This window comes from Budorcas taxicolor, chromosome 3, assembly GCF_023091745.1.
Source record: "Budorcas taxicolor isolate Tak-1 chromosome 3, Takin1.1, whole genome shotgun sequence".
Lineage (NCBI taxonomy): Eukaryota > Metazoa > Chordata > Mammalia > Artiodactyla > Bovidae > Budorcas > Budorcas taxicolor.
Window position 1 is genome coordinate 49,305,197 of NC_068912.1, and position 144,179 is coordinate 49,449,375.

The window sequence follows — 144,179 nt, forward strand, 5'->3', positions numbered from 1 at the left end:
CTGCCATGGCCTCTTCTTTCTTATGGAAACTCTCCTCCTTTAGGGTTAGGGTCCCACCTGTCCTCTTGCATTCCTCTGGAAACTCTTCTATCTCCCCTTGCTCCCAGGTCATCAGCCTCCCCAGCAAAATAGCATCATCACCTCCCAGTCTCAGTCCTAAGCCTACTGGTAGCCATTGTTGCTGTCAGATCACTAACATTATCAGCCTGCTCCCTCTAGAAGCAGACCCACCCCTTGACCCCAGGAGTGGACACGCGGCCAGACTTGTACTCCTCTGGCAACAGTGCTTGGTCCAAGGAGGAGACATGTGCCTCAAGCAGGGACAAAGTCCTTCCCGGTCATACTGGCTGGACCCTGGTGTGATGAAGCTGAAAGGATGGCACCCTGGCAGCAACCAGGCCCTACGCATGGAGTCCCCCAGCAGAAACAAATGGAGACCAACTGACGAGTGGGAGGTGGGAGGCAGAGCAGACAAGAGCTAGAGAGAGACAGGCTCAGAGACTCTCGTTTCTGCTTCCGAGACTCTTAAGCCTGTGCATTCCCCTGTAACATGAGCTAGGCGGAGCAGGCTGCTGCTGCTGGCCAAGCGGTTTGCAGTCACCATAGACCCTCCTTCAAGACCTTGTCCACTTTTACAGCTTTGACCAAACTCCTAAGCAAAATGGTTCCCAACTTCTATCCCTAACCTCAATCTCTTCACAAGCCTGTACCCATCTCCAGCTCTCCCTGCATGGCACTTTTCCTGGATGTCACTGCCCACCTCCCAACCTCAACTTGTGTAAAGCTCTTCATTGCTGAGCCAACAACTTCCAGACTCTATCCTAACCTGTGGTGCCACATTTCTCTCCCCTAAGACCTTCCTCCTCTCTCTCCTTCATGCCCCCACCCACAATCAGGCACTGCAGTGTCTTCCTTCACACTGCCTACAGCTGCCCCTCCTTCTTAGTCCTCAGCCACCACTTGGGTTAGAGGCTTAGCTTCCTGACGTGGCCCCCTGACTCAATTCTGCTGGCACAGAGTGACCAGGGGAGTAAGCGTCCTGAGGTTCTGTCTGCTGAATCAGGTCCAGGCTTCTTAGCAGAACCCACAAAGCGCCCACAAGCCGTTGTCCTAGCCTCCAGCCACACTTTTCACCTACAGGATCTAGAACTGCGAGTTGCTAAAACATTGTAACTTAAAGGGTGATGGTTTAGGAAGGCAATCAGAACTAGCCAAACATTATAAACATGCTCCCAGTGTAGAAATAACTTGGCTAATTCAGGAATTACTTCCCAACTTGAAAGCTCTGTTTTGCCAGAGGAATTGATACAAGAGGATGGAGCATTATTCATTAAAGTCAGCAAGAGACTGGATGCTGCTGCTGCTGCTGCTAAGTCCCTTCAGTCATGGGATTCTCCAGCCAAGAATACTGGAGTGGGTTGCCATTTCCTTCTCCAATGCACCCATGCATGCTAAGTTGCTTCAGTCGTGTCCGACTTTGTGCAACCCCATGGACAGCAACCCACCAGGCTCCTCTGTCCACAGGATTCTCTAGGCAAGAATACTGGAGTGGGTTGCCATTTCCTTCTTCAAGAGATTGGATGAGGGATGGGCTAAAATTTTGGAGCATCTGTCACCTATACTATTTTCTAAAATGTCAGCAAATGAATTATTTTTTTAAAATGAATCTTCCTATGCAAATGTTTTTAAAATGGTTATTTCATTATTTAAAAAAAATATTTCATCTGAGGTGGTTATTTCAAATTTCTTTTTTGCATTTTTCATCTGAGGAAATCCACACCTAATTATTTTTTACTATTAGACTTACCTTTTTAATAGAATTGCCTTTCTGGACTGCAATTCATTTTCTTCCACATAAAAACTTTGAGAGTTCATCAATACACCCAACCTGACAAAATATATGTACTTCATTCAAGCCCACAGCTAATTTTGTGAGTTAAAGACCCCTGTTTGAGGGACTGACTATGATATACCTAGAGTTTTCTTTTAAATTTGTATGAAATGAAATTTGTTAATAAATAACATTATTAAGGTTTTTTATATCCAATCCATAATGCTGACAGAAAACCATACAAAACCATTATACAGGAGTGATTATATATATATATATATATATATATATATATATAACAGGAGAAAGGTTATTTTTGTTTTATACCCGAAGTCTAGCAGAGAACGCAGCATCAGGCAAGATACTCCAGCATTTATTGACTGAGGTTAGTGCATCTGTTACTGTAAGCCCAGGCACTCAAGACGGGAGGTCTCTTGCTCTTGGTACATCCTCTGCTTGATCAGCACCTGCTTGTGTGCATGCGAAGTCACTTCAGTCGTGCCCAACCTGCAACCCCATGGACTGTAGCCTGCCAGGCTTCTCTGTCCATGGAATTCTCCAGGCAAGAACACTGGAGTGGGTTGCCGTGCCCTCCTCCGGGGGATCTGCCCTCCTCCGGGGGATCTTCCTGACCCAGGGATCAATCCCGCCTCTCTTACCATCGTCTACATTGGCAGGTGGGTTCTTTACCACTAGCGCCACCTGAGAAGCCCCCAGCACCTGCTGACCACAGGACTATCCAGTCCTCCGAATTATAGGGCTTAATTAGTCCCTGGGAACCGATGAGACAACCTGATGTCAATTTCCCCTGTAAATAGTCGCCTCCTCCTCCCACAGGAAATGCCGCCATTTCCTGCTTGCTGTTTGCCGAACATGGTGGGGTGTCTCTCCAGGACCCTTAGTGTGAGATTCCCCCATCCATTAAACCATTAAGGTCTTTGTCACTGTCTCCCGGCTTTTTCATCAGTCTGCATCGCCAGGCTGGGCAACTGCAAGGCTTACAGTCCCGCAGGGTGCAGCCACTCTGTCAGGTATAAGGAGTTATAGAAGGGAGGAAATAAGGGATGTTTCCATAAAATGATACTATATAAAAACTTTTAAATCATCTGTGTTATATTAAGAAGAACATGTTAAAGGTTTAAATTTTAAATGATTTTTTCTTATAAAACAATATCTACTATTTACATTGATTTATTTTGTCAACATGGTATGCAGAGAATGTAGGATGAATATTTACTGTTTCTCAAAATGAAATATGGCAGGTAGTTTGATAAGCCTTAAGCTTATCAAGAGAGTTGTATGCTGAAAAAATGATCTACTTCAAGGTTTGAGCTGGAAGCTTTTTCTCTAAAATTCTACTTTTCAGAATACTGGTGCTATGGGATAATGTATTTAGCTAAGTTGCTTGTAAGGTATCCTAGACAGCTAATGGATGTATTTTTGAATAACCGGGATAATATATTCCATTGTATGGACTGTCAACTATTTAATTTCTGTCTAAATGTTAACTGTTGGACTAGTATATGTTTTCACGAAATGCAAAATCATGACTGTCAGGTTTTCCATGACTAACTAGTCCCTGCCAGATGTTTTTCAGGTTCTGCTAAGTCACATTTTTTTTCTCCCAGAACTCTGTGTTCCCACTCCTGTTCCCTTTGGTCTTTTTCCTATTTTGCCTGTTACCTGAATTTTGGGCAAAATGGTTTTATTGCTCTTTTTACTATTTCATATGAATATAACAGTTTCCCACAAATTACTCTCAATTTCACCTTTTGTCATAGAGTTTAACCCATCTTTTTCCAGGGGAGAGATACATTTTGTGCAATTTATTCAAAGGAGTTATTAAGCCTTTCTATGCAAGAAAAGCTATCAGATGACTGAAAATCTTCTGAATCACTCCAATATCAAATCTTTTAGGAAACTGAAAATGAAAACCAGTTCACAAATTTTGCATTCGCTTTCTGGTCTTCAGCTGCTTCTCCTGATTAGCTTTTCTGGCTGTAGCAAGGATTATTACTCGTTAGTTAGATCGTTGGAGCTCACTGTAAAGTGATGCTTTACAGCACATGGTTGATTTGTATTTTCTTACCAAGTTGAGTTCATATGGAATATTCACTTCAGGCCAGCAGACAGAAAAATTCCAATGACAAATTTCATCTCTAGAATGCCAGGGAAAATATCTGGCTGCATGCGTGGTTTCCAAAAGTGTTTATTGATTCAAAACATATTAAAAGCCTACCATGTGATTAAAATTGTATGAGAAATGTAAAGAAGAAACCTAGGCCTTATTCCCCCAAGGAACTGTAATGGGAAAGACAGACAACAAACACAAGTTGAAATCAAGTAAAATATTTGATGAAATTAGGTTTGTGAAATCAGTGGGAAGTGCCATAAAAGCACAGAGGAAACACTGGAACATTACCCCAGCCACTCTCACACTCCTCATTGCCCACATTTCATCACTGGTTATGCAAAGGCAATGCAACCTCTTCTACATGACCTCACACAAGTGTGTTTGAAGGAGAAACCATCAGAATATTCCTGTTGGAGAACAATGAGGTCTCTAAACTGCAAATATTTTATACGCCAACTGCAGAGCATTATTGGATGCCTGTGGATGAATAAAATAAAGTGAGCCTTAGTTTACGACCTAATCTCACTTCCACGCTTTGAGAGAAGAAAGTGTGGTTGTGGAAAGAAAGCTCCTGGGGTCAGAGAGCAGATCTGCATTGTGAGATGACACAAGCAGGTTCACGTAGGACAGCTGAGCACGGGATCTTCATCTGTGAATGCATGTCTGTGAGGTCCCCTGCCAGGTCTGACATTCTCAAATCTCAAATAAGTGGATTGGTCAGGCCAGCCTGATTATCATTATAGCTTAGGAACTTTTCTAACTTCTGAATTTCCTAGATGTATCATATAGGAGGAAACTTTGGTAATTGCTGAGCTCCACTTTATTGAAGGGGATAAATTGTTTTTAATAATTTGTCTCTGCGCAAAAATTATCAACAGTGAAATTTTTGGAATGTACTTTGTGTAGAGCAGCATTGGAAATCATTTGGCTACAGTCTGATCAACCAGGAAAAAAACTTTACTATGCAATGTTAATTTACCATAGCCAGTTTTCTTCCTCTTCTTGAAAATGGTAAAAATTTTTTTAGCATTTTCTGAATCTTAGAAAATGTCATTCTATATTCACTCAAAAGCCCATGCTAACACCCAACAAATTCCTCTTCCCTGCCTAATAACTTTACTGAATATGCAAAATATATATTCATCTAATTTACCAACCTTTATGGCAAATTTTGTATCACAATATAACATTGAACATAATTTTTCTTATTGAATTGCTGATCTTGACATTGTTTAAAGCCCTTCATGATTTCAGGAGAGTCAGTGGCTCCAAATACAATCCAAATACAACTCCAAATACAATTACAGTGCAGACAGAGCAACAATTCCTTGCATCTTGTATGGCAGTGGTCCCCAACCTTTTAGGCACCAGGGGATGATTTTGTGGAGGACAATTTTCCACTGATTGGGGTAGGGGGTGGTTTCAGGATGACTCAAGCACATTACATTTACTGTGCATTTTATTTCTATTATTATTACATCAGCTCCACCTCAGATCGCCACGCATTTGACCCAGAGGTTGGGGACCGCTGTTGTAAGGCATTAGGTTGAAGTGCAACATTTTCTCCCAGCTGTTTTCAACTCCAGAGTACAAAGAATCACAACCCAGGTGGCCAAAGATCTGTTAGGGAAAATGCCTCAGGCCAAAGACTGCAAAAAGGAGACGTGCACGGCTTGGTTTTGCAAATATAAGCTTTGTGGGTTTTAGAGTTGGAAGAGAGCTCAAAGAGGAAACCAGCAAGTGCAGCTTTCAGTTTCTAGGAAGGAAGGACTCTGCTAAACCTGGACTTGCTATTTCAGTTCAAGGGTGCAAGAAAATTAAATTTTGCAAAGTTGTATGTCTTTTAAAGTGAGTTTAATGCTATGCCTCAACAGGCTATATGAAAATGTGTATACAGTGTGCACTAAAATGAAGGGCTAATTTCCCTGGCGGGGAGGAAAATGGGAGAGGAGAGAAAACAGACTCTATTCTCCTAAAAACTCTCCAGTCTGTCTCGGAGGCAACTACAGAGTAACAGTAATGATAGATGGCAATACTTTGACAAGACCCCATACAGAGCCACTCAGCGGAATGAGAGTTAACCTTCTCCTGCCTTATAACTTTCCTTATAACTTCCTCAGAAGAGAAAGCCAGAAGAATCAGAAAGCTTGACTGATTACATTAAAATTTTTCATTTAATGGTTTCTTTAATTTGAGCGGAACTAACTCAATCCCACAAATGTCTTCTTCAACGTGAGAACAATCCTTTCGGGAACCACAAGGCGGCACATGTCACGCCGGAATTCTCCCAGAGGCAAACTGCCAGATTTAGGACAGTCCTTCCTCGGTCACTAACACGAATTGGTCTGCGTTGTGCCTGGACTGACTGACCTTCGGACCGGTCGCAACACTTGCATTGGCACCACCTCATAGAAGACACCTAGGCTAAGGGCCCCCGGAGGTGGGCAGGCCAGGTATCATTGCCTTGGGTGCGAACGACGAAATTGCAGATGCTGGCAGAAGGCTCTGCTCCTCGTCATGCTGTTACTTGGCTGCAGATTCTAAGCTCGCCCGACGTGGGCATAGCGCCCCAGAAATGCTCTCTGGGGCCAGAGAGGAGCCCGCGGCCAGTACTTTCTATTAACCTTGGTAGGTGCTGCGCTCCCGCTGGCCTGGACATTGCATCGCCAAATGGAAGGGCGGGAATCCCTCTCTTCCTCCCCAAACTCCTTCCATCCGCCCTCTATTCCTTCCGCACAGACCTGCCGCCCACTCAGGCGGGACATCTGGATAGGTGATCCCGGGGCCAGGAAGCTGGGGCGTCACGGGATCTGAGCGGCTGGGGACCCTGGTTGCCCTCAGCACCTGGACCGGCCAGCAGCCGAAGGACACTCGCGCTCGGCGGCGGGTTGAATCACGGGTGAATCAGTCCTTGCAGGGTCCCGGAGTTTCCTACTGGGAGGAGGCGGGGCGGGGTGTGGACTCGCCGGGGGCCGCCCACCGAGGCGAAGAAGGCGGGCCGGGGGCGGGGAGTCGGGAGGAGAGGCGGGGGCGGACTCCGCACGGGCGGAGGCGCAAATGTGCGCCCAGCTCTTTAAAGCGCGGCGGGGACGGGCTCCCACAAACTCTGGGCTCTCCGCGTCCCTCCCGGTTCATCCTGCAGCCCCAGGTGCCTCCAGCCCAGCCTCGGCAGCATCCTCACTTCTCCAGCCTCCGGGGCTCAGCAGAATCTTTGAGACCTCGCAGTCAGCGCGGGGACATGGCGACCCCCAACGGGCTCCGGGTGCCCTGCCCCCAGGCCGCCGTCGCTCGGGCTCTTCTATTCGGCTTAGTCCTCATCCAGGTGGCCGGAGTCGCCGGTGAGTGGCACCCGCCTCGAAGAGCCCTGGGGTGAGCCACCGGGAGGAGGGAGGACGGGTCTGGCTGACCGCGGGCTCTCCCTGCCGCCCCGAGGTGCGGCTCGCCCGGGACCCGCCGCCCCTTCTGCTCGAGATGCTTGCCCTGGGCATCCATTGTTGCCTAAGTGCCTTTGGGGCTCTCGCTTTAGTTTCCCAGTGAGCCGACACCTTGAAAATGATGGGATAAGGCTCCGCACCTGCAGGGGTCGACAGGCAATGTTTGAATGTTATCCTTCATTGTATGTGGACTTTCCTTAATAAGAAACGGCTCGGTCTTCTCTTGATCGTCAGTGTTTTAGACTGGGTTAGTCAGTCCTTCCAAAATGTCGCTTGGATTGGAGCAGGCCCTGTAAGCCTGTTCTGTGTGAGACGCAGGCAGAGACTAACCTTCTGAGAACTGGCAAAGAAGACCTTAACAATAAGGCATCCTAACCGAATACAGCCGACAGTGTACAGGCTTATTGTCTGCCGGGGTGTCTGTGGAAGTTTCTGAAATAGTGACTGAAATTATTCATGGGGTTAGATAAAAGTGAAAAAAGTCAAGATTTGTTTTTTATTGGATGCAGTCCTAACTCTTCCGACATATGTGGGCTTTGCCCTTTAACATAGTTTGCAGAAACGCATCCTAGCCGGCTTTCCTTGCTAAATTAAACCTGGAATCCTGCCCTTCCCCCTTCTCCAGTTGGTCGGTGGATACCGTGGGCCCCTGAAGGCTCCTGAGCTGTGCTTCCAGGTCGTTATCACAGGGCTTTCCCCGCGAATAATCTCAAACAAGGACTTCAAGACCATTGTGTGTTTCCTTAGATCACCAGGTCGTCTTGCCATGAGAAAACTCTGGGTTTAGGAAAATATTGCCGATTTTTTTCTTATGATAATTCAGTTAAAGCTTTTGTGGTTAGGAAAATATTAATGTGAGGTTTATGATGATGGTACAGAGTGGGAATGTTTTATACCATCAACATAAAATTGTGTGCTGAGAAGTTCATGTAAACATTAAACTGTTTCTCTGTTGTTTAAAGGCACTACCGATGTAGTGGTAGCATATAATATAACTTGGAAGTCAACTAATTTCAAGACCATTTTGGAGTGGGAACCCAAACCCATCAATTATGTCTACACTGTTCAGATAAGGTAAGCTAGGTACCAAAAAAAGAAAAATAAGATTTTTGTTGTTTCCACTTTCCTGTGCTGAATACGGATGTCTTTAAAGCTGATTGACGGATGAAATTATTTAACAGATAACAGAGAATAAGAGGGCATTCATGGTAATGTGCTGGCCGGAGTCTGTAACACTGACCTTAAACTGATAGAATGTTTGGTTTCCGGAGATGATTGGGGAAATTTGTGAGTATAAGCTGTGGAGATGTGAACTTTCTTGAGCAAGCCGTGGTGGCACTGATAGATGTGGTCGTGGATCACTGATAACTCATTTCTCTGAGTACACACAGCCTTTTCTGTGCTGTCTAGACTGCCAGCTGGATCTAACATGTTAGAGAAGAGGTAGGGAGGAGTTTGGACGTATACGTTGCCCTTAAGCAGTGTTGGATTCTTTACTCTTTGGATTCATGATTCAAAATTCCGTTGCATACATGATCTTGGAGGAGGTCAAATCCGTGATTCACTGAGCAGGGAAGGAATACACCATCAAGTTTTTGGTTTTAGCAAGTTTTTGGTTTCTGAAAGGTTCTAGGATGCTTGGTAGAGATCTTATTAAGTAGAGGACAGCAGCTATGGAAACTAAGACTCCTTATAGAAGGCACAGACATGTCGCTGACTAAAATTAAAGGTTTTTTTGCTGTTTTGTTTAACTTGTACCAAGTCTTTTATAGCATTTGAAATGCAGCTCTTAAGTATGGAGTGGGTCTTTTAGGCAGATGTTCTTTTTTTTTTTTTCCAACATCAACTTCATGACAACTATTGCCAAGCCAACAGGGAAGAAAATTTGTGTGTGCATGCATACATGCTTGTATATATACAAAGAAAGATTTAGAGGAATTTAAAAGTAGCGGTAATAATTCCAATTATGGCCAAACTGGTCAAATCAGATTCCACTTGATGAAAGTTACTAATTCCACAAATGCAGGCAGGGCTGAAGTTTACCTTAGTAGACACTTTGTTTCTGAGTAGTGAAAAGATTTTAGGAAGGATGCTTACCTCCTAAATATATTGAATCTTAAGTTTGGTGAACGTGAGAAAACATATTTCTGATTTACCAGATTTTTAAACATTTAGACTGTCAATTCTGAGTTGTCAGACTGCAAGGCTACTGTTACGTAAGCGTGTCAAGTCTTAAGTTCTCAACTGCAAGGCTGCTATTATTTAAGCGGACATGGCCCCCGTGTGCAAACAACCTAGCGCAGAGCTGCAGCTTGGGGGCGCCCGCGGGCCCTGGGTTGGGTCCGGCCCAGCGGGCCATCTATCCTCGTGTGCTGAAGGAACTGTGAGAGGTCCCAAGCCCCTGCCGGAGACCTGCACTCTTCCGTTACCAGCCCACGGGTAAATGGGATTCCTAGGTAAAGGGACCATAGTAGTCATTTTATAGACGAGGAAACCCGCCCTGGAAAGGTAAGGGATTTACCTTGGTGTGCTCACAGCAGGGTCAGGAAGCAAGGCCTACGGAGCAGCGCGCACCCCGACCTTCTCAGTGGGTCTGCGTGAGTCTTATGTGAGACTCCAGAGCCGGGAGGAGGAAAGAGAGCCGTTCCCCCTGGTCCTCTCAGTGCACCTTTCTCCCGCCCGGTCCTCTTCCCTAGAGAAAGCATCTTGACCCGCCGCTCCTCCAGAGCCAGCCGCCCCACCACCAGCCTGTGCCCAGACACAGGGAGCCATAGCTGTGCCTGGAGCGCCAACTGCATTTTTCCTTTTTGGAAGCAGTTTTCAGTCGCAAAGTGTTACTGGCTCAAGCCTTGCCACCCAACCATCCCCTGAAATACTGGTTCCATAAATTCTAAATTGGAACTTCCAGAGCTTGTAGAAAATAACCTGCTCCTTAATTGGCGGGTCTGAATTCTGCTGGGATTTTTTTAGAAGTTCAGGCGGGACTTTTATTATTTCCAAATCAGGAGATTTTGCAATACCCAGAGGAACCTCGGAGGCGTTTATAGTGTTAATGCTGATAATAGCAGTCAAGAGGAACTGACTGCAGAATTGCCCCTTCCCAACCAGTTCGCAGTACTTAAAAGCTCTATAACTTTTGGTGATTATTACCTGTGCTAGGTTTTTTCAGAGGTCTGTGGTTCCTCCTGTGAGCTGAAGGAACCGCAAATGCTATCTCTCAGATGGAATGTAGCCACAGCACCCAGAAGTGTTTCTCCTGTTATCTGAACAGCTTGTTTGCCATAGCAGTGGAGAAGAATCATCAGGTTCTTGTTCACTTTTAAAAATAGAAATGATGCCGTTTTTAAAAATGCATTCTGGTCATTCTGGAATTAAGGCTGCATCTCTACTTTTATCACAGAAAATTAGAGAAATTCAAGAGTATGTAAACATATTTCTGTCTTAATCTTCGTTTGTGAATTTACGGACCAAGAGTATGTTTGTCCACACCCTCTTAGCCTGGTTATTTAGTTCAGACTTTTAAAAGATTCTTATTTATGATTCTTATGACTGGATTTAGACAGTTAAATCCATATGGCAACTTGTTTCCTCCCCAGTTGAGCCTCTAAATGTAAACCATCTAATGCTCCACAAATCCTGGCCATGTGCAAGCCCTAAAACCCCACTGTTGGAGGAGCACAGGGCTGGAAGTACCAGGCTCACTTAAGTGCTTTAATGAGATATCCGTGCTGGGGCCAGGGAAGGGAGAGATCAGTTCTGAGCAAGGAGATCTGGAGTTTCTTGTAGAAGGTGGGACTGGAGTGTGGCCTGGAATGACGGACAGGACACTCTGGGGGTTGACGATGGGGAACAACAGAGCAGCTCTCAGCTCGCGTGGCACATTTGTCAGTGCCTCGAGTGGCACTGACATTTTTCTAGGAATTGTTTCAGGTCTGCAGAATAGTTTCACGTTTTTCATAGAAGTTCTTTATATCATTTCAGGATAATTTCATTTTTAGTGCTTCTTTAAATCATTTTCTCTTCGATGATATCTTACAAAAGAAAATTCTGTCTTAAGAGAGACTCAGATCTGTCTTAGTCTCAGACTTTGACAGACACTACCTGTATTGTTACTCTATAGTTTTTGATGGCTCATCCTGTGAAAGTGGGGGAGGCAAGTACTGATCGTATAATGAGAAGAACAGACCCAGCTCTCATCTCATTAGCTGTAAGACCTTATACAAGTTACGTAGCAGCTCTGAGCTTCAGTATCCTCATATGTGAGAAAGAGCCAGTACTTTCTTGAAAGGATTAATACCAAACGCAGTAACATGTTTAAGGGTCCAGTAGAGCACCTGGCTTATGGTAGTTTTAATAACTGTTAAGTAACCACACCAATAATGGTCACAATAGAATGTAACAGAATAGAATGTATTATTATAGACTGTATGACTGCATTGACTATATTCTACATAGAATACAGAATGTGATAAACAGAATATAATCATATAATAAGTAGACTAATAAATAATTGAGTCTTGATGGAAAATTGTCCCTTCTCCCACAGAGTCATGACAAATCATCCACATTTTAAGAAAGGTATTTAACGAAATGATTCAGAGCACAGACCCAGTAGTCAAACTCCTGTCTGGCTCAGAAACCCAGCTGTGTGACTTTGCGCTGGTCACCCAACTTCCCTTTGCCTCAGTGAGTGGCCTTATCTGTAAGAACAAAGGCAATTTCAGAGCGCCCCCTCGCCCCCACCAAAGGTTGCTGAGAGGACCTGAAGTGCTCAGCGTAGCAAAGGCCTCCTCAGGATTGCTGTGGAAGTCAGTGTAGGAACACAGCAGCCCAGCCAGAAAACAGTTACCTTGTTGGATGCAAATCATAATGCTCCATTTCTCTTCCTTCCTTTCCTCAGCCCTAGATTAGGAAACTGGAAAAACAAATGCTTTCACACAACAAACACGGAGTGCGACGTCACTGATGAGATTGTGAAAAATGTGAACGAGACGTATCTGGCGAGGGTCCTTTCCTACCCGGAGGACACCAGCATTTCCACTGTGGAGCCTCCGTTTGCCAACTCCCCGGAGTTCACACCCTACCTAGAGAGTAAGTAGCTCAATTTGTAGTGACCTTTCTTATTTCCATAAATCTCTAACTATTCTGTGAGCTTGTGACCCTTAGGAATGATTACCTTAAAGAAGTGTTTATCCATGAACACATCTGCTCAGAAAGTAGTAAGCCACAGCCCTCTTCGCTCATTCTGGATGCGGTAGGAGGCTCATGGGATGTGAACTTTGGAGTTGATAAAAATGTCATCAAGTAGCTTTCTCCACCAGTCTGTCTCCAGACCCTACCAGTAACTGGCTGGATAGGGGGCAGAGAGTAGGAAATTCACAAGAGGCTGGCAGTTCCAATATTTCCCCATATAGATTGGTGAGCAAAAAGTTCCATAAGATCTTATGGAAAAGCCCAAATGAAATTTTTGACTGACCCAATATTTAGGAGCTTTTATATATCTTCTGAATTTTGTGTCCCATCATCAGACCAGAAGTCCCAGTTAGGGTTTTTCACAGAAGGTTACAAATCCACTGGGAAAGTTCGGTTTCCCCTCCCATCCCGTCGTTGGGCTTGCTGACCTTTTTCCTCACTTGACCAGGATTTGAGTCCTGTGATGTGCTGGCGCTTGCCGGGCCAGCTCCCGTCCTGCTTCCTTCATGCTGCTCTTGAAAACACAGAATGCTTTTCTCCCCAGCCTTTGCTAAGGGAGTACAAAGGATTCCTGCCAAGTAGGAGATGCAGATTTTTGATCATGGCTATGTGTTTTAAATAAACACACATGTAGCACACCGAGAAGAGTGAAATCAGCGGCTCTGGTAGAAGATTTAGAATGAAAGTGTTGTGTTATTGGTGTTTTTATGTTTACCCCGCTGATACCCCATGACGAGTTTCTTCAGGCAGGGGTGGAGGGAATGGGGCAGAGGAACAGGCAGCCCCTTTCCCCTTAGTGTCTACTCTGAGGGTGGAAACAGGGGGCAGCCTCACCCCAGGTGAATCGGACGACCTGCCCTGAGCCTCTGTCTGCCAGAGCCTGTCTTCAAACTCCTTGGTGCTTTTAGCTGTGTGCCTCTCCCGGTTCTAAGCTTAGACCCCACCCATGACCACCGACAGTAACTACAGGTTCATTGATATTTAGTCTCCCTCCTTGGGCAGCATCCTCACGATTTCTTTCATAGTGCTTGAGGATCTTTTAAAATAATTTCCATTTATTTTTACTTTTGGCTGTGCTGGGCCCTCCTTGCTGCACGGGCTCCTCTCTAGCTGTGGTGCACAGGCTTCTCGTTTCGATGGCTTCTCTTGTGGAGACCGGCTCTAGGGTGCATGGCCTCAGTGACTGTGGTTTCTGGGCTCTGGAGCGTAGGCTCAGTAGTTGCGGCACAAGGGCGTAGTTGCTCTGAGGCATGCGGGATCTAACCAGATCAGGGATCGAGTCCCTGTCCCCTGCATTGGCCGGCAGATTCTTTAACACTGAGCCAACAGGCAAGCCCCGTTCTTGAGCTTTTTGTAAGCTACTTCAAATCCTTTTTTGGTGCAAGAGAGAAAATAGTTTATATTTCTGTGTGCTCATACACACACATCCTTGCCTATAATTCCTATTGAATTATGAGGATTTGTTTCACTATTATTCAACCAAACCACATGAGATAATTGAGCCATCAAAGAGACCTGGTGGTTAAAAGTGATTTTTTGAGATACCAAGGACATTTCATGGGCTTTCCCACAACCTCTATTGTATCTAAAATATGGAATCTTTTGCAGCTGTTTGGTTAACCACATGTGGCTGTTGAACACTTGAAATGTCAGCTAATGCCGTATGTGTAAAATATACACTGGATTTTGAGAAAGATCTCAAAGTTTTCATATTGATTTGAATGTTAAAGTTATAATATTTTAGCCATATTGGATTAAATGAAATAGATTAACTTTACTCACCTTTTTACTTTTTCTAATGAGACCACAAGGAGATAGATTTAAAGTGACATCTGTGGCTCCCAGTACATTTCCGCTAGACAGCACTGCTATAGAATGTCTCTTGGTTCAGCTCCAGTGCCAGGGAGCTGGTTCTTTGAGGTATTTCATGAGGGATGACTAGGTGGTTATTAACCATGATAACTCAATGGGGTTCTACTTTGTATAGAACTCTTTAGTCCCAACGAAGCTCTTTTTCTGTGTTTTAGCAAACCTTGGACAGCCAACAATTCGGAGTTTTGAACAAGTTGGGACAAAACTGAATGTGACCATACAAGATGCACGTACATTAGTCAGAGCGGACGGCAAATTTCTAAGCCTCCGGGATGTTTTTGGCAAGGACTTGAATTATACACTTTATTACTGGAAAGCTTCCAGTACAGGAAAGGTGAGCATTCTTTTGTTTTTATGACTTTTTAAAAATTGCAAATCCTTGATTTCACTTCTTCTCCAAGTCAAACATCAAAGCAAGTCGTTGACAGGGCAGTGTTGTGGAGTGGGAAGCAGACTGCTGTCTTGGTTCTGCCTGTGACTTCAGCTGCTTTGGACTGGCCCGCCTCGGGTACCCAGATTCCCAGCCAAGGGGCAGGACCAGTCATCTCTAAGGTTCCCACTAGCTCCCACATTTCTTCTTCTATTGAGGATCCCAGAGACAGAATTTGTTTTTCATTCAACAATTAGTACTTCTTTCCTTTTTTCCTTTCTTGCAGATATCTTCTAATGGGGCTAAATATTGGGTTGACTGTATCCAAAGTGGATGTCTTCATCCTTGGGGGAAAAAATCCTTAGCAGTTATCAGGGGGAGCTTGATGAGCCAACTGACTTCCAATCTTTATGTCAGATGTGTCCACGTAGGCTGGGCTTCCCTGGTGGCTCAGGCCATAAAGAATCTGCCTGCAATGCAGGAGACCCAGGTTCTATCCCTGAGCTGGGAAGATCGCCTGGGAAAGGGAATGGCTACCCACTCCAGTATTCTTGACTGGAGAATTCCATGGACTGAGGAGCCTGGCGGGCTACAGTCCATGGGGTTGCAGAGTCAGACACAACTGAGCGACTAACACTTTCATTTTACTACCACACGGACTTAGTAAAGGCAACAGAATTCACTCTGAGCCTGGATGAATAAAGAACTCTTATCTTTTAACAGAAAAAGGCCACAACAAACACTAATGGGTTTTTGATTGATGTGGATAAAGGCGAAAACTATTGTTTCCATGTTCAAGCAGTGATTCTATCACGAAGAGCTAACCAGAAGAGTCCAGAAAGTCCCATCGTGTGCACTAGCCACGAGAAAGGTCTGGCCACAGGTGAGGCTCTGCCCGCGGTCTGGGAGGCAGGGCTGCCTTCCGCGGGACCAGCTACACCCTCAGGACTAGACATACTATCTTCAGGGTTTCTTGCGGTTGGGGCAGGGGGAGGGTACTCATGATTTTAGACGTTTAGTTTCTGTGTCATTCCCTTGTATTAACAGGTGTTTTTTAGTTTTTTTTTTTTTTCTAGCACCTAGCATGCACTAAGCTCTCTGCTGAGCGAGCCCTGGGCCCATGGTAGATGTTTAGGATTTAGTATCAAATCACAGATTTCTCTGGGCATTTTTTCATACTTCTGGTTTGTGGTGAGCTTCACCAGCTCACCTGGGGAACTGGGTATAGCAACACCCATAGACGTTTGTGAGCACCTATCATGGGCTGTTAGCCCAGCGTCATAACCCATGAAGCAAAGGGATTGGGGCTAGCAGATACATGTGTACATGTGTGTGCCTCAGTGGCACACGTGTGCACACATGTGCCACACCACAGCACAGACACCAGGTGAGGAGTGGATCTTATCTGGAGGTGCCATGGAGGCTCAGACATGTGCACGAGGCTGAGAGCCCAGGAATCTGCCTCCAGGCTTGATTGGGATTGTGCTCTGAGTAAGGGAACAGAAGAGTGAGAGGATAGTAATAATGACCTAGTGCCTTGCTGAGAGGTAGTTTAAATATTTTAAAGTCACTTTAAAAATTCTCTCCTGTTAACTGACAATGACAAAAGGAAAGGGCTCTCCTTCTCCCAGGTCCTGCACCGTTTGGGCCATCACACCTGCAGCCCTCACATCCATCTTCCTAAAGCCAGCTTGAGTTCCCCTGCCTCGCTGTCTTCGCGCACACCTAGATCGCTGCTTCCCCTGCCTCTTCTTTCTCTGCTGAAATGTGTCCTCTGAGAATCGTTTCATGTGCCGCCTCTACCAGGAAGCCTTCTTATTGCCCCAACCAGTTATGTCTTCTTTATGTGAATCTGGGTAGCACTCTGTATCTCTCTTTGCACTGATAGTTCATCTTCTACTATAATCATTGCTACCCAACTCGGCATCATCTTTAGCCACTTGTTTCTAACAGCTATTCTTGCTTCCATCTACATGTATCTTTCTAGACTGTGAGCATTAACTAGTTTGTTAAATGCTTTTTCATTGTTGTCAATTGCCTGCAAACATCTAGGGTTTGAGAGATTCTTTCCCTAACAGAAATGTGTGGTGGAGAAAAGAGATTTCAAGTTACACAAAAGCTGGATGGTATAATTTGGGGTTATGCCCTGGGTTCTGCCCACTGAAAAATGAGATTCAGGCTCTCTCTCTGAGTTGACTTGGTACCTTTTATTTTTCAGAACTTTTCTTCATCATTGGAGCAGTGATGCTTGTGATCATCATCTTCATCGTCGTCCTGTCTGTGACCCTGCACAAGTGCAGGAAGGTGAGAGCAGGGCAAAGTGGGAAGGAGAACATGCCCCTCAACGCTGCATAAAAGATCCTGCTCTTGGATCTTTCTGCCAACTGCAGAGCTCGTGCTGCCCTATGACCAAGAGCTCTTAAGGCAGCAGAGCACATGGAAACACAAGTGACTGGAGCATACAGGCCCTGGGGCTCAAAGAAAGTTCTTATCTGACCTCTTCTTGCGATTAGCATCTTGGTTTCAACATCAGCATTAAGACACTTTGGAATGTAATGAGCGGTACAACCAACTCCAAGTTTTTAAAATTGCTGTTTTAACACTAAGGCACCTTTTGCACATATCATGCTTTCATACTGTACATTTTCTACATTCAAGTTGAAGCCAGATTATCTAAGGAAAAACAAATGAACAAATGCCTTAAAAATTCCTGCGTGGACTTTTGGAGAACTTTTGAGAGGCTGACATCAAACCATGTGGGCAAGTAAGGTGGAAACTGGGTGGACTTTATAACGTCTGTCTGTCTTTTTGTAATATGGTGTTTAAGGTCTTTTTCTTCTTTTTTTTTTTTGAGTGCTTTCGGAGGTTTGAACAATTAGCAAACATTTATATGAATGTGTTAAGAGCAGAAGACTTGTATTTGGGGCACATTCTTAATATGCATTACAGTTTAGCACTTTAACTGACAAATGCTGTTGATGAAACACTTGACAGCTAACTATGTTTTTATAAGACTACTCTACCAACAAATTATATAGAGTTTAAGATTTAAGGTACTTCAAACTTTATGGTCCACATTGTATGTATTTATATAATTTGAAAAAAGGTTTTATATATGGGGATTTTCTATTTATAGAGGTAATATTTTTGTTTGTATATTTTGAGATAATTTATTTAATATACTTTTATATAAATAAAGGTGACTGGGAAATGTGACTATTACATGTTCCAGTTATTATTTATGGTTTGGCCTTTGTATTGGTTGATTCTACTGCAGTAGCAAGTGACCCTGAAATTTTTAATGGCTTATGACAATGGTGTCTTTATGTTACCCTTATGGTTTGGAGGCCGTGGGCTGACTGCAGCTCTTCTTAATATCTTCTCATTCATTCTAGGACCCAAATCAAAGGTGAAACCCCTCTTAGGATCAGGACAGTGAAATGAATGTGGCTTAGTCGTGTCCGACTCTTTGCGACCCCGTGGACTATGCAGTCCATGGAATTCTCCAGGCCACAATACTAGAGTGGGTGGCCGTTTCCTTCTCATAGAGGGCAAAGGAAAAACAGGTAGAACAGGCAGCCATGTCTTCAGGCTTTAAGCTGCCTCCTAGGGCTTCCCAGGTGGTGCTAGTGGTAAAGAGCCCACCTGCCAATGCAGGAGACTTAAGCTGCCTCGTAAAACTTCTGCTCCAGAGTGGCAATATGTCACTTCTGCTTATGTACCATTGGCCCAGGCAGGACATATGACAAAGCCTGACATTACCCTGTGGGAGGCACCGCAGGTCACACGGCAATGGGCAGGGATGCATAGTTTCCAGGGAAGGGAGGAAATTGCCTGCCATCTACCACCGACTTAGCGGGAGAGAGTTCTTCCCATGGGCATTAGTTTGAGTTGCACATGAAGGTTGGAGAGGAGAACAGAAGAAAAATTTCTTGGATTGTTCAAAGAAAATTGGATAAAAGGACAACGTAAGATAGGAAGAGAGGGAAGTGGAGTGGAGTTTCTAGAATTAATTAAAAGCAAACTAGATTGAGGGGCATCCCAGGTGGCGCAGTTGGTAAAGAACTCCCCTGCCAGTGCAGGAGACACGGGAGACATGGTTTCGATCCTGAGTTGGGAAGATCCCCTGAAGTAGAAAATGGCAACCCACTCCATTATTCTTGCCTGGAAGATTCCATGGACAGAGGAGCCTGGGGGGCTACAGTCCATGGGGTCACAAAGAGTCAGACATGACTGAGCACGCGCGCGCACACACACAGTTGAGAGCCCTTTGTGACGTCAAGGACTGCTCCTTGACAGTGGCCTTGCCAATGGGCCACTGACTTCACTACCTCTGTCTGGAATGTAGAAAGTGAGTCCTCCATTAAATGCAAATAAAATCTAACTGATTGAAAGAGGATTCTAAGTAGAGATGAAAATGAGACTCCTGGCACACCATTGAGCCATAGTCTTGTTTGCTTCCTGCACAGTGTGGGGGATGGGGAGGAGCCGGGGGTGGGGGTGGGGGAGGGTAGGGAGGGGTGGGGGAGGGGGGGAGGGGGGGGGTGGGGGAGGCTGGGGGGGAGCGGGGGTGTGGTGGGAGCGGGGGTGTGGTAGGGGCGGGTGGGGGTAGTGCTGCCTAGGTAAGGTCTCAGAGGGCACCCCCACCTGCAAGTGGTCCCACAGAGGAGACCCTCGGCAAACACCCAGCTCCCTGCCCACCTGTTCACGAATTTTAAGTGCATTTTGTTCCTTTGCTCTAAAGAACTCTAAGCATTGTCAGTAAAATTCTAAACATGAAATGCTAGATACAACACCATATTCTAAGGAAGCACAGGCTAAACCTTTCATGTCTTCATAAAGATGGCAGCCTGAAAGAAAGGGGGAAAAAGTAGATATTTTGGAGAAAGTAAGGGAAGCGGACCAGTGGTTGGTTTATTGGGCCGGTTGGGTTGGGTTGTTTGCCATAGTCAGTCTGTGTCAGTGCCCGAGTGGCATTCACACCAGAGGAGGAGGGTGTGCATTTGCAGCAGAGAGGGGTTGGCATGGAGGCATGTCCTGAAAGAAGTGTGCGCTGGCTGTTATCTTGAATTCCTGCTCCCATGGGGCTAACTGGGGCAAAGAGCTTAGTGCACGAGGGTAGAACAAGCTCCCAGAGACGGCATCTGGCTGCTCTCTCCCTGCCAGGAATTAGTACCGCGTTATGCAATCCCGTGGCCTCATAATCTAAGGAATGTGAATGGTCCCACTAAAGAAAGCACTGGTAGACTGAAAGCTGGTCTGGGTAGGAATGAGGTGTCTGGCTGTTCACAGGGAAGGAATTCATTATAGATCCAAACAGGGCTACAGTGCAATGATTGGGACGCTTCAACACTGCAAATTAAGAAAGCACTGGTAGACTGAAAGCTGGTCTGGGTAGGAATGAGGTGTCTGGCTGTTCACAGGGAAGGAATTCATTATAGATCCAAACAAGGCTACAGTGCAATGATTGGGACGCTTCAACACTGCAAATTCTAACCACGACTCAGGTTTTCACACCCGTCCTTATTGCTAAGACTAAAGAGCTACTCCGAACATCATCATCGTAGTTAGTGCTGGGGCAGAAGAATAAACTTTTGACTGTTCTCCAGGATTTGCTGCCCTCTAGTGGGCCATATCATACTTCGTTATTTATTCTGGCCCCTTAAAGTGTCCCGAAAAGCTAACTGCTAGTAAACTAAACGTTCGTGCTTTGAAGACAGGTTTTTACGATCTTAAATCATTAACCAAGTTTGACTTACATATAAGAGACTAATATTTGTGAAATCCAAAGATATTTTACCTTAGTTACAGCTGACAGCCAGTAACCTAAGGACTTGTCTCAAATAAACAAAGGAAACAATTCAACCACATAGTAAATAAACTTATTTCCAAATGTAGTTTTCACCTGTTCTAAGACGTGTGTATTTAGCATGTGTGATTTTCCTCCAGTAGTTACCTGAGAAGCATTGTGACTTTCATTCATACCACACGCATTCAATGGACTCTAGTTCTTTCTCACACCCCTGCTTTTCAGCTGCAGACAGAGGTGATTCTGGCTTTGCCATTCAGCCCATTCCTTCCTCGTGTCTGCAGAAATTGGCACATGTGCTAACCTGTTCTAGGAAGGGTGACTCTCGGGGCTCTTTCTGGGAATGTCAGGATGCTCTCTCTCTTGCTGAACATAATAAAGAAATGTGTTAGCCACAATGTTAGCTTAATCCAATGGTCCTCAAAGTGTGGTCCCTATCGCACGTGATGGAATAAGAATGAGCATCATTTGAGAACTTATTAGAGAAGTAAATTCATAACCCTGACCTCAGACTTACTTAGAAATCTATATTTTAACAAGAAGTCTTTCAAGTGATCTAATGCTCAGTAAAGTTTCAGAACCATTGGCTTAATCTCTAATTTACTGCCATGAGAGACTAGGAATAGTTCTATTCTCAAACGGGACATTTCTGAGCCAAGAGAGGTCCGAACTCAGTCTGCTGTGAAGCCTAAATCAAAGGAAGAATACACAGAGCCTAGATAAGATCCTCAGTCTGCAGCTGCTGCACTGGAAGGTCTATCACACATGGTCTGTTGGGACTTTTCCTGTTGCAAGGTGCCAAAACTCAGGAGAACTTAAGCAAAATTGGGAAGCCTATTCTCTCTTTTTGTCAAGTGAGCTAATTGCTCAAAAGTTCTTCAATACTTTTTAGCTTAAATTCCATGATTATGTGTTATTAGATACAACACAAATAATTACCAACTGAAAGATAACAGTACCTCTGGCAGAAATGGAAATACTTTATAACAATCCAGGAGTTTTGTAACAGAAATTGCAATCCACCTTGAACACACAAAATCCAACAAACATTTAGAACGGGGTTCTAAAAAAGCTTTAAGAAAGGTTTTTGACATAATGCAGCCTGAATTTCAAAAATCACTGGAAATCTATGCTCCATCTGCGAAGCAACATGTCTTCTCTAAGTTTATAAGGTCAGAGAACAAGAAACTTTCAGAGGGGCAGGAAGATGCTTTTCCTTTGCATAACAGCATCTGGGTGGGAAGTACCCTTTAAGACCAAGATTGTGGCGCCATCTTCGGTTGCTGAGAAAGATTGCAACTTGACTAGAATTCATGAACTGGGCTTCCCTGGTGACTAAGCTGGTAAAGTGTCTGCCTGCAATGTGGGAGACATGGGTTCAATCCCTAGGATGGGAAGATCCCCTGGAGAAGGGAACAGCTACCCACTCCAGTATTCTGGCCCGGAGAATTCCATGGACTGTATAGTCCATGGGGTCGCAAAGAATCAGATACGACTGAGCGACTTTCACACATACACAGTAAATAAAACCCAGAACACCCATAAATGATTAAGAATGAAGGAACATGGGGGTTGGAATGGTCAGAATCACTGGACCAGAGAACCTTCTCCAAGGTGCTACAAGTCTACCTGTGATGGTTTCTTTAGTCCAAAGCTGGAGAGCTCCACTCCAGAATCTGCTTGCAATACAAAGTGTGGCCTTGGGACATCATTTGAGAGGTAGTTTAAGATAGAAATTTTCGGATCCTACCCCTGTCCTACCAGGATCTGCATTTTCCAGGCACTTTGTATGCACACTGAAGTCTGGGAAGCTCTGCGATTTCCCCAGTCATTTAGCCCACTCTTCTGATTTCACAAAGGCAGGGTAGGGGAAGTAAGGCAGAGAAAGGAGAGAGACACTTCAGCAATGGATAGAAGTGCACAGCCCTGACAAGAAGATGCCATTTAGTTACCTTAAATATCAGCAAGTTATTAATCCACGCCAAAACTAAAAGCAGAGACATGATCATACTCAAATACTACACATTTCACTAGGATAGTATTTTGAGGACCTCTGCTTTAATTCACAGGTTTCTGAACACCAAAAGCTTTCCTGCCTCGATTTCTCAGATTCATGTGCCCTGCTTCTACCTACCCGGCCTCCAAGACTGTGGATAATAATTCCTGATCTCTCAGGTGCCTTCCTCTCCCAGATGCCCAGGGTACTCTTCCTACCTCCTTCCTGCACTCTCACAGGTCTTTCTTCCTACCCATAATGTTGTACAGAATAGATATTTACTTGCCATGGCCCCTTTCTAGATGGTAATTTTTTCCGGCAAGAACCATGCTTATGCAATTGAATCCATTCATTTATTCTAATATTGTGTGTACGCAGTCGTGTCTGACTCTTTTGCAGCCCCATGGACTGTAGCCCACCAGGCTCCTCCGTCCATGGGATTTTCCAGGCAAGAATACTGGAGTGGGTTGTCATTTACTTTTCCAGGGTATCTTCCTGACCCAGGATCAAACCCACATCTCTTGCGTCTCCTGCATTCTAATATTAAGCACCTACTATTTGATAAAATATAAACGGTACAATCTCAGCTCTTGTGGAGCTGATGTGTTTGTGGGGTAAAATGACAAACAGGTAATGGCAACAGAACATAAACATTATGATAAGGGAAGTCTAGGGTGCTTTGGGGAACTCAGGTGGGGCCCTCTAACCTGGACTTGGAAGGGTATCTAAAAATATCAGCTGAAGGACAGAGTTAACCAATTGGATGGAGGAAAGGGAGAGGAGGAAGCATGAGAAGGGTTCCAGAAGAGGGAAGGCTTGATCACAAACAGTAACTTGAACATAGGAAAATGCCAAAAATAAATGCGTGTTTGACAAAATCTGGAGTTTTATATTGCCTTCAGCATCCCAAAGTCAAAGCCATTTGGCTAAATATCTTTGGCTAACTTGAGAGTTGGGCCAATTAATTTATGTTTAAAATTTATCTTTCTAGGGGATATATGTATATGTGTAACTGATTCACTTTGCTGTATAGCAAAAACTAACACAATATTGTAAAGCAACTATACTCCAATAAAAATTAAAAAAGAATACACAGCCTCTGTCCTCTAGGACTTCATGTCTGACATGGGAGACAGATATGATGGTAAATAATTGTCATGCAGTACACAGAAGCGATGTCTTCAACCGAGCAGGTGCAGAAGTAGCACTGATTAGGAGTTTCCTCCCCTTTAGAAGAGCATCATTACGGGTGTGGTCAATTCTTAGTCACTTAGCTGCAACAGAGCTTCCGCATTTCCCCACACAGTCTCCAATTAGAAGACTACTATCCAGGTTGAAAACAACAAAGAGACCTTTATCAACTAAAAACTACAAATGTATCTTTCTTTAAAAAAATTTTTAGAAAGTACTAGCTCTATGTGAAGTCAAGTGGGCCTTAGAAAGCATCACTAGGAACAAAGCTAGTGGAGGGGATGGAATTCCAGTAGAGCTATTTCAAATCCTGAAAGATGACGCTGTGAAAGTGCTGCACACAATATGCCAACAAATTTGGAAAACTCAGCAGTGGCCACAGGACTGGAAAAGGTCCGTTTTCATTCCAATCCCAAAGAAAGGCAATGCCAAAGAATGCTCAAACTACCGCACAATTGCACTCATCTCACACGCTAGTAAAGTAATGCTCAAAATTCTCCAAGCCAGACTTCAGCAATATGTGAACTGTGAACTTCCTGATGTTCAAGCTGGTTTTAGAAAAGGCAGAGAAACCAGAGATCAAATTGCCAACATCCCCACTGGATCATGGAAAAAGCAAGAGAGTTCCAGGAAAACATCTATTTCTGCTTTATTGACTATGCCAAAGCCTTTGACTGTGTGGATCACAATAAACTGTGGAAAATTCTGAAAGAGATGGGGAATACCAGACCACCTGACCTGCCTCTTGAGAAATCTGTATGCAGGCCAGGAAGCAACAGTTAGAACTGGATATGGAACAACAGACTGGTTCCAAATAGGAAAAGGAGTACGTCAAGGCTGTATATTGTCACCCTGCTTATTTAACTTATATGCAAAGTACATCATGAGAAACGCTGGACTGGAAGAAACACAAGCTGCAATCAAGATTGCCGGGAGAAATATCAATAACCTCAGATATGCAGATGACACCACCCTTATGGCAGAAAGTGAAGAGGAACTAAAAAGCCTCTTGATGAAAGTAAAAGAGGAGAGTGAAAATGTTGGCTTAAAGCTCAACATTCAGAAAACAAAGATCATGGCATCTGGTCCCATCACTTCATGGGAAATAGATGGGGAAACAGTGCAAACAGTGTCAGACTTTATTTTGGGGGGCTCCAAAATCACTGCAGATGGTGACTGCACCCATGAAATTAAAAGACGCTCACTCATTGGAAGAAAAGTTATGAGCAACCTAGATAGTATATTCAAAAGCAGAGATATTACTTTGCCGACTAAGGTCCGTCTAGTCAAGGCTACGGTTTTTCCAGTAGTCATGTATGGATGTGAGAGTTGGACTGTGAAGAAGGCTGAGAGCCAAAGAATTGATGCTTTTGAACTGTGGTGTTGGAGAAGACTCTTGAAAGTCCCTTGGACTGCAAGGAGATCCAACCAGTCCATTCTGAAGGAGATCAACCCTGGCATTTCTTTGGAAGGAATGATGCTAAAGCTGAAACTCCAGTACTTTGGCCACCTCATGCGAAGAGTTGACTCATTGGATTAGACTTTGATGCTGGGAGGGATTGGGGACAGGAGGAGAAGGGGACAACAGAGGATGAGATGGCTGGATGGCATCACTGACTCGATGGACGCGAGTCTGAGTGAACTCTGGGAGTTGGTGATGGACAGGGAGGCCTGGTGTGCTGCGATTCATGAAGTCACAAAGAGTCGGACACGACTGAGCGACTGAACTGAACTGAACTGAGCTCTATTTTTTTTAATTTAGGATGATCATTAATACTTTAAGAAGCATTTTCAGAGAACCAGAACGACCAGGTCACAGAGCTTGCTCTTTCATTCTAAGAACTAGCAAAAAGAGCTTTATTTGAGTCAGCGGAACATTCTAAAAAGATTATACATCATGGGTCTGCTCTACATAATCACTGGAAATATGATACTCTAAAGAACACCTCAGAATCATGGCCTGATTTTTCATTTTGAGTTTTCTTAAATGTAGTATCCTCTTTATTGCTAAAATAAGCAAACTTTTGTGAAAAAAAAATGAATATAATGACTTTTAAAAATCTTTATGGACTTCCAAAGATGAAACATGCTTCTCTTCTCCTTCCTAAGACCCCACTACCATGATACTAAGTAATCTTAAAAGGTTATAATCTATAGAGACAAAGAAAAAAAGAGAGAGGAAATTAATGGACTCAGTTAATAATGCACTGAGACATAGAAAAAGCTTATACACAGAAAGGGGAGTCATACCCTATTGTGTGCAGAGGAGGAAAAGAGGAGAGGAAAATTAATTTGCCTTCACAGAGTTCTCAAGAGGCTCAGACACTCCGACTTGCCAGATATGGCAGAGGATATTCTTGAGACTATATTCAGTGACTATAAATGGAAGGACAGTGGCTATAAAAAATATTTAGGGGAAAATGATCTTAAGCTTAAGTTCAGTTATTATAGCTGAACTTCCCACCAAGTGTAACAGAACAAGGATATTTTCACACATAAGGGACTTCACAGAATTTTCCTTCCATGCTTTCTTTCCCAGGATGCTGCTGTAGGACACGTTCCACTGAACAAGTGAGTAAATCCCAAACAGAGGAAGATGTGGGATGCAATGCAAGAGAGCTCAGTGTCAGGCTGATAGCTCGGTGGGCCTACAGAACCACAGTGAAGAGGGACAGAGGACCCCAGGGAAACTATCTCTGGCAAGTAATAGAACATTGACATGGTGGCACAGCTGGGAATAATTGAAGATTGTTATATGACAATTACACCAGATGGGGCAAATTGTTTTTTTTTTGAAGGAAGGCAATCAGAAACTAGAGGGGAAAGACAGTAAGAAAGGGACATAGTTTTCTGTTTGGTTCTGCAGTAAACAGAATTACAGATTCACTAGAGAAAAACACTGGGAAAAAAACAAACACTGATCATTAATTTTAAATAATTTAACTGGAACTTCTGCTGTATTCTATCAATTGCAGAAGTATTCTATAAATGAGCCAGAGACAGCTCTTCCGTAATCACCTATAATGGCTCCTGTGTTGCTTATTTCTTCACAGAAGTTAGGATGATTAGCTAAAAGCCCACCTGTGACAGTCAAACTCTCACACATCAACTGCTTTAAATATAGTCCCAAACCATAGTTTTAGCCGATCAGAGCCTAACTACTTTACATATCCCAGGAAATTGTATTGAACATCTGCTGACCATAGCTAAGATAATCCTGTAAGACCCCAAGCCACTGTTGTCACAGAGCAGTTGCTGCTGAGGGACATCACCTAGACATGTGAGCCCTTCTCTGATTTCCAGGATCCCCCTGGGAGTCCCCTGTCCTACTGCCTTATAGGTGGTGGTCACAGGCCACCATCTCTGGAACTGTTTCTTAGTTCTGTCAGTTTTCACATGTGGAAGGGCTTCCTCTCTCATGCAACCCCGTCCAAGCGCTGCCCAAATAAAGTTTGTGTTACTGCCTCCCACGATCCTGTCTCCTTGATCAACTCCCAAGCCCCCGAGCTTACCACCAGAAGTTACAAAGGTTTACAGGCCCAAGGGGAGGGAACAGAGACCTCACTTCCCGATGCAGTATGTTGATCCCATACTGCACAGAACATGTGGGGTGGGACCATCCTTGGAAGACACTATCTGTCACAAAGGCACGTTTATAAAAAGTAATGACTAGGAAATAAGACGGATACAAGAATCAGAAAATAAAATAGAATCAACAAGCATCAAATGCCTAGCAATAAAGCTAATGAAAATATGTAATACCTCTACACTGAAAAAAACAAAACATTCAGTTCAGTTGCTCAGTCGTGTCCGACTCTTTGAGACCCCATGGACTGCAGCCTGCCAGGGTTCTCTGTCCGTTACCAACTCCCGGAGCTTGCCCAAACTCATGTCCATTGAGTCGGTGATGCCATCCAACCATCTCATCCTCTGTCGTCCCCTTCTCCTGCCCTCAATCTTTCCCAGCATCAGGGTCTTTTCACATCAGGCGGCCTAAGTATTGGAGCTCCAGCTTCAGCATCAGTCCTTCCAATGAATATTCAGGACTGATTTCCTTTAGGATTGACTGATCTCCTTGCAGTTCAAGGGACTCTCAAGAGTCTTCTCCAACACTACAGTTCAAAAGCATCAATTCTTTGGTGCTCAGCTTTCTTTATAGTCCAACTCTCACATCCATACACAACACAGAAAAAACTATCTTTGACTAAACGAAACTTTGTTGGAAAGTAACATCTCTGCTTTTTAATATGCTGTCTAGGTTGATCATAGCTTTCCTTCCAAGGAGCATCTTTTTAATTTCATGGCTTCAGTCACCATCTGCAGTGATTTTGGAGCCCAAGAAAATAAGTCTGTCATTGTTTTCATTGTTTCCCCATCTATTTGCCATGAAGTGATGGGACCGGATACCATGATCTTCATTTTCTGAATGTTCAGTTTTAAGCCAGCTTTTTCACTCTTCTTTTACTTTCATCAAGAGGCTCTTCATTTCCTCTTCACTTTCTTTCATAAGGGTGGTGTCATCTGCATATCTGAGGTTACTGATATTTCTCCCAGCAATCTTGATCCCAGCTTGTGCTTCATCCAGCTCGGCATTTTGCATGATGTACTCTGCATAAAGTAAAAGAAGCAGGGTGACAATATACAGCCTTGACGTACTCCTTTCCCAATTTGGAGCCAGTTTGTTGTTATATGCCCAGTTCTAACTGTTGCTTCTTGACCTGCATACAAATTTCTCAGGAGGCAGGTCAGGTAGTCTGGTATTCCCATCTGTTTAAGAATTTTCCACAGTTTGTTGTGATCCACAAAGTAAAAGGTTTTGGAGTACTCAATAAAGCAGTAGATATTTTTCTGGAATTCTCTTGTTTTCTATGATCCAACGGATGTTGGCGATTTGATTTCTGGTTCCTCTGCCTTTTCTAAATCCAGCTTGAACATCTGGAAATCCTCAGTTCACATACTGTTGAAGCCTAGCTTGGAGAACTTTGAACCTTCCTTTGATAGCATGTGAGATGAGGGTAATTGTGCAGTAGTGTGAACATTCTTTGGCATTGCTTTTCTTTGGGATGGGAATGAAAACTGACCTTTTCCAATCCTGCAGCTGCTGCTGAGTTTTCCAAATTTGTTGGCATATTGAGTGCAGCACTTGCACAGCATCATCTTTTACAACTAGAAATAGCTCAACTGGAATTCCATCACCTCCACTAGCTTTGTTTGTAGTGATGCTTCCTAAGGCCCACTTGACCTCACACTCCAGGGTATCTGGCTTTAGGTGAGTGATCACACCATCATGGTTATCTGGGTCACTAAGATCTTTTTTGTACAGTTCTTCTGTGTATTCTTGCCACCTCTTCTTAATATCTTCTACTTCTGTTAGGTCCACCTGTTTTTGTCTTTTATTGTATCCAATTGTACCCATCTTTGCATGAAATGTTCCCTTGGTATCTCTAATTTTCTTGAAGAGATCGCTAGTCTTTCCCATTCTATTGTTTTCCTCTGTTTATTTGTATTGATCACTGAGGAGGGCTTTCTTCTCTCTCCTTGCTGTTCTTTGGAACTCTGCATTCAGATGGATAAATCTTTCCTCTTCTCCTTTGCGTTTTGCTTCTCTTCTTTTCTCAGCTATTTGTAAGGCCTTCTCAGACAACCAAATTTTTGCCTTTTTGCATTTCTTTCTCTTCAGGATGGTTTTGATCACAGCCTTCTGTACAATGTTATAAACCTCCGTCCATAGTTTTTCAGTCCCTTTAATCTATTTGTCACTTCCACTGTATAATCATAAGAACTTGATTTAGGTCATATCTGAATGGTCTAGTGGTTTTCCCTACTTTCTTCAATTTGTCTGAATTTGGCAATAAGAAGTTCACAGGAATTGAAAAAGTCTTAAACAGAGGAATCTATCATGTTCAGGAATTTTGCAGCTGCTAATTTTAACTAGGTCAAGGTGGTTAGCTGTGTTCAATATATATGTGGGGTTTTGTTTTGTTATTGGTTGATGAAGCCTTTATCATTATGAAATATCCTTTTTAATGTTTAGAAATGCTCATTGTCTTAAAAGTATACTTTGGGTTCTGAGACAAAATGATGGAGTAGAAGGATTCGAGCTCACCTCCTCTCACAAAAACACCAAAATCACAACTATCTGCTGAAGAAAGAGACAAACGCACACATTGACAAAAAAGACTGGAACCTACGCAAAAAAGATACTTTTCATCCAGAGACAAAGCAGCAGCCACAGTGAGACAGCAGGAGAGATCTGGGACCTAATCAAATCCCATACCTCCCAGGTGGGCGACCCACAAGCTGGAAAATACTTTTATCACAGAGCTTCTCTCACAGAAGTTAGAGTTCTGAGCCCCCATCAGGCTTCCCAGGCTGGGGGTCTGGCATCAGGTAGAGGAGCCCTCAGAGCATCTGGTTTGGAAGGCCAAAGGGGCTTGATGAAAGGAACTTTACAGGACAAGGGGAAACAGAAAATCCACTCTTGGAGGGTACACACAAATCTCATGTGCACGGGACCCAGGGGGAAAGCAGCGACTTCCTAGGAGCCTGGGCCAGGAGCACCTCGTGGTCTTGGAAGGACTCTGGGAGATGTAGGGGCAGGATGCAGCTATGGCTCATTGTGGGGACAAGGACACCAGTGGCGGAGGCACCCCCAACAGCCCACAGGTGCCAGTGCTGGGACGCCTCAGGCAGACAACAAATAGGGTGAGACAGGGGACAGGCTGCCTAAAATCTTCCTGAGTCCACAGCCACCTGCAAACACACCTGTTGACACAGCACTGCCCACTGGAGAGACAGACAAGACTCAGCTCCACCCACCAGTGGGCAGGCACTAGTCCTTCCCACTAAGAAGCCTACACAAGTTTCTAGATCAGCCTCACCCACCAAGAGGCAGACACCAGAAGCAAAAGGACCTACAACCCTGCATTCCCAGGACGGGAGGTCACACACACAGAAAGTCAGACAAAATGAGACAGCAGAGGAATATGTTCCAGATGAAGGAACAAGACAAAACCCCAGAAGAGTGACGAAGTGAGGCAGAGATCAGTGATTACTTGAAAAAGAACTCAGAGTAATGAGTGTAAAGATGATCCAAGATTTTGGAGAAATAATGGGGGCACAGACTGAGAAGACAGAAGCAATGCTTAACAAAGAGCTAGAAGATATAAAGAACAGTTGAACAATACAATAATTGAAACGAAAAATACACAAAAAGGAATCGATAGCAGAATAAATGAGGCAGAACCATGGATAAGTAAGCTGGAAGACAGAATGATGGAAATTACTGCTGTGGAACAGAATAAAGAAAACAGAATGAAAACCAATGAGGACAGTTTAAGAGACCTCTGGGACACACTTAAATGCACCAACATTCACATAATAGAGGTCCCAAAGGAAAAGAGAAAAAGAGCCTGAAAAAAATACCCAAAGACATAGTAGCTGAAAACTTCCCTAGCGTGGGAAAGGAAACAGCCACCCAAGTTCAAGAAGCACAGAAAGCCCCATACACGATAAATCCAAAAAAAGAACATGCCGAGACACATAATAATCAACTTGACAAAAATCAAAGACAACATTAAAGAAATTAAACAACAAAAGTTAAAGAAAAAACATTAAAAACAACAGGCAAAAGCAACAAATAATATATAAGGGAATCCCCGTAAGGTTATCAGCTGATTTTGCAGCAGAAACTGCAGCCTACCAGGAAGTGGCACAATATTTTTTACACTGACAAAAGGAGAAGACCTACAACCAAGAATACTCTACCCAGCAAGGTTCTCATTCAGATTCAACAGAGAAATTGAAAGCTTTACAAACAGGAAAAATCTAAGCGAATTCAGCACCACCAAATCAGCTTCCCAACAAATGCTAAAAGAACTTTTCTAAGTAGAAAAGACAAGACCACAGCTACAAACAAGAAAATTATGAATGGGAAAGCTCACTAGTAAAGGCAAACATACAGTAAAAGCAGGAATCATCCACACACAAGTATGATATCAAAACTGTGTTCAGTTCAGTTCAGTGGCTCAGTTGTGTCCGACTCTTTGCGACGCCATGAACCACAGCACACCAGGCCTCCCTGTCCATCACCAACTCCCGGAGTTCACTCAGACTGATGTCCATCGAGTCGGTGATGCCATCCAGCCATCTCATCCTGTGTCGTCCCCTTCTCCTCCTGCCCCCGATCCCTCTCAGCATCAGGGTCTTTCCCAATGAGTCAACTCTTCACATGAGGTGGCTAAAGTATTGGAGTTTCAGCTTTAGCATCAGTCCTTCCAAAGAACACCCAGGACTGATCTCCTTTAGAATGGACTGGTTGGATCTCCTTGCAGTCCAAGGGACTCTCGAATCTTCTCCAATACCAAAGTTTAAAAGCATCAATTCTTTGGCACTGTGAGGAGAGTACAAATGGAAATGCCTTTGAAATTAAGACACTAGCAAAACAATCATAAACCTAAGCACCTATGCTCAATTAATCTAAAACAAAGGAGGCAGGAATGTACAGTGGAGAAAAGATATTCTCTTCAATAAGTGGTACTGGAAAAACTGGACAACTATATGTAAAAGAATGAAATTAGAACATTCTCTAACACCATAAAAATAAACTCAGAATAGATTAAAGACCAAAATGTAAGACTGGATACTATAAAATACTTAGAGGAAACATAGGCAGGACACTCTGACATAAATTGCAGAAATATCTTTTTGGATTCACTTCTAAGAATAACGAAAATAAAGACAAACATAAACTAATGGGTCCTAATTCAACTTAAAAGTTTTTACAAAGCAAAGGAAACCACACACAAAATGAAAAGATAAACTAAAGAATGGGAGAAAATAGGTGCAAGCCATGTGACCAACAAGGGATTAATCTCCAAAATATACAAACAGTTCATGCAGCTCAGTATCAAAACAAACAACTTAATCCAAAAAGTGGGCAGAAGATCCAAACAGACATTTTTCCAAAGAACATATACCATAATTTGAAAATATACATGCATCTCAATGTTCACTGCAGCATTATTTACAATAGCCAAGACAGGGAAGCTACCTAAACGCCCATGGACAGAGGAAAGGATAAATAAAATGTGGTACATATATACCACAGAATATTACGCAGACATAAAGAATGAAATAACACCATTTGTTACAACACAGAGATCATCAAACTAAGTGACGTCAGTCAGAGAAAGACAAATATATATGATTAATATGTGAAATCTAAAAAAATGATACAAATGAAATTATTTACAAAACCTAGACAGACTCACAAACATATAAAACAAACTTATGGTTACCCAAAAGGGCAGGCTGCAGGGAGAGGGATAAATCAGGAATTTGGGATTAACATATACACACTACTATGTATAAAATAGAAAATTAAGAAGGACCAGCTTGTTTTGTAATCAGACAATTCAGAACTCAAATTGTTGGTCTGCCATTTACTTTTTATATAAGCCGAATAATTTACTTAGTGCTATGAGTCTTAACTTACCTTTCTGGGGATCATTATAACCATCTTATAGTATAGTTGTCAAATAAACAATAAACATGTAGATCTGGCTTTGAGAGTCTACTTTGATATTTAAACACTCATCTAATAAAGGACTCATGTTCAGAATATACATAAATCTCTAACATCAATAGGACAGTTCATAAAAGGAGGCCCAAAGATTTAAATGGCCCCTTCAAAAAGGAGGCTATCCAAATGGAAACATGAAATGAGTTCAATCTTGTTACTGGTCAGGGAAATGCAAAATGAAACCATGATGATTTACTGTTGATGGCTCAAAGTACATAAATAAAAAAGCATTCATAATACCAAGGACTGGGAAAACAGATTCTCATACACTTACAGTGGCAGCGTCAAAATGGCACTTCAGTGAACAGTTTGGTGGTGGTGTACGTACCCAAGTTGAATACATTACATTCCAAAAATGAATACGTATGTGCACCAAAACACACGCATAAGGTTTATAGGAACTATTTGTAATAGCTCCAAAGAGAAAGCACAATGCCCACTGACGGTAAGATTCATGAAGTGTCATCTATTCATATAATATTATACAGCAAATAAAAGTGAAGGCACTACTGCCACATCTAAAATGTACCAGTCATTTTCACAAGGTTGACAGAAAGAAAACACACACAAAGGGTATTTAATTACAATATGAAGCTCGAAAATAGGTACCAAGTTTATAAGTCTAAATAAAATGGTTTTTACAGTCATGATTGAACGAAGACATGAAGGTGGCCTTGAAGTGTGACAATGTCCTATTTCTTGATCTGGGTGGGGATGGTAATGAGCATGAACACATTCTAAAAATTCAATGAGCCTAAGATTTATGGGCTTTTCTGTTTACATATTATATTGCAATAAAGTGTTTACAAATTTTTTTAAATGATTTAACTATATGTGGTGGGTGTGACAGGAATACAGGCAGTAGGGAATGCCTAAAACTGATAAATTAAAGAACAGTTATGTAAAAAAAAAAAAAGAAGCAGTTATGTAACACACTATCTAAAAAATAAAAACCACCACAAAACAATTAGAAGTTAAAAATGGTTGCCCTCAGGGGATGGGGAGGGGGCTGTTATTCACTAATTCCTGGTACTAGAATTTATTAAGTGACATGATTGTTTACAGGTTAGAGCATTTCAATTCTTCACAAAGGAAAAATAACTGACATAGGGAAAAATGTAAACCATTTCCTACAGTTAACAATGCTGAAGTCCATCCACTAGAAGAAAATTTATTCTGTTTTTTAGGCAAATTATGGTTTTAAACAGCAAATTTAAAAGTTAAGAAATTATATAAGGAAATGACAGATGTTATAACATCACCACAGTTTTAAGTCAAATGCTAATCGTTAAGTAGGGTAGAGGTGAAGGGTGGCAGGATTTGTCATCCCAAAATACCCACTTTGCAATAAGGACTAGTTTGAGTTAAAGGCACTTAAAACAGCTGGTGCAGGAAGGTTACTCTGACTCTTCCCCCTTTCTTCCTAAAAACAGGAAGTAAAACCCCCATAGACAAGATGTCCTTCCTACACCAGAAGGAAAATAACTCTCTTTCCAAGGACAGGATGTTGAGGCTGACAGAATTCTATACAAACCTGATTAAAATAATGCTTACTTTCCTCTAGGCTCTCCACAGTTACTTTTCCACAGTCACCTCTCTTTGCAGCATCATCGGCTTTAATTTTGCCACTACTTTGGGGCTTCCTTTCAAGGGCTCCCATAAAACTTGAATTTTACCTCTAAGAGGGTAGAAATAAAATTTTACCTCCCCTATAGAGGCAAACCCCAGGTACCTGCTATTCTGTTAGTGCACAGCATACAATGCTAGTTGTTTACATCCCTGTTTTCTCATATAAAAGTAGAAGCTTGCTACGAGAACCAAGTGATAAACTTGATATGCAGTGTTGCTCATGGATGAATGCTCTTATCTTTAGCTTCAGTTAGTTCAGTCGCTCAGTCGTGTCCAACTCTTTGCGACTACGGACTGCAGCACGCGAGGCCTCCCTGTCCATCACCAACTCCCGGAGTTTACCAAACTCATGTCGAGTCGGTGATGCCATCCAACCATCTCATCCTCTTGTCGTCCCCTTCTCTTGCCTTCAGTCTTTCCCAGCATCAGGGGCTTTTCAAATGAGTCAACTCTTCGCATGAGGTGGCCAAAGTATTGGAGTTTCAGCTTCAGCATCAGTCCTTCCAATGAACACCCAGGACTGATCTCCTTTAGGATGGACTGGTTGGATCTCCTTGCAGTCCAAGGGACTCTCTAGAGTCTTCTCCAACACCACAGTTCAAAAGCATCAATTCTTTGGTGCTCAGCTTTCTTTATAGTCCAACTCTCACATCCATACATGACTACTGGAAAAACCATAGCTCTGACTAGACGGACCTTTGTTGGCAAAGTAATGTCTCTGCTCTTTAATATGCTGTCTAGGTTGGTCATAACTTTTCTTCCAAGGAGTAAGCATCTTTTAATTTCATGGCTGCAGTCACCATCTTCAGTGATTTTGGAGCCTCAAAAAATAAAGTATTTCACTGTTTCCACTGTTTCCCCATCTATTTGCAGATTAAACTGCCATTTATTTCCCACTGCAGTCTATGGATGATGCTAACAGGAATTATGTGGAAAAAGATGTCCCATGGTCAATCACATCCTGGAAACACTGGGTTCCTTTATTGTAAGTCTTCCTAGAACTATCATGGAGAAGGTGATGGCACCCCACTCCAGTACTCTTGCCTGGAAAATCCTATGGATGGAGGAGCCTGGTAGGCTGCAGTCCATGGGGTTGCTAAGAGTCAGACATGACCGAGCGACTTCCCTTTCACTTTTCACTTACATGCACTGGAGAAGGAAATGGCAACCCACTCCAGTGTTCTTGCCTGGAGAGTCCCAGGGACGGGGGAGCCTGGTGGGCTGCCATCTATGGGGTCGCACAGAGTCGGACACGACTGAGGTGACTTAGCAGTAGCAGCTAGAACTATCAAGTTAATGTATATGGTGATTCTCCAGGGAAGGGATCTTCTTTCACACCTCAAATGGTGAGGCAATTTTTAATTTATAGGGAAGAAAAAATCAAGGAGAAAGTTTTTTTTGATCACGAGAGGAATAACAGGGCAGTTAGGAAAATATTTCTATTAGTAGGTTTAGGGTAACTTAGAAATCCGATAATCTGAAACTTCCCCCATGTCATAAAATCTTCCCTAGGGCTCCCCTGACTATTTGGTAGCATTTGTGAAGTACACCTAAGGTTTATTCATGACTTTTCTGAAAAGGAATTCATTTCAATAAAACGACATTTGATAAAACTTTTTAAAAATGAGACACTGGGTGCCAAAAAGGCCCTCTGAATTTTTATTTTTGTATTTTTCAAGTCAAGACTGTATGAACTCTGTATGAACTATCTAGGAGTTATATAGCAGAATAAAAAGAATGAGCAAAGATTGTATAGGATATCTGATTCTTTTTTAATCTGAACAGAAAATAAGTATACAAGTTTGCTAAACAGAAGTTGTAAAAACTGAATGTCATGTATTATGGAATCAGTACAAGTTTTACTTCGGTAGTTGGTGATTCTTAGAGTTAATTCTGCAAAAAAACCAAAACCAGTTATGCAAAAACAAGAATATAAAAAGCCCCTTTCTGAATCCCAGTTTGATAAACCTGACTTCATATCTAGCTTATTGATAATACTCAAGTGCAGTGCTCCCTGTGCAGATAATACACATAGTCATTAATGGTGGTTTGCTGAGATAAAATTGATTTCTCTTAGGGTACAGTTCAATATAATAACCCAAATATAAAAAAGTTATTAAAGATTCACAGAGATAAACCAGTGCCTCAGGAAACATAATTCACCCACGTGCATAATTTTATAACATACTTCTTAAACACACAGTCACGGTCAAAGACAGTGATAACGTCGCATACTCAGTGCTTTACTTCATGTAGTGCATTCTTAAGGCTCATCTGCAGTTTAACACCATGTAACCACCATGCATCTAATGAATGGGCTTCTAACATACACAAATCCACTTAATTCATTAAAAATTCTAAAAATCTGAGAAGACTTTGAGCTTGGCATGTAAGGATTTTATGTTTTAATATCCCAATCACTGAGAAGACCAGGTGGAAACACGGTAACCCTGCCCTGTAAGCAAGAATGCACATGTACTTCCGTTGCATCATCACAAAGAACCCCCAAGACAACTCAATACTGAAGACTGTGAGGGGCATATTTATTACTTAGGCAAAGAAAATTCAAATGGCTTTCCTGGAGTCCAGGGTACCCCAAGACATATGCAAGGAATGAGGATAACTGTGGCAGCCCAAGAACTCTGCCACGGTGTCATAAACGCCATTATGCCAAGATGCACATTTTGAACACTGTGATTTGTTTCCCGCTATCATGGGACACGAGAAAATGAAACTCAAGACTCTGGTTAGAACAGGACAAGTGATGACCCCAGTTTTAAATAGGGTTCTTCATTGAAGGAAAACATAGAGCCATAAAAGTCAAAGTAGCTGACTTCAAATGGTTTACATCCCAGGATGAATCAGGTTACACTGATTTAAGCCCAATTTAATTTAGGCAGGTTTTTAACCACAAGAATAAGGACATTCTTAGTACATATTAATAATTAAACCAACATATACACAATTAGCAATATCCTATATAATATTAAATGTTTCAATAACTTGTTCTTGATTATTTGGTACCTAATTTGTTGCTTTGTTTTAAAAAACAAGCTCAACTTTATTTTACAGTGTACTTTGTATTTCTAATTGTATTGTGTAATTATTTCATTGAAGCTGGTACAATACAGTTCTCTGGGTTCTAGGAGCCAAATTCAACTGTATCTTCTGTTATCTGTTTGAATTCATAATTGCCTCTGCCATCCATATGCAGGTAGTACTACAGGAAAGAAGGGAGAAAGAAATCAATAAATGAGAATCTTCTTTCAGTCAGGAATTTATGTAGAGGTTATCATACAAGAAAATGACTGGTAACAAGCATTTTAAGCCACTAAAATTTTCGGAAGTTTGTACTCAGAAATGGATACCATTTTCCAAGGAAAGACTAAATGACAAAGTCTGCTCTTTTTAAAAATAGTCACAAAATACCTCTGCTTGTAGTGGATATAGCACTTTCCATTATGAGAACTAAAATACCAGACTTCCTTATTCATTTTAAAGGAACCAAATCTGTAAGCATCCCACAAATTAGAATGCTTCTGTCACTCCACAACCAAGGACCTGGTCAACAGAGGTGCAACTGCACTACGTGCAAGCCCATCAGATAGGACAGCCTCTAAAACATTTACTTTAGCTGGTTTCCCAGATCAGTTCAGATCCTCTATCTTAAGGCTTTTTGTTCATTTGTTGACTTGGCAAAGGAGGAAAAGAGCCCATATAATTCCATCCTACAAAGATGCCTAGGATAGCAGCTACAAAGCCTTCTGTTTGATTTAGTGTTTTTTTTGTTTACTGAAAAGATCTTCTTTTTTCCAGTTTTCTATATTGTTAGTTTAAGCTATTTTGGACTCAACACTGCAGCTCTTTGTGTCACCCCCTCCATCACATGGTCACTGATCTGATGGTTACTCTGCTACTTGTCTACACCTCCAGGAGAAGAGGAAAGGGGAAAGCCAAGTCCTTTCAGCATCCTATGGTTGTAATGTTTATGAACTTCTGTGAAAACACAAAGGCTTGGATATATTTTAAACTGCCTTGATATCCAGTTAGTCTTCCATTCAATTAACAAAGATGGGAAAATTATAATGTGCCATTATAAAACTATCTTTAAAAGTCAACAGCTTTACACAATTTCATTAAAGTTTATTAAGAGCTTTCATACAGACTACATCTGATCCTCATGGTAACCTATGAGACAGCTGGGCAAGGATCAGTAACTCTATTATACAGAGGAAACAGTGTCAGAAACAGTGTTGCCTAAACCCAGGTATTCTGACTTCAAATTCCATGGTCTTCATTTAACCATCTGTACACTATCATTTGGACCATAATATTCCTGAGACCAAAGACAGTACTCTACATCCCTCATAACACTTACCCCAGTATTTGGCTTTTTTAAAAAAAGGAGCTCATTCAGGTGTATTTTATGGGACAAGATAGCCTTACCTCACACCCTTTCTTTCACCTGAAATTCTGTATCATTTAGGAAGGAAAGGAGGAAGGAAAGAGAGAGAGAAAAAAACAGAAGGAGGGAGGAAGAAAGAAAAAGAGTGAGAGAAAGTAAGCAGGGAGAAAGAAAGAAAAAAAGGAAAGGAAGAAAAAATGAACTAAGCTGGGTTTATTCTTCAGGGTTGATCATTTTACATTAGGAGAGAGAATGGCACTATGACACTGCTGGAGAACCTGAACTGCTGTAAAACTCACTGTAGTATCTTTGTAAATTAGAGTGACCACTTAATGAATTCTATTTTATTATAGTGTGTGATGATAAACAGTTAACATTATAGTTTCCTCCTTGTAGTCCTGATTTCTACTAAAGCTGTCCCTAAACTTTTTGCCATCTGATCCTTCTTAAGACTCTCTTTCCTTTTGGTCAATAGAGAATAGTAAGAAAAGGCTGTGATCAGATTATGTACATTTTAGTCAGTTCACTATGTAACAGTGATTTATAAAACTGGAGAATCATTAACTGGTTCTCTAATACCTTTCCTATACAACTAGAGACTGTCCATGTTAATATATATTATAGCCCTCAAAATTGACAACTACAATAATATTTATAAAAATGCTATTTTACAACAATGAATTAGAATCACCTTTTCCCCTTAAATTATATATCTATAATGGAACACACACCAAGAAATCTAAAGTCATAATCACCTAAATTCATATTTGAAAATAAAACAAACTCTCACTATACCATTCAGTATAAGAAATACAAACCTCATGGTGTTTCCAAAGTGACTTTCTATGTGACACAGTGAAGAGGGTAATGCCAACCTAATACAAGGAAAATGATTTAGGTTTACATCAATAACACAGAGTTACAAATTAAATTAGTTTATATAATTTAAGCTGTTAAGATGACTGGCTTCAGTAGCTATAGTTAAAAATCAACTGATACCAAATGTTTAAAGTAACACAAAGTATAGGCCTTCAACTACATAATAAAAACTAACAAGTATCAATAGAGTCTAAGAAAGAAAAAAAACTAAATTAACAGTTACTAGCTTAATTAAGTGTATTATTTTGTTTCGGGCACAAAATATATATCCTACCATATTTTCTATTTTATTGTGAAAAATATATGAAAAGAGCATAAGGATGGTAAAAATAGCAAAAGGTCAAAATCAGGAAAATTAAATCAATATAGTATTGCCTACAATAAATCTGTTTTTCAAATACAGTATAATCTTTACTAGAGACTCCTTATTTTGGAACATGTCGTAGAATTCAGATTTTGGAAAAGCAGCATTTACCACTCCCAGAGGGTTCTGCGGTAGAATTCTGAAATTAACATATCAATGTTTCTGCAGCAACACATATGGACATGGACATTCGGTAAGATAAATATCAATAAAAGGGCTTAAAAATCTTCTGTTAGTTCAGGCCAGCTCTGGCTACCCAGTAAGCTTGCCACAAAACAATGAAAAATCTTTTTCAGTTTTAAAAGCTTACTGGATTTTAGACTGTGAATTAGGGTTTATGGACCATTCTTCAGATTTTCAAAACAACATCAAGAGATGTAGCTAGTTGCTCTGGATCAGTGACTCTCAACTGGGGAGAAGAGGCAGGATATTTCGCCCCGTAGAGGACACATTTCAAGGTCTTCTGACTGTCAAAACTAACAGTGCTAGAGACATCTAATGAGTTGAGATAAAAAATGTTGCCAAACATCCCACAAAGCAGAGGACAGCCTCCCACAACTAATAATCATCCACCCAAAACGTCAATAGTGCTGAGACCGAGCAACGCTGCTCTAGGATCACGGTTTCTCAACATGGGTCTCTCGAGGCTGAGAAACAGGCTAGGGTAACCAGGACATCTCCACCATGAGTTCCAAATCTTATTTTCATTTTGAGAATTAAAAAGAATTTGGGTAAGTATATTCTTCTTATCACTTCTATCATGAAATTTAAGTACCTAGGTTCCTGTATACACTTCTGCTGGTACCATGTGATGACTTAAACTGATATCGTTTAAAACTTTTAATGTGTAACAAGTTCGGGTGCCAAAGGAAAGGTTATCAGGTCAGAAACTGCATGACAAGTATACTGGCAGTTATTAATAAAACATATATTTCAATGGTGCAACACAGATGTGATTTTTGAAAGCTTACTTCAGATATCATTTCTCTTATAATTCTAAAATAATTAGATCAGATCTCAACTGAATGAAGGCATTCTTTATTACAGAATTATTTAAGTCAAAATACATAAGCAAAATTCAAAACAAGATCTGGAACTCTTCATATTATATTTGGACCTCACATTAAATCCAAACCAGTAGTTTAGTTTCAGCAAAATAGTATCAAATGTCTTTCTAATGCTGCATTTTGAAACTGTTTTAAAATTTCTTCTGTACTTAATTTGTAAGTTTGTACTGGTTTTGTAGCTGTAAAGGAGTTTTAAGTTCATACCTCATTTCATGTTTATCCATTTTCAAGTGCCATTTAAGTAATACAATTTATCAACTGGGGGCCTCACAGGAATTTTTTCTTTTAAATGGAATCTATACACAGGAGAATTACATATTTTATGCGGACTTGCAGCCTACAGCTAGATATAAGAGGAAATTGCATGGAGCTTCTAAGTCACTAATCAAATAGAGACTACATTGTTTTATGTATAAGAGAACTCCACAAACACCTCTTAATACCTTCCAATCTGAAAATCGTATAGACAAATGGATTAAAAAAAAGAAAGAAAAGACTACTATACTAAAAGAAGCCTTAGTAAAATATTGACCAGGCCAGACAAAAAAAATAGATACATTAAAAGTTGCCAAATAATTAGCCAATTTTTTTATTTAAAAAAATTTTTTAAATTTTCTTTATTAAAAAAAACAAACGATATTTAGGTAAAGCTAATGGAACAAATTAAGAAAATATCAGTTTATTAACACTGAGGACAGGGAATGAGATAAAGGGGAAAATTTTAATATTTATTTTATATCTAACACATGGCTAGAAAGAATTATATACAGAACTCACTGACAATTTTCTCTTTTAGTCGTACCTATTTATCAGTTTAAAATCTTTATGAAGGCAAGATACCTTCCTTTGATAGCAATTTTGTCACTTGATAACTTGGAATCTTCTCTTTGGATAGATGTTTGGCTGGACACAGAGTAAACTGGGAGCAGGGAATGAGAATTTATCACGCTCACCTTTCGACAATGACTGTAAATGTAGTCTTCCACATCCACACTAACGGCACTTGTACATTCATCCAAAATAGCAAACTGGGGCTTATGATAAAATAATCTTGCCATCTGAAGCATGAAAGGAAATACTCTGTATAATCAAATATCACACTACTGAATAAAATTAGTAAGCTAAAACAGATTTACTTTAAATATACATTTATATTCTTGTAAACAAAGAAGGAAATATATTCAACTCAAAAAATTTACTTCTCAGAAACAAAAACAACATAAAGAAACTTGATTGCTTTCATTGTCTTCCCAAGCAAAGGGAAAAATGTAACACATGGGAAATACTGTTAAAGAGTAAAGAAAAAGCTCTTGACTGATATGAGATGAAGTCGAGTTTTAAATTAATATTAAAAAATTCTCTAAACAAGATTAGAGGATATACATTTTAATGAACTCTTAGAATTCAGACTATAGATAACTCAATGCAAAAACTGACTATTTTTAAATAGTCTGTTGCTTAAGTAATGCCAACTAATATTAAGTTGCGAATGTATATTCCTACCAATAATGTCTGAGTGCACATGTTGTATATACCCCTGTGGTCAATATTGGGCATGTTCATTTTTAAAAGTCTATGTAAATTTTATAAGTCAAAATTAACATCAAGACTGTTACAGCTTAACATTTCTTTGATTAGCAGGAATGCTGAACATGTTGCTGTTTATTTTCCATATGTATTTTATTTTCCAGGAATTATTTATCCTGACCCTTTGTCTAACAGATATTCCAAATTGTCATCTGCCTCCTAACACCAATCTCGATGATATAAAGTGGGCACTTTCTATCCTTGCCCAATTTGTCTTCTCTGCAACACTGAACTCAGGTACCCATTCCCTCCTTGAGAAAGTGAGAGTGAGACCATGGCGTTTCAAGTATCTTAAGCTGTTTTCTCAAGTTTCTTTTCCAGTGTTTTCTCTTTTGCTGGACCATTCAATGTTGGGGTCCCTGAGGGTTCATTTCTAGGCCCTCTTCTGGTTTTCCTATTTTGTTTCTCTGAGTGATCTTTTCACGTCTCATGATTTCAAATATTATTTACATTTGTAAACTCCCCCAAATATCTCTCCCACCCATACTTCTGTTCTAATTCCCAGGTTGATACATAAAAATTCCTATTTAACCTCTCTATTTGGAATCTTACAGGACTCACAGACTTTAAACATCTAAAACTCAGCGAATTTCCTAGATTTCCCCCTTGAATCCATTCATCATTTCCTCCACCCCATACTGAACACTTCAGAGCAGCTGCTCAAGCTAGAAAGCTGTGAGTCCTGCCTGGTTTTCTCCTCCCCTACCCCGATCTTTAGTCCAAGTCAGCCCTGTGACGTCTACTCACTTTCCCCCAGCTTACAATCATGCCCTCAGCCCAGAGCACAATCTTCTGCCTGGATAACCACAAATAGCTTCCTGCTTCCTCCTTTGTGCCCCTTTAATTCTCCATGTAATCAGAGAGGATCTTCCAGAAATGTGAGAATTTCATTCTTCTACTTAAAACCCTTCAATGACGTCCCATTTCGCTTAGAATAAAATCCAAACTCCTTACCATGACCTACAAGATGCTGCACAACCTGATTCCTACTCACTCTCTGACCTCAACATTCCAGCACCATCACCTCCTCTCAACAACCAGGAGACAAGGTGTCACAGGCCTTAGAGGCTTAGTACATGTCACTTTCCTCATGTCTCAAACGCCTCACTCTGTTCCCTGCATCATTCAAATTTCTGCTTAACGTCACCTTCTCAGACAAACCTACCTGATCCCTCCCAACCCAAGGGGGTCCCTTTTGTAACATCTCTGTAGCTCTTCACACAGCATAAACTACATTGTCTGTTTCTTTGTCTATCCCTTAGGCTGTAATACAAAAACCAAGACACCGTTTTAATCACTCCTGCATACCTAACGCCTGTATAACATAGCAGACATTCAAATATTTGATCAATGAATAACCACAACAGCTTTCTTGGAGTTAACATTTTATTTATAAAGGGTGAGGAAGGGGAAACAGCAAGGACAGACTATCAAGAAGTTCAGCTGTGCAGAGAATGAAAGGTATAGACAACCTGGGAACTTTGGTTAAGGGAGAGTTTGGTTTTTAGATCACGGAGACCTGAAAATATCTTTCTGAAAGAGGACTGCTGCTGCTACTGCTAAGTCACTTCAGTCATGTCCAACTCTGTGCGACCCCATAGACGGCAGCCCACCAGGCTCCCCCGTCCCTGGGATTGTGTCCAGGCAAGAACACTGGAGTGGATTGCCATTTCCTTCTCCAGTGCATGAAAGTAAAAAGTGAAAGTGAAGTCGCTCAGTCGTGTCCGACTCGCAGCGACCCCAGGGACTGCAGCCTACCAGGCTCCTCCGTCCATAGGATTTTCCAGGCAAGAGTACTGGAGTGGGGTGCCACTGCCTTCTCTGGAAAGAGGACTAGAAGAAATTAAATATAGGTGTGTGTGTGTGTGTGTGTCAGGGTGTTGCAGAACTAAAGGAAAGGGATGTGATCAAGTTAGAGGAGGGAGGGTCCAAAAACACAGATGGAAACAGTTAGCCTAATTAGGCTTTCTCAAGAGGAAGGATGATATATCCTCCACAAACAGAGGAAACGAGTTCAGGACAGCCCAGTGCAAGGTTATTAAGAGGAGCGGTTATTTGAAAGCATTCAAATGCCCCTCCTCTGTGTTCCCAAGGAATGCTTTGCATTCCTTTGTCTCCACACTTACCACACTATATGGAAATTTTCTCATCATGTGTCCTTCTCTCTCCTACTATGTGGTTAGCCACTTGGTATTGCAATGCAAGGAGATTTTGAAGAATATGAACATTGCAGTCATACTGCTGCCTGAGCTTGACAAGCCACCCACGGCCTTCTACCAGCTTTAGCATTTACTAGATATCTTTGCCTGGCAAGCCACTTGACTGTTCTACAGTTCTGTTCCCTCTGTGGAATGGGATTCTCGTAGCTCTCACTCACAGGACTGCTGAGAGAATGAAGTGAGATAACCTGTGTAAAGTGCTTGGCGTGCTGCCTATCACCTATGGAGCACTCAATAAAAATTAGCTGTCATTTAACTGAAATAACAGCTTCTCTTTTTTCTTTAAGGAATAGGAGGTGCGTTATTCTGCTGAGAGTGGTGGGGTAATAATGGGGTAGAAGGCCTGAAACTGGTAGTTTTCATATGATTATCATGAAAAATGAGACAGAGGGACAAAAATCAGTAAAGTAACTGCCAAGACATGCTGCGAGTGCCTGAAAGACTGGAAACCATGGGAGTGCGGTGGCAGCAATCCATCTTTCTCTGACTTTTTTTCCAGCGGTGCTCAGAAGCCCATGTACAGAAACGCCAAGGCAAACAGCTGCTCTTGGGGTCAGTATTCAAGTAATATGAGAAAACAAAAAGTGAGAAAGGAAGTTAAGGGGAAGAGATCACTTGTTCATCTAAGAAATATCTCCTCTGTACCTCCTATGTGCCAGGGTCTGGATTAGTAAGTCTGTGCTGGATAGGAAAGAAGGCAGAGTCAAAAGGGACCTCATCAATTGGAGAAAAGGAATGGGTCAATATTAGAGAGATCTCAGTGACTTTGAGGAATGGGAACAACTGCCAATAAGGTAAAAGAAATAATTACAAAACGGACTTAAAAAAAACACTCAAAATCTTATGACAGTGGAATCTCTGGTAAGAGGCTTTGGGCCTTTCTTCATACTTTTGTAAATATTTCAACTTTTCCATCATATATACTTTTTCATTTAAAAATATATATATATATCACTAAAGAGGAAGAAGAAGGAATAGTGGAGCAGAGGGACTTCCCTGGTGTTCCAGTGGCTAAGACTTCACGTTCCCAAATGCAGGGGGCTCAGGTTCTATCCCTGAGCAGGGAACTAGACCCCCAGACAACACAACTAAGAGTTAGCATGCAGCAACTTAAAAAAAAGATCTTTCATGCTGTGACTAAAGGTTCTGTTTGCTGCAACTCAGACCTCATGTAGCCAAATAAATATTAAAGAAAGAATAGTGGAGCAGAAAAGATGACTATGAGTCAAAGAAATAAAGCAAGCCAATCTATAATATTATCTGGAGCAACCCTGGCTGATGGTGCTGGACCCAAATGAGTGTAATGAAGGAAAAAAACATGTTACCCAATCACTCAATATAATGCCCAATCACTTCAAATAATCACTCCTCCAGCCCAATATCCAGTTTGAGAATGGCTGATATATCTCTTCTGTTTATGACTTATTCATCACTCTAGATTAATTTCACCTTATAGCACTAGCCAAATGAATCACAATATTAGGTTGATATTAAGTTCATAAAGAATGGGTATGAATTGGGGGAAAACAGCATGCAAAACGTGTTCCTCACAGAGTGGGAGGCAACCCTGAGGCTGGGTATAACCTGAAGACAGAGAAGAAGCAATTCAGCAATACGCCAACTCTTTTGCTATGTTTCCTTGGCTACGGTTTTCTCTAATTTACACAAAGTCTACACTATCTCCCTCCAAAATTCCTCCGGATCTACTCAAGTTATGGTACTAGTTAGAAAATGACTCTTTAAACGTTATCCCTCTTGACAGAGTACTCCACGAATCACCCTTAATATGCTGTGTTTTATAGCCATGTTGGATTGGGGTAAGTTTAGTCAATTATAGAAAAACTAAAACAATTCCTTTCAAATGTTTCTTTATATTAGGAAATTTTTGAAATTCTAAGTAACTTTAAGCAGTAAATATTGAGCTCTGAAACAAGAAAACATATAATGATAGAGGGAAAGGGCAAGAACAGAACAAAGAATAAAAATAAAATTAATATCTCTAACACCTTCAGCTACTTTAGAGAGAACAGCCTGAGTAAGACGGAGAGATGTCTACAGGGGAAAAAGTACTAAAAGGGATCTCACAACCGAACCAGGACCAATGTGCTACAAAGTTCCCCTAACTTTTAGAAAAACAGATTAATGGTATATAACTGGATCTGCATCGTTTCCTTTCAAGGGAATATTTATGAATTTTTCAGAATTCTAAATTTACATGCAAATTATTCTTTTATTATCATAGAAACAACTATACTATAATATTGATAAATAAAAAGATTAATAAAACTGTATGCCTTGATTACCAAAATGCTGGATTCTAAGAGTGGACTTCATGCAACCAGCTGCATTGCTGTGCAGTATCTTCAGAGCACACTTACCGCCATTCTTTGCTTCTCTCCACCACTTAGCACATCCATCCAGTCCTGAACACTGTCCCAGCCACCTTCACGTTCAAGGATATGACTCAACTGGACATTATCTAAGTACTCCTTCAGCACCTTTTAGCAAAATGATTAAAGATGAAACTGTATTTAATATAAACCAACATTATCTGTCTTGCTTTATTTTTGAAACTACAATTGCTATAATTCTATTGCTAATGTCACTAAAAAAAGGTACATTTCACCAAAGAATGTGAAAGGTAAACCAAAAACTCTTTTATTGCCTATTTATAGTAATTTTGACAAAATAAATCTAGCAGCTTACAAAAAACATTATTGTGCACAATTAAGGGATGAGGACAATGAGGAAACAAATAATAGTCTAAAGATGACATTAAACATTCAACAGTCATATTTAAGTAAAATGGTTAACATCTTACCACAACCTGAAAAGTTATAATTAATGATAAGGCTTTAGAAGTTCTTTACAAAAGGTTAGGATTAACCTCCTGGCATCTAAAATACTTAATTGATTAAGATAAAGACTCTGAAATGGAGTGTTTTCAGTAAGTCTAGTATATAAACACTTCCTTACAAGGTCAGAAATCCCCTTCTTTTTCTGATCTTCCTTTCCATCTGGATATATCACTTGGTCTCGAAGTGTTCCAAGGGTCATATAAGGTCTCTGATAGTAAAAGAGCAAAAATCATTAGAAGCAAATTTATTAAAAAACAAAAGAGCTTTAAACCAAAGATTATAAAATAGCTCAAGCAAGGTCTTACCTGAGGAACATAAAATAACTTTCCTCTCTCAGGTTTAGTTAGACGTCCTCCAAAAAGAGGCCATAACTATAAAGGCACAGGAGGAAGAGGAACAGTTGTAAACTTCACACTGTGGTACAGATGACACGGCAAAGTAAGGCTGCAAAACCCTAAGGCCAGCTTTTACTTACTTCACCAAGAACACGGAAAAGTGAACTCTTTCCACAGCCGTTTGGACCACAGATTAGAACGTTGGCCCCAGATCGAACCTGAAAAAAAATCAGTCTATGAATTAATTACATAGAATATACACACAATGAACATTTCCTTAGAGTCAAATAAGCTAATGATAAGCTTTCCATTTTGTCTACAGATGTGATATTAGATAGAGGCAGTGGACGGTATGGATGAAGAGGCCTTTTACTTTTGTTTACTTTCCATTTTTACTCAGTCACTTCTTTTCCTCATTAAAAGCCACTATGGATTGATATCAACTTAAATCTCAATCAGAATACAAAGAGCTAAAGCTTGAATTCTTGAAAACACCAATTATGTATATACACAATCTATTTTTTTTTAATGCAGTTGTTCTATATATACCACTCTATAACTTGTTATTATTTAACAATATATCACAGATGTTCTTTTAGGTCAGTATATTCAGATTCTCCCCATTCTTTTCTTAATGCCTGCACTGTATTCCATAGTAAGGATGTATCAAAATTTATCTAAATACTCTCCTTTTGTGAATTATTTAGGTCATCTGCATTTTGTTTGCTTTTTAATAATACTGCAATGAAACTCCAAGTCAGGAAGCGAATTGACACACTAGTGAGAACTATTTCTATAGATCAGATTCTTAGAAATTATAAGTTGCATCAAAGTATATTATAAATATTTATAAGTTCACCAAACTGTTCTGCAAGAATGTAAAGATGGAAGTTAAATACAAAAATGTCAAGAGGGATTGAGTTCTAAGGTAATATAATGTGAGTTAATCAAACCTGTGATGAATCAAAAACCCTGGATCATAATTCTAGCCTTCACAGCAATGCAGCACAGCAGGAAACACATCAGAGAGAGATGAATTACCCTAGCTGTGGAACCTGTCTTTTTAAAAACTGTTGAGTCTTAGGTTCCTATTACTTAACTCAATGAATATGTATTGAATACTATGTGTCAGGCTCTGTTCTAAGGCAATACAGATATATTAGTGAGTAAAAGAGACCAAAAAAAAACCCCCAAACAACAACAACACACCAAAATCCTTACCCTTACCAGTATACATTCTAGTGGGAGACACAGGCAATGAGGAACATGCATAATAAATAAGTAAATTAAATAATACGTTAGAAAATAAGTACAATGGGGAAAAAACAGATCAAGGTTAAAAAAAAAAAAAAAACTAGGGGTTGGGGGCTGCTGCATTTTTAAGCTGGTCAGGCCAGGCCTCACTAAAAATGACAACTGGGCAAAACTTTTGAAAGAAGTAAACTAGAAGTTTATCTGGAGGAAGATCATTATAGTTTCCACCCACAAAGAGGAGCTACAAAAGCTGAGCAGGAATGCACCTGTCCTGTTCAAAAATCAGAGAGGTTTTTTAAAAGAAGTAAGAGCTAAAGAAGTAAGAGCCGGAGAGAACGGGAGAACTGAGCTCAGAGGGGAGACGGGGTGGCAGGGCAGTAGCAGGCAAATCCTACAGGGCACTGTAAGCCACTGAAGGAGCTTCTCCTGATGCAATAAACCCAGCCACGCGCATTAGTCACACCAGTCAAAAGGTGGAAGCAACAAAGCGTGGCATATACAGACAATGGAATATTACCATTCAGCCTTAAAAGGAATGAGATTCTGTATGTGCCACATGAATGAACCTGAAGACATGATGTTATGCAAAAAATGCCAGACACAGAAGGACAAATATGATGACTCCACTCACATGAGGTCCCCAGAATAGGCAAATTCATTGAGACACAAAGTAGAACAGGGGTTACGCAGGACTGAGGGGTGGGGAGAAAAAGGAGCTATTGTTTAATGGGTGGTTTCTGTTTGCTGCGAAGACAGTGGCGACGGCTGGACCATACACTAAATGTACTTACTGCCACTTAACTGTATACTTAAAAATAGTTAAAATGGTAAATTTTATGTTGTGTGCATTTTACCACAGTTGATCTCTAACAAAATGCCATAACTTATGCATATCAATATTATAGAAGGAGCTATTGTGAATTACTTTTCCAAATGAGGAGCAAGAAACTAGAGAAACTAGAGAGAAACTAGAGAGTCATTTTGATGGACTTCTAAATACATACCTCTTGCTTCTATACAACTGAAAATAGTGAATATTCCTAATAATACATTATATATAATAACTGTACTCTATTATAATAGGGGTGCCTTGAGGAGTGCCTGAAGTTCAGAGAACTATTAATTAAATGGATCCCTATCACCCTGATTTATCTAGATAATGTTAGCCATGAGTATTTTTTCCTGCACCTAACTACTTATTGTGGTTTTCACTGCCATCCTATAGCTCTCCACATTATTTGGCGCAACATGCCAGGAAACCTAGAAACCAAGTTTGTAATGATGTGTATAAATAATAGCTAGAGTTACTGAAATCCTTAGATACTCTTATGCATATATGTCTTAAGACTCAGCATGAACTTTTCTTTACTCCACGGTAATAATAATGTTGGACAAAACTTCCAATTATGCCATCAGCCATGGTAAGCCAGTGATAATTTTTCCAAATTAAAGAGTTATAGGACCGTATTTCCCCGCCCCCGCCCCGGATTGAATTACGACTAAAAGCCAAGGATAAACTTTCACTGAAAACCAAGTTCTTAAGAACACTCTATTACTGAGGATCCTGGATTGCTTTACTAGGGCAACGAATGCTTTGAACTACATATTTTTCTTTATTTTCCAGCAAGCCAGATGGGGAGAAAACAATCAGATGCTAAAAAAAAAAAAAGAGAGACGTTTGTTGAATTTTTAAAAAATTATGTTAAACAAACGTTGGAAAAGACAAAATAAATGAGAAAAAGGCAAATCTAACTTAAAATATCTTAAGTCAGAAACAGACAGAAGAAAAGCTTTTAACAGTGGACCAAAAGGACAGATGCCAAAGAAAGCTCCCAGTGGAGAAGAACACAACACAAGAATCATAGAACAGGTCAGAGTGGTATAGAATACGATCACAGAGTTAAAAAAACTTACACAAGCAGGACGGTAAAATAAGACTTTCCAAAATGAAACCAAAATAAAAGCAAAAAAGTAAGGGCCTCTCTGAGGCTAAAAAAGTGAAGTTACCAGGACTGGCCAGAAGTATACTAAAATTCAAATATAAAGGTTTTAAAGGGACGGGCTTTGGACTAGAATGAAAAGGACAGCAGTAGTGTGGTCGCCTTATGACAAAGTGAGCAGACCAAAACCATGATCTACTTTCTCCTGTATCTGTACACACAGACCCAAATCTCTCCTCACCAGGCACAAGACATGTCTGCATCTGTGCTGCTGGTGTACTCTCTGCTGCATAAAGACAGAAGTAAGACAAAGCAGGAGAAAGGGCCCAGAGCATTCTTCAAGGGAGAAAATCTCATGGCTCTTTCTATGCCTGGGTGATAACAATAAAGGGGCTACTGGAAATCTATCAAAGATGGGGTTTTGAGCTCTGTTTATTCCTGCTACCAAGCCCTGTCGGTGGCCACGTACTCTTGTCAACGGAGCCTACTTGACTGCAGCACCCAGGGCTAAATGAAAAACACACTTCTGTAATACTTGTGCCATTAAACATTTATCAACCATATTCACATTTTTGGTACTTCCCTTTGTGTTTCCTGGCTTTAAAACAAACATGACAATATATAATATTCAATACTGAGTAAGTCTCAAGTACTTTACAAAACTAACACATTACAGTTTTATAGTTTTTCTAAAAGAAAGTGGAGATGTACGTAATAAATATACACGCTAAAAGTAGAAAAACTAAAGACTTACCTAATAACACTTTGAAAATAAATCTAATAACTCTACTTCTATTTTACAAACTATCAGACAACATTCTTCAAGGCAAGCAATTGGAAATAATCTCTATATACAACACAAATTACAGAGGGCCATGAACACAGAGAATGTGGAGAAGAATTCTGGAGTTGTGCTTTCCAATACGATAGCCACTAGTCACATGCGGCTATTTAAGGGCAGATTTATTAAAATTAAGAAAAATTTAAAATTCAGTTCCGCAACTGTACTAGCCACATTTCAAGAGTGCAATAGCCACATGTGGCTACTATAGTGGAAAATGCAGATACAGACCATTTCCACATCTCAGAAAGTTCTACTGGATAGTGTTACTCCAGAGTAATGCTATCGGGGACTAGAGAGACAGCACATGCAACAGACACTGACTGCCGTCTTCAAGATTTTCAGATGTGAGCTATATTCATAAAGTCACAATAGATAAAACAGAGTAATAACCCCTGTGTCTGTGAGAATCCTATAAAATCATACAATAATTCTCATGTTTTGCTTTTGCTTTTTAATTTGGCCTGCTCTTTTGGTTAACAGACTTGTGAATCAGCATCACAGTTCACTTGGCTCGAGCTGCCTTGTGTCTCGGGTGAAGGGCAATCTGCAGTGCTACTGTGCTGGTCTCGCATGGTTTTCATCAGTAATATAGAAAACTATATTTTGTTTTTATAGGTATAGATCTTCCTGTACCATCAAAACAATAGCCACTCATAAATTATTTTAATTTAAAGAGACTAATGTTATATATGCAAGGTTAAATATTCATCTTACAGTGAAGATTCCAATTATCTATATCTTCTCTGGCTTTTTTGAAAGGGACTTTATTTGCAAAAAGGTTTTTTGAGAGCAGTATTTGAAACTTAAGTCCTGTCAACTAAAAATAGATTTCTGTTTCAAAGACTTTTTACTTTTTATTCCAATTATACTGAGATCTCACTGACGTGCAGTACTGTTTAAGGTATACAGCACAGTGATTTAATGCCCATTCACCATGAAATGATTATCATGGTAAGTTCAGTGAACATCTCATATGGATGTCAGATTAAAGAAACAGAAAAAAAAAAGTATGTGTGTGATGAGAACTCTTAGGTTTTCCGCTCTTAACAACTTTCACATACAACATCCAGTATTGTTTTTATATTTATCATGTTGTATATTACATCCCTAGTACTGATTTATCCTGTAACTGGAAATTTAAAATACCTTACTCCAACGCAGCCCTCCTTTACAAAGGCTTACTTTTCAAAGCAATTTTGTGGATTCAGAGACTAAGTGAAGCCTTAAAATTCTTTTAAACATTCAGACAACAGTTTCTCAGTTCACGTTTTGAAGATGATTTAGGCTTTTATACAACCATGTAAAAACTTACTTCAAAATTAAGGTCTCGAATCAAGATATCTCCATTTGGCGTTGCTAAAGGAACATGATCAAATCTATAGAGGAAATTAATAAAAAGAGAATAGTTTGACATTAAACACTAAGTAGATGTAGCTGAAAGAGAAAGGCTACTGTGTAGTTTAACAAATGTTTATGGTGCTAAAGAACCCTTTTCTGTACATACTTTATAATGTTATCTGTATTGATGATTTCTCCAATTCCAGGTATCAAGGGAATGTCTTGTGCTCCTTCAACACATTAAATGGAAAAATAAGTATTAAAGCATCAAGTCATGTCAGCAAAAACGTATGTGACTGAGTGCCTTCATATTTACCCTTTTCCTGTTGTGAGACCATAGTGCGTTCATATTTGCCCTGATTTAAATCCTTTAGTACTTGCATTAATTCTGTAATCCGAGCAGTAAAGCTGGAATTAAAAAAAGAAAAAGAAACGAAGAAAGCCATAAGCAAAACTCCAAAGGCTATCATATCTTTTATTGTTTATTATTTACTTGAATATAATTGACATGTAACATCAAGTTCTTTTATTTTATACAAACCTGACTTAAGTTTCTAAACTGATTATGTAGTTTCAACGAAATCACTTAAAAGAATTCTCACCAACATTAATGATATTATACAAGTATTAGTGATACTATACATTTTACTATTATGGTTTAGTAGGAGAGCAGGAAGATGGGGCTAAGAAAAGAGGTCTCATAGGATCCCACCGCAACAGATACTGACTTTATTAATAGGCAAGTCAAGAAGGTTGTCTGCCACTAGAACTTTAAGGAATTTTCCAGTAAATACTAAAAAAGGACACACACTAGTGGCATTTCTTAGGTCGATGAAGCACGAACCCTGGGTCCCTGCTGGGGTGAGCTACACAGCCTTGGATAAAGCTGGCCTTTCTCTCTGAGGACATCATTTATTCTAAGTATGCCATATGCACACTACTTTCCTGCAAACAGGGAAGAATTGGGGAGATCCTTCTCCTCCTTCCTCTGAAGAGGGGGAAAGATGAAGTGTTCTTAATATTAGAGAGAAATCACTGTGGTGATAAGAGAGAAATCAAAACTACTGACAGGAAGTTGAAAAGTATGAATGGCATGATGGTTGAGGAGAAAGCATTCTAACCAGAGAAGCAAACAGAATTGTTCTGTGAATAACAAGCAGAAACTTCCTAAAGGAATGGAAGCATCCTCTAAGCCAGGAAATGTAAAGGCCTGAGGAAGTTATTGACAAGTTGGAAGAAAGTCAGCGTTCTCAAGAAAGACCCCTCACAGGAGTTACAGCTTCTTCTATCTTGTCATAAAGACCTTAACTGCTAAAGGCGTAGAGAAGAAGGGATATGCAAATTAATCACAGGCCTGGAAAAGATCCAAAGTCATTCAACTTCTTCAGAACCTGAAACTTAAGGCCTTTTTTTACATTATGTATTGTCTTAAATACCATACCAAGCCCTTTATACTAGACTTTGAAATTTTGAAATATTTAATTCCATTTGATGGTCTAAGAATAATTTTACCAGACACCCTAACAGGTTTACAACTGGACTTAGAGCTACCACAAGGTAACTTTTTCTTTTTTTTTTTTCCATTAAAATAAACTTCATCCTTGCTTCTGCATTACCAGTACCAAAGAGCGAAGGGGAAGAAAAGTCTGGTAGAGGACAAAAAAGTCCAAATGAAAAGATTTTATTCACTAACTTAATTTTCTGTAAATTAAGGAAAGACTGCCATGATTCAACATTTCCCATCTTATTGAATACCAGTATTCACAGAGCAGACAGCTTGAGAACAACTAACCTAGTTTAAGGCTCAAAACAGCTATCTTAAGGAAACATGAAAAGTACACTATCAGAAAAAACTCTTCCTCATTTTCTATCAAAACCAGCTTCCAAGAGTAGGAAATATGAGGATTCAGGTGCTCCTTATCTCAACCTCAACTGGTCACAATCATTAAGGATAACATCCAGAAAAAAAAAAAAAGATTCTCTGCAGTTGCTCAGTATTACAAATCTTAACTTACCCAGCCAATCGAGTCATTTCACGGCCAGCCAAAACTATTCGACCCAGAGCCTGAGACATTCGCAAAAGCATTCTTCCACTCTGGTAGTAATCCTGAAATAGAAAGAAATATTAGTTTTCAGCTGTATTTCGAAGATTAAAACTAGCTTTTTCACATTTTTTATTTTTAAGGTTTCAATTGAGTCTGACTACCATTACCACTTTACCTCCAGAAGTTCCGAATGTGAGCTCTTCAGATGTCGAGGATGAGACAAGTCTAAGAAAGGACGACTGACGACTAGGTAACCAACAACAGTGGCAAGATCTGCAACCAAACAGTTAAGGTTGGAAACCATCACAACACCTCACTTTCCCCACAAATCCCATTCCACCATCTCTTTTAAAGCATACTTACATTTGGCAATTATGCTGTCAATGAAGCCCATAGAGAACCGAAACAAGATGAAATTATGCAGGTGCTCCACCTGATAGAAAGCAAACACAAAATATATATACACTTCCCATGTATTAAGGAAAATTAATCTACCATGAGGACGAAAGAAACTGTATAATTTATGTACTCAACAAATATTTACTGAGTACCTATAATTTCTGATTACAGTATACATCACATTTCATTGAGCACAATGCTGATCACAGAACAGGTGCCAAACAAAGCCTTCATGAATCCATTTTTATGCAAACAGAGTAGAAAACATAAAGAATATGTGTGTGGTGTCCCTTGCATGAAACAGTACAATGATACTGTATTCATAATACTGTTGGACACATATATGCAAAAATTGATAATCAAAACAAACAAAAACAGAAACAGAAAGATAATTTAGGTGAAACTAGCTGTCTGGAAATAGCATTCAATGCTTTGCTTTAGTTGGAAACACCTGGTATTTCTCTGAGACTTGTATTACATTCAATTTGACCCAAGTGCTAATGTAACGCCGCATAGCTTGAGCCTGTAGTTTTAATCTCAGCATGCATTACCCCAAATTTGCAAATCTAAAAATGTATTTTATTCTGCATTTTTAATGTTCTTGACTTTTTCATCTTTCAGACTACTCAGGCCCTGCATGATCTGCCACTGGGCTCTGTCTTCAACCTCTTCTGCTTCTACTTTGCTCTTTCTCACTGAGCTCCAGAAATACTGGTTCCTCAAACATGCTTCTGCCTCAGGCCTTTGCTCGCCTTGTTTCCTCTGTCAGGATTACTGATTTCCTAGATATAAATGCCACCTTCAAGCGAGACTTTCTTGTCATCCTAAATTGCTTGGCAATAGCCCCCATCACACTCTACCACTTTATCCCATTTTATTTTTGGTCACAGAATTCACTATGACCTGAAAGCATATAAAATATTTGTTTACTTGTTTATATCTCCCCCACTAAAATGTGGGTTTCCTGAGTACAAGGTAGCTTGCTCTTAATATCTTCTGCAAAAGAACAATGGCTGGAACAATTATCCAGTGAATGCCAGATGTTATATATTGAGCTCAGTGATGAAGATGCAACAATGAATAAAAAGACAAGGTTCCTGAGCTCATGGAATTTACATTCTAATGAAGAAGACAACCAGTAAAAAAAAACAAGATAATTAGAAATTGTAATGAATGCTTTTAAGAAAAACAGATCATTAAAATGGGAAGTAACTGGTGAAGGTCATTTTAGACAGATTAATCAAAGAAGACATGGCCCCCAAAGGTGTTAACTTTGGGGCTGAACTCTAATGCAAAATCATGGGCAAGCTATGTGAAGAGTGAACTAGTTAATAGCAGTCCCTTAGACAATTACCGTAAATGCATTTTATCAGTGAATGCTATCAAATTTGTCATGTTAAACATAAAAAAGACAAAAATTCAATTTCTTTAACCTTAATTTAAATAATTTAAAATAACAACTTCTTTAACCTTTAAAAATCACCTCAAATATGTATTTGAGGTGTATGTATTTGATTTCAAAACTTTCCACTAAAATGTAAGCTCCTTAAAGGCAAGATTTGGTCCATTACACACCACTGTCACCTGGACAAGCAAGACACCTTTAGATGGTGCTCCGTATCTTCTCAATGAATAATCAACAAAATTAACTAAATTCAAATCTTCCACGTGGCAAGTAGATAAAAACCGAAGCATAGTTTGCATACAGTTTACATAAGAAACAATGTTTATATTCTAAGTAAAGGGTCAGCAAACTATGATCCACAGTTCATAGGCAGCCTGCCACTTACTTTAGTAAATAAAGTTTTATTAGAACACACCACATCCATTCATTTACATATGGCTACTTTGAAGGAGAGAGTTGAATAGTTGCAAGAGAGACCACAGGGCCTGAAAAGCCCATACATGGTACTTATCTTGCCCACTATAGAAAATGTTTGCTGAACTGTGCTCACAGTATTCCCAGGAACAAATTCTTTCTGTAAGTATCACTAAATTTATCATTAAATAAGACTCCTAAGTAACCACTTCAAAAATACACTGATAATTATTTTAATAAATCCACCCATTTTTATTACTGGGCAGCTTAACATATTGGTTTGATAGTTTTTAGGAAAACACAGCATAAAAATTCTTTATAGGTATTTAAAAATAAATGTTTGAAAGATTAAAGGTATATACGTATCCTGGCACAGGTCAAAATTTTTTTTTCCATACATACATGAGCCTCCAACATGTTATCTTACCAGTTTTTGGAAGACTGAGTGGATTGTCTGCTTTTCTCTTTTATTTCCATTGTAAAAGGCAACTTCTTCACTATTAAGGAAAATAGTTTAGCAATTAGTTTTAATGCTACTTAAGCCTAGAAAATAATTTAAAATACCATATTTATTGACTAAGTATTTGTATATAAATGGACACTCTGTGACTAACAGTTTACTGGGTACTTCTCAAGCCATGATCTGTACATAGCTCAACTGATCAGAGCACAGGAATATACACCTGACGGCATCACAGGCGGCACTAGTGACACGAGCTGCATATCCCACCTGCAGCCTGGCTGGAAAAGATGTGCTCAGCTAGTTCTCAGAAAAGTGAATAAAGAAACAAGAAGGAAGACGCCATGACATACAGAAGGCAGCACTGGGACAGCCATCTGAGGCTACAAACTGGGTAAAGATCCAGCCAGAAGGGAGAGGAGACAACAGGAGTTAGGAAAAACAAGCAGTGATGCATGACACATAGCCTTTACAGGACAGAAAAACTAACTCCTGCCCGCCTGACAGTTGCCAGCTCCCAGGAGGCCTAGCTGCACAGCGGCCCTTATTCTTGGAACCCCACCATATCCTCACAACAATTCCCATTTCCTTGAGCTGATCTGAATGGGTACACAGGGGCCACAACAATCTTGAAGGTGAAGATGAAGTCGCTCAGTCGTGTCCGACTCTTTGCAACCCCGTGGGCTGTAACCTACTAGGCTTCTCCGTCCATGGGATTCTCCAGGCAAGAATACTGGAGTGGGTTGCCATTTCCTTCTCCAGGGGACCTTCCCAACCCAGGGATCGAACCCGGGTCTCCTGCATTGGAGGCAAACGCTTTAACCTCTGAGCCACCAGGGAAGCCCACAATGATCTTAACTAGGTAAAAAAGAGCATTTTATGAGTGAAGAAAGGTTCAGTGTAGTTAATTTGCAGAGGTCATGCAGCTGACAAGTTAAACAGATGAGACTATAACTTGTATCTGACCCTAACATCTAGTTTTCCGCTCTACCCAGACTGATGCAAACTGTCCCAGCAAAGTATCTCTTACAGCAGAGGAAAGGAAAGATTTACGTACGAGTCTAGAAGGCAGAGTTAAAACACAATATTTCTTAAAAGTCTCTTCCCCCGCCTCAAAAATTTATGTGAACATTATATTCTAGTCTAAAATGTACCTGTGTTTTTTTTGCATCATAAAAACAAGGTAGCCCTTACCTCAACACCTTTAAGTAAATTAACTTTCCATATAGTTGCATCATCATTGACCAGCCTTTCCCAGTTTCCTTTACACAATAATAGCCCCAGGGAGAAGGCAATGGCACCCCACCCCAGTTCTCTTGCCTGGAAAACCCCATGGATGAAGGAGCCTGGTAGGCTGCAGACCATGGGGTGGGTCGCTAAGAGTCAGACACAACTGAGTAACTTCACTTTCACTTTTCACTTTCATGCATTGGAGAAGGAAATGGCAACCCACTCCAGTGTTCTTGCCTGGAGAATCCCAGGGACAAGGGAGCCTGGTGGGCTGCCGTCTATGGGGTCGCACAGAGTAGGACACGACTGACGTGACTCAGCAGCAGCAGCAGAGAGCCCCAGGGTATCAGAATCCTAGTTTAACACAATTCTGTACCTAAAATTCCTTAATTCCTTCTGCCTCCTCCACATATTAAGTCCATTGAGAAAGACAAGGTGAGAACTCTACTTCTCCTGAACATTTTACCCTAAATTTCAAACTTGAAACCTCAGAACTTCCAAAATACTAACAACTGCCTATTCAGCATCTTTTCTCTTCCATATCCTTCCTCCTAAGAAAACCCCAATTTTCTTAAAGTTTTGTATCCTTTTCTAGGCACCCAAATGGTTGAGAAATAGCCTCAAGCCCCAATCCAAAGGGGAAAGAGTTCCAACTGATCTAAGCCAGTGACTTTGCTGTAACTGCTTTAGTGATAATTCTGGCCAATGAGATGTGAAAAGAAAGTTGTTGTGGGGGCTTCCCACTCTCTTAAAGAGACAGCAAAAGCGGCTGCTTTTGTTTCTGGACTTTTTGCAGGGGACGATGGCTGGTGGATCTAGATTTAGAACTGCTTTTGCCATCCTGTCATCAGAAAAAGAATTAGCCAGAGGAAAAGGGGAACATATAGAGGAGGACAGAGTCAGGAGAAGAGTCAGACACCCTGATCATGCTGTGCCTGGAGCTGGTCCATCTTAAGAGTTTTTATGTGAAGTAGTAAATGTCCTTGTTGTTGGAGCCACCCGAGTCAGGGTTTTCTGTCTCTTGCATTGGAAAACATCCTAGCTAATTCATCTTTCATTCACTTGGCAAATCACCTCTGTACACAACCTGCTATTCTTCTGCCTCCCTACAACACCAAAGCCTATTGAAAACCAGTATGAACTGTTTTATCAATCCAAGGAAATGAAGAAAGAGGGAACTTTTAAAAGACTATTTCCTAAATAATTTTGTAATGCCAACAGGGTAGTAAATAAATATTAGGACCCTCAAAATGACTTAAGGTTGACAGATCATCAATACATGAGAAAATTTATTGAGTACCTGCTACACATTAAAAACAGTGCTCGAAGTTTTATATATATCATATTAATCCTCATGACAACCCTGAATTAGCTACCTAGTGTAAATAAGAAAAGTGAAACTATAAATAACTTTCCAAAAGTCATATATTATATAATTGATAGGTGGAGAAGGTAGATGCTGGCTCTAAAGCCCAATACTTCTCCCTACTTTGGATTTTCAAACTATCTGAAAATAGACAGAGACACATGCAAAGAGACTGCATTAACTTTGAGTGCTCCAAATACAGACTCAAACAAAACACACTTGTGGATAAACTGAGATAAAATTTTCTTTGAAGAAGTAAATTTGAATTTAAATTTCTGACTTTGCTTTATGTGAAATTAACAGAAAATTAGCCAACAGAAGACACAAAGAGGTCAATCAGGGATACTAAATAGTTAATAAGAAAAAGGGTTAGAAATGTAGTTATTAAGATAACTACTTAATAAAAGCAATATCCTTCATAATGTATATTTTCAAAAGAAGTAAATACACAGGGACATAATTTCAGTAACAGTCTTACTAGATTTTTTGGAGTTGGCTTACATGACTTCAATATCCACACAAAGGGATTTTTAGTACAGTTAAATACATTTAATACATTTGTCCTTACCTGTTTGTGATGAGCCGAGAATTAACATATCTATACTCTCCTTCAAGTTTTTGCTCAGTTATTGTCATCTTACCAATGGGTCTTCTAATTCGAGTTAGGAATAGCCCAGAAACAAGCAAGTAGGCCATCATGCTTGCTGGGCCCTGATATAGGAGAGAAAGATATACAAAGATCAAGGATATAATAAAGTCACTGAATGCAACATGCACAGTTTATAATTACCTCCAGTGACTCTGAAGGAAATCACTCTTTTGACTTTTCCCGTTGTTTCTTTTCTAAGAAGATGCCCACTGGGCCTCTTTGTTTTCACTACTCATCTACTTCTCCTCCCACCATACATCTCTGCCCCAGCTCTCCCAAATTTGCTCATTTAAAAACTCCTAATTGCAGTCCTCACTCTTCTGACAGAGCATCTAAAAACTCTTCTGACGGAGCTCTTCTTGATATTCTTGATCTCACAATAACCTGCAGAACTCTTTTTCATTCACCTCCTCACTGACCGTTAGTATTGCCTGAGGTTTCCTTTTCTTGCTCCCTTTGCCTCCGAAATTTATATCTCTAATCCCATCACTCCTAGATACTGTTTCCAAATATTTACTGTACATCTTCAGTTTACTTCTCTGAAGAACCTCAAGCTCAATTCCCTCAAATGAGCTCAATTTGTCTTTCCCTTCTCCGGCGTCTTGCTTCTAGCTGCCATACTTTCTAATGTGGTAAAGTAACTCCATGTGCATCGACCCTTCCAAGAGAGAAGCTTCAAGCTTGCCTTTTCACACTCTGCATTCCCATACATATCCTTATGTTCTGCCATACTGAAATCACTGTTTCCTGAACATGCTACTCAATGAAGTTGTTCTTCTGTCTAGCAAGCCTGACATATCTAAAAAAGGCCGACTCATCCTCAAAGCAGCTCCAATATCACCTCCAATTCTTCTGGACACTAAAGACATTATTCACACTTCCACTACTGGGCTTATCACTGTCCATTACAACTGTTTGACTATCTATCCTTCCACCAGATCATAACTCCTCTTCGGTAGGAACTGTGTCTTACTCGTCTTTTTATTCAGACAGTGTATATGGAATATAGCGTGTATTATATTGAAATATGGTGTGTATTAGTTTTAAATTCAATGTGACTGATTCAATGCATTTCAATAATTACTAGAAGTATGGACAAAAGAGATAACTAAAGAGAGAGAGAGAACAAAACAGATAACTAAGAGATTTCTAACTCTACGAAATACAAAATCAGAAAATAAGAATATATGGAGACATTTTAAAATATAAATATAATACTTAAATGTTACAAACATGTAATAAGTATCATAAAAAATTATACCAATAAGAGGCATTAAGACTATTTACTTATTTATAGTAAAAACAAGTTATAAAAATGATTTAACCCAGCTTATGAGGTATCAAAAGGTTAGGAAGATAGACAAGAAAATTAAAATAAAACACTACTTTCCCCAATGTTTTGAAATGGAACAAAGATCACTATATAAATTATGTATTAATAACCACAAAAATATATAAAAATATATACATACATATGCTCATATATACATAAAACAACCACATTATTACATGATTGTTATAAATATATAACAATAATCTTACATATTAAATGACTAAAGTTAGACTTCAATAAGAATACTCAGAACATTTAAAGATCTTGCCAACACAAATGTCAGAGAGACCTAATAAGATGACCTCATGGGACAGTCAACAATTTATATTATTATAAAATACTATTGAAACTGTTATAGTCATTCTAAATGTAATTAAACATACATATTTCATATTAAAATAGCTGTCTCCAAATCTCTTTTTAGGCCATGAAATAAAAAAGAAAGTGAAAGTCGCTCAGTCGTGTCTGACTCTTTGCGACCCCATTGACTATACAGTCCATGCAATTCTCCAGGCCAGAATACTGGAGAGGGCAGCCTTTACCTTCTCCAGGGGATCTTCCCAACCCAGCAGTCGAACCCAGGTCTCCCACATTGCAGGCAGATCCTTTATCAGCTGAGCCACCAGGTAAGCCCAGGAATACTGGAGTGGGTAGCCTATCCCTTCTCTAGCGTATCTTCCCAACCCAGTAATCAAACTGGGATCTACTACATTACAGATGGATTCTTTACCAGCTGAGCTACCAGAGAAGCCCCTTTTAGGCATTACCTTGCAACAATAAATACAGGTGTGTTCAATGTTTAAGCATTTCTGGTTATTAAAACCACAAAAATTTGCCAAGTGTCTGGCTTAAGAAAAACTGAAAAGCTGAATCAGAAAACTTTAAAAATCTCTAGTAGAGTATTATTTTATAACCAGACTTTATTAGCTACACTTGTAAAATTATACTCTTTGAGATACATAAAAATTCCAACAAACCATCCAGCTATTCACAGCACACTATTATAGCAATTTAAAAGACAGAAAAAGTAAACTCACCTGAGCTCCTATTGCACTGGTTAACCTGAAGATATACAAAACTATGTCTAAAAATGGCTGTAAAATAAAAATCAGAAGGCACAGAATTAAAAAGAACAAAACTGCCTACACTGATAGCTAATAAACATGTTAAATACACAATGCGAGTCAACATTCAACACATAATTGTCAACATGTAGAGTTCTCACTATGTATAAGGTACTGTACAGTATGTAGCTTGATGAATACATAAAAGACACAGTTCTTATTCTCAAGAAGCTCAAAATGGAGACAGCCTGACCAATGTCTGCCGCTGCTGCTGCCAAATCACTTCAGTCGTGTCCGACTCTGTGCGACCCCATAGATGGCAGCCCACTAGGCTCACCCGTCCCTGGGATTCTCCAGGCAAGAACACTGGAGTGGGTTGCCATTTCCTTCTCCAATGCATGCAAGTGAAAAGTGAAAGTAAAGTCGCTCAGTCATGTCCGACTCTTAGCGACCCCATGGACTGCAGCCTACCAGGCTCCTCCATCCATGGGATTTGCCAGGCAAGAGTGCTAGAGTGGGTTGCCATACTGACCATCAATTAGGGAAAATATTTACCACTTTCCATCAACTAAGATAGCTCTACTGTGACAACTAATCATTTCTTACTTAGCAATTTCTCAGTGTAGTATAAAGATGCAAGAAAATGATCTGAGTTATAACCCCAAATCTACTACCTGTTTTTCTGGTTTCTATATATCTTCATCTGAAAAATGAGAGACTCTTTCTGCTCTTGATGTTGGACTCTTTCTGCTCTTGATGATGGACTTTATCACATCTATATGTTGAAATATGTTGAGTAAGTTTATAAATCTAATTTTATGATCTAAAACTCAAGCTCCTAAAACTAAAATAACATTAACTTACTGCTCTTCACATAGAGACAATTTAATTGATGTAAAAGTTGTACATATTTTGAAGTGTTTTTCAAGAAACCTAAGTTGTGTTCATTTAAGTCCACAGCCACCTTTTCTAATATCTACATCATTACTAGGGTAGGTGGGTTGGTTCATAACTGGCTTGTACTAAGATGAACCTCTTCTTTCCTATCTTATGAACTATCAAGAAGTTAGGCATACTTACCTGTACATATAAAGTTCAACTGCACTTAAATTACTGACAAAAATAATGATTCAATTTAAGACAGAGTTCAAACAATTACATATTTTATAAAGTAAACCTACTGTAGTATATAGCACCACTACAATTAGTTAGTTTGTTAACATTTTTCTTTATTGCAGATGTGATAAGTCCTGAGCTATGGACTAACTCAAGTGCCAAGATGTAATAAAGAATGCACAACAAGGTCTACAAAATTACAAGAATAATATATACAGCACCTCTCCTTCCCCAACCACCACACACACACACGGAGAATAAACTTTAAAATGTGGTAAAAGGCAGAGGAAAAAGGCAGCTGGATTACCGAGCAATTTGTTGCTACCTCAGCTTCTAGAGTTTGGATCAGTAAAGACTTAAAGAGAGCTAAATAAAGGACAAAGTTTGGCATGAAGTGAAAAGGCATCTTAGTAGTAGGCCTGTCAAGAGGGGTAAAGTTCTTGTGAATACACATTACTTTTCTAAGACCTGCCTATCCTTCTTCATCCACATGGTTGAAGAGGAAGTATTCCTAGTCTTCCACTGTGACCCAGCCCCTTGTATACAGTTTTCTGTCTCAAGACTGGATACTTGGACCAACTGTGGCCCAAGGCAAGATACCATAAGTGGTCCACTTTGAGACAGGCTCCGACCACAGACCAAGAGCAGTCATGTGGATCAGATGGGGGATGGGGCATCTGAGAGGAAGGGGGGCGGGGAATGCTAGGCAGACAGTCTTCGAGATGACCACTGCACCTCCCAGCTAATGCAGGAAGTAAAGGCAAAGAAAATGGCTTAATGAGAAAATCACAGCAAAAACTGTAAGGATGTGAGATAAGAAGAGTAAGTAAGAGCTGATACACCCAGCATGAAGAAAACTGGTTAAGGTCAGAGTCGAAAGCTCTGGCAATATTCTGGAAAGGGGAAAAAACAGTAATTAGAAAAATTGAAATATACTAATATCTTATGAAACTTTTTTGACTATTACTTACATGAGCTATTAGAATTAGAAATACTGAAGCAGAGAAATGAGTAGGAAGACGTCCACGCCTAGGGTTATGGTTGTGCATTAAAAATAAATTGACCATTAAACTTTAACAACTGCCAGAAGTACACAGGTCAAAAGTCAAAAAATCCAAGTTTCTGCTATTTTTACTGAAATGAGCCCGCAAAATTCTCATAAAATCTTTATGAGACACTAAATTCTCAGTTCTTGGCCAAGGCACCTCACAATAATAACTTAAAAAATTAAGTAGTTGTAGTTAAAATCATTATTAAAAACTTTATGATATTTTTATAAAAGCATTAAATACTTATAGGCTGCTGTCATGTTCATCATATACATTTGCTTAGATTCAAAATTTAGCGAATTAACAACAAAAACAGACAAACTTACCTTACTAAGATTTGAATACAGATCAACTACACTATTGCAGAACTTTTCTACATCTTGCGTAAGTAGCTGGTCTGGATTAGCTATTCTGTTGTCCAGATTTCCCATTTTATAATATGTGAAAGCTCTAAAATAACAAGAAGAAGACGACTTTAAAACAAATGATTCTAAACAACAACAAAATCACGTTATACTCTGCAGTGCAAATTTGTAGAAACAAAAAAATTTGGAGCTAGAAGAGGACTTAAAGATTGTCCTAATTTCTTTTAGAGATGAAGATGCCAGTCTAGAGAAGGATGGTTTGGCAGTTAATGGAAGAGTAAGGATTAGATTCCAAATAGTTGATCTTTCCATATATGCTTCTGGTTCAAGAGCAATTCACTTGAAAAACATATCTAATAAAAAAGAAACACTTCTATATCTCATTATCATAAGTGTTATTTTTAAAGTATTCTTAATATAAAATTAGGTTATCACTTACTGGAGATACTCCTCATAGAGGTACTTGGTTAATCTTACTCGGAAGCACAGTTTGAGCTCATTTAACCCAAACTTCAAGAAGTTATTAACCAGAGAAATCTAAAACAAACAAACACAAATTATTTAGTTTTGCTTCATTTCTACTTATGAAATCATAATTTATTTCCCTATCATTGGCTTTGTCCCCAAATCCTATAATTTTTTAATAACTGATAGTTTGAATTGATATATTTCAGTTCTGTTTTACTTAACATTCCCAAACACACAAAGAGAATATGCTACATCAAATGCAATTAGCTATTACCCTTTACTTGAAAATTAATTTTGAAATAAATTAGTATTAATTATGAAAAGAATCTTGCAACTTTTTGCGGTGGGGAAGCTGTGTATAAACAAACAAAAGGCCAAATTTGTCACCTTTTTATTCAATGTAAAGAACTTGCTTCAGGAGTACTGACATTTATGCTTAGTATATCTTTTCTTTGCTACTACCAGCACTACAATCCTAGCTAATGGAATTCTATACACACCACATTTGCATCTGTTAAAAAAAAAAACTACAAGTTTTATACCAATTAATGCCATTTTCTAGATTATTTCTGGAGTCACCTTTACTCTTTTCTACCACTGTATTAAAATTAATTCTTCCATAGTTCTAAAGTCACATTTGCATAAAAATTTTGTCAAGAAAACACTGGTCTGCTGAATCTTAGTCTTTGACACCAATGCTGCTTAATTTTCTCTTTTAGAAGGTTTTCCATGTATGACTATCCTCAAGCTTTATTAAATCTGACATATTTTCTAATAATTAGATTTTACAATCAAGTAAATTTTACAATCAAGCTCCTCCCTATTACTCTTACACAAACAATACTAAAATTCTTATTGTGCCAATAAAATAAACACTCAAGCTAAGAAAATTACTTATGATTTGGACCACTTATCTTTATTTTTAGTAAATCCAGGCAATAAATTCCAATTCAACTTAAATCACGTTAGTGGTTCAAGTAACAGTTTATAGCCCACATCAATGACTCTCAACCAGGATTTCTGCCCTCAGCTCACTGCCTCCACAACCTCACCTTAGCCCTCACAGGACATCTGGCAATGTTTGGGGACAATGAAGACATTTTTTGTCGTCACAGCTTGGGGAGGGATACTACTTCCATCTAGTGAGATGTTACTATGAGAAACCCTGGCCTAAGGGTCAGAAAACATCTTCAGTTGTACATACCCACAAATGATGCAAAAAAACTGATCCAAGCATAATTCCTTTAAGTTTTTCCATCTAGTATAAAGGTTTGCATTGATACATTTCCTATAAGTTACAAAACTAAACTTGAAAAAATTTAGCATATAAATCTTTAAAGAACTTAATAAGTAAAAATCCTTAAAAGATTTTAGTAAGATGCAATTTTTTTCTATGTAAAAATTTTTAAAGAAATAACACTTACGAGAGGCATAGCAGCGATGAAGTTGAATAAGTATTTCTTGAAATCTTTTCTGCTACGACCAATGATACCACTGCAAACCACCACATGCAATGCATTAGTTGCAAAAGAAGCAATATTTGTCACAAAAAAAAATTCCTCTGTAAATCTCTAAAATTATTTTTGGAAAATTTTATTGAATCGAATCAATAAAAAAAAGATGCTAAAATCATTTTCTAACAAAAGCTTGAACTTTTGAAATTTTACCATTTAAACAGCTTGCCTGGAAATCACTCTATAAATGCCAAAATTAAATAAGAATGACAGCTAGTTCTTTCCCTCATAAAAATGATAATTAAACAGCATGCTTAATTAAGCAGTCACAAAAGGGGTTTTATATGGTGAAACAATAAACTTCACAGACCCAGGAGTGGATTACTGTGGATAAAACAAACTAGTATTTGTTTGTTTTAAATATTTTAACATACTGATTGCCATTTGTATGAACTAATGGCAGGGAGACAGACTAATGAAAGATCAGTAAGCCCTTATTATAAAGGGCCAAGAGCAACCGTCTTAAGCTTTGCAGGCCATAAGGTCTCTGCTGCAACTACTCAATTCTGCTATTGGAGAGCAAAAACAACTAAGAAAGCAATTAACTGTGATGATAGTGAGATTTCAATGAAACAAGATCTTTTATCTGTTTTTAATCTATTTAAAATATTTACTGTTTTTAAAAATCCACTAAGAATTTATTTAGAGGATTCTGCTACTTTTAACCTAGAAAGCCATGATATCATTATAAGTAAAGGATCTTTTGACTATCAAATGCACTAGTGAAAAAAATATAATTTATTTGATCATGTACTCTTTTTCCAAATAATACTAATATTCCCCAAAGCAAATTAAATATATTTTTAAAAACAATTGTGCTAAGTGATTCAAACCTAGGTACACACACACACACACACACACACACACACACACACACACACACCTGACTGGGATACACACTGATATTTTTAAAAACAATTGTGCTAAGTGATTCAAACCTAGCTACACACACACACACACACACACCTGACTGGGATACACACTGACAGAGAAATAATTTGCTTTTTATGAAGGAGTAGGTGAATAATGCCAAGTAACATGAACTGATCTTTCAGGGCAAAAAAATTCCATGGTCAAAGAAATTTGGGACAACCTGAGTTAAAGCTAACAAATTTCTTTACCAAAGAGCCTCTCAAAGCTCTCAAGTATACTGTACGTTGTAAAACTCTCTGAGATAGTTTTGTAGCACTGTAGCATTTCCTTCACCATAGCTAAGATTCCAAAGAACATGTTTTGGGAAATGTTACTCTAGACCAATAGAAAAATTAATAATCCAATCTTGACACAGCTGCTAAAACTTTAAAAAGAAGAAAAATTTAAGCTGAACTAGAAGAAAGTTAAAATAGAACCACACAAAAATGTTGTCTACAGCAATAAGAATATTAGAGATGAGAAGCAATTAAGACAGTACTAAAGTTTAGAGGTTTAAATCAAAACTGAACCAAACTTCACATAAAATCAAAGTGCTTTAGTGCTGCCCAAGCTGTGAAACACACAAGATTATCAAACACTGGTAAAGCACATGCCATCATTCAGCAATGGTTTACCATTGGAGTAGCAGCTATAAATTTAAAAAATGGTTTCTTGAATAAAGCTTTATTTCTGCTTATTATTCCGCTGCAAAAGAAAAATAATCATCAATAAAGAGTAACTTTATAGTAGTCCCAATCATAATTACTTCTAAAACATATAGGAATTAAGATAGATTGGTAATTTTAAAATGCTACTTACAGCCAAGCGGGTGAAAATAAAATAAAATACACATTTATGATTACATATGGCAGTATAGGGGAACACAATTTGCCAAAGTACATCTCTTTGGCCTCAGGCTAGTTTTAGGCTGATTATTTTTAAGAAACAGAAGTGTCAGGAAGCCTTTCTTTTCTGACTTCTCTTTAGCTGCCTAAAGAATTTAGAAAAAGGGCCTGCTCCTAGGACAGAGCTCTGACCACATTTATCTGCAAAGCACATGGGCCAAATGTGCTGAGGGAATCAGATATCAGAGTCCACTCTGAGTCCACTCTAAGTACATTTATTTTTCCATCTTCATATAAATTGCCTGTCTCGCCTGTAAAGTTCCAAACCACTACCCCTAACATCCTCTTCTGTTTTTAGCTGAAGATGGTCTTTAAGATGAGGGCTTTGGCCATTTTGGAGAGTTATTAAGTTCTCTAGGGTCTCTCCCATGGATATATGTTATTAAAATTTTGTTTCATTTTCTCCTGTTAATCTGTCTCATGTCAATTTAATTCTTAGATCAGCCAAAAGAATCCAGGAGAGTACAGGAAAATTTCTTCCTCTCTAGCAACAGCAACAAGATATGAAGGATTACCTTCCATATCACAGAACTGTCAACCTCTACCTATCCTATTAAAATTTGCCCCATTCCAAAGACATCAGTCACTGCTAACAAGTAAGCCTAAAAAATGTAAAGGATACTAAAATTAAGCACATCAAGGATCATAACAAGTCTCTTTGAGACTCTATTTTAGCAGACGTGTATATGAATCTAAACACACTTTGGAAGAGTCAAAACAAATTTACAATGTAGCTTTAGTAGCAGGTTAAACAAAGCGTTACTTTTTCAAATCAAATTGTTTTATATTACGAATTCACAGTATCTTAGAACTTGAAGTATGGCCAAATATCAAATATCTCATGCACAGCAGAAGCTCAAAAACATTCAGGAGAAAGTTAACAATTAACTTTTTAAATTTTTAGAGCAGAGAAAAGTTTATTGCAAGGTCAAGCAAGGAGAACGGGTGGCTCATGCTCAAAACATCCTGACCTCAACAATTAACTTTAAAACAACTGCTTTAGAACCCATGAGTGTATGTTAAGAATATAATGAGAAATGGAATATTTCCTGTCATATCAGTAAACAAAGGATGTCACAGTCATCAGCAACTGAAGCCACCACAGAAGGTTAAGCTGCTGAGCCTGACAGTTCTCAGGAAGGAAAGAATACCTGCCATCCAGCAGCCATCAGGCTGCAGCTGCTCCTACAACGAGCTCTGATGAAAGCAGGCTCAGGCTGTGAAAAACAGAACGCTGGCCCCAGATAGATGAGGTGCATATTAAAGGAATGATGAATTTCTGTGAGCCCAGACTCTTGCATTTTCCCATACATAGAAAAGCACTAAATTCCTTAACTTGGGATATTTGGTTTTCTTTAAGTAACAATAACCTCTTGATGTTCAGACTACCTGCCCTTTGCTGCAAAACTTCTATATAACCTGGCTCCTCGCCTCGCCTCCTTGGAGTAGTTAGTTCTCTCTGGGTCACTGGAGATGCTGTCTCCCAGGTCTGAAGTCCTAAAAATTCCCACCAAATAAAACATAACTCTCAACTTTTAGGTTGTGAGTAATTTTTTATGTCCATGATAAGGAGATCCTCGTACTATTCTTGCAATATCTCATCAAGTTTAAATTACAGCAAAATAATACGCTTCTTAAAACTCTTAAAATTTTTTGTTTTCTTACTTTTTCTACATCTTATAACTAAATTTTAAAACTGAGTACCCAACAAGTTGATTACTCTGGCAGAATTATAAGCTGGCTCATGCTACGCAATAATTTCCTCTTATCTATCATCACCAATTCATCCACCACCTACTCTTAGTCTAGTCAAGGCTATGATTTTTCCAGTAGTCATGTATGGATATGAGAGTCTGACTATAAAGAAAGCTGAGCGCCGAAGAATTGATGCTTCTGAACTGTGGTGTTGGAGAAGACTCTTGAGAGTCCCTTGGACTGCAAGGAGATCCAACCAGTCCATCCTAAAGATCAGTCCTGGGTGTTCAATGGAAGAACTGATGTTGAAGCTGAAACTCCAATACTTTGGCCACCTGATGCGAAGAGCTGACTCACTGGAAAAGACCCTGATGCTGGGAAAGATTGAGGGCGGGAGAAGGGGACGACAGACGATGAGATGGTTGGATGGCATCACCGATTCAATGGACATGAGTTTGAGTAAACTCTGGGAGTTGGTGATGGACAGGGAGGCCTGGTGTGCTGCAGTTCATGGGGTCACAAAGAGTCAGAGACGACTGAGTGACTGAACTGAACTACTCTTAGTAATGCATTTTCCCCAGAGCATTCAATCTTTGAGAAAATTAAAATAAGCATCTATTTAATTAAAGTTGGAAATCCCTAGTTTAGAAAAGTAAAAATTATTCTTTTAGGTTACAAAAACATGAAATCACAAAATCTGAGTAAAAGGGAAAAACCTTTTAAAAATAATCTTCTATACTATACCATGATTGTGCAGGGTTCTTTATATGTATCATGTGACATATTCTACATACGTATCTAATACAATGTTCACAGTGGATGTAACCTGTTATTTTTGCCACAGGTAATTAATAATGCTATACTTAGGAAGCCTATTTTTATTAACAGATATGGCAGTTAAATAATAAGTAAAGCCAAAGGAAAAATATATAAAATTCTATAGTTTGTAAAAGGACATAAAAGTCTTCTCTATGTTAATTATACAAAGGACTCAAATTACTTGTGCACAAAGCTCACAGAAAGAGAAATTAGCAATGAAACTGACCTTGCTAAAGTTGATGTGCTAGCAGCAATAAACAAACACTTCAATTATATTAACGCTTTACTTCTCAGGATTCTTTAGAAGATTTCTCACTGGGACACACACACACACACACACACACACACACACACACAAACCAGCCAGACTCTCCCTACAAATTCCCTTCAGGGAAACCAGACAATCAACAATCCCACAACTTGGCTTCTGACAAGTTAAATATGAATACATAGCCAAGAGTGACTGCTTGAGGAAAGCTCTAACATGAATGACAAAGATCAGAATAACAAAGGACAGTGACAGTCAAAGACTTGAAAGAATGACTACTACCAAAAATGAACATTCGCACAAAAAGACAGTACTTGGAAATAAGACAAAAATTCACTGCGTGATAAAAGAGAGCTCCTAGAATATACAATAAAATGTCAGAGATGTAAACAGAAGAGAAATTACAGGCAGATGATCAGTCCAGGAAGTCTAACACTCAACTAGTAAGAATTCCAGAAAAAGTAAAGAAAAAAAATGGAGAGGAAGAACTTTTTTAAAAACACAAGAAATTACTTTGGAATGAGACTGAAAGAGCCTAGTACAATGACAAGGAATGCAAAAAAAAATTCACACTAACATTCAGTGAAATGCCTAAACACTAGCAATACAGAATCGATAATAAAGAAATAATAAAGCTTCCAAAGGAGGTAAAAGCAGCTCTGCTCCTAAGGGTGGGCAACCAGCACAGGAATCGGCCTAACACCCAATGTGGAAACTGGATCAGTAGTTTCTAACCCTGGCTACACAGTAGGATCACCTGGGATGCTTCAAAAAAGGAATAACTAATTGAATCAGAATCCCGAGGGGTAGGCCCAGGCATTAGTAGTTCTCAAAATTCCCCAGGTGAGTCTAATTATTCTGCAGCCAGGGTTGAGAACCACGGAGCCCTATAGAAGACAATAGGGTGATGCTTTCCACATTCTGACAAAGTGATTTCCAATTTAGAACGCATAAATAAAGCTAAATTATCAATCACGTGTGAGAACAGAAGACTCTATCAGACCTACAAGGTCTCACAATTTTACTTCCCTTGTAACCTTTTTCAGAAGAAGACTGCATCTGCCAAAAAGACAAAGGAAAGTGAGGAAGAGGAGAACCAAAGATCCCGAAGACACGAGTTATTCAGTGCAGGGGAGGAAGATGAAAAAAATTCCTAAGATCATGATAAAAGTAAATCCAAACATGACTGCTATTTAATGGCACTAAAGCACAATCAATCCTGATGAGAGCAGGAAGACAGAAAACTAACAAGAGGTATGGGGAGGGATGGTAATAGAAATAAAAATCAATAAGTTATCTGCTGTGTTTACAAAATTGAGATTTGAAAGTGTTGACAATAAACTTGAGCTGAATTAGTAAGTAGGCAAAACATTAATGTACACAAAACCTGTAGTTTATAAATGCCAGGAAAAACAAAAAGTTGTATGTAAAAGAAACTACCAAAGAAAAGCATGTGGCTCAGCTATAAATAATAATCAAAATTATGTAAACAATAAATTTTGATTTAACAAAAAACTGTGATACAACATTGAGAGAATGAGTATGGACACGCATAGGACTGTAAAGGGGCCAACTCTCATCTTCTAAGAGATACACACACAGTGGCTAACAATGAAAAATCTAGAGACAGCAATGTAAGTATGTTTCAATGAAATGCAGACAAAGTAAGAGATGAAACAGTAAAAACAGAAGGCAGTTGGCTCCAGGAATCACAGAGGATTGATGGTTTTGTGATGAAGTTCTGTAAGGTTATTTGACATTAAACTACATTCATGTTTTACTTCTTAAGCTATCCATATATTATCTTGATTAAAATAAAAAGCCATGGGGCTAACCAAAGGATTCAGGGAGTCCTGAGTTGAATACTGGATCTATACCCCATTGACTAGCCTGCCAGGCTCCTCTGTTCATGGAATTCTCCAGGCAAAAATACTCGAGTGGGTAGCCCATTCTCTTTTCCAGGAGATCTTCCAAACCAAAGTCTCCCTCACTGCTGGTGGATTCTTTACCATCTGAGCCACTAGGAAAGCCCTGGGACACCCATACACGTATTCTAAGTCATGTGGAATTTACACATTCAGACATCTGTGGTTGGGACCTTACTCCCATGCAGACAACCTTCTTAGTTTTCCTAGAGACAAGAGTCAGAAAATATCTGCATAAAACATTCTTCCTCTCCTACAAATCCTCTTAAGTCAGAAATCAAGGATGTCAAAGAAAAAAAAAAAAAAACCTTCAAAATTTGGAAGCATTTAAAAATTTTAAGTACTGTCATTTAAAAAGTTATCTTAAATGTTTTTAAGAAATTTTCTGATAAAATACTACATACCAAGAAAATTTCAAGAAAAATATTTTTACTGACATTCAAATTGGCATTATCACAAGGAATAAATCCTTTACTTACAGATAAAAGTTAATATCACAACTGTTATTTTTGTTTTTAAATTCAAAGTCATCTATTACAGCAATTAATAATATAATAAATGTACAAAGACTATAAAAATATACACAAAGCACTAACTTCAGAAATTGAAGAAAATGCCTTATAATTTTTGTTTAATAAACATTCTCAACATTATTCCCTAAAATGCTTTGATATTTTCCTCAAATTATCTCATTAATATCAGACATCCAATTTGGTGACTTAAGTTCCCATTACAGAATTTAATATATAGCACATTCCTTTTTTTTTTTTTCTTTTTGGCCACGTCACACAGCACATAGGATCTTGGTTCCAAACCAGGAATCAGATCAGTGGCCCTGCGGTGGAAGCACAGTCTTAACCACTGGACCACCAGGGTGTCCCATAATTTTCCATTTACTTGTCTCTAACCCTCTATAAACTGCCAGCTCTGCTAGGGTCTCTCCTGTTCACTAACAGGTACATCCTCATCTCTGCCTATGGCACAAGGGAGACAATCAATCAATATCTACTAAATAAATGAACAAAGACATAATTTGACTTAGGTTATTTACACCTAATTAGAATCTATTTCTTGCTTAATATAATGGTTAATTTCATACAAAAGGGAGGAAGATGAAAAGTACCTTTCAATGAGTGTCCCATTTTGAATCATCCAAACATCACAGTATGTTCGAGACACCAGCATAACAGCAATAAGTATCAAGTAACCTGTCTAAAATAAACCAGGTATAGTAAATTAATTAAATGCATTTTAGAAAGTTAAAAGAAACATTACTCTGATAAAGATTTTTTGTTTCTAAATTCAAAGCTTTACTCTACCTTTACTGTAGTTGGCTGACATTTTACTGATAGGTAATTTTTAAAAATAATTTTGAAAGAAGTTTAAATATATATTACAAATGGAAAAGGCCTTGTAGATCAGCTAATCTAACTTTTTCATCCAGAATTAAAAAGTGCTTCCAGCTCAAGATGGTGGAGTAGAAGGACGTGCCCTCATCTCCTCATGCGAGAACACCAAAGTCACAAGTAGCTGTGGAACAACTATCGACAGGAGGATGCTAGAACCTACCAAGAAGAGACACCCCACATCCAAAGACAAAGAAGAAACTGTAGCAAGATGGTAGGAGGGGCACCACAATCATGATAAAATCAAAGCCCATACCCGCCAAGTGGTGACCCATAAACTGGAGAAAAATAATACCAAAAGAAGTTCTCCCACTGTTGCAAAGGTTCTGAACCCCACGTCAGGCTTCCCAGCCTGCGGATCTGATAAAGGGACTAGGAATCCCCAGGGTATCAGACCTTGATGGCCAGTGGGATTTGATTACAAGATTTCCATAGGACTAGGGCAAACAGAGATTCCAGTCTTGGGAGGGCACAAACAAAACTTTGCACACACCAAGACTTATGTGCAGAGACCATCATGAGAAACGCTGAGCTGGATGCAGCACAAGCTGGAACCAAGATTGCCGGGAGAAATATCAATAACCTCAGATGTGCAGATGACACCACCCTTATGGCAGAAAGCGAAGAACTACAGAGCCTCTTGATGAAAATGAAAGGGGAGAGTGAAAAAGTTGGCTTAAAGCTCAACATTCAGAAAACAAAGATCATGGCATCCGGTCCCACCATTTCATGGCAAATAGATGGGGAAACAGTGGAAACTGTCAGACTTTATTTTCTTGGGCTTCAAAATCACTGTGGATGGTGACTGCAGCCATGAAATTAAAAGACGCTTACTCCTTGAAAGAAAAGTTATGACCAACCTAGACAGCATATTAAAAAGCAGAGACATTACTTTGCCAACAAAGGTCCGTCTAGTCAAGGCTATGCTTTTTCCAGTAGTCACGTATGGATGTGAGAGTTGAACTATAAAGAAAGCTGAGCACCGAAGAATTGATGCTTTTAAACTATGGTGTTGAAGAAGACTCTTGAGAGTCCCTTGGACTGGAAGGAGATCCAACCAGTTCATCCTAAAGGAAATCAATCCTGAATGGTCATTGGAAGGACTGATGCTGAAGCTGAAACTCCAATACTTTGGCCATCTGATGTGAAGAGCTAGGTCATTTGAAAAAACCCTGATGCTAGGAAAGATTGAAGGTGATAAAAGGGGACAACAGAGGATGAGATGGTTGGATGGCATCACCGACTCAACGGACAGGACTTTGAGTAAACTCAGGGAGTTGGTGATGGACAGGGAGGCCTGGTGTGCTGCAGTCCATGGCGTCGCAAAGAGTCAGACACGACTGAGCGACTGAACTGAACTGAACTGAAGACTCAGAGGAAAGGAGCAGCGATCCCACAGGAGATTGAAACACAAGTCCCTGCTAGTGCTGGGCGGGCTTCCTGCGGAGGCGTGGGTCAGAGGGGTCCCTACAGGGATGTGGGCACTAGGATGGGACAGTCCCTTCTGTGTAGACCCTCTTGAAGGCCACCATTAACCAGAATCACATTAAAAAGTGAATCCTAGGCAGGTCAACGGTTTGCCTTGTCAATGACAGAAACCAGCAGTATAACCTAGACTACCTAAATTACAATGTATTGTGATTGTCCTATGTTTTGAATATGCAACTCTAATAAAGAAAAATGACAACTACCAATATACAGTTATCAACAAATACTGAAGCCTAAAATTTTGCTTAAAGTAGAATAAATTTGGTTCAGTTTGTTAGAAAAACCTTTAATAGGCAGTGCCCCTGCCCTAGCAGGGCTTTCAATTTAGTTATTAAGGCAAGATTTACACATAACAAGTAAGAAAATAGACCAATATAAGAAAGTATATTTGCATCACTTCATGTAGTAAGTGACAAATTGGAAGGTGTGAAGTAACAGAAGAGGGTTATGACATTAGAAATACATCAGATAAACCAAGTAAACCAAAAAGAGAATGAGGATTATGAGTTTAAAAAAAAAAGATTTAATGGAGAATAAAAAATAGATTTAAACCACATGAATTATCATATCCATCAGAACTTAAAAAGCTACTGCAAACTTTAGGCTAGAACAAAATATTGAAAACTGTTGTTTAAAGAACATTACTTAAGCAATGCTGGGAGAGAGAGATTACTGAGGAGAGATGAGAGACTGAATCGGTGGTGAGGAGTCAACTGTCTTGTGTGCGGGACAAGAATCTACACTCCAGTCTCTAACTCCCACACACACTCACTCAAAGCTGACCTTAATCTTTCTAAATCGGAAGAATATATACAGCAACACAGAAGCTAACGTCAGAGAGGCGGGGTATGGCAGGGGAAATGTTTGCTGGATAAAGTGTTTGATTTTGAATTTACAGAATTGAGGGGCAAATGCATCTATGACTTCTGCAACTTTTGCAAACAAATCTTGTTCTCAAAACAGGTGAAGAGAACTAAAAATGTGAAAGACAAGGCAGGGAGTCAAAAACACAGAAGTAATAAATGAATCCATAAGAAAGAAAACAACGTCAAAAAAGAGTCTATGGGACTGAGTTGTGACAGCTGCTCCCCCAAAGTTTCCCAGAGTTGGCTGGCTAGATACCATCTTCCTACCTTGTCCCACCATCTCAAAGTTAACTGACAACAGAAGAACCCATTGATTTTAATAAATGCTCTCTGTAGATGACACTCTAACTATAATGCTAACTTTTAGTTCAGAACTTATATAGTCTCAATCCTAAATTAATCATTTGAGGAATAAAGGTAACATTAGACAAAGACAGTTTATATTTTCCTTTATTTTATGTACTTTGCTTAATTTATTCTTAAAATAACTACCAAGTTTATTTGGCTCACTTTAGCAAAATCTACTAAACTTTTGACTACTGACCACCCAAAATGCATTTTTGTGCAGAAGATGTCCTTAGAATCACCATAATTCCATTCCTGGGTTTGCAGAATATGTCAGAAACTAAAGATCACCCTGATTTAGGCAGTCCCTCACCTCATGATATAGATGAACTTCCATATATTCATATGCAGTATTTTTATTTATTCCATAATCTCTATCTCTATGTCTACTGGAGTTTATTTCACTTTCTTGAACTGGGGTTAAGCTTGGATTTTTCTGTCTCTCAAAGATGATTCATAAAATGACTCTGTGGCATGGATACACCTTGACTGAACTGGAAGGTTGGCCAAGTTAGGCTTGTCAAGCTACTTACTAACTCCCAGAGATCTATCCAAAGTATCATATTCATTTTATATTCAGCTGCTGCTGCTACTGCTAAGTCGCTTCAGTCATGTCCGACTCTGTGCGAACCCAGAGACGGCAGCCCACCAGGGTCCCCCATCCCTGGGATTCTCCAGGCAAGAACACTGGAGTGGGTTGCCATTTCCTTCTTCAATGCATGAAAGTGAAAAGTGAAAGTGAAGTTGCTCAGTCGTGTCCAACTCTTCACGACCCCATGGACTGCAGCCCACCAGGCTCCTCCATCCTTGGGATTTTCCAGGCAAGAGTACTGGAGTGGGGTGGCATTGCCTTAAAACCCCTGCTAAAAGGTTAAATGAACATTAAGCTATAAAGTGATGGAGGGGGAGGGGGACGTGTAACACAAATCCTTCCAGCGAAGCTTATATTTTAAATAAAGATTCTTCAAAGTCAGGTAGGTTGTGGAATGAGGAAACAATTAACTGTCCCTGGAAGATACATGGGGCGCCTTCACAAAGAAGATAATGAGCATTAAGCTGTTTTCAAAACATATTTTTTGTTGTGAATGTTGTCATAAACATGGTATCATTAAAAAATGAGAACACAGGGCCTGGCTATAAAACAGCGAAGAATCTTATAAGTAGATGATATTGAAAAGAAAAGCAAAGTCAGGTGGTGATTTACAAGGTAAAAGAAGCCAAATGGCCTTGTAAGTGTTTCAGAAAGAAAGACTAGTTCGAAAAAGAAGACCAATTAAGAGATTATAATAATCCAAGTAATGGAGAACAGTATAAAAGGAAAGCAAGGGACTAATCAACAAGAAACTCAAGGATACTTGGAAAAAAAAAAAAAAAACATTTAAAATATACGGGATGAAGCAGATTTAGAAAGCGCGTATCCAACTTTCCTCCACGAAACACATACTGTTGTTCAGTCGCTAAGTCGTGTCTATCTCTTTGCGACCCATGGATTGCAGCACACCAGCTTCCCTGTCCTTCATTATCTTCTGGAATTTGCTCAAATGCATGTCCACTGAGTTGGTGATACTATCTAAACACACATTATCTCTATCTAATTAGGAAAAAACAAATGTTATTAAATTACTTTTTAGAGTTTCTTATGGGTAGTCAACAAGACATGATGCTAAAGTGAGGGGAAGGACAGCAAGCCCAGTATACCGAGGAATGTGTCTTTCCTCTGAGAATTACAGTGCTTCAGTGTCTTACCCTTTTCTTGATGTCACTAGATTATAAGGCTAATGATGTTTAAAATGTGAAGAGTAGGAAACAATTATCTTTGAAGAAGACAAATTTGGCAGGAAAGATTTTAAAAGGAGAGATTCTTTGAAAGGAGGCTAATTGAAAAACACTGCAGTATCTAGGTAAGAATATTCAGAAAGAAAAATTAGCAGATACCAGTGACTAAAAGGATGACAGGTATGTATGGGGAGGAGAAAGAGTCAAAGGTGATAATATTTCCAGTTGTACAAAAGGAGAACACTAAGGTAATTTAAGATGGAGAACACAGTAATATTTTTTAATCATTAAAAATAATAAATAGTGACAAAGATAATCTTGATAGAAGGGCAAAGGAAAGAATAATAAAACTTTATTCCAACAACCAATTCACTTCCTAAAAATAAAGAATTCAGGTATCTTAAAAACATTAAATCAAATATGAAAAAGCAACCTTCAAACATACTTCGTATCAATGTTACTTATTAACATCTTAATGTAATAAAAAGATCTTTCTAAATTTAATCTTGTCTTCAATATAATAAAGCAACACCATTTAGGATAGCTATATCGCAGTACTCCAGTATTTCACATAAAATATAATAAAATATTTCACAAGCAATAGCAAATCATTTAAAAACTGGCACTGAACAACAGTGATATTTGACATGTAGCAGAACAAAGGCTTTATAATTCTGTCGTTTTGACCTCATGTAACCATTAAAGGTGAACAGTGAACAGTTTCATAAAGCAATAATTTCATTAAGACTTACCTCTTTACAAAATGTTTTAGGTACCATGATTTTCAGAATTCGCATGAGCCTTGAAAAAAACACCCTGTCCACCACAGCTCGCTCTTTTTTCCCTTCTTTCTACATTAAAAAAAAAAAGAAAGAAAGCTTTTTAAATAGCTATAACAAATAAGATTTTAAAACCATGTCTCATCTAAGTCAATATAAACAACTATCAAGATGGATACAGTATTTGAAGAACACAGTCCTATACTGTTCTTCATATTCAAACATGCTTTGAAGAAAATAAGACTTTACCAAAAACTGAAAAAGGAGGTGATAAGTTCTGAAACTGCAGAAAATATATGGAAAAAGAACACTGCAAACAGAAGGAACAGTAAGTGTCAAATGCCAAGGTGAAAGCCCATTTACCAACAAAACGGCCAATCTGGCCGGAGCTGTGAGCAAGAGACAGCAGCAGAAGATGAGGCCAGAGGACAACTAAGCAATGGCCAAGTACTTACTGTCTGTTCATTATCCACTTCCTGATCAACAACAGAATTTTTAAAAAATCTTGAACAGGAAGTTTCCTTCTATCAATTACAGGAAATGTTCGGATTCCTAGATTTATCATTTAGCATTTCTAATGTGCACGCTCTTCCTTAAGAATTCAAAGACAGACAAGGTTCCCTCACTCATTCAGTTCACATTCTAGCAGGGGAAACACAAATTAAAAAGAAACCAATAACCAAGTTATTACAGATAGACCAGGCAGGGTCAACAGGAAAAGAATGACTTCAGAAAAGTATGAGAAGAAAGATCTCTTGGGGTGACGGTAGTAAGGCACGGGGAACACCAGGCACAAAACCTAGTTCAGGAATAAAACTGGTGTGCGCACTGAAGCGCAAGATGACCGAGCAGAGGAGACAGGAGGGAGAAGAAGGGGCGGGCAGGGCCCCGAAGAACGGAGCCCTGAAGCCACAGACAGGATTCAGAGTTCACTGTCAGTGCAGAGGGAAACCACTGAAGACAATCAAGAGCAGGAAGGCGCCCTACTAGCAGTGTTAGTCACTCAGCCATGTCCGACTCTCTGCGACCCCACGGACTGCAGTCCGCCAGGCTCCTCTGTCCGTGGGATTCTCCAGGCAAGAATACTGGAGTGGATTGCCATTCCCTTCTCCAGAGGATCCTCCCAAACTAGGGATCGAACCCAGGTCTCCTGCATTGCAAGCAGATTCTTAACCATCTGAGCAACAGAGACTACTCTCAGACATTTCTTCATTGCTGCTAGTCCATGAAAACCTAGATACAAACCACTTGCAAGGATAAGGAAAAAGTGATGTGCACTGGATACAGTGGACGTTATTTACCTTATTATTTCTGGGCTGTCTGCAAGAACGGGCAGAAGAAACTTTTCAGAACAGGCAAGACTCTCCAGAAGGACCTCATCCTCAATTTAGCTCCTTTCCCCAACTCCCATAATCGCTGCTCACTTATTTACTAACTACTATGGTCTTGATACTATGCCCGTGATAAACAAACACCCATGGTATAGTAAATTCTATTAGACAAACTTTGTTGTAAATGTGCTTTAATTAAATTAATATCTTATTAAACCTTGTGAGTAGTCTGTAAACTGAATTAGAATAATAAGCTACCATCCACATGTTAGACACTGTATTAAGTGCTTTATATATGTAACCCTAATAAACAGTCACTGCATAGATTACAGAATTGTAGTCTAAAACACGAAGGCACTGAATGTGCGGAGTTAGGTCAGAAAGACTAAGACAGAAATAACTGGATAAGAATCAACTTATCATGTACCTTTGATTCCTGCTGGAACAAAGTTCAGGTCTTTCAAAACTTACAAAGGTTATAAACCTCATCCTACTGAGTCACAGGCGAAAGTCTACTCTATTCACATGTATATGCGTTCATTCATTCACTATTTACTTGGTCCCAGGCGTTGTTCTAAATCATAGGGATACACTAGTGAACAAAACTTAAAACGCCCTATTCACAGTCAATTCACTCTAGCTAGTCTATTCTCCTCAAGCCAAACTTTACAACTTCAACCTAAATCTCTCCTTTCACTGCCCCCCACCCAAACTAAGTATAGGAAGAATAAAGAGAAAGCAATATAACATCAACTACCTTATACAGAAAACGTTAAACTGCCTCCTGAACTCACTTCATCCCATCTGTAGTCAATACCTTCTCCATTTCTAGCTTGAGCCTTAGAATAATTTCAAGATAAAATGACCACCTCTGAATTTAAACAAAGAACTACTATTTCTAGCTGCTCTAAAGAAAGGATCTAGGGCGGAGAAGGCAATGGCACCCCACTCCAGTACTCTTGCCTGGAAAATCCCATGGACGGAGGAGCGTGGTGGGCTGCAGTCCATGGGGTCGCTAAGAGTCGGAGACGACTGAGCGACTTCACTTTCATCTTTCACTTTCATGCATTGGAGAAGGAAATGGCAACCCACTCCAGTGCTCTTGCCTGGAGAATCCCAGGGACAAGGGAGCCTGGTGGGCTGCCGTCTATGGGGTCACACAGAGTCGGACACGACTGAAGCGACTTAGCAGTAGCAGCAGCAGGGCAAACCATGAGGAAGGTTTAAAAAAAAAAACATTATAAGAAAGTAACAATGAAGCACCTGGTATATAATTAGCACTTTACCTGGTATGTAACTTCCCCTCCTCTTTTCCTCCTGTTCCTATTGTCACTGCTCCTGTTTCTTATGCTGTCTGAAAGCTGACTTTATTATTTTTGTTAAATTTGAATCCATGAAGGGAACTATATACTTCCTAAAATGAGGAAACACCAGACGCCTGGACTGGAGGGCTTACTCAGAAAGGCTGAAGAAGTATCAAGGTGCTCTACCATTCCTGACACATCATAAAATTCATGCCTGACACCAATCTAAACACAAATAACTACAGAGACAGCACATCTCATAAACACTACAAGTCTCTTCTAAGAATCCATTTTAAATTCACAGTTGACTTCCCCCACCTATAAACTTCCCAGTGATTTTTTAAAATATTTTAAAAACACTTTGATGATATAAATCTGACATGCAAATCATAGGGGAAAAAAAACATTAGATAGAGACCATTTAAGAAGCTAAAGTAATAAAGCATTCAGAAAAAAAAAAAAAAAAAAAAAAATATATATATATATATATATGTCCCTAACATTCAGGAGGCAACAATGCCAAAGGGCAATGAGATTCTATTAATGTGTCAGCCAACTTAGAAAGGTGACATGAACTAGAGTTGACCAAAAAAGACAGATGCTTGAAACAGCAAATAAAAGGTCATCGGGTGCTGACAAAGTGTAAGCACCTCTGTATATTGTTAGAGAAACTGTAAATCAACATAACTATTATGTTATATACATCAAAATGTACAAAGCATACTCACTGTTATAGGTAAAACAATCCAGCAAATTTACTTTCAGAAACTTATCCTAGAGGTATTCCTGCACATGTGCTTAAATACATAAATGAAAAAACTCATATATTGTTTTATAATATTATAAAATTAACCTAAATGTGCATCAACTATGAGATACTATATAAATCATGGCAAATTTATGCAGTGAAGATTCTACACAATTGCAGAAAAGGAAGCAGCTCATATTTATACAAGAGAATACTACAGAGTGGTTAAATTAACTAGGTCTATAGCTATCAACCTATAGCTATAGGTGGATCTTAAAAAAAAATATGCTGAAATAAAGTAGAACAATAAATACAATGATTTGATTTATAAAATTTTCCAATAAGCAAAATAATTCTACGCATAGTGTTTATGGAGCTATCCACATACTTCAAAAGGATAAAAATATGCATGGGAATGCTAAATGCTAAACCCAGCACAATCTTTACATATTTTGAATTTTATATCCTGTGTATTACATCAAAATTAAAAGAATTAACATTTTAAAGTCAAGTCAACACTCTTTTTATACTCTTCTCTAAAATTTTTTCTCCTTAAATCTCATGTCTTATGAAAATTATCCCACCTCAACCCATCCTGCTGCTGCTGCTGCTAAGTCACTTCAGTCGTGTCCGACTCTGTGCGACCCCATAGACGGCAGCCCAGCAGGCTCCCCCGTTCCTGGGATTCTCCAGGGAAGAACACTGGAGTGGGTTGCCATTTCCTTCTCCAATGCATGAAAGTGAAAAGTGAAAGTGAAGTCGCTCAGTCGTGTCCAACCCTCAGTGACCCCATGGACCGCAGCCTACCAACCCATCCTACCAAAGACTAAAAATTTCAATGAAAAAAAATTCTAATTGTGTCCCCTCATAAGAGACACATTCACTGTAGAAAAACTAGAAAATTCTGACAAGCAAAAAGAGAGCCTATACCTACCATTTAGAGATGTCAACTATTAACATTTGGCACGTATCTTACCAATATATCTGTGTGTGCACTTCTTATAAATTTTACAAATGTGGTACCAATATGTACACTGTCTTAAACCTTTTTCTGCCAACCATTTGTTCAAAAACTAAATTTATCTTGCTTATACTATATGAGTAGCAAACAAGTAGATGTTTTTGGAATATACAAAAAATAGCAGAATTTTAAAATGTGTGAATACTGATGTACTAATTAGTTTCAGTCATGTCCTAAAACTTGCAGGTATGGTGGTATACAGATAGTGATATAACTAAGATAACTGAGCTTTGAAGACTCAGGTATAACTTACATATGAGAGATTATGAAGATGGAAATAACAAGATAAGCATAAAATGTCCCATTTTTTAGACTATGGAAACTAAAGAGTAGCAATTTGATGTCAATATCCAGGATATTCAGAGAATAGACATTAATATGAGGGCTCAGGAAGACCTACGAGACTCTAATCACAAAGAGCCGGCAGAAGTTTGCTAGGAATGAGGCATATCTAACCCTTCTAATTTTGTTCTTTGTCAAGAATATCGTACTAGTATATTAGCTGACATAAGGTCACATAAGCTCCACAATGGTAGGAACTTTTGTAACTGCGATACACACAAAACCAGAACAATGCCAGGCATACATGAGGCGCTCAAACAATACATGGTGACAGACTGACTTAATAAATGAATTAATAAATTAATCACGGAATTTGATATTTCTTATAAAACTATCGTGGCCTTAATGGAGAAATAAAGACCAGATTTTGTGACAGTTGGATATAGTCACAGCTAAATAAACCATCACAAAAAAAAACAAAAGATTAAGAGACGCCACAGAGGAATTTTCTTGTCCTAACCTAGACAATACTATCAGCAATTGTGAGAAAGAGGAGACAAATTAAATTTGTACATAACACCTTCCACCTAACACATTAGGTGTTAGAATTATATTCAAAATTACACTAGGAGTTCCCTGGTGGCCTCATGGTTAGGATTCTGGGCTTTCATTGCCATGGCCCTGGTTTATATCCTGGTCAGGGAACTGAGATCCTGAAGGCCGTGTAGTGTGGCCAAAAAGAAAAAAAAAATTACAGTACTAGAATACATATATTATAGAATAGTCTAGTAGTACAGACCCTACCCGCTCCAGTAGTCTTGCCTGGAAAATCCCATGGATGGAGGAGCCTGGTGGGCTGCAGTCCATGGGGTCGCTAAGAGTCGGACATGACTGAGCGACTTCACTTTCACTTTTCACTTTCACTTTTCACTTTTCACTTTCATGCATTAGAGAAGGAAATGGCAACCCACCCCAGTGTTCTTGCCTGGAGAATCTCAGCGATGGGGTTGCACAGAGTCGGACACGACTGAAGCAACTTAGCAGCGGTAGCAGCGGCATAGACCCTACAGGTTGACTTAATGTTTATCTAAAACCAACAACCGGAGTTCCCATATGACCTAGAAATTTTACTCCTAGGTATATACCCAAGAGAAATGAAAACAATGAAAACATATGTCCACATGTCCATATGAAAACCTGTACATGAATGCATGAAAGTTCATAGCAGCATAATTCAAAACGATCAAAAAGGAGGAAACCACTTAAATTTCCCACAACTAATGGTTAAGCAAATGTGGTATATCTAAACAATGAAATGAAGTGAAGTCGTTCAGTTGTGTCCAACTCTTTGTGACCCCATGGACTACAGCCTGCCATGCTCCTCTGTCCATGGGATTTTCCAGGGAAGAATACTGGAATGGGTTGCCATTTCCTTCTCCAGAGGATTATAATTCAGCAATTAAAAAAAAAAAAAGAAGTACTGATGCATTCAACAACACATAAGAACCCTAAAAACATCATGTTAAATAAAAGAAGCCAGTCACAAAATGCCAAATATTACCACATGATTCTATTTATATGAAATGTCCAAAATAGGCAAATCAGCAGAGACCAGTGGCTCAGTGGTTACCAAGGGACAGGAGGAGAGGGTAAAGAGGAATGATTACTAATGGGCACAGAACTTCTTCATGAGGAATTGAAAGTTTTTTAAATTAGATAGTGGTGACGGCTGTAAAGCTCTGTAAACATACTAAAACCACCAAATTGTATACTTAAATGGATGGATTTTATGGTATATGAATTACATCTCAATAAAACTGTCACCCAAAAAAAGAAACAACTGATGAATACAGGTGTCTGTTAAAAGAGCTGTTCATCAGAAAGATACCTCAAGCTTACAACTTACCACAAACTCCACTTAATGTAAACAGAAGTAATGGCTAAAAAAGTACAAGCAACTTTAGGCTGAATTTTAGCAACATGGTATTCATGTCAAGAGATGTAATAGTGCAGATGCATTCCGTGCTAGTCAGACCATTTCTGGACAACTACATTTTATCCTAAACATAGTGTCTGGAGGAACTAACTCGCACAGATCCAGAGGAGTGTATACGTAATTGAAGAACAATCAGAAACCACGTTACCTGAGAAACACTTGAAGGAATGATAACTGCTTAGCATGGGGGGAAAAAAAGGATTCAGAAAATACAACTACCTTCAGACAACATCAGAGTCTGTTAGAGAGAGCACAGTAAACTTGTTCTGTGTCTCTACAGAAGACAGAACAGAATCTTGGAGAAAGAAGATTAATTGCACCAAAGTTACAGCTATCTCCTAGGTAGTACTTTCCACCAAATGAACAGGTTCAAGTAAATACTAGAAGTCACCTATCAAGGCTTTCTATCTTAGGAATAATCTCTATAATATGTAGTGGGTTTGGGATGATACTTCAGTTCCCTTCCAATCCTAAAATTCCCTGACTTTATCCTAGTTCAAAAATACATAATGAAACAAATGAAGTAAATGCATGAAATCCCAAAGAGTAAATGATATAAATTTTACCTCATTGTTCTGTAATGGTGGTTTTCCATTTTTCTTACTGCAGAGAAAAAGAAAAAAGAGCAAGAGAGCTTTATTTGCAAATTGTTTCCATCATAAAAGAATTATTTTAAGAAATAAAAAGAATATACCAAATTCTCCAAATGAGTTTCTTCTTTTACATGTCATACTGAGACAGAATATATTAAATACAATAGTCCAACTGCCTCTTACTAAGTATAAGTCACAGAAAATGCTCAATAAATGTTAACTACCACTATCATGTGTCAGGCATTACACTGTAATTTTTTCATACACACACAAATATATTTATTCTATGGTTTCTCCCATGAAGATATGGAATCTATCTTTCCATCCTTGAATCAAGGCTTGGCCATGACATTAGCAAACTGATACAAACAAGGGGCTGAAAACATTCATGTACTAGGCTCACTCGCTTGCTGGTGGGAATCCTTTCCCAGCCATGTGAGCGATCCCAGTCAGTAGCCTAAAGGATGGGAGACTATGTGTCATTTCCATGTTACAAATGAAAAAACCGGCTTAGAAGAGTCAGTAGCACGACCAAGGTTCAAGCAACTCAAAGCAGTTTATCTACCACTTGAACCCAGATCTGACTACTAACCCAGGCTTCCTCCCCTAAACAGTATAATAACCAAACTTGGCTTCAGTTTATATACACTACCACCTCACCCTATGATTCTAAATAATATTGATCACAGTTAAAATCTCTTATTTAATGTACATTTCCTCCCAGTAAATTAGTTCCATGAAATCAGGAGCTACTGCAGGTTGGTCTCTCCAAAGTAGAGTACAAAATGCATCCGTGAAAGAAAGGCAAAGAAGGAAAGCTAGGCAGAACTCAAAACTGTGATACACACCAACAAAATTTCAGCCAACCAGGTGGGAAGCCCTGAAGCAAGAAAAGTTCATCCTAGTGCTCTGAGATGGGATGAAATGGTAGGGTTTTTTAAACCTCTTCCTAACTCAGTAAGCAAATCTATCCCGCTCCAGCGAGATCATGACCTTGGAGAAGGTAGCTCTGCAGCTGAGGCAGACCATAAGACGTGTGCAGAAGGGGTTACCTGGTGATTCGCACTGCTCATAGCTGGACAATAAGCCCTTCTTTGAAGGGGAATCTGGATAGCACATCTCCTTTTCTACTGCAAGGGTCATATACTACCCAATCCTCTATGCTCAATACCTAGTTGAGCCCCAGCGATCTGCAGATTGAACATTTTCATTACAGGACACCACGTCACTGAGTAAGGCAAGAAAGACACACAACCACAACGTGGTAAATGCTATCATTTTTAAACGCTTAGGCATATTACTGTTTCTAATTTCAACTATACCACAGGATTGCTCGTTTTTTAAATTTTCATGAGACTACAAAACCATTTCAGAAGATGCCTTTTATACATATATACATGTTCCAGTGTGCACAGTTAAATATGAGCCCCTTTGATAAGGCTTTCTAAATTCCTCTTTTTAAAGAATTCTTTAAAGTTTCCTCAGTTTTGAAGATACCAGCTGTATGTGATTTAGTCACTAAGTCGTGTCCAACTCTTGCGACCTCATGGACTATAGCCTGCCAGGCTCCTCTGTCCATGGGATTCTCCAGGCAAGAATACTGGAGTGGGTTGCCATTTCCTTCTCCAAAGGATCTTCTTGACGCAGGAATCGAACCTCGGTCTCCTGCATTGCAGGCAGATTCTTTAGACTGAGCTACCAGGGAAGTCCTTACCAGCTATATAAATACATATAAATTGCTTAGGATATATGAGAGCAGTATATTAGAATCCTGTTTATTGGATTACATTTTTTTTAACTTCATATGTCAAAAAGATTATTTTTTTTTTACTTCATATGTCAGAAGGGTGGAGAGAAGTTAATGTACTTCCAAAAACAAGATCTACTAGTAGGCAGATTCAAGTTTAACAAAAATTCAGTATTTTCCTTTTTTTGATTTTTATCCTATGAAACTAGAAAGGCTCTACAACAGACATGTCTTCTACTCTTCTATGTTTCTTTTGACTACCAAAAAAAATAAATAGAGCAGCTAAATTAAACTCATTAAAATAAAAGCATTCAACATGTTCAAAATATATTACCAGCATGAACACAAAATGGTGAAAGTGAAAGTCAGTCAGTCATGTCCGACTCTTTGCGACCCCATGGATAATACAGTCCATGGAATTCTCCAGGGCAGAATACTGGAGTGGGTAGCCATTCCTTTCTTCAGGGGATTGTCCAAACCCAGGGATCAAACTCAGGTCTCCTGCATTGCGGGCTGATTCTTTAACCAGCTGAGCCACCAGGTGAGGTATCCGTAATCTGATTTGGAGCAGTCACTAAATATCAGGTGTTCTGTTACATCTCAGGGAATAACCGACTGAAATTATTTTTAAATCTAATTTTGTGACTATGTGAATGATGACCTTAAACCAGTCTATTATATCAAAATCGATGTTATGTTCAGACAGGAGCTGCTCATCTATTTTCTTCTTGCTCAATAAATCAGCACACGGGATGGCAGTCCTGCATCAATCCTTTTCATTGCCTTCCCAATAGCTCAGCCTGGGCAGAGGGAAGGAAAAGAGGATCACAGTACCAGGATAAGAGGTATAAAAACAATTTGATTGCTAGAGTAAGAAACAGAGGCATACAGAATAGATACATTATCAAATGCATGTGTTACTGAAAAGACAGGTAAATTATAAAGTAACATGGTCAAGAATCATTCAGACATTTACTAACTGCTTACTGCATGCTAAGGACTGTTCTAGATCAGCACTTCTCAAAACTTCCAGTCTCAGGGTCCTCAAGAACTTTTATTTATTTGTGTTACATGAATACTTATCACACAGAATTTCAACCTCAGACATTTTTAAAAAATACTTATTTACTCATTTAAAGATAATAAACACATTACACATTAAGTAAAATTTTTATTTTTAAAAAAACTGTATTTTCCTAAAAAAAACAATTTAGTAAGAAAAGTGCCATTGTTTCATATTTTGATAAATGTCCTTAACATCTGGCTTAACAGAGGACAAGAGGATTCTCATATCTGAGTCTGTATGCATTCTATCTACGGCAATACAGATCTGTTGTTGCTGTTTAGTTGATAAAGTCGTGTCTGACTCCTTGCGACTCCATGGACTGTAGCCCACTGGGTTCCTCTGTCCATGGGATTTCCCAGGCAAGAATACTAGGTAGCTGCAAAACAGGAGTATTCTAGTAAGTGTGGATATTCTTCCATGATACTCTAATGTGGCAATGCAGTCTGAAAATTGTATCAATAAACTTCTACTTTGATACAATAAAATTCACTAATCTACATTATATTCCACTTTCAATGGCTATTTTTACCCATTCTAGATTTTCTAAGATCATGTATTAGTCATTTGGACAATAATGCTTCACTGAGTTCAACTGCAGGCCTTCCAAATGCAATACATTTTATTATACAATATTTTTCAAAATTACACTTGTTAATATTGCCGCCAATCTTACCAGAAAGGCCTTAAACACTGGGAAGCTATCAAGCTCATGGTGGCAAACAACTTTTTCAAATTCTGATTTTTCACTTGAAAGCTTAAATTATAACATTAGCAACAAGTACTGCCAGTTGTTTTTCCTTGAAGGCAATACAAGAAAATGTCTGCAACATTCAAGGCTGAATAAACACAGTTATTCAGTCTTTCTTCCGAGTAAAAATGATGTCACACACACACACCAAGTAGCTAGTTCAGTTCACAACTCAAATAACTGAACAGTGCTTTCTCTGAAGACAACCCCTGCACTTAGTACACTGCGAGAAGTACTTTTGCATATTTCTCCTTTTTCTCTACCAAAGACATTACAAAAAAGAAAGACAATAGTAACCAACTATTTATAAAAAAGTTTATGAGGGTTTTATCCAAGAAATGCAAGATCAGGTTCAGTTCAGTTCAGTCGCTCAGTCGTATCCGACTCTTTGCGACCCCATGGACCGCAGCGTGCCAGGCCTCCCTGTCCATCACCAACTCCCAGAGTTCACCCAAACCCATGTCCATTGAGTCGGTGATGCCATCCAATCATCTCATCCTCTGTCGTCCCCTCCTCCTGCCCTCAATCTTTCCCAGCATCAGGGTCTTTTCAAATGAGCTAGCTCTTCACATCAGGTGGCCAAAGTATTGGAGTTTCAGCCTCAACATCAGTCCTTCCAATGAATATTCAGGACTGATTTCCTTTAGGATGGACTGGTTGGATCTCTTTGCAGTCCAAGGGACTCTCAAGAGTCTTCTCCCAACACCACAGTTCAAAAGCATCAACTCTTTGGCACTCAGCTTTCTTTAGAGTCCAACTCTCACATCCATACTTGACCACTGGAAAAACCATAGCCTTGACTAGACAGACCTTTGTTGACAAAGTAATGTCTCTGCTTTTCAATATGCTGTCTAGGTTGGTCATAACTTTCCAAGATCATGTTAACATTTGAAAAATCAATGCAATTCATCCTATTAACAGTTTAGAAAAGAATAAACATATGATCATATGTTCTGTATCATAGATACAGAAAAGGACTTATGACAATACCCAACACCTGCTCATCCTAAAAAACTCTCAGACTAGAAATAAAAGAAACTTCCTCAATATAACAAAGGACATCAACAAACACCTACAACTATCACCGTACCAAATAACAAAAGACTTAATCTCTCTGTAAGATCTGGAATACACCAAAGGTGCCAACTCTCAGCACTTTTATTCAATCTCATTACTGAAGTACACACTACAATAAGGCAAGGAGAAGAAACAAAAGGCACATAGAATGAAAATGGATTAGTAAAACTATCTTTATTGCAGACTCTATTAATATCTATATAGAAAACCCTAAAGAATCTACAAAAAAGCTAAGGAAGTTCAACTAGTTTCTAGGATATAACATCTATACATAAATATCAATTGCATTCTACATATGACTGTAGAACAACTGGAAATTGAAATTTTAAACATACCATTTTCAAAAGCATCAAAATATTAAATATTTAGTATTAAAAAGAAAACAAAAAAAAGATGCACAAGACTTGCATGCTGAAAAATACAACACCCTGCAAAGACGACTAGAGAGATCTATCATGCTCAAGGACAAGAAGAGTCAATATTATTAAAATGTCAATTCTTCCCTAATTGATTTAGAAATTCAATGAAATCCCAATCAAAATCCTACCAGACTTTTCTGTAAAGAGTAACAAATTGAATCTAAACTCCATTTGTAAACGCAGAGGACTTAGAACAACCAATAAATTCTGACAAAGAACAAAGCTAGAGGAATTGCACCTGACTTCAAGGCTTATCATAAAGCTATACTAATTAAGAGAGTTTGATATCGAGTATAAATAGAAGTCAAAGAAATAAAAAAGTCCAAAGTAGACCTATACATACATGGTGCAAAGGCAACTCATTAAGGAAGGATAATCTTTTAACCAATGGTATTGGATCAACTGGGCTTCCCAGGTGGCCCTAGTGGTAAAGAACCCTACTGCCAACGCAGGAGACACTGGAGACTCAGGTTTGATCCCTGGGTTGGGAAGATGCCCTGGAGAAGAGAATGGCAACCCAATCCAGCATTCTTGCCTAGAGGATCCCACGGACAGAGTTTCTGGCGAGCTACAGTTCATGGGGTTGCGAAGAGTCAGACACAACTCAAGTGACCTAGCATGCACGCATGCACTAGATCAACTGGACAGACATATGCGGGGGAAAAAAAAGGAATCGCAAACATTATTGCATACCACATACAAAAATTAACCTGAAGTGAAAGAGACCTAAATGTAAGAGCTAAAACTACAAAGTTTCTAGAAGAGAACAGAAGATCTCAGTAATCTTGAGCTAAATAAGTAAAGTGAAGTCGCTCAGTCATGTCCTACTCTTCATGACCCTATGGCCTGTAGCCTGCCAGGCTCCTCCATCCATGGGATTTTCCAGGGAAGAGTACTGGATGGGGTTGCTGTTTCCTTCTCCACAGAGTTAAATAAAGATAAAGATTCGTTAAATAGAATAAACTGCACATGAAAAAAAAATCAATAAATTAGAATTCATCAAAATCCTAAATGTTTGTTTCTCAAAAGATACTGCTAAGAAAAGTAAAAGGCAAGCCACCAAGTGGGAGAAAATATATGCAAAATACACACCCAAGGAAAAAACTGTATTCAGAATAAATGACAGACTCTCACAATCAAGTAAGAAGGCAATTCATTTAAAGATTTAAACAGATATGTTGCCAAAGAAAATGTACGGATGAAAAATAAACAGGAAACATGCTCCATATCATTGGTTCTAAGGGAAATTCAAATTAAAACCACAATGAGAAACCACTACATACATCCACTAGAATGAGTAAGATTAAAAAGACCGATCATATCAAGGGTTATCAACATGTAGAGCAACTGGAATTTTTTTATACTGCTGATGGGAGTATGAAAAGGAACACTCACTTTGGAAAAGTTTCTTAAAAAGTTAAACATACACCTACCATATAATCCTGCCATTCCACTACTAAGTATTTGCTCAAGGAAAATACAAGTGTATTTCCACACACAGACCTTACACAAATGTTCACAGTAGCTATATTTTTAATAGTCAAAACCTTGAAACATCCAAATGTTCAACAACAAGCAAGTGGATTTTAAAAATCAAAGTATTTCCATAAAATGTATTCAACAATTTTAAAAAAATTGATGCATGAAATATGAATATATCTCGAAATCATGTAGCTACTGAAAGTAGCTAGACAAAAATGTACATAGTTAGATTTCACTTATATGCAATTCCAGAGCAGCCAAATCTCATCTACAGTTTTATACAGCAGGTCAGTGGTGCCTTTAGGCTGGTGGAGGGGAGAAGACTGACCACAGAGGGGGAAAGGGGGCCTTTGGAGTGATGGAGACATTTGTTATCTTGATTGGCGTACCGGTTTCACTGATGCTTACATGTGAAAACTTACCAAGTTGTGTTTTAAATATAAGCAGTTTATTATGCATCAATAAAGCTTTAATAAAACTCTAAAAGAAAAGATGACCCACTCGAGTACTCTTGCCTGGAAAATCCCATGGACAGAGGAGCCTGGTGGGCTGCAGTCCACAAGGTCACTGAGTCGGACACTACTGAGCGACTTCACTTTCACTTTTCACTTTGATGCATTGGAGAAGGAAATGGCAACCCACTCCAGTGTTCTTGTCTGGAGAATCCCAGGGACAGGGGAGCCTGGTGGGCTGCCGTCTATGTGGTCGCGCAGAGTTGGACATGACTGAAGCAACTCAGCAGCAGCAGCAAAGGAAAAAGATCAAAATTTAGGAGAGACATTTTCCTAAGAATACAATATAAAAGTAAATTTTGTTTGTTCTTTATTGGAAAGGTGAGGGAGAAGGAGAGGAGTTAATTGTTCTTTAATAAAGTCAACAAAATATGTAAAATTAATCAGCAGAAACTTCCCCAAAACAAACTATGAGACTACGAAAAAGAAACTGACAAAAATTGAAGAGAAGCTTTCAGACGATTTCTAGACTAAGCAAAAAAAAGAACACAATTCTGAAAACTTTAATCAGAGTTTAATTATCCAGAACAATAATTCTGACAGAATTTCTCACTTAAGTTTTTTCCCTAGACCAGTGTTTTCTAGACTTGGGGTAATGGATTAACCTTTCCTGAAGGAAAAGAAATTCTTACAGACTCCAGCATTGCCTTAAATTGGTTCTTCCTTAAATATGTATAAGCATAAAATTAAGTACAACTGACCCTTGACATGAGGTTTAGGGGCACTGATCCTCCATGAAGTTGAAAATTCACTTGTAACTCTACAGTAGGCCCTCCATATCTGAGGTTCCAGATCCTTGGATTCAACCAAGGATTGCGTAGTACTCAAGTGAGTATTTAGTGAAAAAAATCCACACGTATGCAAACTCTCGCAGTTCAAAACCATGCTGTTCAAGAGTCAGCTGAATATATTCTTTTCCTTTACAGCTCCTCTACATTCACAAAATAAAATGTATCACTTAAAAACAAGCAAAAACTTTAAAGCCACAATAAAAATGGAATCAATGTTTATTTAAAGTGATAGGTGAGATAGCACTGCTACAACTAATCATCAGTGCTGGGATAAAAAAGTAGAAGCAATTATTTATGTGTTACAGATGCTAGTTAATAGCTGAGAGTTTTTAATAATATTCATTATTTTTCCTTTGTAAACAATGAACTGGTTTTAAATCACTGCTTTATTAATGCTGATGAGATAATCAATTTATTAGTATATCCCCAAACAAAATTCTAAAAATCAAAATACTCGAGAAAATATCATAAGCCTTATTTAAATAAATATTACAAAATGGTCTTTATAGAGATAAACAGGGATTCGTGTAATATAACTGCTCACAAAAAGAGAATTCTGCATAAATAAAACATACGCACACACATATATACATATATCCACCCACACAAGCATATACATAAACACACCCACCACAGGTCACATGATCAGTCGGCTCTGCCATCACTTTTCTCCCTCCAAGCTTTCATAGAATACCTTATTCAGTGTGTACCATAACATCTCATGAAGCCTTCACCTGCCCTCAACACATCATCTACATGAGAGCCCTATGTTCTTTTATCAGTTTGTGACAATTACAGTCGTACACTGCTCAGTTGCTCTATGTCTTTTTCATTATTTAAATCCAAAGCTTCACTATAATAAGAGTTCAGTTACTTAGAAATTCTGTGAAGACAAGTTTCACCTGTAATTATCACTACAAAAGAAACGTTTAACAGCAAAAAAATTCAGTACAAATATAAAGACTTGATGGTTTCAAAATGTGGTGCTAGAGAAGATTTGTGAGAGTCCCTTGGACTGCAAGGAGATCAAACCAGTCAATCCTAAGGGAAATCAATCCTGAATACTCAATGGAAGGGCTGACACTGAAGCTCCAAAACTTGGGCCACCTGATGCAAAGAGCCAACTCACTGGAAAAACCCTGATGCTGAACCTCCTGAGGGCAGGAGGAGAAGGAGCCAACAGACGATGAGGTGGTCAGATAGCATCACTGACTCAATGGACATGAATTTGAGCAAAGTCCAGGAGAGAGTGAGGACACGGGAGTCTAATGTGCTACAGGGCATGGGCTGGCAAAGAGTCGGACACAACTTGGCGACTGAACAACATGAATGTAAAAGTTGAAAATGATTTTCTTAGTTTTACATTACGACATGTCAACCTAATACAGGTTCTAATGCAGCAGGTCTGTTTACTGTTTACATGTGGTCTCTTTGGAGACAATTAAACAGCCATTCAAACACAAACAGAGACACAAAAATCTGCAACAGTAGTGATTCAGATGACCAAGAAGGTGTATATATTCTTTTATTTATAACATCACTAAAATGAAAACACAAAGTTAAAAAATTACCAGAATCATTCGGTCCATTAGAGCCTAGAGATACCGCTCTAGAATACCTCAGTCAAAACCATGATATCAGCAAACCTCTAGTTCCCTCATCTTTCCTGAGCTCCCGACTTGAATATCCATTTTTTAAAATAAGGTAATTGTACTTGCATCTACTGAAACTACTTTAAACTTTCCATGTACTTTTATGTCTGAACTTACTGTTCTGCCCCATATCTACTCTTCCATTTTCTCATACTGAAATGGATCCTAACTCAGTGAATGTACCTTTTTCTACCCAGCCCCAGCCACAAACTTGAGAATTATTCTCAGATAATCTCCCTTTCGCATACTCTTTTTAGCCAATCTCTCTCCATGCTCTCCTCTTCCTCTATTGCCCTGACTTCAATCAGGCTATCAAAATTTCTCATGTACTAACAATTTTCCCACATGCTTTCTAAGAAGGATTTTCCTTGTCATTTCTATTCTCTCCCACTTCACTTCCATAGCTATATCAAACACTGAGTGTACTTAAGGCGGGGAAGGTGGGGGGTGGGGGAAGCACACATGCACACACACAACCAAGGTCAATCAGGGACCAGAAATACTGACGAGCTGAACAAAGGCGGTGGCTAAGAAAATGGAAAGAAAGACGCAAAAAAAAATTTGCTAGAAATAACAGGATGAGGGAACAGATAAGAGCTACTGCTACTGCTGCTGCTAAGTCGCTTCACTTGTGTCCGACTCTGTGCGACCCCATAGATGGCAGCCCACCAGGCTCCCCTGTCCCTGGGATTCTCCAGGCAAGAACACTGGAGTGGGTTGCCATTTCCTTCTCCAATGCATGAAAACTGAAAAGTGAAAGTGAAGTCGCTCAGTCGTGTCTGACTCTTAGCGACCCCGTGGACTGCAGCCCACCAGGCTCCTCTGTCCATGGGATTTTCCAGGCAAGAGTACTCGAGTGGGGTGCCATAAAGGCCTAACTAAATATGGAAATGAAAGAAGAACAAAGATTTAAAGAACCATGTAAAGATACTGGAGGTATTAGCTCCAAACTTCTGCCCTGAAAGGTAAAGATCATTTTAACTCTTGCCTCACAAATAGTTTACACCTTGAGTGACCTGAGAACAGCGATTCTATTTACCATAACAAAGGATAATCACAGAAGCATTCAGGGAAATAATAATGTCAATGTGCTAATTTTCAAGTTTCGATAAGATAAGTATATGGAATTGTCCAGAATATAATTATTTTTAAATTGAGATTTGAAGTTTAAAAGTAGAGATGTTAATTTTAAAGGAATTAATCTGACAATGGACTCCACTTAGCCACTAAACAACAACATGACAATAATGTGAATATATAATGATATAACTCCTCTGCGAAACAAAACTATGAAACCTGAAATGTGAGTCTTGCATCTGCTTATTAAAAATTTTAGTATGTACTGTATTAAAAATTTTAGTATGTTCTCTTAAGAAATTTGGTTTAAGTTGTTCCCTAACTAAAACTGCGCCTAGGCACTTTAAGAAGCAAACATTCCTCTTAAAATGAAAGTATGTTTACTATAAGCCTCAAAATTATTCCTACAAATAATTTTAAATAACATGTCCAGATCATAATTAAAATAACCAAGCACACAGGAAACTAAACTCCATAACCAAGAACTAGCAGAAATCAGAGGAAACAGAAGCAGACCTAAAAAGATTTCAGATACTTAAATTTCCAAACATATCCTATAAGACAATGCAGACTGTATTTAAGGAAATAAAATAAAATAAAGATATCTACCAAGACAAGGAAATAATAAAAAGCTACACAGACTTAAAACCAAATGGAATTCTTAAAAATAAAAAATACAACAATTAAAATTAAATATCTAATCAATTGGTTCAATAGATCTCAGATAAAGTCTGAGAATATTTCAAAATGGAAGAAAGACATCAATCCACAAAAGTTAAAAGGCTTGTGAATCCTAAGCAAGATAGATAAAAAATAAATCCACACTTAACCAAATTATAGTGAGCTTCAGAAAACCAAGGACAAATATAAATTCTTAAAAACTGCTACAGGAGAAAAAAAGAATAATTACCTTCAAAGGAGCAACAGTTACAAACTGACAGGTGACTTCTCAGCATTAATAAAGGAAACCAGAAGATGATGGAATCAAATCTTCCATGTACAGAAAGAAAATTACTGCCAATCTACACTTAAACATTTATGGAAAAAAGACACTTACAAGAACGAAGGCAAATAAAGACATTACCTGACAACATGGAGAGGGTTCATCAGGAGCAGACTTGTACTAAAGAAATTTCTAAAGGACATATTATGGGGACGAGGAGGGTTGATTACAGCTGGAAGGCACAGACTGCAAGGTGGAATGGAAAGCAAATATGGCAAATATATAACTTCCTCTAAGTGAATATTATATAAAACAACAGCATAATGTCTTACAGTACTTAAAAAACAACAACAACAAATGGCATCTAAATCAGGGATAAAGTTAATGGGGTCACTGCTCTGAAATCCTTTTACTGCCTGGGAGGATGATGAAGTATTTCTTATTGATTAATGTTTAGACTTGAAAAGGTAAGCAAATGTCAAAATTTCTAGAGTAATCAGTAAAAAAATTTTTTTAATTTAAATAGAGAATAACTTCCAAACAACTAAAAGAGGTAAAAACAAAATGATGAAAAAACAAATCAGTACTCTATAACCACAAAGCAATTTTGCTGGTAATTAACAGCCAAAAGAAAAATACAAGAAAAACCCCTAAATGTTGGGAAATTGTGGTAGATTAAATACTGAGACAAATTCCTAAAATGGAGGAATCTTCTCCCATCCTTGAATCTGGGCCAGGCTTGTGACTTGCTCCAGTCAACAGAATGTGTGGAAGCCTTTCTGCTCTCACCTTGACTTCTTGGAATGCTGAGCTGAGACGACCATTTGAGCAACTGTAGAGTCTACTGAAAGATACAAAGTCACTAAAATGAAAACCGGGCCATCCCAGCCACCAGCCAGCACCAACTACCAGATATGAACCACAAAGCACAGCTAGTCCTCTACTGAATACAGCGCATACGGGAAGCTAGACAAACCTACCAAAGGAACTACGCAGCCACTCACAAGTAACTGCTGGCATGGTGTGTTACAACTGACATAAAGAGATTCACTTTTTCTTGGGAAAAGCCATGGGTCTAAGAAATTTTTCTAAATATTTGAAATGAATGACATATACATCAAATTACATGTTTACAAAATAAGAGTTTACATATCAAAAAACCTGGGGGATGTAACAAAACAGTGCTTAGAGAACTTAATAACCTAAAAGGCATACATGAGAAAAGAAGTCTGAAAATTCATGATCTATCTGAACATTTCAGAACAAAGAACAAAATTAATGGAAGAAAATATAAATAAAAGGATTTAGATGAAAGCAAATAATGAAACAAAAGACAAAAAAGGTAAAGCAAAACTAAGAGTCAATTAAAAAAAAAAAACTGACACATTTTACAATCATAGCAAGATTGATCAAAAAAAGGCAAGGGCAATATAACCAGTATTAGAAATTAATCTATAAATGAGACGAAAGTCTCATCAGTATCCCAACGTGCTGATTCTAAAATTTAAATAGAAATGATACCAATGCAAGAGTTGATAACTGAGGCCCACTTCATATATGTGTAAGATTCACTGCATTCATAAAGGTTCCTCCAAGCATCTAAAAGAGAGTATTAAATTCTTCTTTTCAAGGAGTAAATCAGTAAGTTCATAATGACACTTGGGAAAAACTCACTGATTACCTTTGGAGAATAATAAGAAACTAATACATTATTTTTTTTAACTGGAGGAAAATTGCTTTACCATGTTGTGTTGGTTTCTGCCATACAAACTGTATTATTTTAAGAACTAATAAAGAAGAAAATATCTATCCTGCCTTTCCTAACTGAACTGTGTCACTGGATAACCAAACAGATGAAGAAGTTTCCTTTTATGGAAGCATTCCACCTTACAAATGAAGTCATAACAGAATTCAAATAGCACCATTTTGTAAGCCCTAATAAGCTCATTGTTCTAGGCATCAAATATCAATGGCTGCTCAAATTACAGAAAGAGAAAGAACCAGACATTATATACCTTGCAACGGAGTATACCACATCAACACCTAGGAAGCATTCTTGTCCAAAAACCAAAATCTAAACTCGATCAAGCCCTTCGATTCAACTACCAATTTAGAGGAAATACAGAGAATGAGGAAAAATGACACAACTGGCATGATCCAGATTAGCAAGCCTGTACAGATGAAAATACCTGGTTGCTTCAACAAATAAACTATAGTAAAGAAAAGGGAAAGAGAAAGGGCATGGGGACACAGAGATTAAGAGACATTCGAACAAAAAAAAAGACCCCACAAACACAATTAAATTACAGTGCTCAGGAGTGTAGCTTTGGATGATAAAAATGATAAAGAAATACAAAGATGCTATTACCAGAGAAGTCAGGACTATAGAGCGAAGGGGCTGTGATTAGGAAGGGCCAAGTGGAAGGCTTCTGGATGGATGGCAGAGGTATTTCTTGACTTGGGTGCTAGTTACAAAAAAAAAGACATTAATTCATATATGTATTTCACACACTTTTCCACGTTTTGTTGTATGCTGCTGCTGCTGCTGCTAAGTCACTTCAGTCACGTCTGACTCTGTGAGACCCCGACAGCAGCCCACCAGGCTCCCCCGTCCCTGGGATTCTCCAGGCAAGAACACTGGAGTGGGTTGCCATTTCCTTCTCCAATGCATGAAAGTGAAGAGTGAAAGGGAAGTCGCTCAGTCATGTCTGACTCTTATCGACCCCATGGACTGCAGCCTACCGGGCTCCTTCGTCCGTGGGATTTTCCAGGCAAGAGTACTGGAGTGGGGTGCCATTGCCTTCTCCGACATTTTGTTGTATAATGTACAATAAAAAAGCTTTCAAGATCTTAAACAGTATTTCACCATGACTGCAGTGTGTTCAGTGCCCAGTTGCTCAGTTGTGTCCCACTCTTGTGCAGCCCCATGGACTGTAGCTCACCAGGCTTCTCTGTCCATGGGATTTTCCCGGCAAAATACTGGAATGGGTTACCACCACCTCCTCCAATGATTATAATACTTCAATACTAAAGTACTAAGACAAAACTGTTCATGTAACAATTAACTTCACTTTGAATTCAACATAAGACTTCTTTTTATCCCCTGAATAATTCTTTCCCCTCCCCACCCCACCCCCAATGATTCTTGGCTGTTCTTTTGAATCTAAGCTCCCTTACTGAGTTTATAATTAATCTCTCTATCCAATTCTTTACTCCTTTTTTTGTCCCCTCTGACCTCAATCCTGTGCTAACTGAACACTAACCAACCACAGTCAGATGACTAAAACTGCTGGTGTCGATAACATCGTTAATGTACTAAAATCACTAGTCTGTGTATCATCATTAACATACTAAGCCAGGTTGTTTCTCCAGGGCAAGATGAGCTAACAGACCCCCACGCCATGGACCACCTGGTCTGATTAAGAAACGTCACGGATGGTGATTAGGCCCATCCTCTTTGTTCTTCCCCTTTAAAACAATCTCCAACTCAAAAAACAAGACGGATCTGAGGACAGTCTCTCGCTCTCCAGCCTGGCCCCTTGCAATACACCCTTACTTGGCTGAAAACACCTGCCGTCAAGAGTCTGGCTTTGTGTGTCAATGGGCACATTGAGGCCTTGCTTGGTTACAAATCTAAGTCAATCTGAAGGACTGATATAAATGTTTTACTCTGTCCTTTACCCTCTACGTGGCTAATTCAACCATAAGAACTCTTATCATCAGGGGTCATTTTTACCTTTCTGATTACTCCCCAATAAAATAAAAACAACTATCTCAAAAGACTGTTGTAAGGAATAAATGGGCTTCCCTGGTGGCTCAGAGGTTAAAGCGTCTGCCTCCAATGCAGGAGACCCGGGTTCGATCCCTGGGTTGGGAAGATCCGCTGGAGAAGGAAATGGCAATCCACTCCAGTATTCTTGCCTGGAGAATCCCATGGACGAGAAGCCTAGTAGGTTACAGCCCACGGGGTCGAAGAAATAAATGCAAAATATTTAAACCTGTAATACGACAAGTACTCGATAAACAGTTAATAGTAATGTTATCAGTTTCACGTCTTGCAATTCCTTCTTCTCGAATCATAATTCCACTAACACCATGCCTTTGCTCATGCTACCTTCCCCACCTGGAATGCCTTTTACTACTTTTTTTTTAAAATTATTACTGTTATTTTTTTACTTTACAATATTGTATTGGTTTTGCCACACATCAACATGAATCCACCACGGGTGTTCCCAATCCCGAACCTCCCTCCCACCTCCCCCCCGACACCATCCCTCCGGGTCATCCCAGTGCACCAGCCCCAAGCATCCTGCACCCTGCATTGAACCTAGACTGGCGATTCGTTTCTTGTATGATATTATACATGTTTCAATGCCATTCTCCCACATCATCCCACCCTCTCCCTCTCCCACAGAGTCCAAAAGACTGTTCTATACATCTGTGTCTCTTTTGCTGTCTCGCATATAGGATTATCATTACCATCTTTCTAAACTCCATATATATGCGTTAGTATACTGTATTGGTGTTTTGCTTTCTGGCTTACTTCACTCTGAATAATCGGCTCCAGTTTCATCCACCTCATTAGAACTGATTCAAATGTATTCTTTTTAATGGCTGAGCAATACTCCACTGTGTATATGTACCACAGCTTTCTTATCCATTCATCTGCTGATGGACATCTAGGTTGCTTCCATGTCCTGGCTATTAAGATCACGTACAAGAGTGAAACCTCCCCAGGTAACAACCAAAACAATCAAACATTCTCAGCTCAGAGCCCCCTTCCACAGAATTATTATTAGACCAAACATCTAATGATATTGATTTGTACAATAAAACTTTTCTATGTATTTGCATTTCCATAAGACTGAGGTTAGAAATAATGTCTATCAATTTGGTATCTCAGTACTTACCTAGCCTAGTGACATATAACAAGCATTCAGTAGAATGTACTGGATCAATGTTTTATTTCCTCCAATACTGAAACTTTCTTCAGTGATGGGGAAGTAGCTATTTTGTTGAGCCAATGATAAAATACATAGAAAAATGTATTCACCCATCAATAGTTAAACTGTAAATTATCTGATCTATTAAAAATGGGGATCATTTCATTGATTCTCTGACACTTGCTTCCTAAACAACACATCTTGGGCATTACTGCAGGGGAAAGCAAATGTTTAAAATGTTGAATTAAATCTCATCTCCTGATACAACAAAACTGTATTCACAGGTAAATGGAAAAATAATATTTTAAATAAAATATACCAGATGTTTTAAACTAGAAATTCAGTGTGAAATGTTAAGACACAGGATTCTTTGAATAGTTTGTGAGTTTTCTTAACAGCAAAAATTCTAATTCAATTTTTCATCTTCCCAAGTGCCCAACACGAAACTAAAATGAAGTAGGTCTTCTCCCACTATCGGATACATCTAGGAAACAGACCTACCTCATTTACTACTGTGTGTCCTCAGTAGCTACCACTAGGTGTTGAACGAAGATACAGACTTGTATCATACCCCCAACTCTTGAGAACAGGAGCTTTTATTCCTCTCTATTACCCCAGGCTGACAGAGGATGAGATGGTTGGATGAGATCACCGACTTGATGGGCATGAGTGTGAGTAAGCTCCAGGAGCTGGTGATGGACAGGGAGGCCTGGTGTGCTGCACTCCAGGCGGTCACAGAGAGTCGAACACAACTGAGCGACTGGACTGGTAAACGCAGCATCTAACACGCAGCAGGCATGCAACGTTTTGTGAGTTAGAGCATGATCTTTGGGTTCCTTTGAGTGGTTCACGGATTCCCACGCCAACCTGGGCCTCCAGTCCTTGTTCTGAAATGAGGAAAAGATCTGCCTGTACCTCAGTTCCTTCTTCTGCTAGAATCTAAGTTCACTTCTAGGACACAATGAAGAGACAATGACAGTGACACTGAGTTTGGGGTCAGAAGACTGAGTTTGACGCAATTATGAAGCACTTTTTACAAACAAGTTGAAGATACGCATAATACATGCATTTCACATAATTCATTTATTTTTGATGCCAACAGTTAACTTCTTAAGCAGAGAATAAATCATATAACCCACGTTTATTTCTATTATTACAGTTTCATTATAGTGGTGAGTCACAGATATCAATATGGCTGAATGCTTTGATGAGCTTTAGTTTCAATTTTATACTTTATTAATTTAACTGCATTCATTTAGGACTGGTAATTATCCAAAGGTCAACAAATGAATTTTTTTTAAAAAAAACAAAAACACCTTTAAGCACACTTACTAGTTTCACCTAGCAGGACTTCAAACTATCTTAAATATGCATAGTAGTCCCCACAACTATGGGGAACAACCAATCAATTATCCAGAGCATTTTATCCTAATGCTATGGAAGGTTATATTCCTGACAGAGATGCCTAAAACAAAAGTTATTTCCTCATTAAAAGAATGTTATGATAATAGCCATATTCTTAACCAAGGGCCTTATGCCTAATTTTTTCTAGAAATGACTACAAATGTCATTTTTAAACATCTCTAACATTCTGTAAAGAATCATTCCAAAAAAATAACAATAGAGAAATACACCACCCATTTTGAATAAAACTTAATTTGGTATATATAACTCTATAAAGAAAATTACAAAGAGTGCCTATCTCTTCTTCACAGTTCCAATTTAGTGAATTCCCTGGTGGTCCAGTGGTTAGGATTCTGCCTTTCCACTTCAGGGGGCACAGGTTTGATCCCCAGTCAGGGGACTAAGATCCTGCAGGCCATGTGGTGTGGCCAAAAATTATAATTTCAGTTTATATTTTATTGCAGCAGAGTGGAAGGTGGTGATGTCCATCATCCATGACAAAAAAAAGAAAGACCCTTCACCACTGACTCCGGCAGAAACATCACAGAGTAAGAAGTACTCTGACTGGCCCCGACGCCTAGCCCTGTCGTCAGAGGGCCAAATCATCACCAGACGAACACATGTGGAAAGGAACCAAGTTAAAGATGAGAACCAATATAACACCCAAAGGGCATCATTAAAAGAAAGGTTATAGTGCTACAAATATATTGTCCTATACTTAGTCCTATCCAATAACTTGATTTACTGACAAAATATACAGAAGGAATACTAATTAAATGTGCAGGATAAAAAAAATTTTGGAGGAAGTAACATGCCCAAAGATAACTTGTAAATACCCATACCCAGGTTTTAAAAAAAAAAAATCAAACCAGCAAATTGAGAAGGGGAAAGGAGGGAAACGATTGTGAAAGCTAAAATATGAGTAAAGAATACTTACTGCCACAATAATGAATGCAACATCATCTATTTTAACAAAAGCTTTGGATCTACGAAGCAGGTAACAACCTATTCCACTCCATCAGACCACACTTAGAATAACTAATTCAGTTTCAGACCTCCTCTTTAAGAGGCTGAGAAAAATAGTATCATATTCAGGAAGCAACAACTGAAAAAACACAAAGGCCTGAAGCCATGTCATATAAAAGTAACTTACTTTCCAACTCTGATTCAAAAGGCTTCTTTAGGGAGATTTTTGTGGGTATATTTTTTTTGTGAGGAAAATTTTTAGGAAGGCTCAATAATTATTGAGAACCTAACAATGGGATTTTTGCTGTCTGTTAGCAAGCAAAGGGAAAGTTAAAGTTATCTTTTATCCCTGGTGGCTCAGACGGTGAGAGCATCTGCCTACAATGCAGGAGACCTGGCTTTGATCCCTGGGTTGGGAAGATCCCCTGGAGAAGGAAATGGCAACCCACTCCAGTACTCTAGCCATGAAAATCCCATGGACGGAGGAGCCATGAACAGATGCTACAGTCCACGGGGTCGCAAAGAGTCGGACACGACTGGGCCACTTCACTTTATCTACTGAGCTTTGTTCCAGCTACTGAGTTAGGACATTTTCTCATTTAATCCTCAAAACTACTGAGTTAAGTAAATACTATTATTTGTGTTCTACAGGTAAGAAAACTGAGGCTCAAAGAAGTTGAGTAATTGACCAAGATCACAGGTCTAGCAGACAGTTGAATAAAACCCTGAACCTGTGTCTAACACCAATGACTATGGTTTATACTATACCAAGTGTCTCCATAATAAAGGTAAGGTTCACAAGTAAAAATATGCATTCATGCCAATTAAAATAAGTCTGCAACATTACTTTACCCCTCTAAAATAGTCTCCCTACCAAAAAATTTCTAATATCCCTTAATGATGATTAGAGAAAGTAGCACTCATTCATAGTATTCTATGGCACAATCCTTAAAAAGTAATAAGTAGAATTTGTGTAGCTCCAGAATGTTTACACCTTTTCTGGAAAAGGGAAGGTATAAACTAAGGTATAAACTACACTAAGGAAAGCTTGTAACTTTCCTTCATTAATCCTATTTCTGGCAATTATTCCAAGGAAATAATTCAGCAGAGAGAGAAATGTTCACTCACAAATATATAGAGTATTGTCCATAAAAATTACAGAAGCAATCTAGATATCCAATATTTAAGGGTAAAATAAATTATGATACAGTCACACAAAGGAGTATTTATATATTTCTTTTAAAATATAGTAGAGGCTCATGCAAAAACACAAGAACGATGTCTATGCTTTAAAACGAAAATAGCAAAACATGCATACAGCTATGTAAAAATCTATGCATATAAACAATAAAGGTAATAAAAATAAAACAATATGTATATTATGGTGATGACATTATACATGATTTTCAATTTTTTTAAACTGTTTTTAATGTTTCCACTCTATTGCGAACTATCAAAAGCAGGTTATAAAATGTGATAATAATGATACTATTTTTATAAATTTCTAAGATATGCTCTACTCATGCATATAAAAGCAACCCAGCTCCTAAAGAGTTCATAATATACTTAAGGAGACAACATTTACATTTGTAGCAAGAAAAAAAACTGTTATTTAAAACAATAGTAACTAAAGCTCTAAAAAATGAGCATTTCAGAGGTAGTCATTTAACAAAATTTTTGAGTGCCTACTATATGCCAGCCATAGCTCTTGCCACTGGAGTTACAACAATGAAGAAAACAAACAAAAATTTCCTGCCCTCATGGAACTTACATTCCAGCAGCAGAGATACAATAAGTAAGTTAATATGTAAATTAAATAAGCAATTGATATTGCTAAGTGCTACGGAGAAAAATAGAGCCAAGGAAGCAGGCAGTGAGTGTGTATGTGAAGGACGCAATTTTACACTAAGTGCCAGTGGAGGGTCTCACTGAGAAGACATCTGCTAAAAGACTGAAAAATGGGAGAGAAAACAGTAGTGATAAATGGGGAAAGAGAATTCCAGGCAGGGGAATGGCAATAGCAAAAGCCCTAGAACAGACTGCCTGGCCAGTGATGCTAATGTGCCAAAAACGGAGACATGTAATTTATTAAGCAGTCTGTACCCAGTTACCTGAAGCATACCACAGGCAGCTACACAGTTCTGAGAAAGTGAACTGCATCAGCTGGTTTCTGCACATAGCTGCTTTTCCTGGCAAATCCTTTGAGAGCTTCTTCACCTAGAGCTACTTAAGCATCTCCTTTTTATTCTGAGGATCCATATGGGGCCAACCCCTATAGCATCCAACGAAGCTAACAAATTTCCAACAGGGGGAATGAGACCCTTAGGGTGAACCATGAGAGTGGATGTTATAGAGGTTGCCCCCATATGGGAATGTCCAAGAAACCTGTAAATAAAAGAACTTCACTTTAAGCTGTTCTCTGTGTCGTGACACGGTGCTTCCCCGATGGCTCAGAAGTAAAGAATCCTCCTGCAATGCAGGTGACCTGGGTTCGATCCCTGGGTTGGGAAGATCCCCTGGAGAAGAGCACTCCAGTATTCTTTCCTGGGAAATTCCATGGACAGTGGAGCCTAGTGGCCTAGTGTGCACGGGGCTACAAAAGAGTCGGACACAACTGGGTGAATAAACAACAACATGTTGTGATATAATCCCTGCCACTACTTCAATGACAGGCTCAAGAGACAAGATATAAGTGGAATCTAAAATAGAGCAGAAACACAGAAGTGAAGCAAGGCATGACTAAGAAAAACACAACTTCCTGAAACTCTTCAGAAACATTTGGCTATTCCTACCATCTATAGACTGGGGCTTTGAAAAAGACGAAGGACCACCCCATAAGCTGGTGAACATGGCTACACTTTGATGGCCAACAACTAGATCACACTCAGTCAAACAATTAATAGATGAAACAAAAAAAGTACCTAAACACACAGTTCATAAGACTAAAGGGGGATGCTTATCATTCAGATTAAAAGTTGTTTAAAAACACTTCATGGAAAAGTTGACCCTGATCTAACCTTTAAAGGATAAGAGCTGAAGAACCGAGAATATAGGAAGAGATATTCCAGGTACAGCTAAATCATGAATAAGGCTCCAAAGCCAAGAAGCAGTGTGGCCTGTTCAGAAAACAGTGCAGAGACTGGTCTATTTGGAACAGGTAATGGAATAAAAGATTAGCCAGGTAAGGTGAGACCAGATAAAGGCAGATTCTGAAATCCAGGATGAAATCTGAACTTTGACAAGCATTCATGGGAAGAGAAAGAAAACTGCTTTGTTCTGCTTCTGTTGTTTTTTTTTTTTAAGATCATAAAATAGTTTAGCAATGTTGACTGGTCCCTTCCTTGCCTTCTAAAACTGGCCCACTGATTTCCTACCCTCCCCTACCCCCAGTTCCTGTTATATAATCTCAGGCACACAACTATCACCTCTCTGAAGATGCCTTTAACTCATGTTCGTGCTAGTACCCCATCTCCAACTGCCTGTCAATTATCCTTAAAAAGTCTTCAACTATCCTGTATCACTTGTCCACCCTATAAATGCTTCTGAATGTCTATCCTGTGACATATGCAAACTAGGAATGTAAAGATAACTCAGTCCAGAGCCTCCAGAAACTCACAGCCTGATGCAGACAGAAGCCAAGAAAATAAACTGGTACAATACAGAGTAGAGGAATGCTTAGTGCAGCCTGAGAGGGCACAACATCAGTCTGGAGATCAGGAAAAGACAGACAATATTTAAAAGAAAGTGCTAACTGAACTCAGTCATGAGGGCAAATAAACATCAAAGGGTGGGAAGAAGTGGTGGGGATGAGAATGATTACAGTTAGACTGCAACGGCTGGGCAGAGCCCATCCCGCTCAGAGACTGTTAATTTCATATGGCTGGCTGAGTAAGTAGCAGAGGACCAGATCACGACACCATTCTCTCATGTTAAGAATTTTGTATTTTAGAAGAGCTGAAAGAGTTGCTCCAGTACTTTGGCCACCTCATGCGAAGAGTAGACTCTTTAGAAAAGACTCTGATGCTGGGAGGGATTGGGGGCGGGAGGAGAAGGGCACGACCGAGGATGAGATGGCTGGATGGCATCACTGACTCGATGGACGTCAGTCTGAGTGAACTCCGGGAGATGGTGATGGACAGGGAGGCCTGGCGTGCTGCGATTCATGGGGTCGCAGAGTCGGACACGACTGAGCGACTGAACTGAACTGAATGGAAAGAGTTGAATGATGAAATAACACGACCATATCTGTGTTTCTTAAAAAGAGCTCTCATGGCAGTGGACAATGGACGGAAAGAGCACGACCATGCCTCATAAAATGCAACAAAAATCTGATAAAGGCTTCTGTTAACATTCAATTTATCTCCAGTCATTCATTCCTACCCTCATTCTAGGCTTAGCTCATATCCCTCATAAAGCCTTCCTTAACTCTTCCCAACCATATTAATCTCTTCTTTCAGAAATTTCTAAGGCCTGACTGTCTGTACACTGCATTGTCATCATCTTACCTTTTTGACTAATTCACACTTAAAGATGTCATATATTTTTTGAATGTATGTGTGACACATACATGCAAACACCTCCATCCCACAGCACCTAGTGTGGTAATACATTATGAAACAGATAATTCCTTTGAACTGAACACATGAGTCTCCTTTATCCATGAATAAAATGATTCCACTAATCTCCATATAAATAATAAACAAATAAGATGTATGACTAATCAAAACTAGGGTGAAAAAGTTAGTACAGTGGTCATATAGAACAAATACGAGGGAACTTTCTGAGGAGATGAAAAGATTCTAATTTCACGAAAGGAATGTGTTAAACTGTTGCATCTATTTATTTTAAAAATACACAGGATGTGTATAGCTCAATATATACAAATTTCACCTAAAAATCTTTAAGAAAAATAAGGGTAGGGAGCAAGGAGCTATAGATGAAACAAGAATGGTAGAATGTTGACGGTACTTTTTGTGTGGAGTGTATGGGGGTCCACAAAATTATTCTGCTTACTTTGAATGCATGTGAGATTTTCTGTAATAAAAAGTATATTTCTCCCAGTCAAATCATATATAACTAAAAAACTACTCAGAAGATTAAATTACTCATTCTCCCAATGTCTGGAATAATGTAACATTGTATCTTGATTTTACTATCTTTATTACCTATCTGGTTCTAAGGAATATCTTCTAAGACAAATCTGTCAATAGCACAGACAAGCTATAAAGGTCAAGCAGTCACAATTTCCTTAATTAGGTACTAGATAGTAAAGTTAATTAGCCCTGTTACCAAAGATACCCAAAAAGCCAGTAAAATATAAAGTTACAATTTTCTAATCTTCAAACTATTGAAGGAGGAAACAGACAGAACAAGCTCCATCTTGAAAGCAGGACCCCATCTTGGGCTGGACTGTGGACTGAGCTATACGCCCAGTATCTACGAAAACGACATACCAACTGGAAAACCAGATCCCTGGGATATAAGAGGCCCAGGGCTCGTACCTAGACTCTCCGTAGCCTAAAAGAATATCCTAATTATCTGTGTAACCAAACAGAATCATAAATTTTATTATGCTTATTGGGGTATGGCCACAGGCCTATTGATAATTGTCCACTGTTAATTACCTAGGCTTAAGGCAAATGAATCCCGGATTAACTTTGACTGTATCTTTCTTTTCCTTTGTTCAGACTAGTTTCAGGGAATTTGGGGAGGTGGGTTTGGGCATGTACACTGAAGAGTATATAAGGTTTTCACAAAAACTGGTTGGAGTCCTTGGCTAAGAGAAGACTCTGCTTTGGGCCCACCAGTGTAATAACTGCACTCCACTATTTGCACTGTCCTTCTGAGTGAGTTTGTTTGCTGAACGAGTGGCTGCAACACTATGATGCCAAAGACGGCAACTGAAAGATATCCAAGTGATTCTGGAAGTATATTATCTACAAAGATAGATTTGACACCATTCTTCATGACTTTAAAATAATTCAACCATTTTATTTCTGTAATTTAAAATTCAAGCTTATCTGCTCATAATTTGCATTCCCCTCCCACAAACTATTTAATGTGTAAAATACAGATATTCCTTAGTACTGTACCGCCAGTGCAAAAAACTAACAAGAATCTTTTGTTTAGTAAATTAACTGCTGCATAGTTTAATCCCCTCCAAAGTTTACAAAATTTCTCAAAAAGAGATCTATACAGCCTTTTACATTAATAATGAATAAACATCCAAAATTATTTACTAAGCCAGACTATACTGTACTGTTTTGCTATTATTGCTACTATTTCCCATCTGATTATGCTTAAACTTTCCCTCACTCAATTATCTATGGCTTTATTAATCAGGAACTACTTTAGCTGTGACTGGAAGGGACCTGAAAGACTTGGAGAGTGTTTCTGGGATGCTGACAATGTTCTTAACTGGGTGCAGATCTGAGTGATGATTACATGAGTGAGTTTCATTTGTGAAAATTCTTCAAGCCCTACACTAACGTGTAACTTTCTACAAATATGTAATTCTACAATAAAACAATGTTTTTATTTTTTTTTTAAATCATAAAAGCAAGCCAGAGCTGTTAGGGCAGTCCTCAAATCCCCCTCTCCCATAATAAAACACCTGTTTCATGCCCTGAAATACTTCTCCACAAAAGTGTAATTCAAAGTTATTTTACAACATTCAATATTTTCTACTGGCATATTCCCAGATAATGCATAACTTCCACTGGCAACTGGGAGCTCAGAAAACATACAATCTCATCTACAATTCTGTTTATATTTTCCAGAATAAGTCATTTTAAAAGCTAACTGGATAGAAGAAAAAGTTCTGTACTGTTCTGATGAAGATGCCAATCATTTTCAACTTTGTTAAGGAGATTTACAAAGGAAAAGAAAGGCCACTACTTCAGACTTTAATAAGATAAAGAAATCAGGGACAGGGGAAGGTTTAGGAAGAACTTCATGGGGAGGAAGCCCACTTGTCAATGTTTTAAACCAACGTCTACTACTAATCAGACATAATAGGCAAATCAAAAGAGAAGTCAACAATACCTGCCCAAAGAAATGAATGAGATAAAATGTATGAAAACACTATGCCAAGATTCAATATGAAATATCCAATACTTTCCAGGCAAGCATGCTTGACATAGCCTTTTCTCATTCATTTGCTGAAGCAAATAAATTATATCTATAACCCCACAACAAGTAACTCAATTCTCTCTTCCTTCTCTAATCTTATAATCTCCCGAAGTTAAATTTAAACATTAAAATTCTCGAAGGAGAAGCAACGGCGTATAATCAAAAGAGCTCCTAACCCTTATCTAAAGCACACTTGCACCTTCCACCTGCGAATCAGGAAAGGGAACCTTGCCCTCCAAATACCTCGGAACCCATTCGGCCTTTTCGGCTGAAATGCCAGGGCGTCCACTGACCAACTCCAAGGGGACAGCACTTTAGAAAGCAACTTTGAAGTGGATCCGGGATAGTTCACAAGAACCATCCTAGCGACTTTCAATGGCAACTACTAAGGATTCATGCCAAACCTCACCCACTGACTTAAAACAACAGCTTCCAGCCTGTGCGTCCAATCCCCATCCTCAAATCACACATAACCGTCCACAAAGCAAACCCACTGACAATCAGATGAGATGGCAAAACTGCAACACACCCAGAAAGTTGATGCAAAAAAGGAGGTGGTGGAGTGGATGTAAAAAGGGGAGGATATGGGGGGCGACACCTCGGGTCAGAGGCACAGGTTTGCTAGCGGGTGCAAGAAAAAGATTCACACCCCCGGGGACAGAGTAGGCAACTGGACAAGCAGGCGGAGCGCAGGGAGCACGGAGAACTCCCGCGTCGCGGGACACCCGGACACCCTGACATTGGAGCCTGGCAGCGCCCGCGGCCAGCCCCGGCTCCACTTGACCCCGCGGGGCAAAGGGGATCGTCCGCCGGGCGAAGAAGAGCGCCCGGGGAGCTCCAGCTCGGGCCCGGGAAGGCGGCGCGGCCACGGGCCTTCTTACCTGTGCAGGCCGAGGGCGCGGCGCCGCTTGTGAAGCAGGCAAAGCAGCAGGAACGTGGCACCCGCCAGCGAGGAGTTTCGCACGGTCAGGTACTTGCTGAAGGCCGCCATGGCACAGCCAGCACGAGCGAGACAGGGAAGGGACCGGGGAGGCGGACGCAGCAGCGACTACCGTAGTGCAGGAAGCGCGAGGGAGACTGGGAGGAGAGGAGGGCGCGGAGGGAGGGCGGTGCCGACCGCTCAGGACCGCCCCCTGACGCGCGCCGCCGCGCCGGCCGCGCTCCGGAGCCCACCTCGGACTTTGGCTCGGCGGGAGCGCGCGCGGGCGCCACAGGGGCCGGAACAGACTCGCTCTGCGCACGCGCCTAGCCTCCTGGGTTCGCCGGGCACGCGAGCGCAGAGCCGCCCCTGAGGCTTTATTTGCCGCTGCTCGCTCTTAACAATCCCTCTGTGTATCCCGCGGTCTCACCCTTACCCCCACGTCCGCGCGCACACACACACAAGGCTCTCACAAGAACTGGAAAAGCGGGCCTGGGCTGCATCAGGGGCTTGTCGAGACCTACCACTCCGCCTCCACTGTTGGGCAGTTACCATCCTCTTAAAGGAGCCAGGAAGAAGGGGACCGGCCCTATCACAGAACCTTTACACAAAACAGAGGGCGCAGTAATCCTTTAGAGGAAAACAACTGTAGGAAACTCTCAGAGGTGTACGGAAATGTGGAAAGACTGACTACAAATCAAAAGTCTTTTTCCAAGCCAGTGTTTTCTAAACCATAAATTATCGCCTCTAGGGGATTAGATATCGGCTTGGTAGATGGAGACCATCACTTTTTTTTTTTAAACGAAATATAGAAGAATAGAACAATTTCAGGGTGCTTTACGTGTAATGGAGTTGTTCTAAGAAATGTTTATACCAGTCTTTTGGATCTATGTGCCCCGAGAAGTGAAACAAAATGTATTTCTTAATGTGGCTCTGATCAAACACATTTGAGAAACACTATTCTCTGCAGAGGGACATTCAGCCATAACAAGAGTGCATTGTGATCATGTTGGCCTTACTCCCGGAATCAGAAGGGCATTAGAGATTACAGCATTCTTCATCTAGGGCCTGTGATACAGAAATCCTTAGCAGTTAGACAGCTTTGTACAGTGACTAGTGAGTCCCTGTCTTTAGTTGAGGAAAGGAGAAAAAACCAAGTGTGTCAATCAGAAAACAAGTTCCTACATTAAAGTAGCCCATTTGAAGTAGCCCACAAAACAGTGATTTCCTAAGGTGTTTTCTCAATATAAATTGGCAATTTCTTGATACAGATTACAAGAATCACTCAAGAAGGCAAAAGGGAAAATTACTAGTTCATTTAAAAATTGCATAGCATTGTGAAAGTGTTAGGGACTTGGGAGAAAGTGATTATCATCTTGGAGCTCCTAGCAGTGAAGAAAGGGCATTCAAGGTTAATCCAAAATATGTCTAGTTAGTAAATAGATTTTATTTAAAAAAAAAAGATACATTTAGGAAGTAGACTATAGTTCAGAGAAAAGACATGAATGATTCATTGGGCAAGATATTCTAAAAATATCCTTGTTCAAGATGCATCAGTGGACTTCCCTGGTGGCCCAGTGGATGAGAGTCTGCCTGCCAATGCAGGGGAAACAGGTTAGATCCCTGGTCTGGGAAGATTACACATACCTCGGAGCAACTAAGTCCATGAGCCACAACTTCTGAGCCCAGGTGCTGCAACTACTGAAGCCCACGTGCCTAGAACCTGGGCTCCTCAACAAGAGAAGCCAGGGCAATGAGAAGCCCATGCACTGCAATCAAGAGTAGACCCCGCTGGTGGAAGGGATTGTTAGGGACTTTGGGAAGGTCATGTACACATTGCTGTATTTAAAATGGACAACCAACAAAGACCTACTGTATAGCCATGAAATTAAAAGACACTTATTCCTTGGAAGGAAAGTTATAACCAACCTAGACAGCATATTAAAAAGTAAAGACATTACTTTGTCAACAAAGTTCCGTCTAGTCAAGGCTATGCTTTTTCCAGTAGTCATCTATGGATGAGAGAGGTGGACTATAAAGAAAACTGACCACCAAAGAATTGATTCTTTTGAAATGTGGTGTTGGAGAAGACTCTTGAGAGTCCCCTGGACTGCAGGGAGATCCAACCAGTCCATCCTAAAGGAGATCAGTCCTGGGTGTTCATTGGAAGGACTGATGTTGAGGCTGAAACTCCAATACTTTGGCCACCTGGTGTGAAGAGCTAGCTCATTTGAAAAGACCCTGATGCTGGGAAAGATTGAGGGCAGGAGGAGAAGGGGACGACAGAGGATGAGATGGTTGGATGGCATCACCGACTCAATGGACATGAGTTTGGGTGAACTCTGGGAGTTGGTGATGGATAGGGAAGCCTGGCGTGCTACGGTTCATGGGGTCGCAAAGAGTCAGACACAACTGAGTGACTGAACTGAACTGAACTGATAGCACATGGAACTCTGCTCAAAGTTATGTGCCAGCCTGGATGGGAGAGGGGTTTGGGGGAGAATGGATACATGTATATGTATGGCTGAGTCCCTTCCCTATATATTTGAAACTACAGCAACATTGTTAATCAGTTATACCCCAACAGAAAATGTTTTTGGTGTTAAAAAAATAATAATTTTTTTAAAAAATCAAAAAAGAGTAGCCCCCACACTGCAACTAGAGAAAGCAAAGATGATCCAATGCAGCCAAAAAATAAAATAAATAAGTAATTTTAAAAAGAAGCATAACTGATTCTTAAAAATGAAATTAGTTAAATATGAGCTCAAATAATTTTATCCCATCATATAAATACCACCAGGGAAAAATCTGTAACCCAACCAAGTTATGTTTACTAGTTTGCAGCAGCAAAGGAAACCACAGAGCAGAGGAAACAGAGGAATTATGGGTATGTCTCCAAAAAATGGAGGAAAAGTGGATGGTTATCATATTAGGGGAAAGAAAGAATTTAGGTAGACTAAATGAAACAGTACTTAATAGCCTCAGAGCAAATCAGATCTATATGTAAAGGAATTAATATCAGACCTGCATCGAGAAGCAGACTAGGGGATCTGTTTCTTGAAAGGTAAGATTAATGTAGAATAGGCTTGTGTGTGCTAAGCTCACTTCAGTCGTGTCCAACTCTTTGCACTCTATGGATTGTAGCCCACCAGGCTCCTCTGTCTATGGGATTTCCCAGGCAAGTACACTGGAGTGGGTTGCCTTTTCCTCCTCCAGGGAATCTTCCTGACCCAGGGATCAAACCCGAGTCTCTTTTGTCTCCTGCATTGGCAGGCAGGTTCTTTACCACTAGTGCCACCTGGGACGCCCCTCACTAATAGGAGTTCCAAACAATGAAGTTTCTGTCAACCTAGGATTTTAGAGACATTTCCTTAGTACTGTATCCTTCAGTAATTAACCAAAGCAAGTTTTCAGATTCATACTTTGTAATTTTTTTAATGTGACTTTATTGGGCAATCTCCAGGAGCTCTGATTTTTAAAGAATTTGAACTATTGAGAATAGAGAAGAGAGGGGTATATGGAGCTAAGGAATCTAGAAAACTTCTTGAAGAGATAGAGTGATAGACAGCCTCCAGCACTTTCCTAGATGATTCTTGCTTCCTGGTATTCATACCTTTGTGTAATCTCCCGTATATAAGGGCTGATATGTGTGAAAAAAAAGATTATGGCAAAGGTGATGATATGTGACTTCTGAAATCAGATCATGAAAGGTGTTGTCGTTCCTGCCTTGGTCTCTCAGATTGCTGCTGCTGGGGAAGCCAACTGCTGCAAGGAACAAACAGCCCTGGGGAGGAATTGAGGACTCCTGCCAAGAGCCAGCGCCAGGTCACTGAGCCCTGGAAGCAGATCTTTCATCTCCAGTCAAGTCTCAGATGACTGCAGCCTCATCAGCCATCACCAGCTGGAACACTAAACCCAGATACCCCGGAATTCCTAACTGACACTAACTATGAGAGAGAATACATGCTGATCGCTGTTTTAAACTACTGAATTTTGAAGTAATGTATTATGCAGCTGATGTGATTAGGGCTAACCCTTGTAAAATGGATGGAGGAAAAGGGCTTTAGGAGAAGATATATTAGGAGGAAAAAGACAAGAAGATACAGAGCAGGAAGATGATTAAGTCTGGTGTGGACGGAGGTTCAAGAAGGGGTGTGAAATGACAGACGAGGATGCAGTGTTTAATGGAAGGTCTAAAACGCCAAGGTAACCAGTTGGGACTTTATTCTGTGTATAAAAGGGAGTATTGCAGGTTTCAGAGCCTCAGCTATCATTTAAGAAAGGTAGTGTGTAGGATGGATTGAAGGAGAAAACATCAAGCAGAGAGACCAGTTTGAACAGTTTTGAAATAATCTAGATAAAAGGTCGTGGGCATCTGAGTGAGACCAGCACAGAGCAAACAGGAAGGAAAGCACTTTGTGGATTCAGATTGGATGGAGATGGGTGAGATTGTTGTTTAGTAGGATCATTATTTAGTTATTTTTTAATTAACTCTGATATTTCCAGATTGAGTGCCTGAGAGGACCATAATATTTACCAGAAGGCAGAGGCACAGAAATGGCACCTGCTTGTCAGGAAAGATAATGAGATGCAGATAAATGAATTCCTTACTAGTTCCTCATCACCAAGATAAACACCAAGATTCTTAGCATCCTATTCAAAGGCAATTATATAAGCTCTGTCTACCTCTCTGAAGGGAATTCCCTGGTAGCTCAGTTGGTAAAGAATCTGCCTACAGTGTAGGAGACCGGAGTTCAGTCCCTGGATTGGGAAGATCCCCTGGAGAAGAAAATGGCAACCCACTCCAGTAATCTTGCCTGGGAAATCCCATGGACAGAGGAGCCTGGCAGGCTACAGTCCACGAGTTTGCAAGAGTTGGACACAACTTAGTAACTAAACCACCACCTCTCTGAATTCCTAACTTTGCACTCTTCCCCACCCCCAGCAGCTATAGTCTACCCCTGACCCAGGAGACAAATGCACATTCCTATTCCCCTCTGTGGTTTTCCCTTGAGTATGTTATTCCTTCTACTTGAAATACCAATCCAGTTTTGTCCTAACATCCTTTAAAATGAAGCTTTGATGGTCTCCTACCCCAAACTGTCTTTTTTGAAACCACTTTCCCACCACGATCCACCCCCACTCCCAGCAAAGTTAACCATTCCCTCCTTTGTACTACTTTTGTTTCATATGTAATTCTGTTAATGTATAACAGGCTAATGTATAGTGGCCATGAAATCAAAAGACGCTTGCTCCTTGGAAGAAAAGTTATGACCAACCTAGACAGCACATTCAAAACCAGAGACATTACTTTGCCAACAAAGGCCGGTCTAGTCAAAGCTATGGTTTTTCCAGTAGTCATGTATGGATGTGAGAGTTGGACTGTAAAGAAAGCTTAGCGCCGAAGAATTGATGCTTTTGAACTGTGGTGTTGAAGAAGACTCTTGAGAGTCCCTTGGACTGCAGGGAGATCCAACCAGTCCATCCTAAAGGAAATCAGTCCTAAATATTCACTGGAAGGACTGATGCCGAAGCTGAAACTCCAGTACTTTGGCCACCTGATGTGAAGAGCTGACTCATTTGAAAAGATTCTGATACTGGGAAAGATTGAGGGCAGGAGGAGAAGGGGATGACAGAGGATGAGATGGTTGGATGGCATCACCGACTCAATGGTCATGAGTTTGAGTAAACTCCGGGAGTTGGCAATGGACAGGGAGGCCTGGCGTGCTGCTGCAGTCCATGGGGTTGCAGAGACGGACACAACTGAGCGACTGAACTGAACTGAACTGAACTGATAGTAAGTTATCAGGGAAGCAGATCATAAAACTTTCTTTTAAGACAAACTGCTAGTCATTTCTCTGACAAAGTAAACCTCAAGTCACCAGGAACAGTTCATCTTTGTTTGGAAAAGAAACACTTGAAAGGCCCTTCTTACTGACACATTTATAGGAGCGTTTTGTACCCATTGCACTGGGAAAAGTGTGTAACAGGATATCTGGACAAGATCATTCCTCCAAATAATCCTAGTTAGCCCAAGTTGGTAATGGGAAAGCTTGCCTGGGATTGCCTCTTGGGAAGAAAGATTGAGATGTCAACCTCTTTGCTTTCCAGGTTCAACATTACTACAACCTTTTGTAATAAGACTGAGATAGACTTTGATAGACTGAGATAGTCCTGTCTCACAGCTCAGGATCCTAAAGACAAACTCCCAGGTGAAATAGGAAGCCTGGGCTGGTGAACCAATTCAACAACAGAGTCTCATGACCACAAGACCTGTTTCCAGCACAGTACTTGGCAAAGCCTTGCATGGCCCATGTTCTCCATCATGTCCAACTCTTTGCAACCCCATGGACTGTAGCCTGCCAGGCTCCTCTGTCCATGGAATTTTTCCAAGCAAGACTTTTCCATTTCCTACTCCAGGGGATCTTTCCTGACTCAGGGATTGAACCTGCATCTCCTGCATTGGAGACAGATTCTCTACCGCTGAGCCACCTGGGAAGCCTGGCTAAGCCATGAAAGCCATCTGAATTAAAAAATAATAATAATAATATATATGTTAAATAAATCCAGTCATCTAGGAATACCCACATTCTTTGGGAACAGTATCCAAACACAGAAACACCTTGGGGATCCATGCTTCAACTGCTCTACAAGCTGTGCCCCCGGGATGTCATGGCAGGGGAGCAAGGATGGTGAGAAAAGCCAACTCGCAATGGCGACACCAGCTAGTAGCCAAAGATTTTTGGTAACAGTTTCCTGTCTTGTGTGGAGACAGAGATCTAACTTCTGTGAGCTGAATTAGCACCTGAGGTGAATTGGCTGAGAAAGGCAGTCTCAAAGATCAGGTACTGGGTTTCCTAATAAGAACCTCAATTGGTCAATTAGCTGAAAAAATAAATGATGTGAAGTGATATGTGAGTATTACCCCAAACTGATGAAGCAGGTCAAACTGATTAAAAGCATACACACATGTGTGTGCATACTCAGTTGTGTCAGACTCCATGACCCCATGGACCATAACCTGCCAAACTCCTCTGTCCACAGGATTCTCCAGGCAAGAATACTGGAGTGGGTCGCCATGTCCTCTTCCAGGGAATCTTCCCGACCCGGGGATGGAATCTGCATCTCTTATGTCTCCTGAATTGGCAGATGGGTTCTTTACCACTAGTGCCACCTGGGAAGCACCCCCCTAGATACTGTTGTGCTTTTTGTTTTCTATAGAGTAGGTATATTCCTAAGCCCTGTATACTGTTGGCACATAGCAGACACATAGCAAATGTTTGTTAAACTGACCGAATATTTTCTAGTGTCAACAGGAATGTCCTGTGGAAAATGCCCAGCAGGTGATTACAAAATTAAGATCTAGTTTATAGGAGAAAAATCAGTACTAAACATTTTTTCATATGAAAATATTTATTAATGACTTGCCATGGGCCAGGAACTGAGGCCAGTGGTGAGAAAAACAGAATAGTCCTCACCCTGAACAGATATTAAGCAAAAAATAAAATAATTATAAAATCCAAATACAGTAAGAGTTTCAAGTATACGTTTAGCAAAGATACACGGTGGAGCTAGTGGTAAAGAACCTGCCTGCCAGTGCAGGAGACATAAAGAGACATGGGTTCGATTCCTGGGTCAGGAAGATCCCCTGGAGGAGGGCATGGCAACCCACTCCAATATTCTTGCCTGGAGAACCCCTGGTGGGATATGGTCCACAAGGTCGCAAAGAATTGGACGTAACTGAGCGACTAAGCACACACACAGACATGGATCTAGAAGTCTTCTGTTTACTAACAGATGAATTCTTGGAACGGAATAAGAATTAAAAAGAAAAAGGGGCAGTTGAGAAGTGAAGTGTAATCTTATGAAACACCTACATTTCAGGGATAAAGGAAGGAAAAAGAGCTGGGACAGTGAGAATAATTTATATGGTAGTATAGGAACACAGAGGCATGATACTCACAAAAGTCAAGATAAAAGAGAGTTCCAGAAGGGTATAGGATTGTTAATTCAGATTATTGGCCTTTCCTGGACTCTCCTGTCCTCTCTCTGGCGTCCCTAAAGCACACTGTTCTGACTTTTGTGACAGCTCCTTTATAATGCTTATTCATGTAAATGGAAGTAGCAAGGGGAGGAACCAAGTCTTACATTTCTTTTTTTTTCTTTTTCGATGTGGACCAAGTTTAAAGTCTTTATTGAATTTGTCACAATATTGCTCTGTTTTATGTTTTGATATTTTGGCCCCAAGGCATATGGGATCTTAGCTCTCCCGTCAAGGATTAAACCTGTACCCCCTGCTTTGAAAGTGAAGTTTTAAAACCCAGGTCTCCCAAATTGCAGGGGGATTCTTTACTGTCTGAGCCACTAGGGAAGCCCTTGGACCACCAGGAAAAAGTGAAAGTGTCAGTCGCTCAGTCGTGTCTAATGCTCTGTGACCCCACAGACTGGAGCCCGCCGGGCTCCCCTGTCCGTGGGATTCTCCAGGCAAGAATACTGGGGTGGGTTGCCATGCCCTTCTCCAGATCTTCCCAACCTAGGGATTTAACCCTGGTCTCCTATACTGCAGGCAGATTCTTTACCACTGAGCCACCAGGAAAGCCCCTTATTTGTCTGTAACCCCACAGCACCTCAATAAAAAATTTGGAACCGTACCTCATACTGCAAACAAAAGAAACAGAAAAATTTATAAACTGCTCTAAGAATGAATAAGAAGAAAAAGGAAATTAAAAGAAACTATTAAAATCACTGAAAGAAAACAAAGAATTCCTCAGGAAATAATTATAATCTTGACATGAGGAAGACCTCCACAAGTATTAAAATCCAGAAACTGTAGATGAAAATAATTGATACTGGCTACTAAAAATAATGTCTTCTTGATTAAAAAAAAAACCCACACCATAAACTAAGCAGAAAGAAAACTGTAGGAAAAAGCTTCACTTTATTTCTTACACTAGAGGTTCGTTTTCCTAAAAGTACATCAAATCAGTAAGAAAAAAGCCACAGCTAAATGGAAAACTGGGTAAATAATATGAATAGTTCACAGAATAAAAAAGTCAAATTTGAAAACTTTTATCGCACATGATATGTGACACAAAACAAAGCTACAGTAAAACACAATTTTCACCCACTAAATAGGGCGAGATCCCCAATTTTAAAACATACTATGTCATTTTTTCCAGGACTTCCCTGGTGGCTTAGACGGTAAAGCGTCTGTCTACAATGCGGGAGACCCGGGTTCGATCCCTGGGTCAGGAAGATCCCCTGGAGAAGGAAATGGCAATCCACTCCAGTACTATTGCCTGGAAAACTCCCATGAACAGAGGAGCCTGGTAGGCTACAGTCCATGGGGGTCACAAAGAGTCGGACACGACTGAGCCACTTCACTTCATGTCATTTTTTAATGAATATTTCTGAGGACCAGGCAGATTAGAGCAAACTGTAAGATAATTGGTCCAAAAGATCTGAAAGAGACAGCAATGAGTGGTCCTGAAGAGAGATCTTAGCTGCCTGTCCAGGGATTGAACCTGGGTACCTACCCTGTATGAAAATCAGAAATCCTCCCCACCAGACCACAAGAGGCTATAGGCCAGAAGGAAAGTGTCCTTGGCTCTTTCTCCTGCTTGAAAGCAAAGCTGTTTCAAGGAGGCAAAAACTGTAAAAACAGGTTCAAAGTTTATTATTAGAGACACAGTATGACACGTGGGAGAGCCCATAGAAAAACAGTTTAAGCCAGAAGCAAGGCAGAAATACACAGCAAGAGAGGAGTGTGGGCGTCCTGAATGAGGAGCGCAGTAAAAAGGAAATTTAAATCACTTATATAGGACAGTTCATCTGAGATTTTGCTTACCTTTGGGAAATTATCTTGTTTCTTTTTTCACACCTGGTCCTAGGACCACCTCTCCCCCCAAATATGTGTGCACAAGTCTTTGCTAAGTTGGATCCCACTGCAGAGGCCTATGGGTGCATGTCCACACTTATTACGGGTGTGGCACCCTCTTCCCTTTTTGACCTCCAAGAAGCCTTCCTGGGCAGGTGCAGACAGGGAAGTTTACCTTGACATCAGAAGTGGGCACCTTATCTCTTTACTTTAGCAGAGCTTAGCTTTTGCCACTAGCTTTGTCCTTGGAGAGTCTGGTTGAGAACAAAGCTTCAATTTTACTGCACTTGACAAATACCAGTCCAAGGGCCCATCTATCTCCTACCTCAAAAAGCTTTAAAATAGTCCCAAATATACATACTTTCTGACTGGGCAATTCATTTCAGAGAATTGATTCCATAGATTTACTCTCACATAGATAGGATGCATCTTTCTATAAAAGCAAGGAATGGAATATTCTTTAATTCTGTAATGTAATATATTCCTGTAATGTCATTCTTATTAATAATGTAATGGAATATTATACATGCACTAAAAGAAAGAAGCAATTCTATATGTACTATGATGGAATGATATTAAAATATAATGTTAACCAGGGGGAAAAAAGCTAGGAGTAGAATAATTTGTAAAATACGTTACCATTCATAAAAGTGTTTATAGATAAATATAATACCTTTAAAAGGATACTCATAAAGTTGATCATATTGGTCAGTTGCAGGAAGGGTAGAATGGAATTGAGAAGTAGGAAGAAAGATTTGCACTGAATAAATTTGTACCTTTTATGTTTTAACCATGTGAATATATCATCTAATACATTTCAGAAAAAAATTCAATGAGATGAAATTCATATAAGATAATATTACCTATTTTTAAATCAACAATTCAGTGGCATTTAGTATGTTTACAATGTTATACAACTACAACCTCTGTCTAGATCATCATCATTTTCATTACCTGAAAAGAAAACCTTGTACCCATTAAGCAGTTTCCTCTTCACTGTTCCCCTCCCTCAGCTCCTGGCAACCACCAATCTTCTGTCTCTATGGATTTATCTATCCTGGATATTTCCTATAAGCAAAATCATACAATATGTGACATTTTGTGTCTGGCTTCTTCGGCAGAGCATACTATTTTCCAGGTTAATCCACTTTGTAGCATTCCTTTTTATGACTGAATAATATTACGTTGTATAGACAGACCACATTTTATTTATCAGCTAATGGAACTTTGGATTTTTCTACCTTTGGGCTACCGTGAATAGTGCTGTTATGAACACGCATGCGCAAGTGTTGGCTAGAGTACCTGCTTTCAGTTCCTTGGATGTATACCTCAGGGTAGAATTGCTCAGTTCAGTTCAGTTCAGTCGCTCAGTCATGTCTGACTCTTTGCGACCCCATGAATCACATGTGTGGTAATTCTGTTGACATTTTTTGAGGAATCACCAAACTGATTTTCATGGCAACTGAACCATTTTGTGTTTCCACCAGCAGTAAATGAAAGTTCCAATTTCTCAACATTTTCACCAACACCTGTTATTTTTTGGCTTTTTAATTATAGCCACCCTAGTGAGTGCAAATACTCATGGTGGTAATAATTTGCATGTTCCTAGGAACTAATGGTGGTGAGTATCTATTCATGTGTTTGTTGGCCATTTGTGTATCTTCTTTGAAGAAATGTCTGTTCAAGTCCTCTGTCCTTTCAAAAATTGTCTTTTTATTGAGTTGTAAGAGTTCTTTACATATTATGGATATGGATACTCGATCTTTACCAGATATTTTTTTTGCAAATAGTTTCTCTCATTGTTAAAGTTGTCTTTTCACTTTCTTGATAATGTCCCTTAAGAAACATTCGTTTTTAATTTTAATCAAGTCCAGTTTTATCTATTTTTTTCTTTTGTTGCTTGTGATTTTGGTGACATATCTAAGAATCCATTGCCAAGATCATGAAGATTTATCTGTTTTATCTTAGAGTTTTAGCTTTGACATTTAGACCTTTGATTAATCTTTAGTTAATTTTTGCACGTTAGTATGAAACTGTCTAATTTTGTTCTTTATTATTTTGCATGTGAACATTCAGTTGTCCTAGAACTATTTTTGAACCTATTATATTTTTGAAATGAAATTTAAGTATGAAACAAATGATAAACTTAGTCTTTTCAGGCTCTCCTCCTTTGGGGAGTGTCAATGTTTTGCGGTCTTTTACATGACTTAGGAGTTTTAGAGGCACCCTCCTGTATCAGTCCTCTGTACTAGCTGTGATTGAAGTATCATCTCAGCCTGCACAGTTCCTTCCATGCTAGGAATTCTTGGATGAGGCTGGGATCTTCTGACCTAGTATTTAACTGACCTGATACACTGTGCAGCTAAGAACCCCCTTCCTCCTCCAGTCTTGGGCATGATCTTTTTATTCTTCTTCAAACTCCAATCTCAGTGTAAGCTTGGACAATCAAAAGTCATGAAGCCATCCTACCAAGCCCAAATGAAGCAATGAATGGGGAGGGGAAAAGGGAAATCATAGGGAGAAACATAAACTGATGCCTCAAGAAATTATCCTGCTACACATGTACTGGGAACCTACTTACAAGAAATTCAAAAGTAAGTAAGATAGCCCCTACCCTCTTGAAATGAACAACGTAAGGACAAATACAGGCTAGGGAATTATAAGGAGCCAAGTTTCTGATAACACTTTGGTACTTTGTGCCCCACACTCGTATGCTCAGTTCCGATCATTTTAAGCAAACCTTGATTCAAATAGCAGTTAGTCTTTTTAAAAATTTATTTATTTTTGGTTGCATTGGGTCTTTGTTGCTGCATGAGGGCTTTCTCTAGCTGTGAGGAGAAGGGACTACTCTTTGTTGTGGTGCAGCGGCTTCTGATTGCAGTGGCTTCCCTTGCTGTGGAGCACAGGCTCTAGGCACTGGAGCTTCAGTAGTTGTGGAGCACAGACTTAGTTGCCCTGCAGCATGTGAAATAGTCCTGAACCAGTGATCGAACTCATGTCCCCTGCATTGGCCGGTGGTTTCTTCCCCACTGTACCACCCAGGAAGTCCATAGTTAAAGTTTTGATGCCCTATCAGACTGGCTAAATTCTCAGTCATCCATCTGTATAGGGGATCCAGTCAAAGAGACACAGTTCTGGCCTCCGTAATGCTGTTTGACTCATTGCTTATCTAGAAACCAGTTTACCCCTCTTTCAGGACTGACGTGCTGCCCTGACCCCAACTCGGATTAGACACTGTGCTGAGTCTTCTCAGGCCTCCTGTGTAGAAACAGAACTTTGCACAGTTACTTGCCCAGCCTAGGGTCCTGCTCCACAGCCTCTTTGTTTGATGATCAACGATTGTCTGATTCCCGGATTCTCTAGCACTGTGTGCTACCCCCCAGAATGGAAACTTAAGAAGTTACTAAAATTTGGTGTGTAATAATAAAGCCAGAAAGTTTTGAAATTAAAAAACTATAAAAAGGCCAATGAACTCTTTATTATTTTCATTTATATAAATTTTTAACAACTGAAAATGTACAGTTTTACCAATATAATTGACCCTTGAACAACATGAGATTGAACTGAATGGGTCCATTTTCATGCAAATTTTTAAAGTAAATATAGTACCTATATCTTCATTTTATAGGTCTTTAAATTAGCAAGTATGGGGGAAATTAGTGTTTGATAAGGGATCACAATATGTGTAATCAATATACCTAAAATGTGAGTCCTGATTCTATCCAAACTGACTGATTTACTTTGTTTACTTTAATGCTTGGTATTTATTTTATATTTATTTGGGTCCTACTTTGTGAAACAATTACAAGAAGATGATTATTTAAATCATAATGATAGCTATGAGGGGTAAGCTGTAAAAAGGTAAGCGCAAACAGATTCTAAAGCTGATGCTGACGCTTTTTTCTAACTGAAGTATAGTTGACATACAATGTTATGTTCTAAGTCATGGCAAGACACATACATCTATGTCTATTCTTCTTTAGATTATTTTCCCTTATAAGCTATTACAGAATATTGGGTAGAGTTCCCTGTGCTATATAGTAGGTCTTTGTTGATTATTTATTTTCGACATGCTGCAGCTGCTGCTAAGTCACTTCAGTCGTGTCCGACTCTGTGCGACCCCATAGACAGCAGCCCGCCAGGCTCCCCCGTCCCTGGGATTCTCCAGGCAAGGACACTGGAGTGGGTTGCCATTTCCTTCTCCAGTGCATGAAACTGAAAAGTGAAAGTGAAGCCGCTCAGTCGTGTCCGACCCTCAGCTACCCCATGGACTGCAGCTTTCCAGGCTCCCCCGTCCCTGGGATTCTCCAGGCAAGAGTACTGGAGTGGGGTGCCATTGCCTTCTCCATATTTTCTACATAGAAGTATGTATATGTTAAGCCCACACTTCTAAGTTGTCCTTCCTTCTCTTTCCTCTTTAGTAACCTTAAGTTTGTTTTCTATGTCTATTGACCTATTTGTTTTGTATATAAGTTCATTTGTATCATTCTTTTTTATTCCACATGTAAGTGATATCATATGATGTTTGGCTTTCTCTGGCTTATTTCATCTAGTATGATAATCTCTAGGTCCAGCTATGTTGCTGCAAATGATATAATTTTTTTTTTTATGGCAGAGTAATATTCTATTGGATCTGTATAATTCCCCAGTGGCTCAGCAGTAAAGAATCTGCCTGCAATGCAGAAACTGCGGGAAACTCATGTTTGATCCCTGCATGGGGAAGATCCCCTGGAGAAGGGCATGACAACCTACTCCAGTATTCTTGCCTGGAGAATCCCATGGACAGAGGAGGCAGGCAGGCTACAGTCCATGGGGTCACAAAGAGTCAGACACAAATAAAGCAACTTAACACATGCACACACATATATGTGTGTATATACACATCTTCTTTATCCATTCATCTGTCAATAAACATTTAATTTTTATAAAATATGTATATATTTCATTAAGCTGTGAGGGTCTTAGTTGTGGCATACAGCATCTTCAATCTTCATTGCAGCCTGTGGGCTCTTTAGCTGCAGCATGCAGAATCTAGTTCCCTGACCAAAGAGTGAACTTGGGTTCCCATGCATGGGGAGTATGGAGCCTTCACCATTAAACTACCAGGCAAGTCCCAACATTAAGTTTTTTAAACAATGAAAATAGAGCTACGTTTGATCTTGCAATCCCACTCCTGGGCATATATCTGGAGAACACCAGAATTCAAAAGTACCCCAATGTTCACTGCATTGCTATTTACAATAGCAAGACATTGAAGCAACCTAAATGTCCAGCAACAGATGAATGGACCTTTATATTTAGACCCATGGCCTGTTTATACACGAAGGAACTAAATTAAGGAGAAGTGAAGTACCTTGGCCAATATTCTGTGATTAATTAGTGACAGAATCAGTATAATCTTCCCTGTTCCATTTTTTTTATTTCTATACCTTTCTCACTTCTTTCCTCTTTAATACAGTTATATTAAGAAGACAGACCCTTTCAAAGTAGCATATTAATGTTACTACACACTTGAATTCAGATATTTCTATTTAAAGTTGTTGACTTGAGATTTTAATAATCAAAGCAGGATTATTAGAAAATAAATAATGAGATTCATTAAACAAATTAAGAAATTGCTAATTAAATAGTTATAGTTAATTAAACAGTTATAGCTAATTCACTATTAACTGTAACTCTTTAATGATGCTGAAGCTCCAAAACTTTGGCCATGTGGTACGAAGAGCTGACTCACTGGAAAAGATTCTGATGCTGGGAAAGATTGAGCGCAAGAGGAGAAGGAGGCAATCGAGGATGAGACGGTTGGATGGCATCACTGACTCAATGGAGATGAATTTGAATAAACTCCAGGAGACAGTGGAGGACAGAGGAGCATGGTATGCTGCAGTCCATGGGTTCGCAGAGTCGGACACAACTTAGCAAACAAACAACAATAAATAGCTGATTAAATCATTTTAAAGAATACTATACATAGGAAAAAGTTGACTTGACTACCAATCACTGATCATTAAGAAGGTTTTGATTGTTTTGTTTAAAATTATTTATTTTCTGCTTGGAAGACTAGGTTCATCTTTTGGTCTGTTCATTCTCTTGGTCTTAATTGTTCCTAATATACCTGATAGCAGCTTTGTTCACAGTTTCATTTGTGCTACAATAATGGATGGATAGTTTTTCTTTTTAACAAATATTTATTTATCTGACTGTACCAGGTGACAGTATACAGCCCTGACGTACTCCTTTTCTAACCTGGAATCAGTCAGTTGTTTCACGTCCAGTTCTAACTGTTGCTTCTTGACCTGCATACAGGTTTTGCAAGAGGCAGTTGAGGTGGTCTGGTTTTCCCATCTCTTTAAGAATTTCTCAGTTTGTTTTGATCCACACAATCAAAGGCTTTAGCGTAGTGAATGAAGGAGAAGTCAATTTTTTTTTAAATTCTCTTGCTTTTTCTATGATCCAACAGATGTTGGCAATTTGATCTCTGGTTCCTCTGTCTTATCTAAATCCAACTTGTACATCTGGGAATTTTCAGTTCACATACTGTTGAAGCCTAGATTGGAGGATTTTGAGCATGACCTTGCTGCCATGTGAAATGAGCGCAATTGTAGGGTAGTTTTTGAACCTTCTTTGGCATTTCCCTTTTTTGGGATTGGAATGAAAACTGACCTTTTCTAGTCCTGTGGCCATTGCTGTTTTCCAAATTTGCCTGCATATTGAGTGCAGCACTTTCACAGCATCATCTTTTAGGATTTGAAATAGCTCAGCTGTAATTCCATCACCTCTGCTAGCTTTGTTCGTAGTAAGGCTTCCTAAAGCCTACTTGACTTCACACTCCAGGATGTGAAGCTCTAGGTGAGTGATCACACCATCTTGATTATCTGGGTCATTGAGATCTTTTTAAAATAGTTCTTCTGTATTCTTGCCACCTCTTCTTAATATCTTCTGCTTCTGTTAGTTCCTTGCCGTATCTATCATTCATTGTGCCCATCTTTGCATGAAATGTCCCCTTGGTATCTCCAATTTTCTTGAATAGGTCTCTAGTCTTTCCCATTCTATTGGAAAGGCAAAGGAGAAAAGGAAAGATATACCCAAATGAATGCAGTTTCAGAGAATAGCCGAGAGAGAAAAGAAAGCCTTTTTAAGTGAGCAATGCCAAGCAATAGAGAAAAACAATGGAATGAAACACAGCTATGTCCACTCATCTGTGACTTGTCTATGTCTGCTTTTGCACTGCATCAACAGGGTTGAGTCATTGCATTAGAGACCTTTAGATCCTCCTGTCAAAGATATTAACTCTCCAGTTCTTTGTATAAAATGTTTGCCCCGCCCTGACCTAAAGAAGCAATGACAAAATTATCTCAAACCATAAAAAAGTTATAATAGCAAGATATAACTTTGTCATGCAAAAATCAATAACATTCATATATACAAATAACAACCAGTTTAGAAACTATAATAGATGAGAAAATTCCATTAACGACAGCAATAAAAAAGAAAAACTATTTCAGAATAAACTTATTAATAAAATATTCAAAACCCATATGAAGAAAATTATAAAACATCACCAAAAGACACAAACATAGCTTTGAACAAATAGAAAGACATCCTGTTTCTTGGTTAGGGTGTTTCAACATCATCAGTATGTCAATTCTCCCTTAGTAAATGGTACAATTTCAAGAAAAAGCCCAGTGAGCTTTGTATGAAAGTGGATAAGTTAATTCTAAAGTTCATATGGGAAAATAAACACACAAGAGTAACTGAGAAGAAAAGATTTAACCTTTTCAAATATTAAAACATACTATAATGCATCTATAATGAAAAGTGATGCCATTGACACATGAATAGATAGACCAATGGAATAGACAGAAAATCCAGAAATGGAGCTAACTGTGTACAACAATCTAGCATTTGATACAAGTAGTATCTCTCATCACTGGGCAAATATTATATACTTTTTAAAAATAAATTATATTCAGACAACTGGATAATGATTTGAAAAAACATCATCTTAAGTCCATTTCCCACATCATACACCAGAATATATTCCAAATCTAAAAAATAAATTACACAAGTACTGCAAAAAAACATAGACTAATTTCTCTTTAACCCAGGTATCAGAAAAGTTTTTCTAACTGTGACTAAAAATCCAAATGCAATGAAAGGAAAACAATTGATAAATATAAGTAATAAAAAGTTTAAAACTTCAATATGTCCAAAAGACAGCATAAGCAAAGTCAAAAGACAATCATAAACTATTGATAGAAAAAAATAAAAATATTTGCAACCTACATTCCAGTTAATAATATTCCTAATTTATAAATAATGTATGTATAAAACTTGAGGGAAAAATGAACAAATGACAAAACCCAGACAGTTTACAAAAAGAGATAAAAAATGGTCTTTGAACATGTTGAAAAATGTTTAATAAGAGAAATTGGACTATAAAGAAAGCTGAGCACCAAAGAATGGATGCTTTTGAACTGTGGTTCTGGAGAAGACTCTTGAGAGTCCCTTGGACTGCAAGGAGATCCAACCAGTCCATCCTAAAGGAAATCAGTCTTGAATATTTATTGGAAGGACTGATGTTGAAGCTGAAACTCCAGTACTTTGGCCACCTGGTGTGAAGAGCTAACTAGTTCAATCTTCGCTGGGAAAGATTGAAGGCAGGAGGAGAAGGGAAGACAGAGGATGAGATGGTTGAATGGCATCATCGACTCAATGGGCGTGAGTCTGAGTAAACTCAGGGAGTTGGTGATGGACAGGAAGGCCTGGCATGCTGCAGTCCATGGCGTCACAAAGAATCAGACACGACTGAGTGACTGAACTGAACTGAAAAGAAATTAGCTGGGGTACATTTCTTACCCATAACATTGGCAAGAATTCAAAAGCTCAGCAATCTTATGCTGAGGCAAGAATTCAAAAGCTTAACAAGGTTACCCTGTGGCAATACTATGAGGAAAATGTTCTCACGTTTGTCCCTCATACATCACCATGGGAATGAAAAAAAATAAGAGAAGTTTGGCATAATTATACACACCTATAATTATACATGCATTTGCCTCTTGCCCTACTTCTAGGGATGAAGATGTCAGAGGAAATAGATCCACTTCCAGAAATACAAAACTGTATATGCACAAAATTCTTTCTTTTAGCATTATTTGAAATTGCAAAATAATGGAAACTAAGAAGACTTCTTGAGAGTCCCTTGGACTCCAAGGAGATCCAACCAGTCCATTCTAAGGGAGATCAGTCCTGGGTGTTCTTTGGAAGGAACGATGCTAAAGCTGAAACTCCAGTACTTTGGCCACCTCATGAGAAGAGTTGACTCATTGGTAAAGACTCTGATGCTGGGCGGGATTGAGGGCAGGAGGAGAAGGGGACGACTGAGGATGAGATGGCTGGATGGCATCACTGACACTCAATGGATGTGAGTCTGAGTGAACTCTGGGAGTTGGTGATGGACAGGGAGGCCTGGCGTGCTGTGATTCATGGGGTTGCAAAGAGTCGGACATGACTGAGAGACTGAACTGAACTGAACCCAAGATTCAAATGTCAGATGTTGATTTGAAGAATCTTTGGAATGGGCACACAATGAATTCTATGCAGCTGTAAAAAATAATAATAGGAAAGATCTCTGTGAATTGAAATAGCATAATTTTAGGTGATATGACAGTTTTAAAATGTAGAGCAGCTTATATAGGATATTACCTTTTGTGTGCCAAAGAGAAAAAGTAAGGATGCATACATATATTTGCTTATCTTTACGAAAAGAAATACTGAAGGAGAAACCAGATAATAATGAAAGTGATATGTGGTTACCTCCATGAATAGAGGAGCCTGGTGGGCTACAGTCCATGGGGTTGCAAAGAATCAGACATGACTGAGTGACTGAGCACACACACAAAATATGTATATGGGGTGTGTGCATACATAAGTGTGTGTGTTTCAGTATGTAAGTTTATGTTTTTAATTCTGTCCACTGCACGGACCAAGAAGCAAAGATACTGGGAGCAATGATTATACCTAATATCCAAATCTTGGTCTTTAATATCATTCTTTGCTAAGCTGAACCAGGGTTCCTCAAAGAAATGATTAACACCAGGGATGGAGCAAAGTAGGTATTAGATGAACCTGAAACATCTAGTTATGCCAGAAATAAGGAAGTGATACGACAAAAATCATGGAGGAAAGAATGTCACAAGAAAACGACAGCCATCTTGAAGAGACTCCTCTTGGCCAAATCTGGAGTAATTTGTGTGCCAAAGTAAGTAATGAATTGTAAGCCATTGAGGAAATAGAAATTAAGGAGGTTGTACCTATAATAAATAAATAACTAAATAAAATTGCAGAGGAAAGAGCTCTTGATTATAGTTGAATATTGAGAACCAACTGGTAAGTGTGGAGGAGTTAGCAAGTTGGAAAATGATCATTTTGCCGTAATCACAGTAAAGATTGTATCAGGTAAGAATCACCAATGATACTAAATCTAGGAGGAGACTCTCATAAGGAACAGGATATTTTCTTGATTCTAAATTATCTCCCCATAGACCACCTATTAGTTATAACAGAGAAAAACAGTAATTTTATAGTAAATAAATTAGAAACATCTTGACTGGGAAATCCAAATTAACATCACCAGTGCTGGACAGATGGACACTTCATGTTTCTGGTTGTGCTACTCCGGGAAGGATAGAGTGAAAGCTCCAATATGACATAACTTCAGGTGGAACTCAGACTCAAAACTCCCAGATCATTTTTCTTCTTACTTCCTGGTGTTTTGTTCAAAGGCATGTGCCCAGATCAACCTGCAACCCAAATATGGGTGAGTATGAAACGGACAACAAGTAAAACAACGATGAGGTGTTAAGTAGGTTAAGATCTCCCATGCAGTATTCTGGTCTGCAGAACATGAATCTAATTGTGAGGAAATATTAGGACAACCTGAAATGAGGAAGACGTTTTTAAAAAGAGAAGAGGTACCAATTTGTCAAATGTATAGTGTCATAAAGACTTCAGAAAAATCTTTTAGGAAAAAAAGTCTTTAGAAATATTCCAGATTAAAGAAGCCTCATGAGAGGTGACAATGAAAAGCAATTGCTCACCCTAAATGGGATTTTTTTTAAATTGGGTAAGTAGGGGACTTTGTTAAGGGTATTCAGTTCAGTTCAGTTGAGTCATTCAGTCGTGTCTGACTCATTGTAACCCCATGAACTGCAGCACGCCAGGCTTCGCTGTCCATCACCAACCCCCAGAGCCTGCTCCAACTCATGTCCATTGAATTGGTGATGATATCCAACCATCTCATCCTCAGCCACCCCCTTCTCCTCCTTCCTTCAGTCTTGCCCAGCATCAGGGTCTTATCCAATGAGTCAGTTCTTCGCATCAGATGGCCAAATTATTGGAGTTGGAGTTTCAGCTTCAACATCAGTCCTTCCAATGAACACCCAGGACTGATTTCCTTTAGGATGGACTGGTTGGATCTCCTTGTAGTCCAAGGGACTCTCAAAAGTCTTCTCCAACACCATAATTCAAAAGCATCAATTCTTTGGCACTCAGCTTTCTCCATGGTCCAACTCAGTTAAGGATATTACTGAGTCAATAACTGACAAAATTGGAATACAATTGATAGATTAGAGTATTACATTTATGTTAAGTTCACTGAAATTGGTAACTATACTATGACTATATTAGAGAATATCCACATTCTTAAACTTTTTAGGAGTAAAAGTAATTTTCAAGCAAAGGACCTTCAAATGGTTCAGGAAACACACACACACAAATGTAAAAGCAACGTTTATATAGTTACAATGGACAAATCTGGATAAAGAGTATTTGAGTGTTTTGTTTTTTGAGTATTTGAGTACCAAGTTTAATTTTTGCCACTATTGATAAGTTTGAAATTGTTTGTTAAAAGAAGTTTTTTAAAAAGAGAAAATTCAAAGAATAATTTGAGAATATCCATAGAAACCTTATTCATAACATCCTAAAACTGGAATCCCGTGCCCATCGACAAGAGAATGAGTAAATAGATTGCAATATAGCCGAATCATGAACCTCAGCAGGGAAAAGGAAGAACTACTGATAATCACAGTGATACGAATATCCAAAATGCTGGATGAAAGAAGATACACGCACATACACATCCACACACACACACGTGCTACCTGAGTCAGTGAATGTGAAGTGCAGTAACAAGCAAAATAACAAAAGCAATAACAAAAACAGATGTATGAAAGAAGTCAGAACATGGTTGTATTTGGAAGTGGAGTAAAATCGACAATAAGGAGCATAAAGAAGCTTTCTGGGGTGATAACATATTCTTCATTTTGTTTGGGGTGGTGGTTTCATGGGTGTTTACAAATGTCAAAACTCATCAAATTGAACACTTAAGATCTGTGCCTTTTGTGGTCTGTAAATTGTAATTCCAACTAAGTGAATAAATATGAATAAGTAAGCAAACAAATTAATTATTCTTTTTTAAAGGAAGATAACTTAAGGTAAATTTCAGGTTGAAAGAGAAGTTAAATATCCCTGGAATTTGTTCCAATATTAAGAGCATTATGTACTGAAAAAGACCTGGTTTTTCTAAAAATAGGAAAGGGAGATAATTATCTTAAGAAGACCTAGGGTATCTGAAAATATGGAAGGGAAATAATTTGTCTTAACCTTCCCTCAAACAACCTTTAGAATATTTAAGAATATTTAAGAATTCTCTGTGGGATCTATGGTTAATTTCAAAACATAACTAATCAGTTTGTTAACCTCAAACAATGTGTATATTGCTAAACTTGGGAGAATGTCCTGATTTTGCCACTTGGGTTTTTTTTTTTTTCATACATATAAAGAGTGGCATGTCTTCACAGGAGCCTGTTAGGGCGTATTCTCTTGGTTTGCCCACGGTTGGCACCAACCAAGGCTGCAACTACACATTAGCTGAGTTCCACCCAATCCAGGCATCTGTCTTTAAGCTGTACAAGAAGGAGTTCATTTTATTCAAATAACTAAAGGGATTAGTTCACAAAAACTAAACTGCAAAATGGACATAATGTTAAATATCTACACCATTTTTCAAGCACTCACAGCTATAATCATATGTAAAGATTTCTTACAACCCTCCATGACGTAACAGAAAATAAGAATCACCCTCTTATAGCACACGACTGCCCCTTTATCTACAGCTACAGAAGCTGAGGTCAAAACGTTCTACTTAACACCTCATCGTTGTTTTACTTGTTGTCCGTTTCATACTCACCCATATTTGGGTTGCAGGTTGATCTGAGCACATGCCTTTGAACAAAACACCAGGAAGTAAGAAGAAAAATGATCTGGGAGTTTTGAGTCTGAGTTCCACCTGAAGTTATGTCATAACAAAACTTGTGTGGCCTTAATCTCTGATTCTCAGCTTTCTCATATGTGAAATAAAGGTTAATTCTGAGGATGGGGCTTGGAACCATAACCTGCTGGGCCAAATAAGGACCTACCAATGGAGATAAAGGAACTACAGATGTAAACAGGATCTTACATGTTCATAAATGCAAACAACTAGGGGAGAATTGTTTTTCACATTACAACTTTCTCTTCCATTAAACAAAAATGTGTGTGTGTTTTATAAATTATAAAAATACAAAAAAATATATAAAATAGAGAAGTTTTGGACTAGAATTTGTCCAAAATCAAATCAAAGAATTTGATTTCTAAATTCTTTATTGTATAAAATGTTCATCATTTTACCAGAAGGTGTTACGGCAGAGGGAAAGAATTATGAAAAATACATTTATACAACTGCATGGGGATAGGAGAAGAGCTGGCCTAAGTGATTTGAGAAAAGAGTGTTTTTACCGAAAACTGTAAGACTAAAGACAAAAAGAACTGATGAAAACACTAATGTGTTTTACTTGGTAAATGTGTGGCACACAAGAGTACAGTTTAGCAATTCTGATACTGGCTCTGATACAATTCTGATTCAAGTATACTAGGGGTAAACAAAACCAAGTAAATTACAGATAACTGGAAATCATTGCCAGAGAAAGCAAGTTACAAATAAGCAAAGAAAGAAAGGCTAGAATGAACCCTGTGGAATTTGGTGAGTCAAAGATATCAGCATAAACTCATATACATATAGATAGGTAGATAGAAATGATACAGAAATAAAAAGAACTTCATTGACCAAACTTGGAGGAATTTGAGCAATAAAATTAATAGGAATATTGTTGGGCTATAACTTAGAGAATAGAATAAATATCTGTTCCATATTGATATAAATAATTGATAAAAATGGAGAAGAGAAAACTCTTCCTTATAGAAAAATTCATGTAGAAGGAATGAGGGCAATAGAAAAATCACTATTTGAACACCACAGTAATAATTACTGTGGGCAAGATTCAAGGATGTATGCTAAAAAACTAGTAAATGAAGATTTAAGGAGAAACAGAATAGTTGCAAAGCCTCAATGTATCTTCCCCCTAGAATTTATTAAATGCTTTAATGGTTTTAAAATATGTCCACAAATTCTTTAATATGCCTCCCTTCAGAAGATGTCATTTATTTCCCCAGATCTTGAATGTTAACTGGACTTCGACTTCTGATGAATATAACATGGAGACAGGAAAAATGACAGTGCAGAAACCCGGCAGATACCACATAGCCAAGTGATCACCAGTAATAAGTTGATTAGTACATGTTGATATCATGAATCTTTGATATGATACAATGAGAAGGGTGCTTTATTGTGTGGTATTCTTAACCCACAACCTCAGTCTAATCATGAGGAAACATTAGACAAACTCAAATTGAGGAACCTTCTACAAAACATCTGGTCAGTGCTCTTCAAAAGTGTCAAGTTCATGAAACACAAGGAAAGACTCATCGCAGGTTGGAGGAGGCTAAGGAGATATGGTGACTAAATGCAATGTGGAATCCCACTGAACACAGGAGCAGAAAAAGCATAAGTGAGGAAAGCGGTGAGACTCAAACACAATCTGTGATTTTGTTAATAATGCTGCGCAAAAGTTGATTTCTCAGGCTTTGATAAATACAACACAAATATAATAACAGGAGGGGAAGATAGATAAAACATGCAAGAATTCTCTGTACTGTCTTTGTAACTTCTCTCTGTACTGTGTACCTTATCTTTGTACTATCTTTGTAACATCTCTAAATCTAAATTGTTTCAAAATTAAAAGTTAAAAAAAATGCCATGACAAAATGTATTCAGTGTTGATATAAAAATATGCACATCTAATCAGGTACTGTATCTATTGTTGAACCCAGAACTCAAAAAAGAAACTAGCATTTTAAAAAATCCAAAAAAAAAAATTAAATGTAAAGAAATAAAGGCCACTATAGCTTTTTTTTTTTCCCTTGGAATACCAGCCAACTACATCTCAGACTCATCAACAAAACCTGTGCACATACCTTACACATCATGGAATTCATTATTTTGTCATTGCTTGCTTTTCATATCGCTAAAAGAACCTCAGGAGTCCATCAAGTCCCAGGCTGGGGAATCATTTCATTCCTATCCAGACCGATAGACCCATAGAAAAACATAAGCATTAGTACAAAGTGATTTAATGCCATTTTCAGTTGCTGTTGTTTTTTCAGAGATAGAAATGTGTAACGTTATGTGCATATAAAATTAAGAAGAGTTTACATGAATCTGTTCTACTATAAAGGTAGAAGAAGGTAGAAAAAAAGACAAACTTCTGTTCACACTAGGAAGTATATAGAATGAAAAGGAAAGGAGAGAGGAGGAGGGAGGAGGAGGAGCTGCCTGCTACCCCAAGGCAGGCACTGACTTCATGGCTGAACTTCTTGTGGTGCCCTAGAGAGTGAGGTTGCATGAGGAGGCAACTCTTGAGAATAACTGCAGTCAACGTCCTGGTAAAGGAAGACTGTTAAAGTCCACCATCAAGATTCTGTTGTCAGGTCTGAGAGTTAAAAATGGGAGTGAAGTCAAAGTCGCTCAGTCGTGTCTGACTCTTTGCGACCCCATGAACTATACAGTCCATGGAATTCTCTAGGCCAGAATACTGAAGTGGGCAGCCTTTCCCTTCTCCAGGGGATCTTCCCAAGTCAGGAATCAAATCCAGGTCTCCCACATTGCACGTGGATTCTTTAGCAACTGAGCCACAAGGAAAGTCCAAGAATACTGGGGTCGATAGCCTATCCCTTTTCCAGCAGATCTTCCCTACCCAGGAATCGAACCACTCCTGCATTGCAGGCGTATTCTTTACCAAATGAGCTATCAGAGAAAGACTGAACAATTATTGGAGCTTTCACTTATAGGCACATAGCTCATTTTATTTGCTTTTAAGGAAACTAAAGCCTAGGGACATTAAGAATATTTGCCAAATATCACATGGTAACTGGGGAAGCCAAATTGGAACTTAGTTTATGTGACCTCAGAGTTTGAGCTCTTAACCACAATATGAAAAGAGTAGCAACTGAGCAGACACAGGAGCCAAGAACAAAGAAAGGCTAGGCAGGAATAATGTGAGAGAGGTTAGTATTTGCCTCAAATACCTGAGATTCACTTGTAAAGGCTGCTGAGTTTCCCAGGTATAGGCCCTATCATTGGCACAAATAAGGAAATGGTAATGGACATAGAGACATTAAAGTACTTACTTCTGCTCTCCCCCACCTCCTTACACACACACAAGCGCACACACACACAGAAATCTCAGACTCAGAGAGGAAATGGAATTGGAATCACCACATGTAACCTCATACACCTTCTGAAGCAGCTTGTCTCCCTTCCCAGGGCCAGCTTTCCATCTGGTTCCATCCTGAAAGGGCCATGAACTTGGCAGAGTGGAGGCTGGTTGGATAGTGACTGGGAACTCTCACCACAACAAAGTGCTATCTGCAAGTGGTCTGGGGCTCTCATACCTGCTGGTGAGATAGTTTCTAAACCGGCGAAAAACAACTAAAAAGCTAAAGAAGACCAAAACGATGTTCAAAGCCTCATGTTCCTCATGGTCCTCTTCCCCAGCCTCGTTGTTTCAGGTGACATCTTGTGTGTCTTCTCCAGAAAGCATCTTGTGCTCAAACTCTGCCTGATAGCATCTTGCTCTCTCCGTCTCTGTGAAAACTTGACACCTTCAAATCAGACCCTCTAAGAATCCAAATCCAAAACCCCCAATTCTGTTTCTAAGTTAACTGGAGCAAGCAAACAACTAGAAGGAAAGATTAAAATTGCAATGGCCCTTGATTCTTCATAGTAGACAAATATACTCCGGAACTTCTGGGAGAGAACTTGCTTTCTGGTTCTGGCAGTCTGTTGAAGCCTTTTGGTAAGTTACCCATTCTGTTTCAAAGGGGGAAACTTTGTTTTAAATAAGTCCACTTAAGGTGCACACTTAGAAGAGACAATGAAATCCATTTTGTAATTTTTATGCACAAGTTTCAGACAGACAAATTGATTCCAAAATAGCTCTAAAAGGATCCTTACAGCATACAAAAACAAACAAAAACTTTGATCACCTGGGCAAGTAAACTTAGTCTACCAAAAACACAATTTGTATCCAACTATTCTTTTGAGTTTGTATCTGAGACACGACTAAAAGTTAAAGCTATGAGGCTGCTGTTTGCATCTGTCTGTATGCTTATGTTTGTCTGTATACAGACACATGTATGGGCTTCCCAGGTGGCTCAGTGGGTAAAGAATCCAACTGCAATGCAAGAGTCACAGGCAGATGCAGGTTCGATCCCCAGATCAGGAAGATCCCCTGGAGAAGGACATGGCCACCCACTCCAGTATTCTTGCCTGGAGAATGCAGTGGACAGAGGAGCCTGGCAGGGGTCATGTCAGTCTTCCAACGTTGTTCTCCTTCCATACTGTGTTGGCTGTTCTGAGCCTTTTCCTTCTTCATATAAACTTGAGAAGTAGTTGCCAGTATCCATAAAATAAGTTTCAGGGATTTTGACTGGGATTGTGTTGAATTTATGAATTAAATTTA

At 39.2% G+C, this 144,179-nt stretch overlaps 2 protein-coding genes and 2 non-coding genes across 4 annotated transcripts; 2 read left to right on the forward strand and 2 right to left on the reverse strand.

Annotated features, from left to right (window-relative positions):
- Positions 1-7,057: 7,057 nt before the first annotated feature.
- Positions 7,058-17,955, forward strand: F3 (coagulation factor III, tissue factor). Its single transcript, XM_052637559.1, has 6 exons — positions 7,058-7,303; positions 8,362-8,473; positions 12,300-12,490; positions 14,620-14,798; positions 15,558-15,717; positions 17,053-17,955. The coding sequence occupies exons 1-6, from the start codon at positions 7,204-7,206 to the stop codon at positions 17,187-17,189; spliced, it is 879 nt and encodes a 292-aa protein (XP_052493519.1). The 5' UTR covers positions 7,058-7,203; the 3' UTR covers positions 17,190-17,955.
- Positions 17,956-38,122: 20,167 nt separating this feature from the next.
- Positions 38,123-116,421, reverse strand: ABCD3 (ATP binding cassette subfamily D member 3). Its single transcript, XM_052637152.1, has 23 exons — positions 116,308-116,421; positions 89,442-89,478; positions 82,167-82,265; positions 76,657-76,745; positions 68,920-68,989; positions 67,467-67,564; positions 66,989-67,112; positions 64,471-64,527; positions 62,020-62,162; positions 58,823-58,892; positions 56,541-56,610; positions 56,353-56,450; positions 56,148-56,239; positions 54,449-54,540; positions 54,299-54,362; positions 54,107-54,170; positions 48,897-48,974; positions 48,727-48,792; positions 48,540-48,629; positions 47,942-48,061; positions 42,711-42,815; positions 40,266-40,322; positions 38,123-38,262 (listed from the first exon to the last, which is right to left on the reverse strand). The coding sequence occupies exons 1-23, from the start codon at positions 116,415-116,417 to the stop codon at positions 38,185-38,187; spliced, it is 1,971 nt and encodes a 656-aa protein (XP_052493112.1). The 5' UTR covers positions 116,418-116,421; the 3' UTR covers positions 38,123-38,184.
- TRNAW-CCA (transfer RNA tryptophan (anticodon CCA)) lies at positions 59,624-59,695 on the reverse strand. The gene has a single exon. It is a non-coding gene; the product is annotated as a tRNA-Trp (tRNA).
- TRNAW-CCA (transfer RNA tryptophan (anticodon CCA)) lies at positions 104,788-104,859 on the forward strand. Its single transcript has one exon. It is a non-coding gene; the product is annotated as a tRNA-Trp (tRNA).
- Positions 116,422-144,179: the final 27,758 nt, after the last annotated feature.

Bases quoted from the DNA above. Each gene is read 5' to 3' on its own strand.
- F3 (XM_052637559.1), top strand. From the start codon at position 7,204: ATGGCGACCCCCAACGGGCTCCGGGTGCCCTGCCCCCAGGCCGCCGTC. The intron at 7,304-8,361 runs GTGAGTGGCACC...TGTTGTTTAAAG, and splicing joins CCAGGTGGCCGGAGTCGCCG to GCACTACCGATGTAGTGGTA. The intron at 14,799-15,557 runs GTGAGCATTCTT...ATCTTTTAACAG, and splicing joins AAGCTTCCAGTACAGGAAAG to AAAAAGGCCACAACAAACAC.
- ABCD3 (XM_052637152.1), bottom strand. From the start codon at position 116,417: ATGGCGGCCTTCAGCAAGTACCTGACCGTGCGAAACTCCTCGCTGGCG. The intron at 89,479-116,307 runs GTAAGAAGGCCC...TTTTCTCTGCAG, and splicing joins CGCGCCCTCGGCCTGCACAG to TAAGAAAAATGGAAAACCAC. The intron at 56,451-56,540 runs GTAAGTATGCTT...GTTTGGTTGCAG, and splicing joins TGACAGCATAATTGCCAAAT to ATCTTGCCACTGTTGTTGGT.